The 121,896-nt window shown below is 44.5% G+C and overlaps 5 protein-coding genes and 1 non-coding gene across 11 annotated transcripts in view; all 6 read right to left on the reverse strand.

Moving 5' to 3' along the window:
* Window positions 1–3,796, reverse strand: part of cadm3 (cell adhesion molecule 3) — an 84,139-nt gene extending 80,343 nt beyond the window's left edge. For all 3 annotated transcript variants that reach the window (XM_047342008.1, XM_047342007.1, XM_035171248.2), the window contains exons 1-2: window positions 3,518–3,796; window positions 1,875–2,032 (exon numbers count right to left, since the gene is read on the reverse strand). In XM_047342008.1, the coding sequence (XP_047197964.1) occupies window positions 1,875–1,965 (91 nt within the window). In that variant the 5' untranslated portion in view covers window positions 1,966–2,032; window positions 3,518–3,796. The remainder of the gene's footprint in view (window positions 1–1,874; window positions 2,033–3,517) is intronic.
* Window positions 3,797–5,653: 1,857 nt separating this feature from the next.
* Window positions 5,654–5,727, reverse strand: trnar-ucu. The gene has a single exon. It is a non-coding gene; the product is annotated as a tRNA-Arg (tRNA).
* Window positions 5,728–7,544: 1,817 nt separating this feature from the next.
* On the reverse strand, window positions 7,545–12,146 carry sdhc (succinate dehydrogenase complex, subunit C, integral membrane protein). Its single transcript, XM_035171533.2, has 6 exons — window positions 12,051–12,146; window positions 10,378–10,437; window positions 10,176–10,277; window positions 9,151–9,212; window positions 8,104–8,267; window positions 7,545–7,808 (listed from the first exon to the last, which is right to left on the reverse strand). Exons 1-6 carry the CDS (start codon window positions 12,065–12,067, stop codon window positions 7,704–7,706), a joined length of 510 nt encoding a protein of 169 aa, XP_035027424.1. The 5' UTR covers window positions 12,068–12,146; the 3' UTR covers window positions 7,545–7,703.
* A 1,357-nt stretch (window positions 12,147–13,503) lies between these two features.
* atp1a2a (ATPase Na+/K+ transporting subunit alpha 2a) lies at window positions 13,504–46,204 on the reverse strand. Its single transcript, XM_035169825.2, has 24 exons — window positions 46,116–46,204; window positions 45,145–45,219; window positions 43,478–43,537; window positions 42,594–42,797; window positions 40,118–40,231; window positions 39,488–39,622; window positions 37,435–37,552; window positions 35,699–35,967; window positions 33,730–33,928; window positions 32,639–32,748; window positions 29,336–29,470; window positions 27,745–27,824; window positions 26,827–26,936; window positions 25,631–25,806; window positions 23,028–23,164; window positions 22,403–22,553; window positions 21,431–21,599; window positions 20,616–20,770; window positions 18,323–18,446; window positions 16,077–16,222; window positions 15,843–15,973; window positions 15,585–15,686; window positions 15,267–15,358; window positions 13,504–13,855 (listed from the first exon to the last, which is right to left on the reverse strand). Exons 1-24 carry the CDS (start codon window positions 46,125–46,127, stop codon window positions 13,827–13,829), a joined length of 3,033 nt encoding a protein of 1,010 aa, XP_035025716.2. The 5' UTR covers window positions 46,128–46,204; the 3' UTR covers window positions 13,504–13,826.
* A 2,841-nt stretch (window positions 46,205–49,045) lies between these two features.
* On the reverse strand, window positions 49,046–62,716 carry mpz (myelin protein zero). 4 transcript variants are annotated; one of them, XM_035169830.2, is made up of 7 exons: window positions 62,517–62,716; window positions 61,041–61,207; window positions 59,090–59,303; window positions 58,049–58,178; window positions 57,511–57,553; window positions 52,624–52,653; window positions 49,046–51,597 (listed from the first exon to the last, which is right to left on the reverse strand). In XM_035169830.2, the coding sequence occupies exons 1-7, from the start codon at window positions 62,560–62,562 to the stop codon at window positions 51,586–51,588; spliced, it is 642 nt and encodes a 213-aa protein (XP_035025721.1). In that variant the 5' UTR covers window positions 62,563–62,716; the 3' UTR covers window positions 49,046–51,585. The 4 variants fall into 4 exon arrangements, with proteins under 4 accessions (XP_035025721.1, XP_035025719.1, XP_035025722.1 ...); XM_035169828.2 differs by having other exon boundaries at window positions 49,046–52,653; XM_035169831.2 differs by lacking the exon at window positions 52,624–52,653 and having other exon boundaries at window positions 62,517–62,714.
* A 7,864-nt stretch (window positions 62,717–70,580) lies between these two features.
* On the reverse strand, window positions 70,581–114,785 carry lig1 (ligase I, DNA, ATP-dependent). The gene is given in 28 exon segments (XM_035169826.2): window positions 70,581–70,771; window positions 74,698–74,790; window positions 76,155–76,298; window positions 79,422–79,475; window positions 83,523–83,675; window positions 84,475–84,557; window positions 85,139–85,283; window positions 86,872–86,943; window positions 88,613–88,723; window positions 93,378–93,473; window positions 95,768–95,883; window positions 96,833–96,918; window positions 97,128–97,227; window positions 98,613–98,704; window positions 98,911–98,987; window positions 99,375–99,541; window positions 99,711–99,824; window positions 100,492–100,550; window positions 101,561–101,617; window positions 104,678–104,764; window positions 106,805–106,913; window positions 107,070–107,432; window positions 108,903–109,040; window positions 110,802–110,879; window positions 110,882–110,975; window positions 113,180–113,360; window positions 114,065–114,133; window positions 114,605–114,785. Coding segments are annotated over 28 exon segments (3,030 nt in total). The 5' UTR covers window positions 114,622–114,785; the 3' UTR covers window positions 70,581–70,696.
* Between the last annotated feature and the right edge of the window lie 7,111 nt (window positions 114,786–121,896).

The following is a 121,896-nucleotide window of genomic DNA, read 5'->3' on the forward strand; positions in this document are numbered from 1 at the left end:
GTTCCTGTACTTTTCCTGATGGAACTGGGCATTTAGAGTCGGATTTACGTCTTCCTGTGCAGCAAAAAACAGGCCGAGGATTCCGGTTCAAACTGGCTTTATTTCGTTGCAGAATCTCTATTAGTTTTATTTCAGCGTAGTTAATATTTGAAGCTTCGAGATAAAATTTAAAGACAAAGACGTTAACAACATGCAGAGTGAAAGTCAGCCCTCCTCCTTTCAACTTCCCTCTCTGACGTGTTTTCTCATCTCTTACACACTGTCAGACGTCCCAGGCTTAATTACTCTCCTTGACTGACATGATAATGTTAAACAGCGCTTAGGTGAAACCAAAGCAAGAATTGGTCATGCATGGTCAGGCCTCCTGCTAGGCACACCTTAATCAAATGTGACGTGTGTCTGAATGCGAGCCAAAATCGTTTGCGGACCCAAATAACAAACCACCGCCTGCGTTTCAATGACAAGCTACACGGCTGGGGTCAGCACTCTGACGAGAGATTGATATTTCATCATCAGCACCTCAATCTGGAGATTGTTTGTGCATTTCTCATCCTCAACAGCTTTCAGGGCCTCGACAGGCTTCTATTTGCATTTGTTTAGCACTGACCTCATCCCAGATTCTTGGCACAGCCGGATTGTTTTACACTTTTTACTGCACTGACCACTGTGAGCTCACACTGACAAGTCCTCCACTCCCCCACACCGTATACACCAACACGCAGCAGCACAAGGATGCATTATTCATCTGGAAGTGGAAAACAGCTGATGTGGATAAACATCAAGTGGTAGTACAGTAAATGTGGTGTGTGTGTGTGTGTGGGTTTGCTTGCATGTGTGTCCATGCACGTGCGGGTGCTCACGGATTTATTCAGATTCGTGAAAACATGTGGGTTTGGAAAGGGACCTAAGGAATCTCTGAGAATACATTACAAATGCAAATCGGGGGAATGTCTATTAGAAGACTTCCCACCTGCTGTATCATCTTGTGGTTCTTTGCCAAGCGCAATTAAATCACAACCGTAATGGGGAAGTGCCAACAGGATGCTACCTGTGTCAATCAATTTTCTACGGATTAAGGGCCAATCGCGATGCTCCGTTTCGCTTTCGGCACAATTCGCCCTCTAAAGGTTCCATTACTGTCCGCCATTCACTTGTTATGTAATAGGAAGAGCACATTGGACAGTGCTGCCCTGTGTACTTGGCGCTCAACAGCGGAGATGATATCATTACATATTGCCTCCCTCATCAAATCCTCTTTTCCATCCACTCATCACAGGCTCAACCGCGACACATGTCAGGTGTCTGCTCAGTAAGTGCACACTCCTGTGTGGCTATTTGAGAAAGTACAAGACGCTTACAGCTTATCTCCATGCTGCATGGAGCTCGAACACAGATATAGTCTGTGCACATGTAAAGACCGAGATGCTGAGCAGGTGATCATGAAAGGAAAAGTGCCAGTGTGTGAGAGTGTGTGTGTGTGTGTGGGGGCTTTTGTAGGTCTTAGTTGGAGGTATCCAAGGGACTGAAAGTATCAGAGAGAAAGAGAAGAGGGCAAGTGAGGTACACCAGCAAGGCCCTGCAGTGTGTGTGTGTGGCCCTGTGCCCACGTGCAAGTCACACACATTCCTCAAAAACAACGGCAGAAATTCCACTGGGGTCCGGGCAAGGTGGGAGTGTCCCATGTGCTTATTAACGGCTCCGTGATTCCCTTGTCATAAAACAGGAAACAACGCAAAAGCCTCAAGTCAACAGATAAGGGGCACCGCCGGAGAGAGAAAGAGAGGGTCGGGGAGGTCAGGGGCCCGGGGACCGACAGCGAGATAGAGAGAGAATAGGAGGCGGATGGACGGAGAGAGGGAGCGAGAGGTGCTTACCGTAGACAATGTTGCTGTGGACCGCAGCTGCGAATAGTACTGTCAATAAGCTGACACTCCATACTGCGGAGGGGGCTGATGGGAAGGCCATGGCGGGGCGCACAGATCCGCCTGTCTCACTGAATCCTCAGGAGGGCAGAGGGGCTCTGGAGTGTCACCTGCAGGGGGAGAGCAGAGGAGGGATTTAGGACGAGGAGCAGGACATGCACACTGGTCACTAATTGCGTCCCCTGCCATTGGTTGGCTGCTGCTGAATAAACGCTTGGCCCACCCGTGGCTCACGCGTTGCTCCATGGGTAGGCCTGTTTATCGATCTGCTTGTGTCACACCATACAGACGAACTGAGTGTGGGGGGGGGTGATGGAGGCAAACAGCAGAGAAGATGGTGGTGATGGTGTTAAGGTGGTAATGAGGAGGAGGAGGGGGGGAGGTGCATGTGACTCTTGTTCTAAGCTTGTGGAGTGAAGGAGTGTAGAGATTACGCACATAGGAAGAATGAAGGATCAGAGGAGGAGAAGGGAAAGAAGACAAAAGCAGCAGTGATGCACCTGTCCACTGAGGATACACAGACATAATAGCCTCTATCCTCTCTCTCTCACACACACACACCTCCCTCTCTCACGCACATTCCTTAAAATAGCCGTATCCTGCGCCGAGGTGAGCCCCTCGCTCCATCTGCCTTATTGTCGGCCCGGAGAGGGAGCGGTGGATGGAAGTGTTGCCTGCGGGACGGGCGCGCGGTTAGGGCGGGGACAGAGCGGGGAGTGGGGCGGGTGGGAGCACGGGATGGGAGAGGGAGGCAGGGAGGTGGGGACTGGGAGGGGATGTGGGGTGGGGGCTGTGTTTATTGTTGCTCCAGCCCTTTTTCCTGTTGGAGCAGCGATGGCGAAGGAGAAAAAAAAAAAATGAAAACAAAACTAGAACAAGTGCACGCATCCGTGGGAAATAGAGATAATCACGGGCTGAGGGGGGGGACACAAGTTCCTGCGCGTCCATGCTCTAACGTGCACGGGAATAATAACCGTAATGACAACAATGATAATAATAATAATAATAATAACAGCTCGTGGTTGGAGCCTGCGTCGCTGCGTCGGAGCGCGGCGGCACCGGATGCGTGTTCCCCGGCTCAGCTCGGAGCGCGTCTCCCTCGCACCTTCTCCGGCACTTGCAGAAATATGTGATAGTGACGGGATGAGATTTAGAGACTCTTGTGGAGGCTGGAGGGGGAGAAGAGGAGGAGGAGGAGGAGGAGGCTGCTCCTGCTGCTGCTCCTTCTGCTGCACACCGCAGCCCAGCCACCGGAGCTGGGAGAGGAGAGGGGGCAGAACGCGCAGCCCCACAACCAAACGCATATCCAGAGTAAATTATAAAACACACACAGGGATTACGCAGCTCTCTCTCTCTCTATGGGTTCGGGCTGGCATCACGGATTACGCACACAAACACACACACACACACACATACACAGTCATAAACCAAGAGTGCGCGCACAGACACATTCCTGGAGACTGAAAAGCGTCAGCACTGACAGGTGTCTCCACACACACACACACACACACACACTCACTAACCCCGGACAATAACACAAACTGCAAAGCAATGCACGGCAACAGCCACACGCACACTCGCGCACACACACACACCGTTATATTCCGCCTCCGGTGTCCGGTTTTGTTCGCTGGGCTCCGGTAAGGTCCTCGGTGAGGTGCCTCCTCTGATGCGCAGCTTGTCCGGAGCCTCCTCGCAATCTGCTGTTATCGACTTTTCTTTTATTTGATCTCCTTGTTCCTTCACTCGACTCCTTGTTGTTCTTTCCTTTTTGTCCTCCTCTCTCTCTCTCTCACTCTGTTTGTATCTCTATCTCTCTCTCGCTCCCTCTCCACGGCTACCGTTCACTGCAGCAAAAACAGTCTGTCTGAAAGGAGAGAGGGAGGGAGGGAGGGAGAGAGGGAGGGGACAAGGCTGAGAGAGAGAGGGAGGGAGGGAGGGAGGGAGGGAGAGGGGAGAAGAGGGGAGGGGAGGGAGGGGATTTTAATACGATTTGGCCCGTACCACCGGGATAACAGGGCCAGAGCAGGGGGCCTACAGCCTGAGCACAACATGGAGATGGAGCAGATAAAAGTGTGATCTCACTATCCACAAAGAAATCATCCCAACGTCCCTGTAACACTCCACAGCGAGTAAACCCCCAGACCTCATCCAGCTTGATGGGATCTGATTGGCTCCTGTGGTCCTTCCTCACTGCAGCAGGACATCCACCTTTTTTCCAAAATCACAGGCCCAACATGTGGAAAATGTGTCTGCTCTATCTCCAGACGCAGCAGCAGCAGCAGCAGCAGAGGTCACCCCAAGTTGATAGTCACGCTTCTCGTCGGCCTCTAATGTTTCTTATCATCGATATTACTGAGCTATTATTCCTATCTTACAGTGAGGCCCAGCGCTGCTTCCCGTAGGCCTGATCATTTGCAGTGTGGTAATGATAATGCCGAGTCCTTGGCCTTGTGGAGATCTGTCTCAGTGCATCCTGCTGCCTGTGCCTTTTATTGCGTCTTTCTTTAGCTTTTTTATCGCCTCAAAAATTGTATAATAACCCTCGTAATGTCTGAGCGTGATGATGTTTATACCCCTCTGAATGGCCAGTTTTGCAAATACTCGTAAACTCCATCTCGGGAATTGTCCCTACAGTTGATGTTTTCATGCGTCGGGCCCGTTTGGGAAGGAGGATCTGCGGGAGGGAGAAGGGGGGGAGGGAGGTTCAACTTGCCAGAGAGGATTAGGGATTAGTTTTACTGGCGGATTAGGTCTGTGTGTGGGGAGGCATGATGGGGTTAAACATGGATGGCGGCAGCCGCACGACAGCCCAATCACTGGTGGCGGCAGTGACAAACTGAAAACTGGGGGTGGTGGAAGCCATGGGGAGCCAGGAGGAGGTCGGACCGGAGAGATCTTCAAGCAAGCAGCTGATTCCCACACTTGGAGAACGTAAACAGGCCCAGTGCTGCTGCTGCTGTGGGCCTCTATGGATGTGTTGAAGGGGCAATGTGGATTTCTTCCAAGGCAGAAACTGAAGTGCACCTTCAGGGGTCCTTGAAATGATTCCAGCAAGGTCCCCGCATGCAACCAAATTAAAAAACACACTCCTGCAAGTCTCCCCCTTCGCACCGCCACACTGTAGTTAGAGTCCATAATTCAAAGCAAAATCTGCATGCACAGAAAAAATGTTGAGACGACACCATTTTCTGGCACTGAGTCATTTATGTCCCAAGTAATCCGAGGTCTTTATCTCCCCCTCTGTCCCTACACCAAATGGGAGAATGGGAACGCGGCATCTGGCGCCGTTAAACACATGTTACGAGGACAGAAAAGGGGCTTTAAAGGTTTTGTTATTGGAGCTGCGTTATTTAGAAGCTTTAGCTGCGCTTTTTAAATGAGTGGAGGTGTCTGCGCCACGCTCCAGCGGAGGTCTGCTCCTGCTCTGCTCCTGCTCTGCTCTCAGGCTTTGTGCTCGTTGGAAATCTGCATATTAAAGCGCTGACCTTTGCGCGCTGAAAAGGCTCGTGCATGTGAAATCTCCGTGACAATTCAGTCACGTGCACTGTGGCCGTGTGGACCTCACAGCCTTTTATCCTTCTTTCCTTCCATCCATCCATCCATCCTTCTACTCCTCCTCTCATGAGCAGCCTTGTGACACAGGCTGCTTGGCCAGGCTGCAAAATCATCTCCTCTTCACTCCATCACTCCTTTTCCTCTCATCCAAAAGGCGACACACTTTGTAATCACATCTCTGCCGGGACTCGAACCCGGAGCCTCTGGATTAGAAGTCCAGCGCGCTATTCCATTGCGCCACAGAGACCCAGCAACGCGTCCTGTGATCAAAAGCATCTTTACGCTCCTCCTCCCAGCCCTGCTCAGCATCCTCAGCATCCCTCAGCATCAGGACCACAGGCCTGGGGAAAGAATTACCCTGCCGCCCGGTAGGGGGTGCTGTCTCCACCTTAATCATCAGCCCCCATGTGCGTCACGGGAGACACAGCCCACCCCCCATCTCTCCAGCCCATTGCTTTCACTTAGGTTATCTCATCAAAACATCACGATGGTGATATTATCAGGGCAAAAGCAAAGGATGGAACATCTAACATGGTAAATGCATCGATAGCTTTGAAGCACAGCGCTCCCCCCAGTGAACAGCCCACGTTTTTATCACATCTCCTTTTCACTAGATACTGTATTTAGAATAGAATTTGAATGTACCTGCTGACCAGTACAACTTCAAATCAGACAAATACATGGGAAGACAATACATTCAAATTAAAATAGCTGTTCAATTTCTGTGGGTTAAAATTCAACAGTCACTATAAAAAAACTGTTGAGAAGCAGTTAGGGTGCCACAATTAAACACAATTAAACCAGCAGTCATTAGTTAAGAATGCTGATCGCACGCGAGATAAAATACTTACAAAATATATATATATTCTGTTGCCAGAGTTTCCACAGACTTGGTTTCGTAAATACAGTTTTCCACCGAGCGGAGGTCTGGCTCTTGCTTGTCAATCACAGCAGCACACTGCAGGGTGATTGATCAGCTCAGCAGGAAATGTGTCTTTAAGATGGATTAGACCCGATGCAGGGAAACAAATTCACTCCCAACAAGAAGTCGGATAAAAAGAGCAATTTTGCAAGTGTAGATGTTACAGATGACGATTGTTCTGAGGTGACAACTGTTAAATATAGAAATGCTAGAGGGGAATACAACGATCAAACAGCTGTAGATTAACTTGCCTTTCATACAATCTGAGTCATGGACAGTTTGCTGCGTCTTTCATAAACAGCCTGTTTGATCCTGTGTGTAACACACAAATAAAAGTCAGCGCAAATGCTGCCCGACAGGCGTTTCCCCTTCGAGCCACCAGGAGCAAAATGATAAACCAATTTTGTCGGCGTGAGCGAGACTAAGTGGTCGTGTTGTTTCTCTCAGTGAAAGTTTGCCTGATCTGAACAGACACATTCTAGAAACCACTGCTACAGAACAGTGTGAGCGCAGCCCCCACAGAACGTTTACCGTTGTTTCTTCCCCCCCCATGCTCACTTGTACTGTACCTTACATTAACGGGAGTTGGATCTGACGTTACATCACTCACTTGCTTTTATTCTCACTGCAGGACAAACGCTGTTCAGGTGCAGCGTGTAGCTCCGGCACGCGTCAGCGGGGAGCGAGGCCCGAGGAAGGCTGCCGGTGAGGAGCCTGTGCTCATACACAGCTTCCACCACTGGGCTGCCGCTCTGTATTTCAGCCCCTGGATCTTTCCCGGTGTTAAAAATGCATCTGAGCAGCTGCAGCCCGGAGAAGGTAAAATATGAATGACAGCCTACAGTAAACAGCCTCTGTACATACACACACACACATTCCTGTACACAGTGGCTGGGCCTGCAGCACCAGAGCACTTAGAGCATAAAGTGATTAATGAGTGTGACGTCACAGCACTATCAGACAAATTACATAAGGATAGAACATGTAGGACAGCGCCAGTGGTTGTTCACATCGTGAGCAAGTGCAAAATAAACTGGGTCACATTTGCATGCACTTTGCACCCGTGCTGCATTTGATGACCCCAAAGCTTTCCACAGGATAATTAATTCCAGGGGACAAAACACCACAACACCTTCTCTGCATACAGTATAATATAATCCTTTATTTGGTACTTGTAGTAAATGTTGCCTGCAGCCGGCCAGAACAGAGCATATACACAAAACATCTTCAAGGTGCATCCAGTCCACAATCCCTCCACCACCCTTCTCTGGTTTCCTTCCTGCTCGTCTCGTCTCCTGCGCTCAGAGCAGAGCCAAGGCGATGGAGGTGATGATGGACAGACCAATCACGGTGTAGCCGGTGCGGTAGACCTCTGGGATTTTGAAGCCTTTCCCGACGTCCCAGAACTGATTTAAATAATAATATTAATAAACAAATTTTTAAAAAAGGAGAGAGGAGAAGGAAGACAATTTAGTACACGAGACACTGTCAGTTTTATGAGTGCTGACAAATATAATCCATTTTCTATCAAAACTGTAAAATAAGCAAACATGACAAAAATGAAAAATGTGACAAATTACAAAGTTCACATCAAACAAGAAACACGGTGATGGAAACAAACGACAGAAGAACATTAATTACACTCTAGTATGAGGGAAACAAACATTTGATGGGTCTATGAATAAAATTATGAAGTCTTACCAAGTGGCGGACGCCATTATAGGTGTGGAACGACACAGGGAAGGCGATGCCAAACTTGGCCAACCCAATGAGAAAGGGGCCGACAGACAGCGAGTGGATCAAGTCCAGGTAGTATGGGTATTGTCCCGGCAAAACCAACGCTAACAGCGCAAAGGCTGAGATAGCTGCATGTAGACAAAAGCAATAAAAATGAGATGAGAGAAGTTTCTGTGTGTCTTTATACTGGAGTTTATTATGCAAGAAACACATCAAGCACCAAAAATACAAATACAATCTGTTTCCCTGCTGACCACCACACTTTTAACAGGCTCCTCATTGGCTGCCTGTTACTGCTCTCAACAGCAGTGTCAAAGTTTCTGCTTCTGTGCTGCCGCGATGTTTAAAAAGCAGAATGGCAGGAGAAGCGTTTAATAATTTCCCAAGAGCGAACAAACAAAGAAAACGCTGCATGTGTTTATAAACAACCTTTAAAATGAAACTTCATAACGTTTCTTATTTTAGATGTATTTTTGCATTAAGTACGTTTTCCAGCCCAGAAAGCTGATTTTCAGACACTGTGATTAATCACGTGTGACATTTTGTTAAAGTTGTGAGTGAGTCAGAGTGGCCGTTGAGGGCCCTGACCCTTATTGAACTCATTGACACGAAAGCAAAATTGAATCCAGCTTTTGCAGCCTGACACATCGAGGTCAACGCTGCTGATGTACGATGTCACAGTAACACGGGCTCAAGCTTTGCACCAGACCAGCGGCTAAAAGCTCGTCAGCGCATCAGCAGTCCAGTGCTGGACTTTATTCTCTCATGCAAAGGGTTGAATTGTATTGAACAACTTGTGTTTTATAATGCCAGTAAACGCTCTTAGCAGAAATCAATAAGAGATGGACTAAAATGCCCTGAAGAGATTTGCTGGGTCAATCAAAAGCTGAGAGAGAAGCTTCACAGAATAATAACAACAACAAGAAAGGGCTTGCACATGTTAATAAAGTATAATAAACTGTTTTAAGACAAAACCGACACAAGGAGTCTATCAAGTCAGGGATGTGTTACCTCCACTGAGCCCCACACCAGTTCCTCTGTGCGTGACCGACATCATCATGGGGACGGACCATCTGCAACACAAAGGAAACACAACACGTTTATTAGGTTTACATGCTCTAATATTCAGAAAATACATCACTGTCCTCAAACTGTCCATTGCTGCAACTCTTTTCAGCCTCCATCTGAAACACTTGGTTTTAGCTCCTGTCTCTTTAAGGCCCCCTCTCAAAACCCTAGTCTGCTCTGATTGGCCAATTGAATCGCTCTGTTATGATTGGTCAACTAATTCCAGCGTGTGTAGGAAACGTCGACCTCAGCTAATCTATTTGTCCTGGCTTTAAGGGGGTTTTCAAGTTTTCCATGGGGGAGAGAAACTCCCTTTACCACAGACTTTGGGTTTTTTTAACTTCTGCAGAACGTTTACACCCAAAGAAAAATCCTATAGGACACAATAAAGGAAAGAGAAACTTAAAAGAACGTCCAGTCTCCTTTAAAACAGATGGCAGCGATGGATTCAATCACTAAATCTCAAATGTTACAAACAACCACTGGGTGAGGAGAGAAAAGGCCAGAGACAAAGTGCTCGGGCACAATTCAGCCATAAAAATGATCCCAGATGACTGATAAATGATAAAATTAGCCAGAAGGGAAACCTGGTGAGAAACTGCAAGGTAGACATACCTTCTTTACTCAAGGTTTTATTATTCTAATAACTGCCTGACAGTACATCACAGTACTTATTGCACTACATGTATCCACAGGCATACAAATCTCCGGTAATGGGGTCTTGTCCTGCTGTTTTATAAGCATTAAAAGATTGAAAAGACTGCAGGATGTGAACCGCAACATCATGGATAATGTGCTGCAGGAGACTTTTATTGTCTTTGAAAATATGAAGCTGAAATTGTAAAACATAAATGGAGCATATTGTTTCACTTGAACAACTGAGTCATCTCCATCCTTCACTCGAGAATGTTTTCTGAACAACAACAACAGGGCAACACTCAGTGCTGAATGTGGGATGAGGAACGTACTGGTAGATGGTGAGATGTGGGGACATGGGTCGATTTAATTTGGCATTTTTGGCCCAGAACTTGTTCATCTCCTCCTTCGCTGTGGTTCCCATTGGAGCCACACTGTAATGGAAAGAGAGTTGGTGTTTGTATATTTGCATCATCCTATGTACATGATGATGGACATAGTTCTTGCTCTCTCTCACACACACACACAACTCACTGTCTGTAGATGACACTGTACTGTGGTCTGGCGAGACACACACCCGGACGGGCAAATGCCCTGAAAACAAAAGAGAAGAAAGAAGTTTTAAAATGAATATTTAACAGCAGGGTTTGTGTGTCTGTGGTCAAACGCTGGTGAGGAAAAAATCATACAAACACACAGTATCTTGTACCTTTAAAGATTTTGTGACTGTTTGAAAAAGAGTTTCATAACAAAAATAATAATTAATAACAAGGAAAGGATTTAAAGTAAGAAAGAATCCATCAGAAACGACAAATATCGTACAAAAACCAACATAGGATTATTTAAATTATAAGATCTATTTCATGAATTTACACAGAGAATATTTGCTCAGACATGATCTTCCAACGACATAATTTGTTAAACAAGGTACAATGTTCAATCTATTTCTCTTTTGTTAACCCTAAAACATATATCCTGTACTGATCACAAGTTTTAAGCACTTCAGATGTTTAGATTCTCACTGATCCCAAATTCTTTCAGCGACATAAAAATGACTGTTAAATATACAGCCAGAGTCATTAAGGACCATCCTTAAACAGAAAATGTGTCTGGAGCCCACACAGTTTGGATTTTAACATCATGGAGTTTACTTTACTACTTTTTTTCTGTGTACTGCACTTAGATAAATATAAAAATCTATTAATGGAATTAGTTATTAAGGCATTCCCACTGTTAGTTTAATTACCGCACCCAAAGCTTTTGTACACTGATAAAATATTTCACTGGAATATAATCAAAAGGCGTGACCTTCAGACTGTACAGTCGCCAATGTGTAGATCCTATATGAGATATGTCTATAGATCTAAAGCCCTTGTTTATAGATATGGATAGACTGTAATCACCATGATTTACAGATGGATTCTATATAAAGAGTATATAAAGTTATTTGTTATGTCCTCATGTCCTAGGTTATAACCCATCCAGGCAATTTTACCTTTTTAAATATCTTCATTAAACTCATTAAAGTCAGATTTTCACTGAAAGAAATGTAGTTTCCTGTGGACGATATCTTTTTGTCTCGACTCTGGCAAATCAATGTTATTATAGGGAACATATGAGAAGAGGAAGGGAATCTGTTCTGAGTTAAAGGAGAAACACACAAACCAGGAGCAGAGATAACTTTGGTTTTCAGAAGACGAGGTAAAGGACCCGGTGCTTCTCTCTAACTCACACCTACGGTCCTTTAAGTGGACAAAGTTCAACTAGTATCTGACTTTCCACTCTGTTCATAGTCTGTCCGTGAAGGCACCACCGAGGAGCAACGCCCGACTGTGGGCTAACTCCGAGCTAACTCAAGCTAACGCCTCTTAGTAGGAGATACAGAACAACAACAGCAGCAAACAACGCACATGTGACGAGTGAATGACGCAGACAGAGGAGTTCGAGTCCGGCTTTAATAACAACTAGAGCCACTTTCAAAGTTAGTGTCCACAGCCGACAGCCGTTAGCCTGCTAGCTAATGTCAGCTAGCGTCGCGTAGCTGCATATTTACCACACACACGGATAAAACCCGGTATGTGACCCCGCTGTCAGCCGCGTGAGGCTAAACGCTAACCTGTGGGTGTCGTTCACGTGTTTACCTGCTAAGCTAACGCATGCATATGACTCTAAACAACACAGACACTGTGAAGCACAGACGGACTGACCTTAGCAGCAGCGCCATGTTTGACAGGCTTTCGGGCGGAAGTGACGTGGGCGGATGTTGTTGTTCCGCCCGTTCATGTCGATATCCACGAGGGCGCGACTCCAGAAGGTCAGAGCAGGTCACAGTGAGGGGGGGGGGATACAGGGGAAGTCTGTGATTCTACTGTTCTGTCTGTTCTGTCTGTTCTTATCTCTATCTCTCTTTCTTTCTTTCATTTGATCTTTCTTTCATTTGATCTTTCTTTCATTCACATAAATTAGTTTTGTTTTCAAACTACCAGCAACATGGTTTCTAATTTACCTGTTGCTGCACCTATGGTATTTTTGTTGGTTGTTTTTGTTAGATTTTATGTGACAGTTACTATTCCTGCCACCCCCCCACCACCCTCTCTCTCTTCTCTCCCCTCTTTTCCACCCACCTGTCCTCTCCCCCCACATTTTCTCCCCTCACCCCACCAGTCGAGGCAGGTGGCCGTCCACATTGAGTCTTTTCCTCTCCACAGTTGTCTTCTTCTTCTTCTTCTTCTTCTTCTTCTTCTTCTTTCTTGTTGTTGGAACTGTTGGGTTCCTCTATAATTCTGTGAGGTCTCCACTTTACTGTGTAAAGGGCCTGGAGGTAATGTACGTTGTTATTTGGTGCTATACAAATACAATTTAATTGAATTTGTTCTTAACTTTCTTCTCACTTTGTAACTGACTGGAATACTGATATATTCATGTTATGAGTTTGTGGAGCATTATGTCCAGCATCAACTGGTCGACTTATCTACAAAGTCAAAGTAAGGGAAGATGAGTAATGTGACTGAAAATACATTAAAAAGTCAAATTCAGCGATAGTAATCAGTGGAAAACATACACTTTGTCCTTTGTATTCAAATCTGTCTTCCACCAGTTTCTGTGTTATCCTCGTCAAAAGCAACCAGAATGACTCAGTAGAGCAGAAACCTCGGCCAAGAGCCAACAATCCACTCAACTCCAATCAAGCCTCAAAGCTAAACCAGCAACACAATGCAGATCATGGAATCATAATCTCCTTTGCAGAAGAATGATCGGTTGAATAAAAGACAAAAACTAATCAAAAACCTACCTTCTCATGAAGCCACATTTAAATCCACTAGATCTGGATTTTTTTTGTATTTGTATTGCACACGCTCATAAATGTCAGTCCCCTCAATTTGTTTTTGTTTTTCCATCGAGATCCGTAAATTATACCCTCGTAAATAAGTGAAAAAACTGCCCTATCTCGCATTGTAAAAGACAGTGATACAAATCTGTTATGTTGCTCCATAATTTAATATAATGAAAAATTCTATGTAATCTCACTTGGCCCATTTCCCAACCAACCAACCAACCAACAAGCAAATGGACAGTGGTGAACACAAAACCTCCTTGATGGATGTAATAATGAGCAATAACAGCAATGTGATGAATAATAAATGAATCAGAGGTCAGGGATATTTTGGAATATATTTTATTTGGTACATTTCATATGATAAATGACATTAGTTACTCATACATCACGTTGGTAAAAGTGTATAAGGCACGAAGTTGTTCTGCTGGAAATGTTTTCGGAGAAATCAAAACAAAAACTCAAAGCACAATCGAAAAGCTTATTTTCAGCAGTTTCTTTTTTTTATGATAATCAGATTTGTGAACTGATCCATGTGATACCACAACTGACACACACACACACACAGCTCTACCCTCCCAAACATACATATGCATACACACCCGCACACTCTCACAGACACGCAACTCACATGGACATTGTATGAATGTTAATAATACGTCTCCTGCTCCACCCAACCTGGAAGAGAGAGAAAGAGACAAAAACACAATATGAGAAAGAGAGAACGTGCGAGACACCGAAATGACAGACGAGCAGTTTTCATAATATCCTTTTGTGTCGCTCTATTTGTATTCATCTCGTTGCCTTTGTCTCTGTACATTTCCAAATGAATCCCCTTATAACTCTAAGAGTCTGATCAGCAGCCCGTGACGCACAGATTAACAGAAATGATTAACTGTCACTATAAATTGTATTTGTCTCCCCGTGTCTTGCCCCTCATCAGACGAAACGCCGTGGCAGTGAACAGATTCTGAGTCATTGTAGTGTGTACGTATCTTGTGTATGATCTTCGGGGCATATCTCAAGTGTCTTCATCAGCCTGCTTTCATTTCCTTTCTCATCATTTGCTGCCGTTTCTGCTGGTGTTGGACAGATATAATCTGTTTCCTGGTGCAAGGTTACGAGTTGACGGAGTTAAAAAAGATTTCTGCCGGAATATTTGTCATTTCGCTCGCAGCACTCTGCTAAAGGTTTTTTACCTCCGGGGCCAAAAGAAGAATCACTTAATGTTTTTTGTGTATTGTTCTTTTTCTGCCTTCATCCAAAAAGGCTGGAAATATCTTATGTTTTCACTTGTCTGTTAATGAGCGAGATATTTTAAGAAAGCTTTGGTCGCGGCTCAATAATTACATCAAATTAAATCACAGGGGTGAAGCGTGTGTGTGGTTTTTACTATTTATTGAACAGAACTCTAAAGCTAACTGTCGGGCGGCAATGCATGGACAAGCGTTTCTGTCAGAAATCAAACCTGGAAGACAAACAGTCGTCAGTCATGTGTTGCGGCGGCTGCAGTTTTGAAAGCTACAGGGAATTGTTCTGCCTGATGCCTGATGAATTCCAGCTGCATTGATAAGGGTTAGAACTAAACCCGCCTATGTGGCTAAATGTAGGATTAACTTGTAATTTATGTAGAAATGCCAAAGAGTAGAATCTGCTACAATCATGGACTTTATCCCAAACAGAGAAACGAGAGAGATTTCACGACAGCTTGCTCCACTTTAAGAAACCCATAATTAAAGCTTACATCCTTTGTCGTCAATAATCATCTATAATTGCTCCAGATATTTTTTTAGCAGCAGTTTCCTTATTTTTATTTTTTTTTATCTCAGTTGGAAATAGTTCAAAGCTCTTTTCATGCATTTCTTTTGTGCTCCTTTACTTCTGTAAAGTATTTTTTAAGGATCCTTCAGGTCAGATCAGCAGAGCAGAGGGGAGATGACAGGCTACTCTTTCCAGATCTTTATTCTTCCTGACAGACAGTAGCAGTGCTATCCCATCACTTGGCTTTTTTTTTCTTTCTTCAAGCTTATTAACAAGATAAATAAGGTTGAAACCTTTTAATCTTGCTTTCTCTTTAATAACTGCTTACCTCCGGGGGATATCCTCAGAATTAATTTACGGACCTCATCATAAATGAAGATGAGGAGACTGTATGGGAAGGCACAGAACCACCACATCGCCCTGAGAGGGAGGAGAAGAAAAAGAGTAGAGATGGATAGAGTAGCAGTGAGTAACAGGCAGAGTGCTAATCATTAAATTCATGGCAGTAATTTTTGGATATTAAGGATAACTAGCTGGTGTTTAAGGGGAGCACAGACTTCTTTTTAAAGTCAAGAGTGGCTAACAGGAAGCCCCCTTTAAGAGGTTATTTCTCAGGTGGATGGAGGTGTGAATATGCAGCACGTACTTCAGGGGGTACATGCGCAACGCGACGTCCATTCCCGGGCAGTAGGAGAGGAAGGCAGCAAGAGCCGTCTCAACAAACAGGCCGAAGATCAGGATCCGGTTCCTGTTGAGCAAAAAAAAACGAGAACAAATTAGAGACAGAACAAGGAAGGACTAATCTAGGTTGAGGCTAATTAAAGGAATTCTCACTTATTTCCTGCCCTCCTTACATCCCTCAATCCTTCTGCTGCCCCCTGACCTCCCACCCTGGATCACTTACTTCATGCCCTGCTGAAAGAGGGAGTTCCTCCTGGTCTTGCAGATGATCAGATCGGCCCACTGGACGACCACGATGCTGACGAAGAAGCTGGTGTGGCAGGTGAATTCAATGATCTTCCTCTGCTCATAAGTCTGCCGGGTCGACACACACACACACACACACATTGTATTTATTCCTGCAGGTGTGTTGGAAATATTCAAAGGTTGCATTGGTTTGTTTGTCCTCGCTCCTTACCCACTGCTGGCCGTAAGTATCCTCCACGTCGTTGACCCCGCGGTCGTCCCACCTAATGCGAATGCCCAATAAGGTTCTTGGGAGGAAGCCGTTCTCAGCCAAAATCACAAAGTAGGTGAAAAAACCTGCCAGAGCCTGGATCATGCCTGTTTCAAGAAATGTGAAGGTACATTAATCCGGGATCAATGACAAACCAAGTCTATTCCATGACCTGAAGATAATGTTGCATTTTATAGGAAAGATTATATAACATAGTAATTGTGTAGGAAGTTACCCCGAAATGGTAAATTCACTGTATTTATTTAGTGCTTTTCCAGCCTAATCAACCACTCAAGGCCCTTCAGAGTCCAATTCATGTTCACCCATTCATACAGTGCTTCTATTTTGGATTTATTTTGTATTAATTTCCAGACAAATTTCCTTGAATTAACTGCTCCATTTATACCCGAGACAACATTCCAGTCGGTTATAATTCCCTCCGCCAAAGAGGTAATTAAAAACCCTCTGTTGGTTTGTGTGTTGGTTTCTTTGGTTGTCTGTCAGCAGGATTATGCAAAAAAACCACTGAACAGATTTCCACGAAACTTGGTAGAAGGATGGGACACGAGCCAAGAAGGCGCCGGTTAAATATTTGGCAGGGATCTGGACAAAGGGACTGATCCAGGAACATTTTTATCACATTCTTAAACATTGGGAAATTGTTTTTTTGGGACATTTTCACAGATATATCCATGAATAATGTATGATGCAAATTATTCGGGCTATGAGTGTTTGCAATTTGTTGTGGCTTGGTAGAATTCAAGTGGCTGTTGGGCCAGGGCAGCGTTAATTCTCTATCTCAGGTTTGTGTGTTGAAAACCAGTTGACCTGAGATGTACTGAACAGGAAGTAAGTTAAACAATCAGTCAAACACTGTCTCTCTAATAACTTGAAGATTAGAAACAAGGAATGTATTAGGAAACTATACAGAACCATAAATTAGTGAGTCTTCATCATTGTATTTGTGTTTATTTGTGGCTAACGGATCAGTTTTTATAAGATTGCAGTGTAAGTCATGTCCAATTGGATAGAACAACAGCATTGGCTTAATACTTCTGTTGTAGCCCAGTTATTGTACTAAAATAAGACAAATAACTCAACTTATGTCCCTGAAAGTAAACAGTATGAGTCGATGGTAGCTTCAGATATTCAGCCTCAGTGCACCTGGTTTTTGTCATTTCATATATTAAAAGAAGAAACAGAGGAATATATCTTCCTCCCTCTGCCCTCGACAATGTTCCTAGTAAATGACTCCAGACAGCTGAAGACAGCAATAATAGCCGATGGTGAGTTTTAATTTCATGTTTCCAAATGAGTTTTGTCTGAGTGGGTGTAACACTTTCCACATGATGGACGTCTTACTTCAGGGCTTAAGTCTTCACATTAACAAAACCTCCACAAGTAGGATTTAAAAGATGCTTATTACTCGGCTCATTCATTATGTTGTTAAATTAAAACCCTGCATTATTCTGAAACCAATACCATAACAAATTTGACTGTGTTTGTTTTCTGCTGATGCCTCCACTTGTCCTCGCCGGTGGTTACGTGTGATGTTGTTGATTTTTAATTCCACCGTCACGTTTATCGCGTGTCACTCTCGATGGGATCGGATCGGAGTTCACTGCAGAGGCGTTAAGACTTCGAGCTGTAATGTCAGAGCGCTGGTTTGTAAAAAAACGTGATTTGATGTGACCTGCAAAAGTTTGGCCCCAGCAGCCTCGGTGTTCTCAACGTGTTCGGCTTTAAATTGCACGTCATCCAATGGAGCCCTGTCGTATATAGTGACCTATTTTAACAGCCTATGAAATTGGGCCAGCCTTTGATTCTTCACTATTCCCAAAACATATAAAACCAGAGATAAAAAGCAAGCATTCAAAGTGAAGCTCCAACCAGTGAAACATGGCCAAGATTAAGAGGAAAATAGTAGCAGGCTCAACTCTCAATTTGTTGTAAATGTCACGACAATTATTTAGAAAATTGTGGGCCTCTCTCCTGACTGGTGCTCACCTCTATATCTGTTCTCCTGAACTGTAGGTACCTAAACATTTACACAGGCGGCGAGAGATGACGGATAAATGTCAATATTTAATGTTTTCATGCCGGTGTGGTTTATTACGGCCGTAACTTCACTACAAGAGGCCGGTCGCAGGGATTCAGGTTTAAGAGCCGTGTGGTGCAGAGAGGTGACGAGACATAAGAGGACAAACCTATCTGTCCGTAGGCCATGCTGATGAGACGCTCATTGACCAGCTTGTCCGTCGCGGGATTCCTCGGCTGGCGTTTCATGATGTCGCTCTCCGCTGTCTCGTAGGCCAATGAGATGGCTGGAACCTGGGAGGGAGGAAACAGGAACGGCTCAGATGCATATGCACAGTCATTACGCAGCCTGTTGGATGAATGTGCAGGAATTTGTCTTTGTGGCATCGGCACAAAGGCACAGTGACAGTGCCAAACACAGGGGTAGACAAGACACGGCTCTATTAATATAATACAGCATTCAATCACCGTTTGGAAGGAGAAAAGACAAGGAGAAAAAGGGCAAGGAGAGAGGAAACAGGGAGGCAGTGACAGTGATGGAGAGAGAGCTAGGGAGAGGAGACACGGGGAGAGAGAGAGAGACTGAGAGTGAATTTTCAAGACGCTCATAAAAAGGCAGGGGAGAAAGGTTCCTGTAATAAAGATCCTATATTGGCTAGTTTTTACCAGGTAAGCAACTGGGCAATATGTGTGACTTCGGGCGGGAAATCTCTGCGACTTAGGAGGGATTTGAGGTGAAGAATCTGGCCCAGCGTGAAACTGAACACATGCTCCGCGGTGGACAAATCCAGTTTGTTTTGGTTTTACACTTCCCTGACCCACAGCAGCTGACAGAGAGAAGAGGATATGATTATGCCCGGCGATGATTCTTCACACCTCCGAAAGCGTGCGTGTGTAATATCCACATTTTAGTCTCGAAGCGTTCTCGAGTGCGGCCACATCTTGCTTTGATAAACATCTTTTTCGCAGCCGTCTTTCTCCACATGGCAGCACTTGCTAAAAATAATCATCGCAGACTCCAAGTGCTGCTTGTTACAGCTAAATCTCTGCAGAGCCCTCGAGCCTGTAGCCTGGAGTTGAACTAAGCTGTTAACAAGCTGTTAACAACCTCACCAGCAGATGTGGGAAATTTGTGTTTTTTTTTTACTTGTGTACTGTACTATCAACACTTTTTAGATACTTCACTGCATATTTCAATATTTTTCATTTTGGGGTCCTCCTCTTCAAAGCAGACATCCAGCTGTTCTCTCCACCAGCAGTTATTAAATACATGCAGACATGTTACTTTGAAGGGAACGGGGGGTTTTATATGCAAAATAGGTGCACAAATTAGGTGCTTTTCAACTTCAATCATCGCATCTTTAAAGACGCCACTTTCCCTGTGATCCCAGACAGTTTAGAAAATATTTGTCAACACGAACAAATTTGTCCTGCTGATCGAGAAACCACAGAAGGTTTTTTTTGTTTTTTTTATCTCACCTGAGAAATATAAGTGGAGCTGCTTTATTAACAATGTGAGCAAGCTGTTCCCATTTATCTTCGACTCGTGGGGACTTTAAATGCTTCTCGGCAGTTGGACGTGAGGCCATAATAAAACACGCGGCCAAAAGCCTTTGCCTTCGGGCTCCTTGGGATGAATGAGAACGGGTTTGGCTAATGTCTGGTGGCTGAAAGCAGGAAGAACTCACGTTAAAGTGATGAACACAAGTGAACAAGTTCTTTTTGAATATGCCACATTCATCGTGTGCTTCCTTTCTTTTGTAATGATGGATTACGCCCCTCAGGCAACCGGCGTGCCAGCAACTCTTTTTTTTTGTTGATGCTGGAAATACAATGGAGGGAGAGAGACTGGCATCTGGAAATGGCAGCGCAGTGAAATGAAAATCTGTGTGTGAGCGTCACACGGTCTTTGTTCCACATAAACAAACGGACGTCGGCGGTTTTCCAAAAGACACATTTCTCCCGCTGACAGAGGAGAACCTTTGGAAATCCAACATTTGGTTCTTTTTACCTTCGTGCTCTCAAATCTGACACCGGTATTAACGCCATTTTCCTTAATGGCAACTGTACTTTGTCTTTAGCTTTGAAACATGCTTGTGATTATCATTCTTCAAGGTTCAGTGTGTAAGGTTCAGGTGAAAGGGATCTATTGGCAGATTGAATACACACTAGAAGTATATATATAAAACTAAAACCTCATCTTTTGTTTTTGTGACTTCCTGTAAAATTCCACGAGAGATTGAAAGTAGCACACAAAACCATTATCCAAAAGGCCAGAGGAATAGTGAGCGATTAGTGTTCAGCAATCAGTGCATTATTCGTTCAAACAATTGGTTTTCCAGTACATTAACTGGTAATTATTCAGAAACGTAGTCAAAAGTATTGATTATAATAATGGTAGAAAACTGCAGACACTGAGGGACTAATTAACGGAGTGAGGCGTCACTCTCCCCCACTGCTCACCATGTCAGTGCCGAGGTCGATGCAGAGGATGGTGACTGTTCCCAGAGGGAGAGGGACACTGAGGATGATGAAGAGGAGGAAGGGTGAGATCTCCGGGATGTTGCTGGTCAGCGTGTAGGCAATGGACTTCTTCAGGTTGTCAAAGATGAGACGACCTACAGCGATAAAAAAAAAAGAGAAGAAGACAAGGAGGAATACTTCAAAGCAGAGCTGGGAGATACATCTATATTGATATATTATTAATAGTCAGACACTACGTGAGTAGATATTGGATGATGTATCGGTTTGATAATTCTGTGGTATAGTTTGAATATTGCCTTTTTCCTCATGTTACAGACTCAATCAAGGTAAAGTGAACTTTCCAGACTTATTAAGATAAAGTAGAAACACTTCACTGTGACTGAACGCCTCCACCAACCAGTGCAGTTTCAGTCTACATACATGTTACTCATATGAATCATATGAGGTCACTGTGACCTTTGACCTTTGACCTTCAACAACCAAAATCCAATCAGTTCATCTTGGAGTCCAACCCAATGTCTGCACCAAATATTAAGACATTTCCCGAAGGTGTTCTGGAGATATCGTGTTCACAAGAGTGGAGGTCTTTTCTCTCATACATACAGAAAAGATTGAGTAAGATCTACTTCCTGTTCTCTTATCTCTTCATTATTGTCTTGACATTAGTTGAAGTCTCAGTTGATAAATGTGTAGTCAAATCCTTTTCATATCATATTTTCAATTTTAAGATTTTTTTTTTATTCTCCTGTGTCTCTGATTCTCTCTCTCTCTTCCACTCATGGCCCCGCACTCACCCTCCTCCACTCCGGTCACAATGGAAGCGAAGTTGTCGTCCAGCAGGATCATGTCGGCCGCCTGCTTGGATACATCAGAGCCGGCGATTCCCATGGCAACGCCGATGTCGGCTTTCTTCAAGGCTGGGGAGTCGTTCACGCCGTCACCCGTCACAGCCACGATCGCCCCCTGCACCCGCCAGGACCAGAGAATAAAAAAAGTGTCAAGAAAAGAACGAGAACTACCATGATTTAAGCTTCTCTCTCTCTCACTTCTCTCTCCGTCCCCCCTGCCCCGCCCCCTTCTGTCTTAATAATGTCTTTAAAGCAGCTCTGGGGAGATTAAATGAAAAATGGAATTGAGTTGTAATCATTCAGTCACATGGAGAGAGAGTCAGGGTGAATTGATGCATGACCTCAATATATTGGGAAGTGTGCGAGTGCGTACACACGTCTGCTTTCGACGGTTCACGCACGAGAGCTCACTTTAAGGCGTATAAGGTTTAATTTGAGGCTGGACTGTATAGTTTGTATCGTATACGTCACTGATACACACTCGTGTTTACCCATATTCTCATATATAGGAATCCACCGAGTGTACACACATAGAAACGTGCACACGTATGCACAAATGCTTGTATTCATCTATTTTTGCCACTTGCACAAACAAAGATGCTCAAATACACTCACTCTCACACACACACACACACACACACACACACACACACACAGAAAACTGCATTCAGCTTTATATGGCAGTGGCACACACACACCTGCACTCACACAAACAGACACACACACAACTTTATTCAGCCACATCTCCACACAAACAGAAACATTCAAGCATTCATCCAGACTTTATCACAAACAAGCACAGCCATTTAAACACACACACGCACTCACCATTCAGTTGTGCACTTTCAAAAAAGGCCCAAACACACACACACATGAACACACACACACACACACACACACACACTCCTGTCCATTGACCTGTCTCTGGCAGCCCTCCACGATGATGAGCTTCTGCTGAGGGGAGGTGCGAGCGAACACTATCTCCGTGTGGTTCCTCAGCAGGTCATCCAGGTACTCGGAGCTCATGTCCTTTAGGTCGGAGCCGTGCACCACACAGGCCTTGGCATCCCTGCGAGGCACACAAATAACCACACAGGAGAAGAATTCAGTGACACCGGGGACAATTATGCAAACGGGGGGCATTGACATTTTCTTGTTTTCTCCTCAAGTCTGTCTTTCTGTTTCTTCCCCTCTCTCTCTCTCTCTCTCTCTCTCTCCCTCCCACTCACACACACACCTTCATGCAAACGAGGCCTTTTTCATGCACTTTGTCTAAAGGAAGAAGTTTGACATTTTAGAAAATATGCTTATTTTTCTCAGTAGGAAGAGAAGTTGAATATCACCGTGGCCAGATTGCTCAGTGTTAATGGTTTTACACGGCGCCGTGTGTCAGATTCGCTCTTTGTAGAAACTGAGACTGGTCTTCATCGTCTTATCTAGCTTTCCCACAATCTCACATTTACAGAGAAGTTATTGTTAGACACTTGCACCCATAGCTTAGTCTGACACGCACACACACACACACACAGACACACACACACACCTGGGGTTAACTTGACTCAGAGGGATGTTCAGTCTCGCCGCGATGTCTTCAACCGTCTCAGTGCCCTCAGAGATGATGCCCACACCTTTGGCGATGGCCTTGGCTGTGATTGGGTGGTCCCCGGTTACCATGATCACCTGAGCGCAGGCAGAAGGTCCCATAAATCACGTGCCATTATCACGTTAACCCTGCTGTATCTCATCTGCGCGTCATGTGTCACAGCGGTCTTGAGGTACAGCGCAGCAGCTATAAATCATCTTCCGAAACGTGTTGTGTGGTTACAGTGAGAGAGAATGGCGCTATTAGGGGTTAGAGGTTCAGCTCCAGAAAAGAAACAGATGGTCTTACAGGGAGAATAATGTTTTTAAAACCGAAAACAAGGACTGCATTTGCCTTTGGTCACTGTAGTCGACAGGCTGAGGGAACTTTTTGATATTTCTGCTCAGTCCAGCTGCAACAACAGCTTAACAATGAGTCACATCCTTGGTTTGAGGCAGAATATTTTCATCTCCACTGCAAGAAAATATACTAGTTTCGATGTTTAGTGATTAGTTTTAGTGACTTGCAAGCTGCTTCGTGTCCTGAAGCAGCTCTCTACAAATAAATTGTCCAATTTATCGCTATAATGCAAACATAAGAAAAGTGACAGAAGCAGACGAAAATAACCTCACTGCTCATTTCACCATCTAAATCTCCCAGCAGTAAAAAATCTGCACATGCTGGTTTGTCCTCTCTTCCCGTGGATAAAGGAATAAACCTTCATTAAACGTTAAAGCAATATATTTGGGTTTTGGGTGGATTTGAGAAACATGTATGTATAACAGTCTAATATACAGACAGGCATAGGAGGCGGCGTCTCAGCCGAATAATTTAAAGCCTTTTATGAAAAAGTAAAGCAATAAAAAAATCATATACCTTTCTGAAAATCCCCACCACCGCCATAATATACAGCAGGACATAAACAGACTGACTGAAGGAGCAATAAAGCTGGAGCACTTTATATTGCACTAAAGCTTTTTGGACTGACGCCAGAGGAAGCAGCTGAAATGTGCGTACTCACGTTAACCCATTAAACTTTCACCCTGCGCTCAGCCACATGGAAAAAGAACTGATAGTGTGTAACAGTATGTTAAACAATATGTTCCTCTGGGTCAGTTAGACGATAAACCAACAGTACAACATCATAAGACTCTCATTTCTTATACTGTTCAGCTGTGATGTGAAGGTTTTACAGCTGGAAAACATTACATCGTCTGCATAGAGTTGAGTTCTCAGTGATTTGGGATCCATCTTTAAATCAACTTGCAGAGAGTTAACAGACAAGTTAACAAACTTATAATATGATGATTTAGACTTTTTGAGAAACAGCATGAAGTCAGATCTGCTGTAAACCTTCACAGTACAAATCCAGCCATATAAATGGAGGAACATCTCTTTCAGTCTGTCCGTCTGTGTTTCAATTGTCTCAACGACCGCTCAGCCGATCGGCTTCAAACTTGACGGGTGTGTTGCTGAGAGCACGAGGAAAGGGCGGCGTCGGATGTGAAGTCTTTTGGATGAGCGGTTATCAAGAGACGCGACAGACAGTGATTCCTCCATTTATTTTAAACTGTAAACGCCGCTCACTGTTACTATGGTCTCTATGTTTTTGAAGTCAGACACAACCGGCGAGCTCCAGTTTGACGGACAGTACACTAGTTTATTCAAATAAACAACATTTCCTTCCCTTCATATCCTCGTCATGTCAGAAAAAAGACAAGGCAGAGTTTATAGTTTTTACAACAACACCTCAGACAAAACAATAAAACTAAATCTCTGAGAAAACTTTGTGTTTGTAACATTTTCTAAGACAGGTCACGTTTTCTGTTAAACATTGCTTCACTACTTTCAGTCCTGTTTTCTGCCTCTGCTTCGTTTCTGTAGTGAAAACAATGTGTCATTCAAAAAAAATAATTAACAAAGGAAGCACAACACCTGCAAGACAACTACAACTTTACCTGGAATTTAATATGCAAAATCCCTTCCCCCATATTTGTATTCATTTTAATTTGATAACCTCATTCAGCTCATTACCCAATTTTGTCTCTGCTGAAAGTTGTTTAACCTGCAGCCCGGCTTATTACTTCTCCGACTAAACAGCTGCTCTGTGTGTATTTGCAGTTCATTAACTTGTGATGGGAATTTCCAAAGAAATTGACTGAATCTACATTTTACTCCCATAAAACTGATTTTGGAATAGATCGAGTTCCTCCTTAAATGCCTGCTTTTTTAATTTCCTATATTTTCCTGTTGAAATGTTGTCGTGAAACAGATAAGTGTGTACACAACCTCAGAGTAGAAATCTAAAGAATCCACACTTGTCTTCTTTTCAAAGCACATTCACTGACTATGTTGTCAGCAGCTTCCTCTGAGCAACTTCGTTTATCCATCGATTAGCATCTATCGGGGCCCCGTGCCGTGGCTGCTTGTCATTTGTGCTCCATTTTGTGATATGAAAGGGGATTTGACATGCAAATCCCTTCACTAAAAACCCTGTTAAATTAAGCCCCAGGAAAAGGCTTTTCAGGAACTACAATGAAGGTTGAATCTGTGGAACCAATTACCTTGATACCAGCGGAGCGGCATTTACCCACAGCGTCAGGCACAGCGGCACGCGGCGGATCAATCATGGAGATGAGACCCAGGAAGCAGAGCTGCTCGGTGGGAAAGTTCGTCTCATCGGAGTCGAAGGTGAAGCCTCGAGGGAACTGAGCCGAAGACAGATTCAAGTGGCAGAAGCCTGCGAGACGAGAGGGATCAGAGAGGGTGATCGTTCACAACTGGCTGAAATGACACCTCACAGCACAGAGCAGCTGCAGTTCAGAAAACTTGTTTAGGATCTTTGATGTCAACTGACAATTTATCTGAACTGTAAAAATTTCTGGCTCAAAACGTCCAATAAACATGGAGGATGCTCTAACTTTAGCTATTTAAAATAAAACACTAACCGAAAAAAGAGGTAAATAAAAAAGGCTCTGAAAGACAACCTTCAGAAAATGCATTGTCCTCCTTATGAATACAAATCATTTTTAATTTTAAATGTAGATCCGGAGGGTTGCATCTCTGAAATACAAATTGAATAAGTCACTTTTATTAATTCATAATCCACCGCCCTTTGAAGTATGTATCTGCTAAGCCAAATAAAATGCTGCAGATGAGAAACCAGGGCTCGGTCTGAAGGTGTCGGAGCTTTTCTTCCTCACAAAACACCCGACCACCATCATCATCATCAACATCATCACCCTCGGCATAAGTGAGATTTAATAATTAACATGATTTCAGAAGTTCCGCTCAGAATATGTCTCCTTTCCACTTGCTACTGTCGACAAAGTGACACCCACTCTAACAAAAATGATGATAGCACATAATTAGTACCTTTGGCATGTGAGAGAGATGCCAGGTAGCTGGTGACATTTACAGAGTCGGTGTACACAACACTTTGGAGGAACTGAAAGTTGAACCTCAGCTCTTCACAACCCCACGTTCCAATGTCTCGAACATTTTGTGAGACATGTGTAATTTCAGCTTTGACTCCATGTGGGTCTTTTGTTGTTCTGGCTAAAAACTGCGCCACTAAAACCTTCTTCCCTGGATTCGCTGTCATAATAAAAACATTCCACACTTTTATGGGAACATTCGGGGGAAACTGCCCTGTTTACCAAGGAGATTATAAAAAGTAAGTGCTGTGTCCAACTGCATCTCCCCCCCCAAACTACATGCTCCCAAACAAGCCCGTAATAGATGGTGCCACCAAACGTACCGAGCACTCTCTCTCCGAGGCCGCCCAGCTCCATGTAGGCGTTCTGGAAAGCTTCACTCCAGTTGTCATCAAGCGCTTGCTCCTGCCCCTGGATCATAATGCTACTGCACCTGTAAATCATTCACAAACAATGCTTCTAATACACAAGATATCTGTGATATTAATACAACACACAAAGGTGGGTTAGCAAAGACCCGCGGCGAAAAATAAAAAAATCATATGCGCTTTAAGAAAATCCTTGTTTGTGCTTTTACATTTTTAATACAATCAACATAATTTGAAATAAAAGCACTGTAAGTTTGAATCTATTCTGCTTTAATTGTCAACGGAATATTTATACGAGCCGAAAGGTTGATTCTACTCTGCAACACTGGCAAACACAGAGTGCATAAAGAACAGGGTGAAGAAAAGGGACGACTCTTCCACAACAAAAGTTAGATCTGATTATTTCACAAAGTCACATTAAAGAAGAGCTTGTGGACGAACCAGCGGAATTTTAGTCTCACCAGAAAACCAACTGGGTCAGACTATATGTCAGAGTGATGCCAAAATCATGAGATTGTCCCATTTTGGTAAAGAAATGATTGAGCTTCCATTCCTGATATTTACAGGAGGAGATATTTCCCCCAAACTCATTTGTTTCTACAGGTCACAAATGTATTTTTTAAGATTTGTCCTTGAGTTTCAGACGGACGATGCTTGTTGGTTGGATCAATCCATTTAAGGCTCCTGTCTTTTCACGAGTTTTACCGACAATACGAAGAAATAAAACTTTCAGAATATCTCCAGCCTTTAAGAAAAGTCGTTTCCTTCTCTACGTCACGGAGCAGACGGAAAAAAGCTAAATGAAAAACGAGTGAAAGTTCTGTCCTGCGTTTCCAGCGAGACGTATAATCGATCCATTATTGATTAACCAACCTGTCCAAGATTCTCTCCGGCGCTCCCTTCATGACCAGAATATGACCGGAGGGATTGTCCTCCACTTCATGGACTGAGAGCTGGGGGGGCGGAGGAGGACAGAAAAGAGCGGTGAGGACATAAAATAGCAGGATGCTTTTTCAAAACATGTTCAGCTTCATTTATGATGCAACGTGTAGTTTATTACCGGTGGTTTTGTCATGCGAGGCTAACATGATTCAGTTTTATTTTGAAAGAGACTCAGGACGTCGCTGTCCCACGTTTGTGAAATAAAAGTCTAATTGAAACTGACTGATGCACACTAAGTATTCATATGTTGTGTGTATCGCCTGTGTTGAAGGGACATTCATTCATACTCTCACATGTATTCCTGTGGTGCTACAACTTGCATTGCACACACACACACACACACACACACACACACACACACACACACACACACACACTCCCCCAGGTAATTTGTATCTGAGTCACAGCATATCTAATCTCAGAGAACCGCAGCAAAATTGCTTTTTTCTTTCCTCCCTCCCCTCAACGCAGACGTTCCTATTTTAAGTCACGGAACAGGTGCACAAAATACACACAGGAAGTCCTTTGTTTTCTCCAACATCTCTGCTCCGTTATTCACACGCCGGTTCAAATCTCCTGAGGGACTGGGAAGTGAAGCGAGAAACACACTCCCCCCCCCTGCCTTAATTGCTGCGGCGCCCTTGAGCAAAGTGTTGCAGCTCCATGTGACGACTTCAATACTAAGTTTTTAATCTTGCTCAGAGTCGTTGTTGACCTCCACAGGATGTTCAGCATGCATGTGAACTGAAGTCCTGCCAGAAGCGCCGGTTCGGATCCATCAATCCAAATCCAACTACTCACCATGTTTCCCTTATATCCTTACGTCTTTTTTAACTAAACCGTGTTTGTACAACACAGCATTTTCTACGTAGCCAAACAGAAACCACTTCCTAATTCCTACAAACAGTAGATTTCCAACGTAATGACGACATGTGAACACTGCATCGTCTCTGTGAGGCCTCAGGTTGTGGTTTGTTGGGCGGCTTCCAAACATGGATGTGTGAAACCGTGTGAAACCGTGTGAATGTAAAGTAGGCGGTTTGTATAAAGGAGCGTGGATGTTCAGGCTGCACTCCCCCGGATGCAAGAAGGTTAAAATAAATATGCATGACTCTCTCAAACCGTGTAAACCGCGCTTCTTTGAAAAATGTCATAATATCGTGTATTTGAAGAGCAAAAAAAATGAATAGATTCTACAAATACAAATTAAAATTACATTTACCAAGAATTTAGTAAGATTCAATTCAATACGATTTAAAGGAGACTGTTATTCTCATATTCAGGTTGATAATTATAATTTCCGTTATAGTTTGAAAAGGATTATATGCTCTAATGTTCAGAAGACACTTTCCCTCCAACTGTCCATTGCTGCAGCTCCAGCCTCCAAAACAAAAGAACTTAAAAACCTTTCTTTGTAAGATCGTATAAAAAAAGACAAGTGAGCATGAATCGAGTTATGAGTCGTCTCTGGATTTGCAGCTCAGGCACAAAGCTGAGATGTGACACTAGTCCCATGCACTACCTGGTACTTGTTGGTGGAGTTGAAGGGGATCTCTGCCACTTTGTGGTTTCTGGCTCTCATGTCACGAACACTCCCGCAGCAAACCTCGATGCACTTCAGCAGAGCCGACTCCGACGCGTCCCCCGCGGTTTCCCTCTGGGGAAACACAGACAGCGCACATTAGCACAGTTATTCACACATGCATATTAAGAAAGGAGTAGCTGTCTCGCTGCCTGGTGTTTATCACACCGCAGTGCAGAGGAGAGGCTTTTCAGATTGTGTGTTGTTTAATTGATGAACGCAGCACCTGAGAGAACTTCCTTTACTTCCACTGTGTGGTTCATCGCTCTGATGCAGGTCGCTCAGAATCACCTGCATCACCAGCACTTATAATAACACCAGAACAATTTCATGTAAAAATGATGGAAGAGCAAAAACTAGTTTTTTTCTGCAGTTTAGAGGATGAAGAAGATTTTGATTCTGGAAAAGTATAACTGATTATTTGGCAATTTATGCAAAGGCACTTTTGGGAAATAGGTGTAAACGGCACTTTAAACGATTACCTGTGGCAATAAACAGCAATGACAGGTTGCTAAGGTTGTAGCTAACGAGTAAAGTGATGCTTCAGGAAATTAAAACTTCATAATTTATTCTGAGTGGTGTTCAGTGATGATGCTTCTTGGGTACGGAGGACCAAAACTGCCAAAATGTCAAATTAATTAATTTAAAAGAAACAATTATATATAAATAAATAAGTAAAATCCTAAATAAATACTTAAATATACAAACAAAAAGTAATAATAGTCTTTTACATTTTACAATATTTTCTGTTGAAACAACTCATGAAGATCTGATTCCTCTCAAGGTGTGTAAATGTCACCGCTCACTGTTTGACACTGAGAAAAGGTCAATGAGTTTGAGCATGTTTACATTACAACCACACGCAGACACCGAGACATTGTACGGTCGGTGTGGAGACAGTGTGCCGATCCAATTTTATTTTATTTATTCTGGGGTTATTTTTTTCACATCTACCGGCTTCAACTTGTGTGACAAAGTTGTTTGTGAGATGCTCGGTGACAGACGGTCCATCAGGACTCGCTCACATCGTCTGTGCATGACAGCTACCTCAGTGAACCGCTGCTGCTCGTGGGCATGTGTGTGTGTGTGTGTGTGTGTGTGTGTGTGTGTGTGTGTGTGTGTGTGTGTGTGTGTGTGTGTGTGTGTGTGTGTGTGTGTCCACGCTGCTGCTGCTGCTGTCTCCTCTCACTGTTTGCCTTGGATAATGGCCGTCGATATTAATAATAATCATTTATTGTTGATGAGCCGTCGAACGAGCAAAACGTTAGAACAAGAAAGAAGTCACGTGGTTTTTATTTACCCTCTGTTTTATTAATATACTGATAATGTAATTATAGTCCACACTGGGTTTTGTTTTTGTTTCCTTTCATATGAACATATTGGTTGAATCTGTAATCGCTCTGGTCCCGGTTGCATCGACGAACAGAGATAATTTAGAAAGTTAGTGATCGGGTGGATTGTGTGAGGACGGTCTGAGATGGAGACAGGTTTCCGAATTAGGGTTTCAGTTCACCCCCGGTGCTGCTCGAAGCACTTAGAGGAGAATTCTCTTCAGATAACCTCCAACTTCACCCTCAATAACAGTTCCATAATTATCATTGCACTTCCTCCTGCTCTTAGAGACAATTTATTAAAATCTACGCTGAACTGGTGCTCGATTTACCAACGGGGGCCAAACTAAGACAAGAGATTTCTCTTTGTTCCTGTTTACTCATTCATGAACAGGCGCGAAAAACAAGGACACACACTCTGCGAGATTTGTCCTTGTTTGTGCCTTTTCATGAATGAATAACTAGATCAAGGAAATTCCATTTCTCTGTGTTTCTGTGGGTGCAGATGGGGACTCGTTCTCGTAATGGCAGTGGAGCCTGGGCCTTGACGGCTGTGTTCGAGTGCCGTCAGAAGACACAACCGTTACTTAATGCAAGGGAGGAAGTCCGGGCACCTCGAGGGTCTGCTCCCCTGGGAGTAAAGAAGCTCTAATCCCTGTTGCTGGGGGCCACACAGAGAATTCCTTCAGGTCAGTGCAGCACCGGTTGGAGGAGAGAGCGGTCGGTGGAACACTGGGATATTATCGACTTACCATCCGGCAGTGTGTGTGTTTGTGTATCAGTGCGAGGGGAGTTATTTCCAGGGGTGCGTTGGATTATCCACAGTGTGTCTGTCTGTGTGAGAGGCAGGTTCGGAGTGTGAGCCAGTGTGTGTGCAATGCACCTGTGTCAAGTGGTATTGGCAAATTATTTATACGGGGTGTTTTTTCCCTGTTGGTGCCATATGGGTTAGAATATTAACAATTACACTGCACATATGTCCAATTTGAAGCATGTGAACTAAGCTCCTGCTTCTTTTAGGTGCATTTCAACTTAAACAATAAGATAACGTTTTTTTTGGTCATTCCAATATCAACAAATCCTAAAAGACATAAATAAATCCTTATGTTTTGACCCATGTCTGTCTTGAATTCTGCAACAACTGCAGAACGGATTTCCATGAAACTTGGTGGAAGGATGGAACAAGGTCCAGGTAGGAACCTTTTGAATTTCGGTGCGGCACAGGGACAGATCTAGTTTTATACATTTTCACTGATAAATCCAGGGAATAACTCCTGGTTCTTGATGAAAAACAATCAGGCACATTTAGGGGAACTGATATCTACGAGTATGTGCAGTTTGGTCCTTACAGCTGAGGTGTGTGCTCTATTGATGCCACTCTAGTGTTTTAATTGTCATTTGTTTGTCTGTTTATCAGCAGGATTCCTCAAAATGTATTAATGAACAGATTCTGTGGAGGGAAGTAGAAGAACCAGGATTTCTGTAACATTCAGTCTTGTCGTGGATGTTCTGAAACAAAAAGATTCAGCCTCGTTCTTTCAGTAGAAGTGTTGGTTATTATCTCACCTGTGATTTATGTTATCATACTGCTGCCTTCCCTCATAGTAAGTAAAGGATTTGAATATTTCTTCTGCCTCTGCTTCTTTTTCTCTCTGAGTGACAGCTCACCTAGCCATGTTGTTAGCTTCACCCTACTGGCAAACCACTGAGGCAAAATCATGTCTTATGAATAATGTGCATGTATTATTTGGTACAAATCCGATAAGGCCTGTTCATGATGTCCTTGGATTAAACTAAACCCATTATACCCCCAATGCATTATCGAGCAGAGATAATTCATGAGACTGGAACGCCGATGCCAAGGTTTAGGAAAGTTACAGTTGTAGTGTCAGCGTGGGGTGGAAGTCAATACCATCTGGAGGGGAAGGTGCTCCTGTGCGGCTTTGAAATCCGCTCTGTTGCACAGGCCGGCCACACGAGACAGAGCCGTCCAAGTAGCAGAGCTCTTGTCAAAGCCCAAACCTGAGAGAATAGCAGAGAGAAGGCTCGGTTAGACAGTTTTTTCATTTTAAAAGTAGGGCTCATACAGTATTTATGCGACTGACTTCCCTCTCGGCTCACAGAGGAGCACTGGATATTGTAGCTAAATAACAGAATAGGGGTCAATTAAGTTGAGCAATCACTTTATTTTTTCAATTTCCCCAAGTCTGGAAAAACATTCATATTTAACCACAATGTCTCAAAAACATAAAACCTGCAGTAAAGACTTCATCCCTCGTCACCTGCAATCAAACTGAAAATGACCTTCTGTCTGCGGCCGGTGCAGATATTCATATCAGCTCAAATTCTCCAGAGCGGTCACTGTCGCTCTTAATGTGCAAACAGGACACGATGAAGTGTCGTGCAACATAAAACACACGGAGGCAAACTGTGGCTTTTTAAAATCCAACGAATCTAAGCAGAACCTGCAACAGCTGCTGAAAAATCCAGTTGTCTGTTCTTCCTGAACAATGAAACCACTGTTTCTCTCCAGCTCCTGCACTGTTCCAACTGTGTGGCCTTTGTCAGCACTGCTGGCTACTCATTGTGTTTCTGAACGCTCGTTACTATGCACACAGGGTTGGGGTTTTTTTTGCTTTCTCCCAAACCCTTTCGGTTATTGCTAAAAAGCTTCTGTGAAATCTGGCTTCATTTGTTGCCGTTTTGTATGAGACTTGAATCCAATTGCTCCGGCAGCAGCGGCCTTGCTCGGGACCTCTGGGGAAAAGACTCGTCGCCGAGGGCTGTGCCACCCACCGCATACCACCGCTCACTTAATCCGGGCTGCAGCTCGAGCAGCAGAGTCAGCTGGCAGCGGGAACACTGTGCAGATGAATTTCGGCAGGTGGTCACACTCCCCCCTCTGTGCTCCCACACACACTCCCCTTTATATCTCTGTCCCTCCATCTTCCCACCATGCTCTCTTCTCCTGCCTCTCTCTTCACCTCTCCCTCCCCTTTTTACCTGTCTGGTCCTCGGTGGTGTCGGCCTCGTGGATCTGGTTGTCGAACCACATGTGGGACACGGTCATGCGGTTCTGGGTCAGCGTGCCCGTCTTGTCGGAGCAGATGGTGGAGGTGGAGCCGAGCGTCTCCACGGCCTCCAGGTTCTTCACCAGACAATTCTTCTTGGCCATTCGCTTGGCAGTGAGAGTCAGACACACCTGGGAGGACGGTGGGAGGTGAGAGGGGGGGGGGAGAGAGACAGAATGGGGAGGCAGAGGAGGGGAGAGGATGGATGATTGTTGGTCAACAACGGGAGAGAGCATGTGTACGCACCGGTGCGTTCAAGTGTTTGTGCATGTGAAATCATGCGTGGGCCAGGTGCCTTACAGCAAATGTGATGGTGTGTGTGTGTGTGTGTGTGTGTGTGTGTGTGTGTGTGTGTGTGTGTGTGTGTGTGTGTGTGTGTGTGTGTGTGTGTGTGTGTGTGTGTGTGTGTGTGCGTGTGTGTGTGTGTGTGTGTGTGTGTGTGTGTGTGTGTGTGTGTGTGCCTGGTTGGCTGGTTAACAGCAGGTGCAGGTGCAGAGGCAAACATGATGCATAGACTCATTCTATATGTTCAGGAGACATAGCAACATACATTAAACCAAGATGACCACATCGCTCACGTGGCAGCAGAGGCAGCGCACACGAACATTTCCTCTCCCGGTGTTTAAAAGAGAAAGCAACTAAAGAAACCAGCCACTGGAAGTTAATTTATTTTCTGTGACCAGTGAAATGTCGACTGACGGCGTTTGAAATGCCAGCTGGCATCCAGCTCGGCGCGTGCTTTGTTTATTGTTGCAGAAAAAAGTTAGACGCACCTCAGCATTGGAGCCGCTTCAACATCCAGCAGTAAATCACCTGTGCTCTGTAGAATCATTTAATGTTCACTGAGGCTGAATTAGAGTTAGGAAATGCACGGGCGTAACTCTTAACATTGATGTTCCGTGCAGGTGAGCCATGACAGTGAGCCAGCAGGCAAAACATCAGGCGTCTCGGGCTGGCACGCTCAAAGCTGCACGGATCAATACTCCTAACAATAGATCAAATGGCTGTGAGAAATGTGAAAGCAGCTGCTCGATATGAAAACTCAATGAAGGATCAACATCCGACTCCTCAGATCTGCTCAGTTTTGACAGTTTTTACATGTGAATAGTTTGGTTTTGAAGCCTGTGGAGAAATAAAAACGGTCTAATCAAGTGTGTTCCCAGCTACTTCAGTGACATTATAAAGGAGACATTATACTTCTATTCAGGCTCATGATTGTTATTTGTGATATTATTTGAGAAGGTTTTCATTTTCCACTGTTGAGAAGACACGTCACTTTCCTGATACGGCCACTGCTGAAGCTCCTCTTTTCAGCCTCTGTCTGAAACACGTGGTTTTTAGCTCCTGACTCTTTCAGCCCGTGTATGGAATTTACTTTAGGCTTTTTAAAATATACTCACACAAAAAACTGAAACAACACGCCAGAGGAGAGAGACACTGAAAAATCCTCAACCATTTAAAGGAGAGCGTTAATAACTGTATTAGTCACACCTCTGTTTACTAGCCCTGCAGGAAGGTCTTTACTTGATGCTAATTATACTAAATAAACACAACAGCTACTAATTCTACACAAAAACCTCCTCATCCTACAGAACTCATTAGTATCACTCGTAATTAGTAAGTAATTCAAAAATACTTTCAAATAAAAATATCTAAAATTACCATTTGCAACACAAACACTATTTAACCTTTTGTATGTTTGAGTGCAGCTGCTAAATTATGACCTTTCCCCCCACGGCCTAGTTCTCATTCTATTCCAGGAAGAATGTTGTGACCCTGCTGCAAGGAGAACTTGTTTATCGCACACTGAAGTGCACGTTGTTCTATAGAGGCAAGTACGACACACACACACACACATACACACACACACACACTCACGCACACACACACGCACTACTTACAGTGACGGTAGCCAGCAGGCCTTCAGGCACGTTGGCCACGATGATGCCGATGAGGAAGATGACGGCCTCCAGCCAACTGTAGCCCAGGATGAGGGACAGGATGAAGAAGCTCACGCCCAGGAAGACGGCCACGCCCGTGATGAGGTGGATGAAGTGTTCGATCTCGATGTTGATGGGCGTCTGGCGGACCTCCAGCTCCGACGCCAGAGTGGCGATGCGCCCCATCACCGTTCGGTCCCCGGTGCCGATCACGATGCCTTGGGCTGTACCTGAGAGGGAGGAGAGGATTCAGTTTGGCTCGCTCCACAAAAACATCAGCGTTTGACACATTGTTCCAAAAAACTTAACATTTAAAAAATGATATCTCCTGAGCCAAACAGATGATTAATCACCCATTTTGTCAGTTTTTCAAAACAAATTCAAAGCAAGCTCTTCAAATGTGACATCACGGGAGTACTAAGCAGAAGATCAAGGGTTTAACTGATCCACTGTCTTCCCGCGCTCTGTGATGTGCGTGCGTTTCTCCGAGTGGTGCGTCGAGAGACAAATGAGTGATAAGACGGCGTGGAGGACTCTGCAGGGGTTGACTGCTGTATGTGGTAAGTAGGAAGGAGGGTTGATGGGGAGGTGACGGCTGGATGAGGAGCAGTGATGGATGGAGATGAATTACAGGTGTTGGCCGGTGATTGATGCTCAGGTGCAGCCGAACAGATGCTGGACTGAACGAGTGCGTGTGTGAAGAATCCTGAATCTCTAAAGAGCACAAACTTTGTAATGGACAGAGTTTGTGATCAGCTGTTTTTCGCAGGGACTACTTTCTCAGCAGTTTTAATGAAAACAAGAGCAAAAGTGTTTCCCGGGAAAAAAGATATTGTCACTAGTTGTTTTTATATCATTTTGAATCCTGTGAACACTGCAAACATGATTTAATTTCCCTGCACTGTGGTGGAATCAGAGATCACAGGGACAAACATTGAAAAACACAAAACTATCTGCATGGCTCGGCACCGGAGGTACGAAAGAAAGGAAGAGGTTTTCTTTTTAGAAATCGGATTATTCAACGCAGCCTAAACTCGAAGGAAACAAAATTGAGGAACAGACAATAAGATAGAAAACTGTTGTTCTCTATCTTGTCCTTTTTTATTACTGATTCTGATCTTCTTCTTCTTCAGGGAAAAAAACTACATACATTTCTGAAATGATTAATTTTTTTTATATGTTTTTAAAAGATGCACCTAGATCTAGGGAAAACAAGTATTTTAATTACTCAGAGAAATGGTAATTTGATGCAGATATACAATATGTGATATGATCAAAAGATACTAATGGACTTTGTGCTCAGATTGTTATCGAGTAATAAACTTCCAACTCCGGCTAAGTCCTTCATTGACAAATGATTGGATTTACCCAAAACTCACTCTATGAGAAGTCCAACTGTTGTTATATATTAGAGTTAGTTATATATATATATTCTATCGTTAAAATTCAGAGGAAGACATTGACGAAGCTGCAGATATTAATATGATGATGCCATTGAAATGCTCACTGCGTCGCTGTTTAATGATTGATAGCAACTGAAATACCAACTCCAATCCCCACTGGTTGCATCTCAAAGGGAAACACTCAATAATAATCTTTACGGAACGTGTGATGAATTGTGCAGTGAAATTCGTGGTTGGTTTGCTGAGTCAAATCTCCAGGTAACAAAAGGTATCATGAGAGAAGATCCCACTGACCCTCGACACAGTTGGTGGAGTAGAAGCAGATGTTGCGCGTCTCCAGAGGATTGTCGTTGGTTAACTCTGGGGAGCGAGTCTGGGGCTCCGACTCCCCCGTCAGAGAGGAGTTGTCCACCTTCACGGGGAGAGGGAGCAGGGAGGGAGCAGGGAGGGAGCAGGGAGGAGAGACACGTGTTATCCAGTGAGAGGGAGGGACAGAAACAGGAGAGAGCGAGGAGGTGGCACTGACAGGGGGAGTGAGAGGAGACTCATGTCAAGCTAATGAGAGCCAGCAGGAGGAAACTTCATTTGGTGTTGTCACTGTCGTAAATATTAAAATCATATTAATAATGTAATATAATAGGTAATGGTTATCGAGTTCTGCTCCAGAGACGAAATGATTACATTTTGTTTCCAAGGGAGATAAAAAAGCAGATATATTCTTCACACTAAGTTGATAGCATGTGGCCATAGATGTCATTATATTCAGGTGGGACACGTCCCGACCACAGACTGTGTAGAAAGACAGACAACACGTCCCCACTCCCCCCCCCCCCTGATATTAGGGATTTATTATATTTTAAAATCTTGAAACACCCGGTTGACCTCCAACGACCCCTAATGCTCCTCAGGGAGGATTAATAGAGCAAAACCACACACCATTACTTCCTGGAATATTTGATTAGAACAATTGTCTGGAAAATTAAAGATCCCTGTATTTTAATGTATATTTTATGCAGTATTATTATTGAATTGGCTGGGATGAGTTTACTTTCCCTCTTGTTTTATCGTGGTTCACTTTAATACTTTTTCTGTCGACCAACGCAAATAGTGACTCACAGAATCGAAGGTTTGGATGGTGAAGGATTGGTTTGAGGGGGATTCTCCACGATCACATGACAAACTCTCCCCTCAGGCTGAGTAATGCCGGGTTGACCTGCTGCGGGAGCAGCGGGTGACTTGCTGATAAATGGCGGTGAACATCGTGAACATCTTCAGCTAATCTGTGATCATTGCTCAGACGGGTACTTTATTAAACAGCTTCATCACTGCAGCAGAATGTGCCTCCCTAAGCCACAGAGACATTTATCTCCTTTAAAATTAGTGGGAGAAATATTCACTATTTAATACCATCCGTCCCCCTTTTGCATAAGTGGGTAAAGAGCGGCGTTAAAACTGCATATGGGTCATTAAGACATGATCATTATTTATAAAGCAAATTAGACACAGCCGGTCTGTTTGTTGGATAATGTCAGGATTGGTTTTCATGTGAAGAACCTGCAGCAGCACAAAGAGGAAACAGACAGGTGAGCTGTGATGTCACAGAAATACATAAACTATAAAAGTTCATATTAATGAGGGAGTCGTCAAAGTGCTGCTCGTTGTGGGAGGTGTTGGTTTCTCTATAGATTTTAAGTTGTTGACCTTCTATGTAAAGTGCATTGAGATAATGAAGATTATGATCTGGTGCTTTTCAAATCAAACTGAATTGAACTGGAATTGAAAATCTAACAAAATAATTGTACAAAGTCGATTTAATTGTAAAATGCAGTATTTGTTCTATGTAATGTTGTTTTTAGCACCAGTATAGTATTATGAACTGGTCGGTCTACTCGTCGGGCCAAATATCGGGACCAGATTTTTCATTTAACATTATTAACTTGTTCTAATTTTGATAAACAGCTCAACGTTTTCAGATAAATCAATAATATCAATGAGATGAATTGGTACAAACTTTGGTGAAAATACACTCATCAATATGTATTCTTTGTATTTTTATAATGAATTTAAATGAGCAACTACTATTTAACAACTAATATAATTTATGTGGTTTTTAATGGAATTTACACCAAATTAAAAAGTTAAGTAAAATCATTTCTGTGAACTAACTTTTTCCCCGTGTGTAGCACCACTGGAAAGCATAAGGAAATTAGGAAGAAAGAAAGACGGACAGAAAGACAGAAAGACAGAAAGACAGACAGGCAGAAAGAAAATGAAGACCAAAGTAGTACTACTGTAATCCCAGTGAGACCTCCTGCCCCCGGCGCTGAGCCCTGGACCCCTCCCCTACCTTGCATCCGCTGGAGGAGATCACTCGAAGGTCAGCTGGGATGCGGTCTCCCCCTTTGATCTCCACCAGATCTCCCTGCACCACAAGCTCAGCATTGATCTGCATCTTCTCCCCCTCCCGGATCACCAGCGCTTGCTGGCATGGAGCGAAAGGAAGCGGGAGACAAGAGAGGGAGAGGGAGTGCGAGGAAGGGAGAGAGACAGAGAGAGAGAGAGAGAGAGAGAGAGAGAGAGTTTGGGAACAGAGAGAGGATTTAGTCAGAGCAGGAGATAGGAGGGAGATTAAAAAAGAGGTACCAGAGGGTGTAGAGGTATGTGAAAGGCAGATAGAGAGAGAGAGCGAGAGGAGAAGGAAGAAGGGAGAAAGAAGACAGGTAGGGAGAAGGAGGAGGCACAAGAAGGGAGTGAAAAGAGCCTAAATAGATTAAAGAATTAGGCAATCAAAGTGCTGGAGGTGGATAACGTGAGGGGAGTTTTTATGCAAACACTCACAATCCGAAGTTGGCTCAAACATTTATTCTTCTTTTGTGCAAGCTTATTAGGTTTCCACTCAAGTGCGAGTGTAAGCCCCACTTGAGGGACGGCTTATTGATTCAGAAGCACCGCGACGACACCGAACGCATCAACTCACCTGAGGCACCATTTTCTTGAAGGAGTCCATGATGCGGGAGCTCTTGGCCTCTTGGAAGTAGGAGAAGCAGCCAGTGATGATCACCACGCCTGCCAGCACCACGCCCAGATACAGCTGGTAAAAGCCGAGCCACAGGGGGAGACAGTGTCAGTATCGTCTGAGTTTGGATGACGTGAGGCACGTTCAAGCTTCAGACAACAACCAAAAATGCAGAGAGTGAAGAGCCAAAACAAAACTGCAGAAGCTCTCTGTCTCAACGGGATTTAAAAGGAGAATTCATCCTCCAGCTGAATTCTTGTGTCTCTTCCTGTCATTGTGGACGTTTGATTCAAGGGAACATCTGTCTCGCAAAAAAAACAGAAAACCAAGAAAAACCAAGAGCGGAGAGTTTGATCTGCGACGCCACCGAGAGACGCTGCAGCCTGACTCACAGTTATGTGACAGCAACAAGCATCTATTCTGGTTTCTTGATATTTTATTTTTTGGTGAATATTGTCTCGTCTAGCAGTGAAAAAGCTGTTACGGGTTCGGCTCTCGATCTCGAGGTTTACGTCCTGGACTCCTGGAAAATAAAAATCCTACAAAAACAACAGCTTGCTTTGCTATTTCACACATGAATTTTTTTTTTACTATAGCAGCGAGAAATCCTCTGAACAAGGGAAAACATATCTATCCTGAGAATATCATTTGTCAGTGTTTACAATATTTGCCTCCACTTTACTATTCTGTTTCCAGCTTTGTTTACACGTGTTGTTTTTTTTAAACAGATGTTAAGTCTCAGCTCTTTTGACTCTTCTCGCTTCAGGAGCTTCTCGTTGTGCAGAATTATCAGAGTAACATCTGTCCAGATGGGTGACACACTCCGATCTGCTTAAAGAGTTGCAAGAATAAAATTTAAAGATTATAAACATGGATTTTAAAGCAACGCCATGTAAGTGTTTTACAGGCAGCAGCGCCCCCTGCAGGCACACGCGGTGATACATTCTGCTGGGCTCCATTTTCTCGTGATCTCGTGTAGAGAAAATCGCAAAATCTTTCAATGTGTTGAAGCTCTGACAGCGTAACCCAACTCACCCATGATATTACAAATACACCAAACTGTCAAGAAGACTTCATATTTTAAAAGTTTCTGCTGAATATTGGAGATAAACGCTGGTTTTTAATGACTTCTAAGTGTTTTTAACTGATCTACAGTTCAGCTTCGCTCTTCAACTTGCTGGAGCTGATTCTAACACTTGAAGCTTCTCGCACATCTCGCAGGAGATTGCACCAAAGTTGCAGTGCAAAGAGCAAGAAGAGAATTTCAGGGTGAAGAGTGGGCACAAGAGAAGCTCCATTCTTTCTTTTCCAAAGTCAGTGAACCATCAAACTAATCTTGAAGCTTTTAAGATTAAAGAAATTACAGTGAATTGTGTCATTTCAGCAGGTGGTGATGCTCCGATCGGCGAAAATCTCTCAGCTCAATAAATACATGAAAAATAACGAGAACAAAGCTAAATGAAGACAACAACAACGTGTAAAGTCCTGTTAGGCTGGATTTTCATCTCCACTAAACGTTTTGCACGTTATGCAGAGGCTCAAAGTGCCAGAGCTGCAGGCAGCCGGGGCTTTGAAGCCGCTCAGCAGAGCATCCAGCTGCACACGCTCAGCCCTGAATACAGAGATTAAATCACGGGGAGATTAAAGTACATGCGTGCGTGTGTCTCTCTGTATGTTACTGTATATTACGTAAGGCTGTAATACTGTCGGGGGTTTGGAGAGTGTGGAATGATGATTACATAATGAGTCCTAATGCTGCCCATAAACTGCAGGATGGATAACTGCCTGCTGAGGCCGGTGTCAGCTGCCGTTTCATAATGTCACACGCTCGTAAATTCTACACTTAAGAGGACGAACTGCTGGTGTTTCCTTTTGGCTCCGTGTTGTTCATGTGACTTCAATACAGGTCATATCAAGAAATGTGCATTGTGACTCATGGTTTTTAAAGGTTAAGACAAAAATAAGGTTGACGGACGGTAGAATGTTGATATTTAATATTAAATATATCTCAAAATGAGCTGTTTAACACCAGTTACCTATTATACAGGCTGCTAATGAACCACAATGGAGAGGTTGGCTCCTCAGTGCAAATGATTTGATGAAATGTTTTTAACCTTCCTTTGCCTTTGAGCAGTTGAGGTTTACAGTCATTGTTGTATTTTTGATTTCTCCAGATATTAAGGGTAGTTGGAGAAATTGACCGACACTCTACAAGACTACAACTGGTGCTACGTACGACTGATTACAGTAACTTACAGTAAACTCAATAAAAGATGCACCTAATGTACCTGTTAATAAAAACCCTGGAGTTTACTGTATATATGCCTGTACCCTTATATCCACACTGTATATATATAACCAGGGGAACCATCCTTGCATAGCTGCATCTGCATGAATAATTTGTACGTTTGCATATTTTCCACAATCAGTTTCTCACGTTGTCATTGACCGGCTCGTCCTCTGTGGCCACCTGGATGCTGTAAGCCAGGAAGCAGAGGATAGCGCCGATCCAGAGCAGGACGGAGAAGCCGCCGAACAGCTGACGGCAGAACTTGACCCATTCCGGGGTGGTGGGCGGCGGAGTCAGGGAGTTGGGACCGTCCCTGGCCAGAATCTCCACAGCCCTGGCGTTGGTCAGGCCCTGGGAGGGGAGCAAATTGGAGAGAGCTCATTTTTTAGGAGTGAGAGTGTTTCTGTCTGTGCTGCGAATCTTATTACAACACAACAGTCCCATTTTCACTGCGGCTTAAAAGGCAATTTGACGGCAGTTGCAGAACATCAAGTATTCCTGCCTGGCCTATTTAAAACCACATGTATAATAAACTGGGCGACTCCTCTCATCTAAAGTGCTCGGCCGTACAAGGGCTGGATTTGACTCCGCTGAACTTTTTTTTTTTTCAATTTAATGCCTGAAAAGGTGAAATTCAGTGAAAATCTACGTTTTTTTACAGTTTTCTTGAGCTCTCCAGCTTCCATGTTTTCCTCAGCGCTACTATTACAAAGATAGAAATCAGTTTCACTACACCTGCAATGTGAAAGTCAAGGCACACAGCGAGCGCGGTCACAGCATTAAGACTTTTGTGATGTATCGGCGTCTGCCTGACTCGGGGATTTTAGGAGTTTGTGCATGAAAATGTATATGTTTGTGTGTGAGTGAGGGATTAAAGATGAAGAAGGCTCAAGGTGAGCTGGATGTTGCTTTCAGGTACAGAGCGCCCAGAGATAACATCTCTATAAGGGACGGTCTGCTCTTTGTTGTGTGTGTTTGTGTGAGAGTGTGCATGTGGGAATGTGTGTGTCTCTGTGCGTGCACGTCCTTACCCGTGTGAGCTCCACTCCATAGCGTTTCCCCAAATCGTCCAGAGAGATTTTGTGGTCATCCTGCAGGGAGAAAATGTGCCTTTTTGATTTCTCAGTGGAACGGGATCAATAAACAGTATCAGAGTATTTTAACTGGCCAGTAGAATTATTAAGCGACTTCGTCTGTGATATATCGTGAAATTCTACAGCACGACATTCACTGTCCTATTCTGAAGATCAGAAGCGTTTGGAAGCAGCTATAAAGGGAAGTGAAATGAGTGACCACAGTAATGGTTGAACGGATCACAAGGGCAGCGGTGGGATATTAAAAAGTACATTTACTTTTGGGTACTTCTCACTTTTACCGCAGTACATTTATACTCTTACATTTACACTTATGTGTATAATGTTTGAGTACCGCCGCTGCAGGAGGGTGGACTCATGAATTCAGTACCATCTTCCAGCAGGAAAAAAACATTATTCTCTCCACCTCACGTGGATTCAGGGGCTTTAAGTGTATAATCGTGACATATCAAAGAGGTCAAAGAGGGAAGCCCACTCCCTCTGCATTTCCAAGTAGAACTGAAACCGAGGGGAGGAAACCGTCTTTTCTCTAGCAGTGAAAATGTGACCTAATAAAGGAAAATCCGCCCAAAAGCAGCAGTTTTATCTCTCTTCAAAAGTTCATGCTGTTGTTTAATGTGTGTATTGTGTTGTCTGGTTGTGTATTTTTAATTCTAATCCTCTATAACCGGCCTGAGAGCTTCCTGAAGATACTGTTTTCAGTTTTCAAAATGGAGTTGGGTGCAGGAGAAACCCAAATTTCCGCCGTCAGCTGTCAAGTCGGCGTCAGTCCCACAGAATGAACGGCTGCTTCTCTCATTCCACAGTAGCACAGGGACCCGTCCACCAGTTGTCTCACCTACAGTTGTCTCCAGTGGACGACAGTGGGCTGCAGCTGCACCTAATTTGGCCGCGATCAAAGCCATGCCCCAGTGTTCACAGAACAGTTTGCTTGTTAAGCTTTGTTTATAAGCCCCCTACACCCAATATTGATCATCCATTGTCTGGCAGTTGTTAAAAGAATTTCTGGGTTACAAAAAAAAAAAAAAAAAAGAAAGAAAGAAAGTTGGAAATCACAGACTGAGGAAGTAGTTCACGAGGCAGAGTGATCACTTAATCACGAAACCACTCCAAAATGTTGACAGTATCCAGGGAATTGTTCTCTTTAATCAGTCACGGGCCAACTTGATAATTGACACGAGCTGCTTTATCAGAGATAGAGCGAGCAGCGAAACAGAGCCCAGCCTTCACGGGCATCGCTTGGCTGCGTTTTGACAGCAGCTCAAAGAGCTACAGCTCTGCACAAGACAAAAACTCTGCACTACACTGCTGGTGGCCCACAAATTATTCAGTATCTTTTGGAGTACAAAGAAGAGCAGCCAGAGGGTGGTAGAACAGATAGGAGAGGACAGGCTGGCTGGGAACTCGTCTCGAGCTGACTGCGCTAAGCAGGCTGCTTTGCCATTTTTGTTTACGGGCCACTGTTCTCATTTATGGCCCTGTTCAATAACCTGGTGACTTTTGGCGTAACACTATTTGGGGATCGTTTGGGAGCAGCGGCGATGGAATCAATCACGGCTGCGGAGTGAGTGTGAACAGGAGCGGTGACAGATTGTGTTTCTTACAAAGGACACTTCCTTCTTCAGCTCGTCCAAATCCCTGTCCTTCTTCTTCCTCTTCCCTCCGTTCTCGGCACCACACTGCAGGGAGAGAGAGAAATTACCATACATCAGGCCCCAAGGATCCCAAACCCCCCACGGACAATAAGTGGGGAAAAGTCACATGCTTGTTAGCGTTGCTGAGCCCAGCCATTTACATTCATACCCGCATATTACATGTGTCAATAGGAGCACAATGGACTTGGTGTAGGCTGCTTAATTTCACTCTCCTGGCACTATCGGCAAACTATTCACTAAACACCGAGGGGGGAAATGTTTATTCTCACGATACGAGTTCCTCATTTGTGCGAGCGAGAGAGCATGTGCGTCACGAACAGATGGAAGAATGGTGCATCATGGAAATCATCTGCTGCTGTCAGTCTCCTCTTAGCGGCACGTGTGCATGTCAGTGACGGGAGGATATACAAAGAGATTGAGAGGAGAGCGCCGAGCGAGTGGCACAGTGAAAAAAGTAATCAAAAAGAGTCAAAGAGGGAGCGCGGAGTCGGTGGAGTGCCTGAAATGTGTCTGGCATAGCAATTTCCCCTCGCTGTGCGTGAGGACAATTATCAGCCTGTCCTCCCATAAAGGTAAATGGAATCGGCCCGATGGAAGGAATAAAAAAAAAAATTACGTAATTACACAAATAAACGACAAGCCGGAAATAAAACGTATCGAGGGAGAAAAAGCCATCAGAGCCCGAGATGTTGCTCTTGACTGAAAAATCCAAACAAAGTAGAACTCGGAGAGACGTGGAGCCACGCGGCCACATTTAGAACGGCTCAGTAGCTTTCCATGATGCACGACCGCCCCATATGTGCAACTGTGCAGAAGTTAGAGAAGGAAACTCCACACAGGAAGTAACAGGGTTTAGTACATTTTCATAACAATAAGTTTATCAGAGGTGATTTATTTAAAAAAAAATGAAGCACACTTACTCCTTTCCCCATGCTGGACGTCCAGACGCCGGCAGGTCGTAGAGTGAAGGACGGCGCTCAGGGGCCCCACGCCACAGCTGAGACCTAACGCCCCCTGTGAAAGACACTGGTGGCTTTTTTGGGCCTGGCACCCCCACGCCAAACACCCCATTCCTCCTCCTTCTTGCTCCTCCTGTCAGGGTAACCTGAGCCGAACCCCCCCCCACCCTGCACTCTCGTCTTCTATCCCGTGGCTTGTTTGCACCCAGGCACCACGGCTCATTCACACACACACAGGGGCTTTGTGTGTGTGTGTGTGTGTGTGTGTGTGTGTGTGTGTGTGTGTGTGTGTGTGTGTACCTGCACCTGCTCAATATGTTTCCCCAACACACTATCCCTAGGAGAACAACAGCCCATCAATCACTGCCGTCAACGCAACAAATGAATCTTCTGCGCTCTACATAACATACAGTGCGGTATTTATTAACAAACGTGATAACGAGGGCCCTCCAGATTTGTAATGAAGAGGAAGCGGAGCGTCCAGCTGTTTGGGTTCTGAGTGTGATCCTCAGGTAAGTTCTGCAAATAAAATCCTGTGATAAACCGTTTTTTAATCACGTCTTGATTGATTCTCAAAGATGAACTGTTAACACGATGCTTTCCTGTTTTTCTCGCACTCGGATTCAGAGCAGCAATTAGTTTAAAGTCCACCGTATTTATAACATAAGGCGGGTCGTCACCGCGGCGCCCACACAGCAGATGCTGAGTGACACCAAATTTCTTCTCACCAGCTTCCAGTTATTTTGTGTGTACACTTTATGCTTTGGCTCTAATTACTTTACAATGTCTCTATGCTGTTTGAGCTGTATACGTCAATGTGTAGGTTCACGAGCCTCCTCTTCTAGATTTCATGCTACTAGATTTGTTTTAGAGTTTTGTTCTCTCGGAATGATGTCACACCTAAAGAAACCCGAGTTGGTAGCGTTCCAGTTGCAGAAGAACAATGTTTACGTTAGCCATTGTTAGCAGAGTCATTTCACGCATACTAACACCATAGTAAAACGTCCACACACAGTAACTGGACAGAAGCGTATTATGTGTACGACAAATTTAATGACAGAAGAAACTACAGCTTCCACTACTGTTGACATTACAGAGCAGCCATCTTGGATTTCTAGGTCAGGGGTTGTGAGGTTCCTGCGACCTTCTGAGTCGAACTTCTGCCTTTGGGGGGGCATTCCAGCTGCAACTTCCGACTCGGGGGTTGGAAACTCAGAGCTGCGGAGTCCAGTGATGTCTGAAAGCAGCTTCACTTGAAACACTAACAAAGCAAAACACGCAAAATGACACACATGCTATTTAATATCGTTTAAAGAACGTCACACTACTTGGCATGCAACCAGTTTGCTTCAAAGAGCTGTTGATTGCAAGTTTACAAGTTTAAAATGCAAACAAATAATGTTGAATGACAGTTGTTTTCATAAGTTAAACGTACGAGGGTTATTTTCAACTCGGAAAATAGTAATTACAGGAACAGCTTAGCAATAAAGTCTGAAAACGGAGGAAACAACTCCCCTCGCTCATCTGTCCAGAGTTTTTAAAATAAACACCCTCCAGCATCTCTAACGCTCATAAATCACAAAACACTAGGAAATGTACATGCTTACGAAGAAGTTACTGTTACCAGCTGAAGCAGCTACTTAATGCAGGATCTCACATATATAAAAACCCCACATTAGCATTTTTGTATTTCTCGTGAAGAGGGAACATTAGAGGTGTCGCCGTGAAGAGCAAGACAACGAATAACTAACTCCTACTACAACAAACTGCTTTAGAAGATGTTAGAGCACATACTATTGTAAGCTGTATAACGATAAGGACAAAAGCTTAAGTGTCTCTATCACCACCTGGTGGCTGGTTGGTTAGTTTCAATTAGTTATTTGATGCAATAAAAAGAGGGAGAAACGTAATGAGTGACTCACGATTGGTCGTACATCCCCACAGAGGCTCCATGGAGGAAGTCGTCCGTCTTTATTTCATGTCTATGTGTAAGTAGCTAGGAGTCTACAGAGTGGCTGCGTCCTTCGGAGGATGCGATCTACCCGGACCACTAAAGGAGGCGGTCTTCGCTGGACCCTTCGTTGCTCGGGGATTGAAGGACACGTTTGTCCGCTGCGTTTGAAGGAGCCTTAGAAACGTCGCACCTCTGTGACACAATGTCTTCAAATGAATCCTAAAATTTTGTATTTGAACATTTGTTGACACCTGGGAGCATCGTGTCACACGCTGGCAGAAAGCAACGCACGGCATCGTACCCTCGGCCATTCAGGTGCTGCAGCTGAGGCTCATGGGCAACACCTTCATGACTGTGCTTGTACCTCGTGTGTGAATGTGGAGTATTTCTTAAAAAGGTTACGTGTGCTCACTGAACCCCACCTACATTTATGTCAGGGGAAATTAAGCCTTTCTGAAAATTATACCTCACTCTGTCACGCGTTAAAGGGTTAAAAGGTTGTAAATGGGGCCTGAGCATTATTTCCAGCTGATCATTATTAGTAGTTGAGCAGCAAAGTGCACGATGAGGTGAAGTATTATGAACCCTCGGCTGCCGTCGGGGTGCTGAACCGTTCCAAATTAAAATTTTTCAAAACTGGACACCTTTTGTGTTTGAAAGAAAAAAACACGTGGTGGTGAGCGCTCAGCGTTTTAAAGTCTCCCGATTACATCCGCTAAAGCATTCCGATTGTGTATGCAAATGTATTCCCATAATAATAAGGCGGGTGCGATTCCATAATGAGTTCCACTTTCATGCCAGCCATCAGGGTATTCAGATATTTCAAATAGTGGATATCTCATTTTACAAAAGAATTTCTCCTTCTGAAAGGCTCATGAAAGTGCGTCAGATTTACACAATGGTCGGGACTTGGAACAGAAAGAAATGAGGCTGCAGACATTTTTCAGCTGGGTTTTTATTTTGTCTCCTGTTGATAACAGCCGCGCTCGGGGCTTTAATTTTTTATTTACGTTCTCTTTACAACATATTATACACAGTCATCAAGTGTTGTTAGTGCTCTGGAATTACCACAAGCATTAAAATAAATGTAAAAAAAAAAAGTACTAAATAAAAAAAAAAAGGTAAGAAGCGCCACCATTTTTTTAAATAAAGGAATGTTATTGTGCGACTGTGACTATACAAACAAAACATTTTAAAAAGGCAGTTTAACGCCGTCTTATGTCAGGTGTCTGTGTGGCTTTCGCTGCAAAAAGAAGAAAACATTCAAACTAATCCATTTGACTGGAGAGTTAAACAGCGACTAGTGAAAACAGATCTCCAGTTATAAAGATGTGGGTTTTAGCACCTCCATTCCTGCTATGAATCTTAAAGAAACATTCAAGTCTTACACTATCCACCCTGCATATCAAGCACGCAGATCGCAATCCATCTTTGGCTGAGGAGAAGGAGCACCTCTAAAAGAAAGCTCTGGGGGGGGAAGAGCAGACTCTATCTGTAGTGATACATATGGATTTTTGGCTTGGCTTAACACACCAGATAAGTCTCTTCCTCCACAGCTCTCTCAAGCATCGTCCTCCCCTCTCTCCTTCTCCTCCCCAGCCACGTTGCACTGAATCTGAGGCCAACCGAAGGATTTCAATTCCCCCCCGGAATGAACCGTGCACCAAAGACACAGCCACACAGCACCGTCCATAACACACAAGGTCAGAAACGTAATTGCACATTCCGTCGAAAACACAATTACATTTCTTCCCTCCCTTGATTAAGATGTTCTCCATGTGCTTTCTTGCACACATGTAAAAAAAAACAAAAAGTCTCAGAAAACACGACTTTGCTTTACTTAGGGTGACATACTGTTGTCTTTTTTTTTTGCTTTATATCAAATCTCTTTTTAACACGCTTTAAATAAACACACATATACATAGAACACACGTCGTATTTTGCGACCGGAGAAGAGCTAGCTAGATTATAAGTTTCTGCCTTCAGTGAGGAACTAAAGGTGGATTTCTGCCCGAGTGTTTCCTTCCTCTGCCAGTTGGCGGCAGAGGAGAGCGTTTTGGCGTTCGAACCAGCAGAAATAAGACAGTAAAGGGTCAGTGGAGGGAGGGCTGGCAGGGGGCATGCCTTTGGGGGAGGGGGGCGTTTTGAAGGGCGAGCCAAAGGGCGTTCGTCGATCAACCGTCAAGACGGAGAGGGGCGACAGATGTTCATCACCGAGTTTGAAAGAGGGAAGAAGAGGGGGGCGTGAGGAAGGACAGAAGAGAGGAGCATTGAGCTGTAGGCCTGCAAGTCAGATAAGAAGAGACTTAAAAGAGTGGAGTGGATTTTGAATAGGCCTCTTTTCTGTTGGGGGAATAATGCAGTGCGGAGTCACTAGACGAGAGGAAGAGGAGGAGATAACAGATGCCGAAAGACGCGAGGACAGACGAGAACCAAACACGGGTTTCGGTGGGAGGAGATGAATCCCAAGATGGGGGCCCGAGATGAAGAGTGAATAACAGAGGAGCGGAGGCAGGCGGAGGAGGAGGAGGAGGAGGCAGGGAGCGAGATGGTGGGGAGAGATATCTGGTTACCAGCACGCGCAAAAATAATTAGCTCTGGGCTGGCGAGGAGAAACGTGTGAGCGGATTAACTGGACCTTAAAATAACTGAGGGAGCACAGAAGCTGCACCTCTTCCTGGTAAGCCCCTCGGTCAGACGCCTGAGAGCATCCGCCCGCCCTCGGGGGCCGTGACGTCATTTCAGGTTGTCAGTCGCCGGCAGTCGAGTCAACCGCAGACAGCCTCATGCACTAGGGCATACACAGCACAGCAGGTACCCCGCCCACCCCCCCTACAAACACCGCCTGCCCACCTCGCCTCGTTCTCTTCCCGCCCCGCCTCCCCTGTCTGCTGAAAAATGTGCAGCTGTTACAGTAAGCTTGTACGCTCTCATAGGGCCAGAAATAGCCGCCTTTAGCCGGGGCAGGGACACGGCGACAACCTCCATTAGCTCAAATGTGAGAGGATTGAATCACCCCGAGCTCGAGGGCCTGAACCTCTATCTACGCCGGCTGAGAGCAGGAATCATATTTCTCCCCTCGCTATCACTCTCCTCTGCCTCTCTGTTTTTCTCCATCTGAAGTCCGGAGTGCACTCACGCCTCCGCTCAGGAGTGTGTGACGGAGTCGTAAACACGAAGGGGGGAAGATTCAGGGGACTCTAAACACAGAGGCATGTCTTTCGGGTTCCTCTTAAGAAAGTTATGTGCATAGTTAGGCCTTAAAAAGTTTTACAATTTGCCCAATGAGCGCGTACGGGGGTCTCTGATGAGGCGTTGTAAAAATTATTTGACACCGTTGCCACTGATATAGAAGGACCGCTCTCACAGCCAGCGCTGTGTTGAAAGAGAAGAGATAATGGGAAATAATGGGGGCTGCGTCGGGCTGGGCAGAAAAGGAGGGAGCAGACTAGAGGAGCGGAGGCAGTCATGGAGAAGTCAGACCTTTATCTATAGGAGAGAGAAAAGGAGGGAGAAGAGGGAAAGGGAAGTGAGAGGAGAAGAGAAACAGGATAGAGCAGTTAGCATATAAATCACCTCTGTAATTTAAATGAACAAGAAAGTCAGGAAATTCACAGTGGAAGAGGGGGAAAGAGAAATAAGACCGAGGAGAGGAAAGAGGAAGGAGATCAGTGGAAGGGGAGTTTGACATGTCACGTCGAAAGAAAAAAGGCAAATTGGCTTGTCCCCGCAGCTGGGGGCCCGCGATGCGTATCGGACGCACTTGGAGAAAGCTTGTTTTGGCGGATAGGATCACAATGAAAGGAACCAGAAAGGCAAAACCCGGCGAGAAGCTTTTATTTTAGGTTTTGTTATCAAACCCAGCCATCTTAAGGTCTCGCCCCAAACGGCATATCTCACGACCTGACAAAAGCACTTGTGGTGACGGCCGGTGTCAGAGATTATCACCACATCGTAGATCCTGGCCCGTGTAGCGGCGGCGTCTACAGTCATCGGCCTGTGACGGGAGCAGATATGATTTGACTCATTTATTCGGGGACTCAGGTTGGCATTGTGGTGGGCGTAAAGTAGGTTTGTGGTTTGACTCTCTCCTGCCGTCTCCTCAGTAGACTTCCCACTCTCCTAACCCCGAGAGCTTCCTCCCCCCTCGGCCTCCCCTGCCTCCCTTTTGGTGTATTATTTGAAGGTGAGCTGGTTGGCGAGGCGGGATAGAAAGCCGGGACTTTTGGACCTCCCCTTCCCTCCCTCGCCGCTGGGCCCCTCTTCCCCGTTTTTGCGGGTCAGTTCCAGCTCGATGGTCATCAGGACCCGGCCCGGGCCCTCCTCCCCCCCTCCCACGACCCTCTCTGTCTTTCTGGCTATGGTTCGCTGCTGCTGATTGGGCCGGGCCTTCGCCACCGCCTGGCGCACGGGCTGGAGTAGCCGGCTGACGAGGCCGCCCCAGCCCCTCCCCGTATCCTATTTCTTATCCTTGCGCGACTCCTGCTTCTTCTTTTCCGAGGCAGCCGCCTTCACCTTGGAGGGGTCAGCGGGAGGCGCAGGGCCCTGTGGGGGAGGAGGGAGAGGGGGTCGGGTGGAGAACAGGGGAGGAGAGTCACTTCAGGAGGAAAGGAGCGCGAGGGAGACAGAAAGAGAGGTGTAGGGATGGAGGGGTGAGATGGGAGGCGTTACAGGTGAGAGGATGAGAGATGGGCTTATAGCAGGATGGGCGGAGCTGTGTGAAGAGGAGAGAAGAAACACATTTAGGAGGAGGAGAAGAGAGACGTACGAAGAGACAGAGACGGGTGAGGAGGTAGAGAGACAGTCCTTTTAGGGGAGGGGGTAGCAAGTGAGAGGGGGCGGTGTCCAGAGCTGTAAGGGGGGGAACAAAACAGGTAACCATGCGTTAGGATGGGACACAGTGGCAGGCAGGCTGCACCTGTGACAACTGAGAGACAATAATCAATAACACACACACACACACACACACACACACACACACACACACACACACACACACACACACACACACACACAACTCAGTTTTAAATGTAAATTGATCAATTCTGGTTTCACTGATGAATATTTTGAGATAAAATCCAAAATCTTAAATTTTTACTTTAATTTTGTCTTATGCACATCACTAGTGGATGTACTACAATATTTTAATTTGTGTGACTCGTGTTTTGTTGTCTTCTATTTTATTCTATTTCTATTCTATTCTTTTATTTACCTGTATTTATTCCGTAACTGGGCTGTTGTCATATCGTTATTTCCACGAGTATCTATAATTGCACAAAGACTATCGGCTAAATCAATAATTTAAATACTGGTGAAACACTGACCAGTGTGATGCAACACCACAAATTAAATCCATAACCTAATTCAAATAGTATAAATCTATATTTCTTTTCATTTTCAATCGTGCGGGAGGATAACTGATTTGCTGTAGACCTTCGTTGTCGCTGTGGTCAGGACACAGACTTAAAAAAAGACCTACAGCACCTGCAAACATTCATCCTCACACCAACACTGGCACTTACATAATTCACCCATTCACTCCCACTCATTCTGAATATTGTCTGTGCAATGTCTAAAAACATCTTGAAGAAGAAATCTATAAAAAGGAAGAGGAGGAAGAGGAGGAGGAGGAGGAGGAAGTGAAGTGAGGCTTCAGTTGAGCACAGCGAATCCATCAGGAGGGACCGGACACAGAGGAGATCAGGTCAAGGCAACAACAACCTTCACTTTACAGCAGCTCCAGTGCATTAAGCTGTGAGTTAACCTATTGAAGTGCACAAGTGTAGGATGCTGCTCTGATGAAGCTTAATGACACCTCACTCAACCTGTGTATTTGTAAATACACAGGCTGAAGTACAGGTCTGTGCACTGTAGTAAAATGTAATAAAAACACATGGGAGCTGAGACACTAGACTGAATTTAAAGATAGACGACATGACGGCTGCACACAAAAGTGAAGCCAAACAACTCCATCACCCCCTGGTGGCTGGCTGCGGTAGAGGTCATAAACCCTGCTTCCTCTAATTAATGGGACATGGGTCAAACTAAAAAGTCAAAGCACACGTTAAATACAATTTTCTCAAAGATGATTTCATGTCATCTTTCATGCGCTGCTTGGTCACGCCGCTGCCTCCGCCTCTGGCCTGCTTCCTCCGCACAGCCCTGTCACTTAGGCCCAGGGTTCGATGGGCCCGGTTAAAAACTAAGGGTGATCGTTCTCTCCAAGTTTAAAGTAAACTTTCCCTACAGATTCATGGTCAGCGGTATCTACTGAAGCTTACTGATTAAAACTGATTTATTCACTCTGGCTTTTATCTCACACTGTGCATTAAAATGTCTGACTCACGATTGGTCGATGCCGCGGCCCTACGCTCCCTGTTGGCAGCATCCAGAACATTCTGGCTTCGTTTCTGGATAGCAAGCACATGTCGTCCATCTTTACCCACAGTCTGCGGCTGAAGCCCACTTGAGGCTTCCTGCTGAAGCTGCGGCTAATAATACCCCACTGATTGCATTAGAAAACGCATCATCTTTAATGATGCTCTGTGCGAGAGCAGCGCAGGCTCCGATCAGACAGCGATGGAGGCAGATGTTACAGCCACCATCCGGCTCCACAGCGCTGCCGCCGCACAGCCCATCCTAGGTCATTACCTTCCATCACACTTACATACGGTCTCTGTCGTATATCATTGCATTGTTTACCATTACGCATCCCACGGCAGGGCTCAGTTTGCACTGCGGTGTATTGCAGAGCTCCCACGCTAACGAAGGGAAAGCCTCGTAAACACACTCCAGCCCCGCTTAGGCAGCATGCAGAACCACCCTCGTTACAGGAGCTGCATCCACTTCAAAGGGAATGTGGGTACAGTGGCAGAACAGGAGGGACCGGCGGGGAGGTAGATAGGCTGGTAAGTGGCCGGGTCCCCTGCTGCATACTAAAACTGAGACGCTGACAGGACGAGGAGGGAGATTGAGAAGCAGATGAAGAGTGAGAGGAAGCGATTTTCTGTCTGGAACCAAAGCTGATCAGAACCCAGAAGATGCGAGGAGGGAGAGATAGAGTTTGGGGGGGGGGGGAAAGGGAGTGAGGAAATGTTGTGGTGGTGGTGGTGGTAATTGGGAGGAGGAGGAGGGTGAGGGATGATAACCAGAGCGAGAGGGAGAGTGAGAGAGGAAGAGGGGAGAGAGAGGGGGAATTACAGATAGATAGATAGATGCTTCGTGGTCAGCGAGGAAGTCAAAGGCATGAAGAGGCGAGAGGTGGTGGAGGAGGAGGAGGAGGAGGAGGAGGAGGAGGAGGAGGAGGAGGAGGAGGAGGAGGAAGATGCGACTGACGGGAGGGAGACAGGGGACCGGATAAAAAGAATGTGAATGAGAGAGTGAGGGAGGTGAAGGGGATGGAAAGAAGAACGCCTGGATTGTGTGTGTGTGTGTTTTGAGTGTGTGTGTGTGTGAGTTCGGTGTGTGTGTGTGTGTGTGTGTGTGTGTGTGTGTGTGTGTGTGTGTGTGTGTGTGTGTGTGTGAGAGCTTCCTTATGCGTGTGGCTGTCGGGTAAACTCCTCTCTCCCACAACTCCACTTAATGGGGAGTAGCACACACCACGGGGTTCCTTTGTCTCTGTGTCTCACCCACTCACTCCCTCACTCCCTCACCCGCAGCCTGGCGGAGATTTGTAGTGCAAGCCAAGCGAACAGGGAGTAACGAAGATGGTGAGGCTGATACAAAATTGCGTCGTGTCAGCAGAGCCTCCTAATAAGGGCTATTTGATCAAACAACCACTTATGAGCGCGCTCTAAAATCCCGTGGGTGCTGTGTGTGTGGCGCAGCTACAAGAGAGGAATCTGCTCAGAGGAAAAATACAAAAAAATGAAGTAAAAAGGCAAGTGTGCTGGAGCTCGGGAGGAATCGCTGTGTGTTTTTCCTTTCCGAGCTGCATGAGACTGTGCAGGAGAGTAACTGTAAATGACAATGTTGTCAAATATCTCAGTGTCCTTTTTGGCGGCGAAGTTATTTATTCATATATGCACTGTCACCCACCGCAGGCACTTGAGAGCAACTGACTGCAACTCAAGAGTAACCTGACAATCAAATGACAGCGGAGAGGCAAGAAGAAGACAGGGGGAGGAAGTGAGGCTCCGGGGAAATGAGAGGGAGTGCACTTGTCTGAGGTGAGAGGAAAGGTCGCCCCCTAGGTTCAGGGCACCGGGGGCACAAGCTCACTGCTGCTGCTGCTGCTGCTTCGTCTTTTACGCTCACCTGCGGCTAAATGACTCACTGTCTCAGTAACACCTTTTATTTCCAACCCCTTGATATTTTTGGGCGCTTCTCGTTGTAAAGCTGTTTTTTTGATCCAGGAAAAAAACGCCCTGAACTGGAATCCCTTGATTCCCCCATCCCTTTTTCTATTTGTTATCAGCATGCAAGGCGTACAGTGGATTACAATACAACCCTGCAACCATCCACCCCCCCACATCACAACAGAGTAATCAAACACTACTTGCCCTGGTGCCTTGTATTCACAAAAGAATACAAGCCACCAAAATGTCTGATTAATCCACCACTTGAGGCTATCACGCTCCCACGAGGACTGGAAGCAGAAAGAAACCCTCGGCGTGCAGCAGCGTAAAACCACTGATAACAGCCCAGACCATAATAGGCCCAGTGATTTTCATTTGACTCCCAGTGAGCGAAATCAGCAGCTTCCATCCATTTTCCCTCTGCGAGCAAAACACAGCCCCATTCAATACTGAAATAGCATTAGCGCTGTGACCCGGCCGCGACCATTTCACAGTCACTGGTTTGATTTTTGCCCCCTGGCTGTTTACCAGTGCTGTGCTGCTCAGCCCCCCCGAGGTGGCTGAAGGAGGGGAGAGGGCCACACGAGAGAGAACAGCCTTTAAAGCACCTCCAACGCTGAGACGACGCTGGAATTCTAACAGCCTCAACGCCGTTATTAGCGTTCGCTGGGCAGAGTGTGAATGACATGTTTTATTGTTGTTGATACGTTGCCGCGAGGAGGAGACGGAGGACATATTGGAGCCGCTTGGAATGGCATTGGGGGGGGGGGGAATGCGATTATGAAACTGTGCCGTTATGCACTGTCATATTGGATGTGTGCTATTGTGCGGCGCCGCTGCAACAGAATGGATGGAAATTCCTTCTGACACCACGTTTCCTGTGCCGAACAAATATTCAAACATTGAATGCCACTGTAATCTCTCGTCATTTTTCTGCGCGGCACCTGAATGTGACAGCAAACAAAGCTGTTGCATTGGGTGTTTTCAAGCGGATGTGAACATGTCATGGCGTGTGTGAGGAAAAGGAAGTAGCAGGAGGGAGGAAGAGGAGGAGGAAGGAGGAGGAGGAAGAGGGGACATGGAGGAAGGAGTGGAGGGAACTTGCCTGTCTCTGCTGTGATCCCTCCTTCTTTTTCTTGCCATGTTTGCTGAAGGAGACAAAAGAAAGACAATGTCAGAATGTCGAATCCATCTCTCCCTCCAGTGGTCATAGGGCAGCACTGCCTGGCAGCCATCATAAAGAGAAGGTAATCTACTGGTCCGGCTGCCTCAAACACAGCCCCCCAGTTACCATCTTCTACCAGTGGCTGGGAATAAGCAAGGCGATGGGTCCATCATCTTCCTGATGGAGTGGATTATCCACTCAGACACCTTTGCTCCATCACTTTGAATCATCTTGCTTTGGACCCACGCAGAAAGGTTTTTTAGATTAAAGCGAGATTAAATCTAAATGAGAGATCATTATCCGTCTCTTTCCAGCTGACCAATTCCAAATCTAAGCCCAAATCAAAAAACCGTGGCACTGCAGCTATGTCTTCTTGGCCACGCAGGTGTCGGTGCCAGGGATGGGCTCCGGCCTCAGCTCCAGTCCCTGGCACAGACCGGACTGGCAGAGCAGCGCTGGCCACAGGCCGGGCACTGACCTGACGCTGAGGCTGAAGACACGGCGTGCCACCAGGAACCTCATCAGGTAGTAGATGACCACGATGAGCACCAGCAGGCCCAGCACCGACCCGATGATCGCCCCTGTGATCACGCCAGCCTGGATGGGCACTGTGGAGGAGCAGAGGAGGAGGAGGAGGAGAGGAGGAGGAGAAGAGGAGGAGGAGTGTTAGAAGGTGGAGCAGAGAACAACGGAGACACTGTGAGGATAACGAGGAGGAAGAGGTGGAGAACAGAGAATCTGTGTAACACAAATATATGTCAGAATTTCTACTATAAATGTTTTAAATAAAGTTTGGCTCAGGTTTTAATGACCATTTTGAAAACTCTTCCTTGAATGCAAGAATGGTGCAAACAAGATGAATCCACAGTCTGGTTTCGAGTCTGGATATCTTTGTGATTACTTTTTAATTTATAGTTATAGTTATAGTTATAGTTATAGTATTAAGCCTCAATTACACTTCTTTGCCATGAGGGTTTGATATCAACATCTTAGGAATCATTGCCAATTTGATAAAGTGGATTTAAGGTGAGAGTGGGGACAGTGTAATGATGAGAGAGGGTGGGGGATGGGATGAGCTGGAAGACGATGAGGGAGGAAGAGGAAGAGGAAGAGGAGAGGAATGGGAGGTGAAGGGGGAGAAAAGAAGTGAGGCAACGATAGCGATCTCAAATGGGAGAAAGAGATAAGATTGTAATTGATTTAATTTCCATTCAACGGGGGAACTGGGAGGAATTCTGAACGCAGCCGTGCAGCGACTGGCCTGAGCACAGAACTCGCTGGAGTCAGATGCTCGGTGCAAATTGAGATTTGTTTAAGAGTTTGGAAATGATTGTTTCTGCAATCGAGAACAGTTGGCTCCCGACAAAAAAACAAAAACATTCACCACAACGCGCCATATGGGCTCAGTGGAAAGCGAATGAGCAGACGCAGATGTAAGTTAATTCAGACATCACAGTTACTGAGGAGCCTCCGACCCACAGGACTCTCACTCCCCTCCCCCCCACCCCGGTCACGTCACCTTTCTCAAAGACCAGCAGGCGGACGTTGGAGGGCCGGCCCACTATGTCAGGGGGGTTCTTGGCGTCGCAGGTGAAGGTGCCGTTGTCGCTGTAATCCAGGTTCTTGAGCAGGATGGAGCCGTCGCGGCGCCCGGGGTTCCCCACGAACTCCAGCCGGTCCCTGAACGGGCCCTTGTTGTCCACATAGGCGGCACCACCAGTATAGTGGAAGATCTTTGAGAGACAGAGCGGACGTGTTACTGTAGATTACAACTTCCTGTGGCAGCTCATATTTAATACATATCTTATAATATGGTATAATAAGAATAAACTTTATTCATATGGCACTTTTCTTAATGTTACAAAGTGCTTTAAAGGACGTAATACAACAATTGAACATGAGCAGATAAAATGTATATCATAGATTGAATTATGTGGATAGATAAATAAGATTAGTTTTGATATCATATTGAAACCCAGGTATTATACGCACAGTAAAAAAGTTTTTAAAATGGGAAAACATCACAGATTGAATCCAGAGTTCGAAGAATTGATTGTTTTAATAAGTGAAGTGTAAATGGGCCGAGGGGTTCAACTGGGATAAGAGCGGCTTCAGACCTCCACAAGGTCAAGGTCAAATTAGGTTGAAACCTTTGCTTGTGAAACTCGTGAGCAGGTTTCATGAATTAAACAAAAACCTTTGATATGATACGAACATATCAGGAATAAAATGTGAAATCTAAAAAGACAAATACACCATGAAAACAGAAACAACCTCGTGAGACTGTATCCGTCCGGGCGGTCGAAGGAATGAGTGACAGAAGATTTAAAAAACATTAAAGAGGAGTGAAATCTAGTTTCAGAGTGAGGCCACTGCGGGAGATGGATGAAGGCAGAGGAGGTGAGGGGAGGAGATAATGAGAGAGGAGGGGAGGGACAAAGAAGGAAGGGACGGGGAGGAGGAGATGAAGGGAGGTGGACAGAGGGAGGCGCAGTCGGGACGGGGAGATATGGAGAGATTAGAGAGATGGAAGAACGATAAGGGCAGGAGGAGTGAAATTAAAGAGCAGGAGGTGGGCGAGGCGGCGAGAGGAGGGAGAAGACGAGCAGAGAAAGTTTGTTGTTTCTGCACATGCAAACTTTTAGAATAAATTCAGTGCGGTTACAGAGGTGGTGACATTTTAGATGAGACGCCGTCGTATGCAAATCATTTCTGTTTTGTAAGATTGCGTTTTTTGGCGAATCTGTGAATTATCGTCTCATATTCCTGATATTAAAGCTGCAGGAACCAAATCAGCAAACAATCAGCACGCCATGTGACATCATCAGGCCACTCCCCCTTTTCTGACTGAATGCTTTCTGGTCTGCGTGCCCGGCGGAGGGGGAGATCTCCAAAACAAAAAAAGGCCTTTGCTAAGAAACAAAGCCGTTGTTGTTGCCAGGCCAACAATCCTGTTCTGTTTTTTTGCTTTTCGCCTTCTCAAATATTTATTTTGCGACTTCTTGAAAGTGGGAATGAAAAAAGATTAACTTGGAGTCGGAGTGCATGTTAGGATTTCATCTGAGGAGGAGAGGGACCGAGGATGCTCCTGATGCATCTGCACTTAATGACTGAGGCTAAATATCTCACTCATCAGCTGCTGAACGCTTCAGCGCCTTCACCAGCGAGTCGTTAACCGTGTGTGTGCCGAGCGTGGGGGTCGACCACAGCCTCTTCAGCTGCCTGATGAGAACCAGGCTGATGAGGCTGATGAGGCTGATGCGAGTGAGAAGTGGTGGATTTATTAATCAAAACAAAGAGCTGACGTCAAGTTTGTTCCACAACGATTTCATTAAGCGCAAATTTACCTTTATTCTTTACAGGTTGCATGATTATGACACCAAATATGTGGACGTTTAACACCTGTATGTAAGATGTTAGTGTATTGGTTGTAATATAATAGTGTGTGTGTGTGTGTGTGTGTATATTACAGAAATGCTGTCCCGGGAGCCATCGGGCCTGTACGTCCAGGAGAAGGTGACGTCGTCGGAGGTCCAGCGCCAGGAGAAGAAGGAACACGACAGCCGGATGTCTGAGCCCAACAGGGCGTGGCGCTCCCAGCCCGTGTAAATCACTATGGCCTCGGACTGCTCGGGAACTGGGAGACACAAATCAGGTGGATGTTAATTAACAGTTCCCAACAAACCATTCCACGGTGAGAGAGGAGGAAAAAATACACAGAGTACCCAAAGAAAATCTCCTTTTTCCGGTTTCTACCATGAACAAATTGCAGAAAGTTTCCCTACAATCCTGAATAATGAATTTTTCATTCCCTACTGTGATCACAAGACCTTTTCATTAGTTTTCACCTTGATCTATAAGATTAATCACAAACACTCAGCTGTGCACTTGACTATGTCAGAGCCGACATCCACTCAGACGTGCACTCTGTAAATATTTACATTATTACTGGAATATCGGTGATCGTCTCTAAAAGCCAGAGGGGAACTTCGTTTTCTCCATTAATATGGATTACGTTGGCTTAATGTGCACCGCTTATGCTTAAATAATATTTAATGATTGATGTTAATTTGGTTTTAGCTGCAAAATCAATATTTTACTTCCCTGGAAAAATTGCAGTCGGCATCTCAGGCAACCCACCAAGGCCCCCGGGAGCCGTGCACACACCTGCCACTCTGACGCCAGCAACAACATCCCTTCTGTGGCCCAGCGTCACGTGAAGCCCGTGAATGGGTCACAGTGTTCCGAGCTACATTGAAATTAATGCCCCGTGTGTTCTTGAGTTTCTTTTAACACCCAGTTTCAGAGCTTTCACTGTAACCGTCCTTGAGCAGTTCGGCGTTAGTGCAGCCAGCCCCTGCAGAACCTGTCAATGGAATCATGCTCGACATTTTTAATTAAAATCCTGACAAAAAAACCCGCAAATATCTGACAGAAGGGGAAATGGAAAAACACGACCGCATCTGTCTGAGAGCAGAAACTCAGCCAACCCTCGGTTTAGAAGTCATAACATTAGGGCTTTTCAACTTCGCAAGCTCGGAGTCACCTGCTTTACAAAAACAGTGCAGGGCCACAGATAATACACCTGGAAAGAAAGTGTATTCTCTGCCGGTGCCCTATCGGCCTTTTGGAACTAATGAATAGAGCAAATACCAAGATATTCATTTAAATGCTTCAGTGTGATATTAATTCAGCGTGGAGGAATGTCACACTTCAGTTAAAGATCACTTAATTCACTGCTGACCCTTTTTTTTTTATCATCGTCAACTCCATTAATCTGCAGGAAAACAGGAAAAACCCTCTTCGTCACATTCTAATTTAACCTTTAACCTCACGTCAGTGCAAAGAAAATTTCCGACTTTCAACGGATGAAATTCAGAGTCAGCTTCTTTACGACAGCGTCGAAATATAATGACATTTTAGAATTTAGAACTTTTTTTTTTTACCTATTCCCAGGAGGACGACCGACGCCAGCGCCAAAAACGTCAGCATGGTTTCAGGCGTCCACGGAGCTCCAGGAGAGACTGGTGCCGGTGCAGATGTGACAGGAGCCCGTCAAGGAAGAGTCCCAGATGTGGAGGGAGAGAGAGGAGCTGAGCGAGGATCCCAGGACAGACGGCTTCGAAACAGGACAACAACAGAAAACCCACTGTCCCCTGGTTTATACCCAACCACACCCCTCGCCCAGGACCGGGCCCGGCCCATTCCTCCTCTCCACCCCTCCGCCCCTACCCTCCCCATCACCCTCCCCCCCCCATCCACCACCTCCTCCACCCGTCTTCTCTCCATTTCAACCCTCATTGAAACAAATTGCACACATTATCGTTTGGAGTGGAGTAAAATATGCTGGCGAGAGGCACCTGCTTTGTACAGTAGCCACTGAATTAATTGGGTAAACAATAGGCAACTTGGGGGGAATTTGCAAACTCGGCAGCATCACGCCACGGTGGATGTAATGTGTTCCATTACACCCTCAGCCGTGGTGTGATGGAGCTGAGGGGGGAGCGCTAATCAGCATGTGCATGTGAGACAGGGAATCATGACCATCTGCAGTCACTCTGCATGTGATCACTGCTCCATGTGTGAGGATTACATGGGGAGCGGTGGGAAGCTGTTTGGGTCTGTTTACAGGGAGGAAGGGGGATCCTGCAGTGAGGTCAGCCCAGTGCGCTCTCCTCCATCCCCATCACTCACTCTCCCTGCACTTTCACCGGGGTCTCAGGCCAGCGGCCCAAACAAAGCCCCGACTCTTCAGGCTCGCTCTCTTTCTGTCCTCCCTCTCTCCAGATTCCTGTCATTTGCTGATGTCTAGCACTTGGAGACAATGGGGAGAGAGGGGGACAGGGGCCGACTGGTGTTTGCCCGCCTGTCAATGGCGCTTTCTTCCTCTGCGGCCTCTCCCTCTTCGCCTCGTTTTCTCCTCCGGGCCCAGACAAAGCTGCGTATTGAAAGTGAAGCGCCCACTCCTCTCTTTTTCCAGTAGCACAGACAGCGAGAGTGTAGGGGGAGACCTGCTATATATAGATGGGTTGATATCAGGACAGGACAAGTCGCGCCGACTGAGAGCGAGGCAGCAGCAGATACCGACGCAGGGCGAGAGAGCGAGGTGCACAAGGAGGCAGCGTGTGCACGAGCCGACACGCAGGAGTGGAATTTCGGCAAAAGCCTCATTTCTGGAGGCCTCATTCCATCATTTTGTCACTAGTCATAAATATGCATTCATTTGGCCACTGGCACAGTAAAAGTGAATACATGCACAAATTAATGGTGTGCGGTGCTCCTCCAGCTTCAGCCAGTACACAGGCTGGATTCACTTACACTCAACATGAAGTGTAAACCATATCAATCATAATTTGACTCCTCCTACCCCCTCAGGAGCGTGTATTTGATGAGTGAGAAGAGGAGGAGGTACTCGACGAGGAGGCCCACTCCATCCACTTCACTCTGTGGTTTTATTGAGCAATCCTTATCCAGGTTTTTCCGGTGCTAGAAATAAAAGCATCTCCTGTGCGATGGAGCTCTGGGCCAAGACAGCGGCAGAGCATTTAGCTGCTGATCAACTTTTGCTTACATTCGAGACCAGGACATAAATTCCCGGCACTTATGACGGATTGCAACCGCTCATTCGTCTTAACACCGCACTGATGGATCAGCTGAACAAAATGGACCATCTGCCAACTTGTTGGCGCCATCAACTGTCTAAGCTTTGGCTTGAAGGTCTAAATTGCGACATCCTTAACAATTATGGCAGATCCTGCCTTCGGGCTCCAGAGAGACAGGGGGATTCTTTATGAGCCTGGCAGGTGCAGAATGTGGCAAGCGACCAAACTCGTCAGCGGCGTGTGATGGTGGCAGCAGCAGTGGCTGAGCTTGGCAGCAAGAAACTGTATCACATATAGAGCGAGGGCCCCCGTTCCTTGGGCTGGCAGTGATATTGCACACTAATGTAGGAGAGGAAGAGTTTATCTGCTGCTAAATTATACAGAGAGGAGGAGGAGAGGGGAACAGACAGAGCAACCGGGATCTGTAGAGCCATTTAGAGATTTTTGTTAAGTTATACATGAGCCTGCAGCCGCAGTTTAGTGTTATTCAGGTGGACAGGGCTTCATCAGTCGGTGTTATTAGAGATGACTGAATACACAAAGCACCTCAGGCTTCACCCACTGTGTGAATGTCTGCCTGTGTAACTCATCAAGCTCGTTTCCAGGGGCTGAGACAGTGGCCCTCCGCTGCATTCGGCGAGGGCACGTCGTTAGACACCCGTGGAAATTTACAGAGCATATTTTCTCGTGATATTGTAATTTCCTTTGACGCAGAATAATTTCCAATGGGGATGAAAAAAAAAAAAGGAAAAGAGCCAGGCACACAGTCGAGAGACCGTGGGATAATCATAGTCTGGGAAAGCATCCCGACTTGTAGATGTTAGGGGCTCTTGTCAACTCTATCCATGTCTAATTTTTCTGCTATGTTGAGTGTGTTTGTCACAGTCGAGTGCAGCCGTGATCACAAGGCAGGCTGGCAGATGTGCAGGGGGGGGGATGTCTTCTTCCAAATGTTGACGGCTTCTGTGAATGGAGAGCGCCTCTCAGACGGGACTGCTGGAGGGTTCCTCGGCGGTCAAGAGGGGACAAAGAGATGCACGCCACAGAGGGCTGGTTCACGCAAAGGTCATAAGACTAATGACCGTCGACGATGATCCAGTGGAGTGCACGGCAATCATACCCCCTTCAGCACCAGCCTCCCGTTGTGGGCCACAGTGAAGCGTCGACAAGTGGGTAACAAACAACCGCCGCCATCATAAACCAATCATAAAGTGGTCTCGTAAATGACTGGATGGGCTCGCAGTTTGGCTGCAGGGGCTGGATAATCAAGCGAAACATATCCACGACCAAATGCAGCAAATGAGCCGTGGCGAGCAATTGGCCAGAAAACTATCAGAAGTTAAACGCTGGAGTGCAGAATTAAATATAAATACAGCAGTGTTTTTTTGCCATCTAGGTTCCTAATAGGACACAGGTCAGCAACCTGCCGCCAAGAGAAGCTCAGTCGGAGCCACTCAACAGCATCTGAATACAGTTATTAGCATCTGGAGCGGTGATTCCCAACGAGGGGTCACTGGTCATTTAGTCATTTCCATTCATCCGTCATATATATAACGCGTTTCCTTTGAGGGGGGGGACTGGTGCCAATACACCCTGGACAGGTCGCCAACGTATCGCAGGGCAAACACGTGAACTAAGTTAGATGTTTGAGCAGAGAAGTTGAAAGCACGGACCTTTTCCACTGGTCAAAAACACTACTCACATCGGGCCCTTGTCTGCGATGGGATGGATACAATCAACATTCACTTCCTGGTCAAATGACTCTGAAGTAAAGACGGGTTTTTATTGGCTCTGATCGGCCATGATTGGAAAAAAAACACCCGCTAATTTGGCAAGATGAGGTGAGAGAGCACCCAGTTTTCCTTTCATGACGCCGAACATGACGTGACACGAACTTCTTTACTGGCAACGGGCTCGAAGTCCATTGACTTTTATTCCCCACATCTATAAAACCCACATATACTCGTTTGGTGTAAAACAAGTATTGGTTTTGGCATCTACGTATAAACAACAGGTCTCTAGGCAAACGCTTCAAAATTCCACCTTTAACTTCTAGTGACAAAAACCACGGGCAGCAAATGAAATCACGACTCTCGTGTTGAGGAAGCAAAGGACAAAGGTTGATGACGTGGTTATAGAGCCAGTCCCCAGAAGAAAGAGGGGTCAGGAAAACAAAGTCTTTTCTTGTGTAATCAGGAGGATTCGTTGGCACGGTCACATAAACTGGTTTAACTGAGCTGATGAAGTTCTCTGATGAGTCACACAGCACATCCAGTTCTGACCCTCGTGTTGAGGACCTGAGTGGAGACCGGGGGACGAGGGAAATCATATAAAAAAGGGCCAAAAAAACAGGGGGCCTGACATCATCAAATCCGAAAGGTTACTGGCCAACGCTCGGCGCTCCTGCTCAAGAAAAACATTATTGATATTCCGTGGGCTGGGCCGGGCACAATAGCCGGGCCTGTCCCTCCCTCTCTCCCTCATGGCCTGGCATGGCCGAGATGTCACAGAGAGCACCAAACAAATGGATGGAGGGATAGAAAAGGATGGAGGGATGGGGAGGAGGCGGAGGAGAACAAACGCATTGTTCTCCGGGTGGAGAAAGGGGTATTGTGAACAAGACAGATAGCTCATGTGGGAGAAAGGGGTGGGGGGCTGGGGGGGGGGCAACAAAGGACAGAGAAAGGTGAAACCTGGCAGTTTTTTATAGATGCCCCTTCTTCTTCACGAGCGTCAGAGGTAATCCATAACCCTGCTTTAGGGGAGTCTTCCTAAAACTTTAAAGAGAAACACAGCGGGGACGAGTCTTCAGCTCAGAGAAGACGTCCTCAGCTTCCCTCTCATCTGTCGTAACATCAGCTCGGGGGGGTTTTGTAGAAAACCTTTCCCAACACGACCCTTAATCACATTTTCACATGTAGCGGAGCACGTTTCGACGGAGCCCACGAGCAGGTAGCTGCAGCCTCCTCCTCCCGGCGGGACCTGGTCTGAACGGGTGACTTGATGTGAACTAACAGCCCAGCTGTTCGAACACAGGCTGGGACCTCGAGGGGCGATGGAGGGCTGCTGTGCTGCAATGCCCTGCAGGCGCGTGATGTGCGCCAGCTGCCCCCCTCAGTAAACATCAATGACACACACACACACACACACACACACACACATATATATATATACACACACACACAACCACGGGCCGTTAACCAGGCTCCCACACTGAGATGATAAAAAAAAGAACCCCATTCATACATGTACAAAAGGAAACAAATAAAAAAATGTCTCAGCGTGCAGGGACTTGAACCAAACACAAAAGATACACAAAGATTCAAAGACCTTCACACTTCCCTTCACTTACACAATCCAACGTACACAAATTAGGCAAAGAGGTTTGCCGCATTCAACCCTCAGAGTAAATCAAAGCCCGGATCATACAACGCACACAATATGGAACCGAATTCATTACATATTTGCATTTTCAATATTTCATGCTCTGGTGCCTGTTTGATTTCCATTAGGGACTTTTCCATCCCTCACACTGGCTGTTTCAAGACAACTTCTAAGGCAACAGCTGACAAGTGATATTAGAAATTCAGATTCAGTAACATCAGCAAGTCCCTTGTTTGTGTTAATGATGTCCAAGACGAGAGTGAGACGTAGAGGAGGTAAGATGCACATGTAAAGAACAGAGGCCGACTGATTTTTTTTATACATACATACATACATACATATATACATAAATATACATATAACACATACATATATACTGTGTATTGAAAAGGAGAAATGACAAAGATTTGTGTCTTTCTTAATCCCTTATGACAGAGAAATGTGATTGTAAACAGGGATAACAATATGTCTGTGAAGGTTCATATCCCCGATGAGACCAGAGACCATGTTGTCATGGGATCACACCTTTGAATTACCCATGAGCACTTGGGGCTGTTGGATCTCGCCCACGTTAGAGTCTTAAACTTCCTTTTAACTTCACCTTCGCAAAGTTTCACGATTGTATCTTGAGCAGTTGTGCGGCTTTTATGTCGATAGAAGCTTTTCCAGAGACACACACACACCTGCCAACGTCTTCAAACCCGCCTCAGTGGCTCCAGCTGCAGTCGGTGTCTCCTGCAGCACGTTTATACACAACACACACACACAGACACACACAGGGTAAACAACACCAGCCTTGCTGTGGCAGCCAGTAAGAAAATAAGAGTACATAAAAAAACAGCAGCAGATGAAAAGGGCAGGCGAAGCTGGATTCTGAATTTCCATGATTATTCCACCACAATGGTATCCTTCTCCAACTCCCCTTCAGCAGACACAGGACACAGCCCACACACACAAATAATAGGCAAGCCACCAACTGTGCAGTATGCATACTTGCATACAGAGATGGCATAACAAGCAGCGGTCTCGCAGCCTCCCGAGTATCGGAAACACAAACCACTCTGAATGTGAAAACAGTGACAACGCGGTGCCACACGCTGCGTGAGTCACCGCACAAGTGGGAACATTTTACATGCAAATATCCTGCAGACGTTTCCAAGCGCTTGATGTCTGGCTCCTTGCAACCGCACAACCGCCAGCGCCCTGCGATTTACTTCCTGCGCCGCGTCGTGTTAGGTACAACTTCCCCGCTGCGGCTCTGGAGCAAGGCATTAACTGATCACCTGGTAAACACCCCCCTCCCAGGATTAGAGCGAGATTAGGGGTTCACAGCCACGGCTAAGAGCTGTGAGGCTAAATCCTAATGGCAGCTCGCACAATCACAACCCACTGATGTCGTACTGCCGGTGTGTTTACCATGAGTTTATTGCAGCATGGACGCAGCCGTTTGTTAATTAGCTTCTACACAAAGTACAGATGAGGCTGATGGGAAACGTCATTAGCGCTGCAGGTATATCTGATCGTGAACTTTACGAGAGGAATTAACATATCGACTCCTCCGTGGTCCTGCAGGAGAAAGTCGGGGGATCAGCACAACGATAACATTCATCCTGAGGGGGGCATGAATGTGAGAGTGCCCAATATCAAAGTGATGAGTGCAGCGGCTGCCGAGAGATTCCATGTGCGAGCCTCACGGTGGCATTAGAGGAAAGGTCAGGAAATCACCTAAGCCTATGGTGGCTCACCCTCTTGGGACCATGAATCCCCCACTAAATGTCAAGGTAGTGCAATTAACCGAAATACTGGACAGTGAGAGAGAGAGAAGGTCCCAAAAAAGTGAAGCCAAAGAGTCTGTATTGCCCCCTGGTGGCTGGTTGCGGTGTGGATCATGAACCCTGCGTCCTCCATGTTAGTGGATGGGTCGAAATAAAAAGTTAATTTTCTCAGATGGTTTACGGGAGCTCTTGTCGCAGTGATTTATTTCTATGCGTTTGTTTTTCAATGAGTTATTCTTTGCTATAAAATCAGACGCAGACTCTGGCTCCAAATGACGTCTTCGGCCCAAGATCGCTTTGTTTTTCTCCTGGATATTTGACTTGTATTTCTGGGCGGTGGGAGGAAGTGGAGATGTGTCGTCCACCGGTATATTCAGTCCCTGTGGAATAAGCAAACAGCTCCACTTTAATGCTGAGAGTTAGTTTCTCTGCAGCGTAATAAAAAACAGTTCTTTGGGTCTCTCGTGCAGATCTGTCGCCCTCGTATGAGTTGTACCTGCGCGCCGAGCACAACTCAATCATTCAGCGTGTGTCAACAAAAGGAATTCACAGATACTCGGTTGTTGTTCGTGCACTTAATGAGTTTCTTCAAGCTCAGAGAGAGAGAGAGAGACAGAAGCACAGACACTGGTTAAATCTCGACTCAGCGAACACTCGCGTCCTCTCGCTCGGCATCACAGGAGCAGAGGAAACGCACAATCCTCCTCGCTCCTCCATTAATAACCGTCCGTCCTTGGCTCTCAAACTGACCCCCCCTCCCCTCGCTCCCTCTCGCCTGCCTCCACACACACCCAGCCGCCTCTGATTGATTCAGGCTGGACAGTTAGTGGATTTCCATCATCTAATGCAAGCTGTGAGTGCTTCTCTTTTGTCCTGCTGTTTGAGCAACTGTCAGCTCCGGCGTCTTTTTCTGCTCCTAATAACGTTTCTGGCAGCCGGCAATCTCCTTGGCTTGTCCTCTTATTGAGCCACACGCGCCTAATGCACTTTTGCCGCCACCTTTTGAGTTCTTCAGCAGAAACCTGGCCAGGTGAAGGGATTGGTATGCGTTCCATACATTTCATGTTTTGCCGGGCGGTACTGCACAGTGAATTTTTGATAGAGATCTATTACGGTGGGGAGATGAGAGTTCAAAAATTGATGTGCTCCATATGCAGCAAGATATTTACACAACTTTGGCTCGGAAAGGAAAAATCATAGCCGGTAAAGGAGCAGCTTCGATTCGTCAATAACACAAACAGCCGGGAGCTTAAAACTGGAAGGGGCCTTTATTTTCATTTCATTACAACAAGAAAGAAGATATTTACAATTACAATGAGATTTGCCGATATTTATCTATTTTCTCCGGCTGATGACTGCAGATGATCAGTAGTAGTCCTCTGGGTCGGCTTTGTCCCCCTGATTCTGAATCTGCTGCTGCTTCTTGTACAAATCAGCGATCTGCAGCACATGAGATGGACAGAGATCGAGCAGGGGGGGGGAGGGTGGACGGAGGGAGGGAAGAGAGGGGAGGAGAGAAGAAGATCATGAAGTAAGGTCAGTAACATGAAGAGGAAAAGCTAAAAATAACAGCTTGATTATTCATATCCTGGGCTTTGAAGTCAGTGACTCCCAGCTGCCGACTGGGAGACGGAGGTTGCGATCACTGGAGCTCACCGGGGTTCGGTGGAGGGTGGTGGGGGGGTGAGGAGGGGTGAGGAGGGGTGAGGAGGCCCGACAATGAATAATGTGTGAGCAGCGAGTCCAACCACTCTCCTCAGCACCAGTACAGCGGAGCGGCAGCACAATGAAACATCCCATTGTTTCTCCTGCACAGGATCAAGGCGACGCTCTGATCCTCAGCTGACTGAACCCAAGACGCTCTCACAGTTTTCCTTAATTGAAACTTGTGTTGTTCTGACCAGAGTGTGTCGGTGCATCTAACACCTGAGAGAAAGTGTAACTCAATGCAGTCGATATTACGGCTTCGGCTCTAACAAGCACAAGCCAAGACTCTTCCGGCAGCAGATGGCTGCTCAAGTCGGTGAAAACTCACATTATGCTCCAGCTCACATCTAATGAAGGCGGGAAATAAAGTTTGGGCTCAGGTAGAAAAAGAGAAAATCCAGACATGAGCTGAATTCTTTCAGTCTCATTAAAACTCAGAGTTTCCTGTTTGCTGTTAAACAACAACAACGCGCTCGTCTGATATCGGGCTTCCATTTTTAAACAGGAAGGTGTTTGTGTGTCGATCGCAGTTTGTTCAACCAGGCTCGAGGTTTGATGCTGGCGAGTGAGACTTCAAATTTTTAGTGGCGCCTGGAGACGGTTCCTCTAACAAAGTGGTGGAAGGTGAAACAAACCAGAGAGGAACATGTTGTTTGTCTGGCTGGAGGCGGGCGGCTCGCTGGTAGATTGATTTTTATGTACGATTGATAAAAGCACCCTCCGATGTTTTAGTGCGTCTCGAAGAAAGCGTGATGTTATACAAACTGCCACTTTCAGACTGAAAATGGAAGAATTATCTCTCGGTATTGAGGTTTGTCAGATTTGAGCCCAAACAATTTGATGATTTATTTCTTGTTGTTTATCAAACAAAAATGCAGAACATTTGCTTTTTACGGCTTCAGAGTTGGAAGGATTTACTGCAGTGACATGTTCGGGGGGGGGCTTATTGTGATCAGCTTTTCTTTTACATCTATTTCTCTGATCTATAACAAACCAGACAATTAATCCATTAGCAGAGAAGATGATTGTCAGATTGATCAGTTCTGAGAATAATCCTCCACATCAGATAAATATTAGGCCACAATCACACACCGTTTATTCCTATAAATCAAAACCTCAACAGAGAAAGTTTGACTTCATTTAATATGTTAAAAATAACAGCAAGTTTTAATTACCCACTAGCAAGAAGATTAACGTGTAATAAATTTGGCTGCAGTTAATGACTTTGATCTTGATTAATCATCACTGTAACTGTAAAATATCAGGACAAATTCAAAAAGAAAAATCTAAAAACTAAATTATTTGACTTTATTCTTAATAAAAGAGCTGGAACCAGAATTTTTTTTCTTTCAATTTGAGTTATTTTTCATTCGATAAAATCACTTTTAGAGACGATTGTGAGAATGTTGATTAATTCACCGACAGAAAAAAATTTCTATCGTTTATCAAGTAAAATTTCCAAAATACTTCTGGTTCCGACTAAATAAATTAGGACAGAGAAGCTGAGAGTAAAGAGATAAATACTTAATTTATCTTTAAGGAATCGATGCTTTTCTTCTATTTTAAGTGAACGTGAATCAGCCTCTGCAGAAGCAGTTGAACAGGTAGTTCTTTATCTTCAGTGTGATTTGTGCACTGACTGGTGATTCAGTTCAGTTCGGTTGAGTTATGATAAAATGATGATGAGCTGCTGGGGCCACAGGCAGGTCAGCGACAAGCGAGGAAACATTTAGAATAAATAACATCTGAACAAAAGGGGTGATATTTAATTTCTCTCTTTGATAAACGGTCTCAAAGACAAGTGAAGTGTCCATTAGACCACAGGAGGTTCCATGTCCAGTAGAAACACAGGCTCTGGTTGTTGTGTGTGTGTGTGTTCAGGTGGAAGCTCAGTTGACCTGCACATCTCTACTGTACAACCACTCCCACAGTTTGCTGCATGACCATATATCTCCCTCACTGGGCTCCGGAGGCGCTGCTGCTGCTGCCCACTCTCCCACAGCTTCGTGCTGGGACGTGCAGCGAGAGGACGCAGCATTAAACAATGCTGGTGTAAAAAAAAAAAAAAAAACCTCCGTCCTTGTGGTGCTGGTCACCCTTGAAATTTTCCAGGACGCCTCTTGTGAGGTGACCGTGATGATGCATCATCTCCACACGACACTTAAAGTAACATGGTCCGACTCACATGTGACAGAGTTTTCACAGAGTCGAGCTGTTTGACCTCGTGCGCCTCACAACACGCTCATTTCATATGTGATGCTTTAAATGTGCATCTGACTTCATTCTGTACTTCACTGCACTGATGGATTCACATCACTGAGGTTGGTTCTGCCCCCTTCCTTCTGTTTGTGGATTTATTTGTCTGCAGGATTTCGCAAAAACTATTGAATGGATTTCCATAAACTTGGTGGGAGGATGGGACATGAGCCAAGAAGAGCAGGGGCTGAACTTGTCACATTCTTTTACGATACAAGATATTTCTTTTGACTTGTTTGGCTGGGGTGGATGTATGAGAAGGGCAATTGTACTTTTTCCACACAGGCTTCTTCCTGCAACGGGGACTCGTCTCTACATAAGAAGTCCGTCCTTGTACCTGCCGACCGGTTTGTAAACGTCAGGGTCCACATCGCTTACCTCACATGTGCGTAGCTCCTGCCTCCCTGACCTGCTGTGGCCTTCACGCCTGTGTGTGTCTGCACCGCCAATCACGCTGCTGCTGCCAAGAAGCCAATGTAGGCTGTAATTATATTATGTCAATAAGTTCACAGATCATTAGTTGAAGGGCAGGAGTTTTTCTGCTGCTCGCTCTGGATGTGGGTGAATATGACGGCTTTCAAACACAATGTCCAAACACTGCGCTGTCGTGTGGACACACACGTGTGCGTGACGTGTGCGTCCACACTGGTTGTGTTGCAGCTGCGTCCCTGCTCCTGGCAGCTCAGCCGTGTGTTTAAACATTACAGAAAGCAGTCGTGAGATTTCTGTTTACCCACATTCAGAGCGAGCAGCAGAAAACTACTGCCCTTCACCTAATGATCTGTTAACTTATTGACATAATATAATTACAGACTACATCGGGTTTTTGGCAGTGGCAGCAACGTTGGCGGTGCGGGGACACGCACACAGACACACACACGTTTCAGCAGCTCAGTGAGGAAGCCGTCACACACATGTGGGGGGAGCAGTTTGGTCAAAGAAACAACTGCTGTGCGTCCGTTCAGGCTGAATTCACCTTTGGTTTCTATGAATACAGTTTGATATTTACTCTCGGGCTTTTCTTGATGGTGTATATTTACTTTTGTGTGATTCCTGTGCAGCAGTTTTTCCTCCAGAGCTTTTAACATTTACTTGTTTTGTCTGTTGCCTCTGGATGTTTATTTGTTGACAGTGAGACAGTGAGAAACGTCCTTGACGAGTAAAGATGCATGTGATGTCAGCAGAACACAAAAAAACAACGAGCAGGAAGTTTCATTATCTGCTGTCGACTGATACTTGTTATTTAAGTTGTTTTAATGGACATGTGAATGTTCATTTGATGCTAAAAAGATAAAATATTTTGTCATTAGTTGAATCAAAACAGGGGGAAATTAAAATTAATGAGTAAAATTGGAAGTCAGACGTCCCCCGACCCGTGTCCCAGTGCAGGTGATGTGATTTACCTGAGCTCCAGACGTGGCGTCCTCTGGTTTTTTGTCGTCTCTGATCCGGAGGAAGCGAGGGAACCGCAGTGAAATGCCCTTCACTGGATCCACCTGAGGACAGACAGCAGGAGAATGAGTAAACACAACAGTGCCACTGATACATGTCATTGATTTGTCCTTTGGGACTTGTACCGAAAATGATAACTAACAGAGGTGTGTTGAAGTTTTTGAGTGTCAGGCCTTTAAAGCTGCTGAATCCCTTTAGTTCGAGTCTTTCAGTGTTTCTGTTTCACGGCTTTCTCCTGAAATCTGTTGCAACTATTTGCTGAACATCTAACAGCCTCATGAGCATTAAAAAAATCAAAGATCAAATACTTACTAAAATAACTTTTACACAGGTAAAACTACAGCTGCTTTTAAACATTCTGCACATTTTTCTGAAACTTTCCAAAAGGGCTGTAAGTGAGAACACAAATGTCAGAGTCAGTTGCTTCGCACATTTTCTAAAACGTTTCCAGCCAGTTCTCTGGTAAAATGTCGAGAGAATGTCATTGTGAGCGGAAGTGAGCGCACAGCACGGACATTTCTGGGAAATTCAGGACAAGCGAGTTGTTGTTGACGACGTGAAAACAAGAAAAAGAAATAGAAATATCTCTGGATGAAAAACACAGACTCCAACTTGGAAAGACCAGAGCTACTGATACAGTATGAAGACTGTGAGAGAAACTACTCAGCAGGAACTGATATTAACAAAATGTGATTAATTGTGAATTTCTGGTAGAAGTTACTTCATCACACTGAGGAAATACGACTGGTGGCTGATGTCTCACACCACTAATAATGTGTTAGTGCTGAAATCTTTAATAGACCATATCATGTCCTTTAAAGTCATTCACATCATAAGTTAAAGGAAAAAGTTGTGGCAACATTAATTTTTAAGACCTAAAATAATTTGACGAATGACCCGTCAAACCGAAACCTGGTGTTTCAGAATATTTAATGACTATACTTCTCATTTTTCTGAAGAACGGTCTCAGCTGTTATAGAATCTCATCATATTATCTCAAATCCAGGCGTTTGAAATCTAAGATTAAGATTTAAGGTTTAACGGACAACTTAAACTCTGAATTTTACAAGCTAGCAAATAAAAAAAACGTGCAGAAATAGTTTGTCTTTCTTCATATAAAATTTTAGGTAAAGTATATATTTGTCTGTCTTGGTGCCATTTTCTCGCTACGAGGATTTAAATGATGTAATAAACACGTTGCGCGGTGGAAGTTTGTGTCCAACGTGCAGCCGAAACCTCGAGGTAATAAATACGTATCTGTTCCATTAAACCCAGCATCTTTTACAACATTTTTAATAACTCAATTAAGAAGCACTAATTGTGACTTTTCATTACGGGCACCCGACCATGACAGGCAGAATTTATCAGTGGAAACACATGGAGGGGGGGGATTAGTAGCTGAACTGACCAGTCCCATGGCGGCCTTGTAGATGGGCGACAGCGACAGGTCGGCGCACTTCACCTCCCAGACCTGCATGGCGTCGAGCCACACGTCGGGCTCCGCTGATTGGTCGAAGCGGTAGTAGGCACGAGGTTTGGGCAGAATGTGATCCTGGAGAAAATGTAAAAAAAATAATGACATTCGTTAACCATCAATATCAAATATGAGAAAATATATACACATACACAAGGTAAGAAATAGGGCAGAGCATTCACGGACAACCTGTGTAAACAGACAGTGACAGAGAGGCTTCGGCTGCCGGATCCTGCTGCGGCCGTACAATCATCTCCACAGAGACGCCACAGTTTGAACTCCCTCGTATTCAAAGGCCTGATTGTCAAGAAAGTGTGATTTCCAAACCATGAAAGGTTTCAAATCAGAAACACCTTCACATACCTGCTATCCACCTCTTCAGGTGAAAACACAAATATAACCTCAGGCGTTGGCTCAGCTGTTCCTGTTCGGTAAAGCAGACCGTCTACTTCTAGAATATTTAATAGCACCTTTTTTTAAGAAATGGCACGAGCAATCATTCCGTCAGCGAAGGTGTCACACTTTCACAAAATGATCTCCCATCTCCTCCTGGTGTAAAACAACCATCTCAGAAAACGTGACCCTCAAACCGTGCAGCGTTAACGAGACCGCGGCCGCAGAGCTGGATCATAGTTAAGTAAATCTGGGAAAAGGCGCCAGCGCCAGTGGCTCATGGTTTCCTCTCACACTGTTTATACTGTAGGCATTCAAGTGATACTCTTATACAGAGTGAATTACAATGAGCGAGCAGGTGGGCGTGCAGAGTCTTATAGAACAATTCTGTTCCGCTTAAGCTCAAACTTGTGGAACACCTATAGTTTTTATTACACACGTCTGGTACGTGATCCACGCTGAATACTGTTTGAAATGTTAATTTAAATACAGTCATAATTATACCACCTTTTGCATGAATAGGGGGAGTGGGAGCTATTTCAGTTATATGCCACTATTTGTCAACTAGAATAAATTTACGGCTCTTAGCTGTCGGTGATGAATTCATCTGGAGGGCAAATGTAAAGCGACTTATTTAAGGAGAGTAATTATAATCAAGTGCTGCTGCTGTCACCCGAGGGGAAGCACAAAGAGTTTGACTTCTCGTTTAACAAAAGGAAAAAACGGCAGGGTCTTGGGTTTTTACTGTAAATTCTAATTTTTCTCTATCAAAGAGGCTGATCAAGAACAAATAACGGAGCGCTGGCTTTTAATGTGGAGGAGAAAAGTCAAAAGCAAACAACAGGTGGGTGCAAAGGCCGTCATGGAATCAGGCGGAGGAGAAACAGCTCCGCCTGCACACAGTGACTCACTATTGTGATCGGACAAAGACGGACACACACAGAAAGGAAAGAATACAACACTGAATTTATCAAGGAAAGGACTTGTGAATTTATGCTGCTTCATTAGCGTCCTTTTTATTTATTATGATAATGTAATCATCAAGCTAATATTCGAGATGTAAGAAAACTGCGACCGCTCTGCTCTTCTTCTGTGTTCGGCCCAAACAAGTCACTCGTCAATCGTCTGTTTAATAACAATCTTGTGAAGATTTTGAGTTGAAAAAGAAAAAGCGGAGAACGGGCCTGAGAGCTGTACCGGCCCAAACGCCCGTGTACCAGTACTTTATCAGAATAAACACCAGGACGGGAGGAGATGGGATCAATGTGTCCCTTGTTAAATCACAGCACCACCCAGAGGAGCGTGAGCCGGGCCAATCGCGTCCCTGCCTCCAGTCCCATCAGCCCGCAGCGCTGCAACCAACGCAACACGGCCACACCGGCAGCTCGCCTGGATTCACCATCCATCACTTTCAGGGGGGGGTGGGCTTCGTTACAAAGCACCACCGCCCACAGTGGATTGGTGTGAAGAGGAGGGAGAAAACACACAGGTTCCTCTGGCTTCTCAATCACTGCTTCACTGGGATTCTGCACCGAGCAGCAGTTTGCCCCACCGAGTCCAAACCTTAATCTTGTTTCTTTTTTTTTTAAATTAACTTCAAGGATTTGTTTTATCCCCAAACCCCGAGATTGGAACAGTCAGTCACAATTAGTCCGTTTTAAAACAGCCTCTGTACTTTGCTTCTGTAAAAATCAGCTTTTCAAAAATAATACAGGCAACAATTTAAGAATAAATCAACAACAGATATCATTCTCAGAGAGCAGTTGTCAATTTCTTCCGACGCCGCCGCCGCCGCTCTGGAACAAACCTCTTCAGCAGTAAATTGAAAAAGCAATTCATTTCCCAGCGTCAGCGTGAAGCTGCACAGTTGCTCCAAGTGCACTTTTTATTGGTGAAACTGAGGTGGTTTATGATCTCGGCTCCGTATTTCACAAGCACAGACTGAATTCATACATTTCTATGCCAATATAGATATTTTAAAAGCAACGTTATTTATATTTCTGTACTTTCCTTTAAGTGGCGTATATAGCGTGTTCATAACAGTAGATACTGTATGTGGACAAGCCTCGGGGTAGAAGGAAAAATCATTTTCTGTAAAAACCCGAGCTTAACTCTATGACTTCTTATTTTGTCAAGTTAAAAGGTACCCGGAGGCAAGGTTACAAAAAAGTGACGGCTTTATTATCTCTGCCGAGGAGTTTCTGTTTTCACCTCTGTCTGCTTGTTTGCTTGTGAGTAAGATTACGCAACAAACAATGAACAGATTCTGCACAAAACTTGGGAGGAAGGATGGGTCAGAACAACTCATTCCAGGTTTGGGAATTTTTAAATCACTTCTTTTATCATCGTAAAGCGTTTATTGAAATTTTCACAATTTTCCCAGGGAATAATTAACTGATCTTGATTGAAATCAGGCAGATTAAAGGGACTGATATCGTTGAGTGTGTGTAATTTGGTGCATTTGGTGAATTCCAGCGACCTGTCGGGCCTCGGCGGAGACAGAGCCACTCTACAGCAGGTTGACTTGTATCTTTGGAGGATCTCTGCACACATTTTATCTCAGTTTGAAACTCTGCTTTGTACCTGAAGACAGAGAATGAGTATTTGTAGAAATTTCAGCTCCGTTTGACACGAAACTGAATCTGATTCCGTTTAAAAAAAAAATGAAGCCATAGCAGCAGAATGATCAATTTGGGGTTTTTGACTCTGACAAATGATGGTGTCAATTCCTAGCAAAAACAAGTGCAGAGTTGTGATTTCCACTGAGCTGTGGCGCTGAAGCGTGACAGTCGCACTGCGCCACTTTACCTTTAAGAACTTGTAATGTTGCTCCAGATCTTCATCCTTGAAACCGGTGCCGATCTGAAAGAGACAAAAGGAGATAAGAGAGGCGCACAAACACATATTCCCTCATGGTGAGATGGCAGACATTTGGCAGCGAGGAGAAGAACACAGAACAGCAAGCAACTACCCCCTCCCTCCCTCGTACACTATGAGAGCCTCGTCTAGCTGCTCCGCCTGAAGCTTTGTGTCACCTCTCAAAAGACCCGAACCCGCTGAGACACCGGCATCATCTAATGGGCTGACATGCACAGACAGAGGAAAAGAGAAAAAGCAGGCACATCATGCAAATATAGGATTTTCCAGCTCACAGATGAATTGTGAGGGTGATTTTTTTTTATTGCAGGTGTCCACGAGAACCTTTATGTTTTAATAATTAGTTCAATATGAGCAGGTTCAGAGGTGTTTCATTCAACTGTGGCACCTTCATGTATTCAGCTCGGTCTCCACGGGTCAATTCTCCACCCAGACCAGCTGCTGCACAATGTGAACGTCCTCTGGACAAACTGATCACACCACATATAGAGGAGCCTTCAGGACACCTCCTTTATGTAGAGTAGTAAATCACACTATTACATGCTCTGGTTAATCAACTGTGCAATGGGATGTGATTTTTATCCAATGCACATTCAACCGTTTTAAATATTTAAGGCTGTTAACAAACAAAAAAAAGACCTTGTTGAGAATTATGCGTCGTGAAATCAAGAAACTGCCTAATTAAACGTTTTAAAAGTCTCAGTGTTTGTTTTACACACCACGTAGATGGTTGGTGGTACGTTTGTGTTAATTGTCATCTCAACACAAGCAGCTACTCATGAACTTTTCCATAATTAAAAATCAAAAAGAGTATTTGAATTCAGGATATATCGCATCAGATGGAACCGGGTGAACCTATCGCTGAATGACGACATCACACACAGGCCTTGATCAGCAGGTCTCAAGTGTGACAGGACTATTTACAGTCAGTTTTCATTCCCCTTCTCTCGCTCAGCCCGTTTCCTGTCTATTCTTCATAATCTCTTTTGAATTAAAGTAGAGATAGTGGTATACTTTAAAGCAGAAGGAACCAACACACAGCAGCTGTTCCTGGATCAGCTGAGGACTGGCTGTCTCGCTCAAGGACATTTCTGTGGGACGTACAGTTTAAAAATTACATTTGGGAAATGAAGACAGTGACTAAAAAACTCTGCGTTCAGGGTTTGTGAAGTTTACCGTGTCAAGGACAACCAGATTATTTCTTTATGGATTTCTGCCTTTTGTTTTACGGCTGGCATTGACGAGTGACAGAAATAAAGAAAGATGACATGCAGCACGCAGGAAAGGTGAACGCCGCAGTCACATGACACCACAGAACTGCTGCATTGCCATGACGCACAACAGAGGTGAGGTGTTTCAGTCACATCCGTCCATCAGTTTGTTGATAACCTGCACTCTACGCCCTTAAATACTATCACAGCGTATTTTCTGCTTTACTCCATTACTCTATACTTTACATTCATAACTACAGGGATTGTGAGTTGGGCTCTGAGTGCTGCTAGATCACAGGTGACCTCCACTCACTGCCCCTGAAAGCATCCCGTGTCAACAGAGACAAGAGCAGCTACTGCGCTAACGTGCTGCTAACGTCACGTCTGCTGTGAAGATTGTTGCTTCACATCCTGGCTCAGTGAGAGCAGGTCATTCACTAACCAGAAGGTCGGTGGTTCGATATCAGTCCTTGGGCGAGATACTGAACCCTGTACTGACGTGTGTTGTGTGACAGAAAAGGTGATATGAATGGAGGCAATGTATGAATACTCAGAAGAGCTTGGAGTGGTCGATAAGACCACTCGAAGGTGATGTAAATACACTCATCTCTTAATATTGCCTGCATTTGAAATATTTAGTGATAAGGGTAAGAAACAAACACGCAGTAAGTCTCTTACAGCTACACTCTCCTTCCCAGTGTCTTTCCCCCTGTTCCGTTTTGATTGTCATTAAGGGCGCAGGAAACAAATGACATTGTCTGTAATATCCATAAAGTTTTATGCCCAGGAATATGACACTAGATTTACCACCTCGCAGTTATATGCCTCCACCAACCAATGAAGTTTGCAGGAAATATGGTCCCAACTCTCCCCCCTTCTGCTCTTCGGTTATGGCGTCGAATAATGGGCTGGAAAGTGTTTTTTTTAGAATCTCGCGGTGATCTTAACCTTTGACCTCCAAAAACTAATCAGATCTTCGTTGAGCCCGAGTGGACGTTTGTGTCAAATTTGAAGGATTTCGTCAGATCCGTCCCAAAGATGCTTCATTCACGAGAATCATCTGAGAACTGATGGAGTCTCTCACTCTGGAGCTCGCAGCTATACAGGCAGAGAAAGATTAATATGAAAATCAATAGCAGACAAAAGACGTGGGGTTACTCTGCCGATATCCTTCACACAAGGTGCAGTCTTCTGTTGTGTAGCTCAAACTCCCATCGAGCCTCCCCTCACCGATCCAGGACCGTTACTCCACGTGTGAAAACATTTTACAACGAGATTTTATTTATGGAGGAAGCGAGTGTGAACACGAGAAAACCACTAGAGCTGCCAGAAATGCAAACGCGGTAATCTCATGGGTGCTTTAACCTCCATCCGCTGCGGTGGAGCTGCTCAGCGTCCGACAGCCGAGCGCCGAGGTTGTGCCAGTGAGCTCCCAGGTGTGAATGTGTGGAAGCGTGTAAGGGTGAAGAAGGTGGTGCTGGGAGAAGGAGGAGGAGGAGGAGGAGGAGAAAAAAAGAAAAGCACTCGCTGCTCGCTAAAACCCTTTTTTCATGGATAAAGACATAAAAGCTACGGAGGGGAAAACTGGGGGTGGAGGGTTTTAACAGGACTGAGAGGAGACTGGATTTATGCTCGGTGGTGAAGTTCACGCTGTCATTATCGCAGACACACATTCGAGTGGTCACGCATGCTCCAATATATGTTTAGCACTTATCCTGAAATGCACCCTGTCATGCTTTCACTCACACACACACACAACACACACACCCCACACACACACACACACACACACACACACACACACACACCTCCAACTTTAGGGGGAAATGACACACACACACACACACAAACAAAAAAAACAACAATCGCATCCAAAATACTCTGAGCTGCATCAACATAAAAACACCCCGAAGTGCGCACACACGCAACAAACAGCCGTAAACAGGAAACTCTCACACTCCCCGTACGCTCTTTAGCACCTTAATGCTAAAGATCTGAAATACAAAATCGCACAGAAGAGACACAAACAAGTTGACAAACAAATGGCTCGAGGTGCAGCCGCACATAAAAATACACACGGTTGCCAGTTTGTTTGATACAGCGACTAAAGCTAATCCAGTTTATTGCAGTTAATCCTACTTTTATCCTGGTTTTAATGTGACCTGGCCAACGAGACGCTGGACGTTTAAAATGTTTTTTTGTTTTTTTTATAGGCATTGTAGATCTGCTAGCAAGCTAAGAACAGTAAACTGTGAGTGTGAACATTTATATTTTCTTCTTTGTTTATTACAAGAAAGCAGCTGGGTCAAAAGAACATCTTTATCCGAAGATAAATTAAAACTTTGCACGTTTCAAATGAAAATAGAAAAGTAAATATTGTACTGGGTTCTTCCAGGTGGCGTCTGTGGTTCTCGGAGAATGATTTCAGACACAACTTCAAAAACTCGCTCGGAGAAGCAGTCTGAAAAATGTCTATGGCAACACTTGGAAGTATAAATAATAACTTTACTTTGATGATCGGCACAAACAGAAACGTGTGGGTCTCACAGTGAAGGTGTGTTTTTTGCAAAAGTTGAAGATGGCATTTGATAATGTTTCTATATTGCAGTAGCGGATGTGCTCTTTAAAAAAAGTTGATTGGTTTTTATTATTTCACAGATTGTATAATGGGAATTTTGCAATGCAACTCATAAGATAAACCTCGAAAATCAAAACATTCAACTTGAAACCCTCAGGAGGAATAAACAAACCTGAAGACCCGTAGAGAACTTTAATTTAGTTTTAGAGAGTCAGTAGAAGTGTAGCGTGCAGAGACACACACCTTGCAGACGGACTGGAACTCCTCGTTCTCCTCGTCGTAGCACGCCAGCAGGAAGCCCCCGTAGGTGCCCGTCCTCTTGCCTTTCCCCATGTAGCCGCCGATCACACACAGGTCCATCGTGTCACCCACCCCCTCAAGGTAGTCCTTCTTCAGCTGGGGTGGGAACAGCGTTAAGAGTGAGAGCCATGATTAAGGGTTTGACAATATATCATACGAGACATTTAGTTGAAAAATGCATCTCAGTATTAACAAAACTACATCAGTTACGAGTCCTAACCAGGGAATGAGTTTTCTTTGCACGAATCAAAAGCCCGAGGGCACAATTATACGTAATTTATTAATAAGGTGAGGGACATGTCAGAGTTCTAAACAGCTAATAGATTTTAAAATGTTCTTGTCCTCCAGAAATCTGAAGACAGGTTGGAAGAAAATGTCCCAAGCTGAGATTTTAATCAATGTGAAAAATGTCCCTCTTAAAAAAAAGTTCTTTGTCTTTAACGAGGACTCGTCGTTCTTTCAGTTTTCTTTTATTCTGTTTGGTCGGAAGATGAAATTCTTCTGCTAAAATGTGCCACTTTATTTTGGCCTTTAAAAAAAAAAAAAAAAGATTCTGTTGTTTGTATTTTCCCAATAAACATGAACAGGAAAGCTTAAATAAATGAAGAACTTTATAGTCACTTTATACTTTAATGGGTTTGTGTCCTAAACAAAGTGTTTTGAATTGTGCAATACATAAAACTGTGTTGCCACGTTTGTGCATTAAGTGTACGAGGGTTACTACTGTTTTTACAGTGCTGACTCCCACAAGTAACACACACACACACACACACACACACACACACACACACACACACACACACACACACACACACACACACACACACACACACACACACACACACACACACACACACACACACACACACACACACACACACACACACACACACACCTTGAGCCAGTTATGAGACCGCTTGGCAATTTCATAGGTGGCATCCTTCTTCAGAGTCTTCACCATGAGGCCCTCACAGGAATCTACACACACACACACACACAGACACATTAATAAACACAAACACGATGTGACTCGTGCAGAAAGGAAATGAACAGATTATCTCTCAGATACACGAAAAGGTCTTTGTCTGCTTCTGTTACACACAAAGAGGGGCAGGACACAGCCGTATGACTCATATACACACAATACACACTGGGATACGCATTTCTGTGTTCTCTCTCATATACAGAGTTGGAAACACAAAGCAAGAAAACTCAATTACACAACTCACAGGCTCCATCTCTGTTGCAGACACACACTCGCGCAAACACAAATTCCAACCAACATCCTGGCTTGAAAAAGAGACAGCAGCACGAGTACACAACCAACACACACACACACACACACACACACAACCCTTGCACAATTTACACGTGAAGGCACAAATGAAATGAAACTTCAGCAACACACCCACACAACAAAACCTTCAAGTTGCACAGGGACAGCAGGCGAGGAAACAAGAGCACAGTTAGTACAGATACACAAAGTTCAAGACACAAAAAGACAGCGAGAAGGAAAACAAGTGAGAGTCTGTCACCGACTCGCACACTGGAACACACACCTCGAACAGACTGCTCCAGGAACTCTGCGATGGCGTCGGTGTTGTCGGAGTCGATGGATCGGGCGAACACAAACTCTCCCTCCACCTCTGAGAAGCTTTCTTTCAGCAGAGCCCGACGCCGACACAACGGCTGTCGCACCAGGGACTGCACACACACACACATAAAGTACACATGCATTATTACAAATGGAAAAAAAAAAACTGTATTATTACAACCATTTCCTCTTCGTGGCTTGAAGCATTTCAATGACAAGGATGAAATGCCATCTCAACTCGCTACCCACACAAACTCAGATGCAGTCATGACGGCTTTGGACACACATACAAACACCCACACAAATGTATACAGTCTCAAACCTGCCACACACACACACACACACGCACGCACGCACGCACGCACGCACGCACGCACGCACGCACGCACGCACGCACGCGCACGCACGCTCACTATGAGCCTGTTCCCCGCCACCTACTATTGTTCTTGAGGCATTAATCCAAAAAGATATATGAATTAAACTGCCACAAAACCACTTAACTTTAAATCTTTCAACACTTAGTTGTGGTAGAAAAGCACCTGAACAGAGAAATGATGAATCTGGGAAGCACTAAAGGGGAAAGATGCAGATTCTCACAGTAAAGAAAGAGATTTTAAGGCTTTTTTTGGTCTTGATTAAGTTCAGAGTCTTACCCAAGGACTGGAGGAGCCGGGGATCGAACCACCAACCTTTTAATAACCTCTGATAAGTAGACAACCCGCTTTACCTCCCGAGCCATATCACCATGTCATACAGCTGCCTTAATAGCCATGTTGCTAAAAAACACCGTTATTTTAATGCAATTTTAGCAGTAAAATTTCTTCTCGTGTCATAAAAGCTGCCAAAAACAACAAAAAAAAAAGGGGCCAAGGACATGACCTTGGGGTCCTACGTGGTGGCCACTGCTGCTCCTGTTGCTCGGTTGGAGCTTCAGCAGGAGGAACTTAGAGGGGACAGCATGAAGTAACTCTCAGGACATGGAGAGCTCACAGTGACAGGTGCTGCAGTGACCGGGGAATTGAACATTCCCCAATTTGTGGGCAAAGAGAAGTAAACAAACGAAGGACACGAGCTAATAAATAAAAGGAATGAGACACAAAGCATGTTCTTACGGAGACAAATGAATTCATAAAATTTACATAAATGCCATATTAGGGTGGGACGCAGCAATAAACGGCGGAGCTTAACAGTCACTGCTGCTCTTTTAATTACGTAATTTTGTTGTCATCCACTTGGGAAAATGGAACAAACTGATGGAGACGTTCGCGTATTCAGATTTTCTTGGCTGTTCAGCATTTGCTTAAAAATGCTGCATTATTTGGATGTAAACATAAAGACTCAATCTCGCACAATTACCACCCAAGACCGACACACACAGACACACACTTAAAGAAATGCAGCGCTTTCTCTCTCAAACACAGACTCGGAGACCGTCTCAGACAGACGCGCACACACACACACACACTCAGACACACTCCACTGGAATTACAATGAACGTTACAATCATTATCTCATTAGGGCCTCCAGTAGCACCATCATTGGCATTCAGGGAAGTTGTTGGCATCTCGGCGGGGCGATGAGTATGCAAGCACACTCACAAACAATAAACACACGCACACACACAGCAGTTTTAAATGACAACAGAAGTGCGGGGAGAGATCTCTGGGTAATATTTTCCTCATCGTCACTGGGTCTTACCTCGCCGTTGAGATAGAGGAGGTCGAAGGCGTACACGCACACTTGCACTTTGATCTCCGAGGCATCCACGTCCTGCAGGGAAGCATCAACACACATATGCATTTTAATGTTTTTCCTCCCTTGACAAAAATATGCAAATTGACGCATCTTATTCACAAATCGCTACATCTAACCTTGGTACTTGTTACAAAGAGCTCTTTGATTTCCCTCCCGTTCGTTTTTGAAAGTCTGCCACCCCGCCTTGCCTCTGCCTTTTGAACACATTGCATCGCCACGTTGTCTTACACATACACAATATAACTTCCTGCTCCTCTTCTACTTTCTCCATCTCCTACTCTCACCACTCCAACACCTTATCCTGTTTATTCTGCTCTTCTTCGTTCCTCTCAGTCTCTACAATTCTTTACTTTGACTGAATACAAGCTTTCCACCCGAGCCCTGGTGTAAGATTTCATGATTTCTGCACTATAGTAATATTGAATTCCTAGGACCAAGTTGTGTCGACTCTTTGTTGGCCAATTACTGTTTGTAATGTCAACCTCTTCCTCCTAAATGGCATCATTACAACTTGAAGTTATCCTGATCTAAACATGGCGGTAACGCAACTTAAGGGCAGGGTAGAAGACGGCTACTCACACACTGACAAACTGATAGTGAAACAGAGATAAGAGAAGAGAACTCTGTAACGTGAACGAGGCGATAAAAGTCGAACAGTGTCAACAAAAAGTGTGAATGCGGTGTTTTCACGACGGGTCGACAATGATAAATTATTAGTGCTGCTGCTTCAGGATCAGAGCAGAAGCAGCGGTTGGTTTGTATCGTGTCAGAGTCTCTGTCTGAGTTTCCTCATCCACTCTCCTGCTGACCTGCGCTCTCTTTACACTTTAACAATAAACAACAACACACCAGGAAACGCTGGAACACTAACTTTCCTATACAAGCACTATTTGTATGTGGTGAAACACATTTTGATGCATAAATCTCCTCTCGAGTTATAGTTAGACTTGGTTTGACGTCACAAAGAGAATCGCGTGGTGTCGTCCTCGTACAATCTAACAACATTACAAAACGTCTGTGACCAGTGGTGAAGGAAACTGATCAGGCAGCAATTACAATAAAAACCACAGCAGTCTCCAAATTTGAAAGATTTGTCCCTTGATTTATCGCTGCCCTCCTCATTACTTCCCCTCCGCTCATTAACAGTGTTTAATTAGTCCATATCGGGTTCCATCTCCTCAACTGAAAATGTTTCATTTCAACGAGAACGCTCGTGGTGGAGGAAACAGTGGAGATGCTGCCACATAAATTGCCGGCAGGGCAGCACAATCAGTTTGTGCATCAAACTGTCATTATAACTAATCATGATTTCATAGTGGCTGTAACAGTATCCAGCAAAAAGAAATCATCAGGATAATCAGTTTCACCCACTCTGCTCATCATGGGCTCCATATTTGCACTCTCATTTCTTCCTTCCTAATTTGCTCGGGTGTCATGGTGCATGCAGAAGACGGGGTAAACGCAGCAGTTTCACCCCGATGTGATTGGTGTGGAGGGAAGAGGTCATTATTTTGATCAAAACTATAAAAAAAAAAACAACACCTGACACCACTGACATTTGCAATCACACACTCCCCTCCGCTCTTAGACTGTTCCGTCTCATCCTAACCAATCTCCTCTCTGCCTGCTGTACCTTCATGACCATTTGATTCCTTTCTCCATTTCATCCCTCTCCACATCATACCTTTCTTTTACGGGTGGTGAGGACCTGGAAGGGCTGGATCTGCTTCTTCTCACGGTCCCAGGCGACGGCCTCGGCGTCCAGGACGCAGGATACCACAGAGTCCTTCTTCACCTGCAGAGGAAATCGTTAAGAGACAGTGAAGAGGAATTACAAAGACGGATTATACTCGGCGATAGATGAGAGAGACCGAGAGCTTTTCATGATTGAAAAAGCCAGATGATGTTATTTACCCATCTGCGTATAAGCAACACCTGCTGTAGCAAACAAAAGATGGTTGGATTTACTTAAATGAAACTGTCAGACAAACTCAGTACGAGAATAAACTTGGATGTTTTTAAAAAAAGGAGTATAGACGCGTTCAGGCGGTTTCGGGACCTGCAGCTGAGCCTCAATTAAATGCTTTGAAAGTCAACACACTATCATCTCCCTTAAATTCATCACTACCCCTGAGTAGCCATGTCTGTTGCAGGCGTCTCTCACGCTCAACCAGTTGCCAAACTGTGAAACACAGCCCCTCGTTTGGTCGGATGCCCACACTGTGCCAAAAGCCAAATCCTCTCCTAGATGTGTTCTGAAGTTTGTGTTTCTTTCTTAATTCTGCTTAAAGGAAAATGCTTTGGCACCGGATGTTTCCCTGAGCAGGAAAAACACACCCAGCTCATGGGCAGATTACACTGACCAAGAGTGGCTGCTAATTATTTAAGCCACCAAATCCTGAGTGTGGGTCTTAATCTCTTATTTCCTGGTCATTTGGGGGCCACCAGGATTCTTTAAATGTGTGAGTTTACCAGCTGATCCAGACTGAGACACGATCAGAGAGTGAAATCTGAAATCTGATCAGACAAATCCAACCAGAGCTCAGAGTAGGAGACACATTAGAGGGAAGAGGCTGTTTGGAAATGGTCTGATATATAAAACATTACCAGTTATCCTCATCAGGTCATTAGGCTAAGTAATGCATTATTTACAAATTAACGCATCGGAATTAATATTAATGTGTTAATATATTACTATTAATTCATAATTTAAAGCAATACGGGACTATGGTAGCTTCGGGAAAATTAGTTTTCCTTCATTAATATGCAAAGTAATGCAGCAAGGTGCTGTAAAATCTAATCAGACCGTCTCCTCTGTGGAGCCAGTGTGTGTTAGTGTGAAGTGAAACTCACACTGCCATTGGTGTTTCACTGCCATTGTTCGTTTATTGTGTTTGTAAGAATGTGTGTGGACATTGAGACACTGCCATGAGAACATGATGTCAGACACTGGATGCATATTTTAATTTAAGCAATATCTCTTATCGACGCTCTGCCACATTAATGTCAGAAATCGATATCTGAGATTTAAACAACGCCGGCTACTTTCACAACACAAGTAAATTAAATCTACTAAATTGAGAATCGTAAATTACATAAAGACAGGAAAAAGCACAAATAAAATCAAATGCTTCATCTTTATAACAACAAGCAATTCAGGCACAAACTTCTCGCTCTGTTTGTTTTTTTCCATCCAAAAGCTTAGAGTTAAGGCCGAGTTAATGGGAAGACAGAAAGGTAAGAGACAGCAAAGGAGCGAGACGAAAAATGACAGAAAAGAAAAACAGGTTAAGGGCGTCGAGAGAATGACGAGAAGGGAGAGGAGCAAGAGACCGAAGACAGCGGGGAAAGAGTGAAAGAATATGTTTTTAAAAAGAGGGAGGGAGACGTGTGGATGAAAGCGAAAGACGAATGGTGAGAAGGGAGACGGGGATGAAGAGGAAATGAAAGCAAAAACAAACGAATATGTAAGGAGTGTGGGAGAGTTGGGAGTGAGAGGGGAAGGGTACAAGAGGCACAGAGACAGACCGAGAAGGGGAAACTGCAGACAGGCTGTATCACAGCGCTGCAAAAAAGATGAGAGGGAGAGAGAGCCAAGAATGAATAAGACAAGAGTGAGAAGAGAAGTCCAGGTGAGACACGGGCAGCGAGCAGTGAAGGAACGAACAGGTATCATCAAGATGTAATGAAGAAGAAAGGAGGGATGATTAGACGCGGCGACATGAGAGAAAGAGACAAGTGGACAGATGAAGCAATGAGGTGAGGGCGAGAGACAAAGAACCATGCAGCTTTTATAGATATGAAAAGAAAAGGGAGCCAGATGAAAGTCAGTGCGAGGGAGAAACGTGAGGGTTATGTGAAATGATGAGAAATGAAAGGCGGAGCCGGTAGAGAAACTCGTGCCGAGCTGAGCCCCCCCGAGAAAAAACCACCATCCATTCAAGTCAAGCTGGCACGGAGCTGTTGGTTTTCCACTGGACAGCAAGGGGCGATGGAAAAGAAGTTTTCTCAAGCTTGATTGTGTGTTGGAGGTGGAGCTAGTTCACACAAGCTGCAGCGTCAACATCTGAGAAATCCCTTTGATAGACGTGAACTCTGGAAAAACATCCAGAAAGTTTGGCCTGTGCATTTTCCAGAGCTCGTCTTTCACATGTGAAGAACGCAGGAGCAGATTGTCTGAGTCAGATGCTTTCACGAGAGGAAAATGCTCAGGTGAGGGGGGACGTCTGGGTTGAACGTGAAGGACACAGGACGAAACATGACATTTAAAATTCTACTCTCAAATCTTCGTCAGCATCTTCTACATCTATTCCAGATATACTCTTGCTGTTTTCTCACAGAAGCTCACTTGAATATTTTACCCGGGGGGCTGGCAAGAATAGTTCCGAAAAATTTGTTTCAGAAGACGTCAGCTTATGTCCTCTGCTCCTTTTACTTTTCCTCCCATCTGAACAAATGGTGCCACATAATTCCACATGTTTTCCACACAATTGTGCCCACTGCCTTTCGATATGATCCTGCTGGTTTGCTGTTGTTGCTTTTAAGATGATATTTGAGTCATTCCAGGGCTTTTACTGCTGAGCTAACAGCGGAGAGATGACAGGAAATGAAGGCACAGCCAAAGGTATATTGCAGTTCATGCTCAGTGCCAAGGCCACCGGAGCGCTTCTTCAGTGGAAAGTTTTTAATGTGTAGCAGCAGCAGCAGCAGCAGCAGTAAAACCAACAGAGCTGTGCAAGTGATGAGTAAACACTAAAATAAGCCTGATCTCTGAGAGAAAGAACGGGAACAAAAGAAGTTCAGCTGAACCCACAAGTCACAAAAGTTCTTCCGATACTTTTACAAACAGAAACGTCTCTTTAGTCACAACTACTCAAATGTTTCGCCAGTTTAACACAAGACACGACTTTGGTTTGAGAGGAGATTGGATCCCTGCTGCCCACAGCCGTGTAAGACCAGACTTCACAACAACAGGGAAATGTCCGGAACATTCAGGCACATGGTGGCATCGGGGTAGATCACTCAGGAGGAAGGACAGGAAATATAAATTCCACTCTGGAAATCCCGTGTTTTGGTGTCGGCACTTATCTCCTAAATCTCCACCATCTCTATGTATGTATGTATGTATGTATGTATGTAGCATGGCTCCTCTTTTTCATGCTGAGATATTTGCATTCATTTCATGGGTTTTTTCTTCCAGTTTTGCATCCGTCGCATGTTTGAAACTTCATCACTCACTTGCTGTGAATTAATTTTTTCTTGCTGTATTCTCACATGGGCTCCAAACCTCTGTAGAATGTCTGGAGCATATCAGGATCAACATTTCAGGAGAATATCCAGACTTCAGTGGATGTCTGGAAGCAGCTCTACTCATAAGAATATGATATATATATATATATTATATTCTTATTTCAATATTTGATTGTTGATATTTGCAATGCCTCTTAAATCAGTAAATACCCACATGCAATAATGGGATGTATCATATATTTATATGCGAAAGGTTTGATCCCCAAAATATAAATGCATTCTACAAAATGGAACTTTTAAAATCATTATGAGAAGCAGGTTTCTTAAAAACTCTGCTGTAGCCATTTTGTCAAACCTTTACTTCAAAAATAAAATGCAAGACGTCAGGTGTTGTTTTGAGAAACAAATTCATTTTCTTGTGTTTGAAACAGGCTAAAAAACACCAGTGCAGGAAGAGCCCACTCTGTTTTCCTTTTGTAAACAATAAATCATGTGTTTTACGAATTCCAGCTAAGGGACCCATGACTAACGTTGCTTGACTGATCCGAGTGTTTATTTAATTCACTAACTTGTCCTGATTAGTACAAACCAGGCGGGAATTTCCCTTTAATATTATTGATCGTTGACAGTTGTGTATTGGACAAAGTCGTGGTAAACAGGCACCGTAGAATGAGAAAGGCGAGAGCAAACTGATATAGCTTTATTAGTGACTGCTGCTCTGCACTAAAGCAGAACAACACTCAGCGGGCGGAGAGGCAGCGAGCGTGCTTGGATAACTCCAGGCCAAGTGCCAGGGCTTCAGGTACCGGTGATCAGCTTCTATCCTCTCAGCGCAAGCAGCTCCTCGCTCACCCGCAGCTTTAAATTAAACAACTTGTTGCTTCAAAATGTCCATCCTGAGTGAACATAAGAAAAGAAACTACTGAATGGCTCGCGGTGGGTCCTGACGGCTGAAGAGGGGACGAGAGCAAAAGCAAATGGCTTTCAAATGGGAGGCTCAGAGCAGGAGCGGGCACACGGAGAGCAGACAGATGAGAGGTGGGTTAAGGGAAAATGAGAAGACTGAGTGAGCGAGATAAACGTGTGCAGTTGTTACTCGCACACTGTAAAAGCCATCGGTTGACAATCACGGCTCACATCCACTCGCCTCCCCCCCCCGGGGCTGAGCCGCAGCGCGCTGTGTGTTCAGCTGTTTTTACCTTGGGAATGCGAGAGATGATATCAGGGTATTTGCTGGTGTTGTCTTCCTGGTTGCGGCTGAACACTCGCACCTCGCCGCTCTCCAGAATGTGAATCTGTGGGGGGGGGGAATAAATAATGCAAGATGATGAATAAAATAAGAACAAAGATTTAAAACTGGTCAGTGTTTATCTGATCGGTGGATGTTTGAGGAATGATTATATTTCTGTGGAATTCACTGCAATATGCGGACATCAGACTGGGAAACTAAAGTGGTCTTGAGTGCCAGTTTCCATCATCATCAGCCACCATTTAAAACCACCTGATTATTATGATCTAGCTCATCCTTGTGCCGCCAAAGGCGCAGACTCCACAAGACCTCCACCGGCATCATGTCCTGTACGCTGTGATGCCGAGGATTGGAAACGAACCCACAGATGCTTCCAGGAGATATAGTTTGAATCTGTATCTATTGCATGTCTGTCTGTGCTGCAGGGATTCCTCCTTTGTGGATGTTCCCTCAGGCTTATCTACTATTTTTCCATATCCAAATCGAAGGTCTAAAGTGATATACTGTAGGGTCTGGTAAAACCTATTAAGGGTACATTTAAAAAAAAAAAAAAGAAAGTCCGGTTGACTTGAAATATATGAATCTCAATATTAATCCTGTGCAGAGATGTTTAATAAAAGATGACTGAACTTCTAATTGATCTGTGGTGAATGAAATAATCAACTCGATGAGCTTCAGTTGTTCTTACTTGTACAACAGGATCCATTCAGAACTGTATCTACAGTGAACCGTTGCGTTTCCAGTCTTATCGACCACTGAGTCATTCAACCATTCACACATCATCCACACACTGTCAGCACAGCAGGGGCAGAGGTTCAGTATCTTGCCAAAGGACCCTTCAGAATGAAGACTGGAGTCAGGGATCGCTCCGCCGACCTTCTGTTTAGTGGACGACCCTCTCTGCCTCCTAACCTACAGCCTCCTCAGATAACAAGTCTAGGTTACTAGAAGAAGTCGTGTCAGGATTATTATTATCTCCTTGAGAATGGAGGCTGAGTCAAGGCATCTTATCCCACAGCCAGGGACAAGGGCGGCAACTCCCAGCACGAAGCAGAAAACACACTGATCCAGCAGACCTGCAGACCTGAAGAACTGCAGACCTCTCAGATCATGTCTTCTCTGCCGCTTCACGTCTCCATCAGAGGACTTGACACAAGGGTAGTAACAATATGTATTTTACATCTGTATTCATAGGCTTTTCTGTAATATAGTGTACCGTCTTAAACACACATTTTGTAATTAGGTCCCTAAATAGCCTCATTGTATTTTAAGTTGCCTCTTAGCTCCGAACAACTAACGACTCTGGCTCATTTCCAGTTCTTTTTTTCAGACTGATCAATAGATGTCATCACTGGTAAATAATAATAGTAAACTTAAATACACACAATAAGATCCTTGACTGATTAGACGGGACACACCGCATGAATACACACAGATATTTTGATTCATCAACTGCCACAGACGCAGATACACACAGTGACAAACACTGCGTACACACACACGCACAGTGAGTCTATTGGTGAGTGGTGTACCATGAGTCCCTCTGCTGGCTGTCTGAGGTAAAGTCCACTGCAGTGAGACCAGAGAGAGACAGAGCGAGAGAGCGAGAAGGAAAGAGAGAGAGAGAGAAGAGAAAATTGAGAGAGAGAAGAGGAGGACGTCATAACGTTCTCTCCTTCCCTCTCTCTCTCTCTCTCCCTCTCCCTCCCTCTCTCCTCTCCCTCCCTCTCCCTCCCTCTCTCCCCTCTCTCTGCTCATCTCTCTTTTTCTCTATTCAGCTCAGTTCAAAGACACTTTATTGGCATGACTGTCCAAAATTAACAATACAGCTGGAAGGGGTTTACATTACAGTCTCTTCATATGTTTCTCTCTCAAAATTTCCTCATCCCCCCCTCTACTGTTTCACCGTTGTGTCTTCATCTGCCTCTGTCTCTTAATGTGTCTCGCCTCCACCGTCTCCAGTCTCTTACCTCACTGCTCTAAATCTCCAACCCCTCCCCTCCTCCTCCTCCACCTCCTCCTCTCACAATGGTGGAGGTAGCCTGCTCTGCCTACAGGCCCAGGGCAAAGCAGCACTACTGTTTATCTTAAAAGAATAGGTGCACGCACACACACATTCACACACTGCAGAAACACCATGCATGCATGCACACAGTCAAGTGAACACACAGCGAAAGTCACAGAACAGCAATATCTCATACTCAAAGAACACAGCCGTAAGGTATACGCATACAAAATTCAGCCGGCATATGTTCGCTGCCAAACGCAGGGAAAACAGTTGCACTCTGTCACATTGCCACCTACATGCACATAGACAGACACACACACACACATACACACCTGTGCACGCTCGCCGTCGTACTTGTACTCGCAGGTGAACGCCGCCTCGTCAAACCTCTTCAGCACCTCGCCAACGCCCTTCGTGGGGTGAGCCAACATGGGCCTCAGCGGCACACCTGAGAGAAGAAAGGTGGCGAGACAACGTGAAGTAAACAGCTAAAAACAGCGGGACTCCAACCAATCAGTATAAAAAGATGCGGTTATGCATTTTTTATGAATTATAAACAGTTGAGAAAACAAATTGAGAGCGACCAAGGAGAAGTTTTTCTTCATTTTATCGGTGAGTGTGAAGAGGAGGAAGAGGAGGGGCAGGGCTGGCGCTTAACAGGCCTGCAGGTTACGAGAGTGAGGCAGATCTCGGAAGAAACCCAGGAGCTGTGAAATTAGCTTCAGTGACACATTCCCACATGACACATCAACATCACACCCACAACTTTTTTCCAGCGACTAAATCACAGATGAAATTAAGTTTGTTTGCATTCTCATTTGGACCCGAAATGGAAGTAATCTGACTCACATCCCCTTGGGCTGCGCCGCCAAGTTAAGCTACGAAGGCAGCAGGGGAGCGAAATAATGAAAAATACTTACCCCCCACCCCCCCAAAAAAAATGGTTAAATAGTAGCTCACAGAGCACCAAGCCAGAATTGACAGGACAGTCATGTTTTGTCCAAACCGACTGGTGCGATCCAAAAATAATTCAACAGCTCCTTTAACTACAAATGCACTATAGAACCAACAAAGCTCCCTGAACGACAACTGTTTACCTGCCAAAAGAGCAGCTAGATTTGTCTAACTGACCAACAGCGTCCAATTTAGTTTCCCAATTTAGTGCCGCTCAGATGGCGGCTGGTAATAATTTCCCACCTCGGTGCCAGGGCTCCTTATCACAAATAGCTTGACAACAGTGTAATTGGGAGCTAATCCTCAGCGTAGTATCTTTTATCTTTCAGTGATAAATGACTCAAATAAAATAACTGACTCACCTCCACTGAGCGGATCAATAAACACACTGCAGTGACCATTTTGGATTAAATAACCTTTCTGCCTCTCGATTGGGTGCTTACCTGGAGTGAGCTTGCAGTGATTGGGTAGCTGGTCTATGCCCTCTTTCAGGAGAACGGGGAGGAGGATGTCGTAATTGGGCATCTCGCTGAACAGCGGTGAGTCAGAGACAAAAGACGGGTGTTTGAGAAGAAAAACAAAAGAGAGAAGGAGAAAAAATCAATATCATCCAAAATGAAAGTGAGCAGAATGAGTGCGGGAGAATGAGGGACGGGGCTTAAAGGGGATAAGGCATCGTCGTGGCACCGAGGAGACACTGCAAAGTCAAACGAGAGGGTTTGTTTAGGCTTCAGTTACCAATAAGTCTGTTTGAGGATGAGACTCTTCTCTTCGATCCAGGCCTTCTTGCTCTCAGCGCTCATCCCCTTCCCTGCATCGATCACAGCGGGAGGGAAATCTGCGAGGGGAGGAGGGAAAAATGCATTTCAAACAGATCCGTGTTACTTTCACAACATCTGTACGAGCGAATATTTGTTGCATAAAAACTTCAGAGGCACTTCAAAAGGCCGGGGAAATACGAGACTTGGAGCGGCGCAATTACTCTTGTTTACCTGCAGCTCAGTGTTTTCTAGAAATAAACATTTTAACTCCAGATCCAGTGTGGTTGAAATGTTTCAGATAAGACCTTGAAGGCAGTTTCACATGAATAATCATGATGTATTTAAAATACGCCAGACCACTAAATAATTAATTGCAATGATCCACTTGAGCTCCACAAAGAATCTACTCCAAATTGACCTGCCTGATATAAATAATGGCAAATTAAATAAATTTAAAAAAAAACCTAAGAAAAACATTTCCAGACCAGACCACAGATCAATGCAAATTTCCTCACCGAGCCTGTGGTCTAATTGACTCTTATTAAAGCATACCTCTAGTCGGGAATAAGGAGCGAATACTAATAAGTCGGGGATGAATTTATTTCATCTGGTGTCTGTGGTGTTGGTGAGCGGAGGCCAGCGCCGTGCTGAGAGCAGGTGCTGAGAGATAAGCTCTGAACTCTCCATCCTGGAAGTGATGAATTCAGCAACACGGAGGTGAGAAGAGGTGTCAATCACAAACAGAGGAAACCGGTTTGTGTTTGTCTTTTAGAGTCAACAATCTTCTGGGAGGGATACTACATTTGAGATAACTGTGTTTGATTGACCCACTATATGACATTTCCTCGTTAGCTGTTCTGATGAATGCCAAAGAATATTTAACACCGCGTTAACAGCTTTCTATAAATAAAACGTACCATCGCTTGACTTAACGCCCCACCTTGCTCTCCTTTAATGAGACATACCACATGTACAGAATAACCTTAAACACATAAAAGTCTGCACACTCTTTAACAAGGAAACTGATTAAATGTCAGCTTTTCCTACTGGGAGAAAGATATTCACAAAGCCAATTGGAGGCTTCAGCAGGCGAAGGTAGAAAAGTCATGTGGACGCCTTCCAAAGCAATTTTTTAAAAGAGTATTTTGTCTTTGTGTTTTCCTGCCTGAGCTGTGCCTAAAGTAATAAACACCACTGTAACTTCCACAACTGTTCGACTCAGACAGCGGAAGCCTCAAATTAAATTCAGATAAGCTCCTGAAAACAGTGTTTCATGGAACAAGAACTGGGGACTTTGTCACTTGCATTTTAACGGCTTCACGAAGGAGTCTTTTCATGGGCAGTGTGAACAGGAGGGGCGATAACAGCAAGCAGACACTGGCTCAGGGTACACGCCGGGCGACTGACTGACTGTTTTAAGATGAAAAGCTTTTCAACACATCCTTTAAAAATTCCAGGCTACCTTGTCCAGGTGGGGTCAAGCACACAGCCAGAGTGAGTGCTGATAGGACGCTCTGCTCAGCCAGGCCTATCCTCAGCTTCCCAGCCAGGGACCTGTCGATCAAAACCACAACACCAACAGCGGTCAGTGTTGAAACCCGCCGCCCATGACAGGGGCCACATGCCTGACCATTCAACACATGCAAACATGTACATGTATGTGCATCTTTACTTGCAGATGTGTATACGTGCCTGTGATCACACACACAGTCGAGCCTGTCTGTATATATGTGTGTGTGTGTGTGTGAGTGTTATTTTACCTGACTATGTAGCGGGCCTCGGCGAAGCGGCATGCCACAAAGAGGCCTTTGATGATGTCGATTTTCTTATTCATGGCCTGAGGCAGGCAGTCGGAAATTGAGATTCACAGAAGAAGAGCGAAAAGAGACAGAATGCAAAAAGACTGAGGTCACCAGCGAGTACAAACCCCATGTTCCACCCACAGTGTTAAAATACAAAAACAACACAGACCCAGTAGCAGCGGGGAGGAAAAACTAATTGCTTCAAAGTTTCAAGTCAGGCGACGACTTATTCGAAAGGCTGAGAAATTACCTCCTTCCTCTGAAGTCGACAAATAAACTAATAATTCCTCGATCAATACACAATCACATTAACACTTTCTTTCTTCTCCCTCCCTCACCTCGATACCGAGAGGCAAATAGAGTGAAAACAATATTTTCTCAAGCCTGCTTTCCTCTAATGAAAATGTTGTTCCGTGGCTCACCGAGTTCCCGCTCATGCTGGCAATTTCCTTCAATTTCCTGAACACGCCCCCTGCTGTCAGGCTGGCCGGTTGGAACATCATGCGCTGGTTGCTACGGGAACTCTCGGCCACTAGGCCCAAATCTCCCTTCTCCTGCGCCTCGGCCTTAATTTTGTCCAATTGTCGCCCTGGAAACAAGAGGGAGACGGTAAATAGCAGCCGCTGCCTGATGAGCAGAGGAGGGTGGCGTCAGTATTTAGGCTGGGAATGCACAAGCAAGTGTTTGGGTGCAACAGCATGCTTATGCTTGTGTGCCTGTTTTGTGGTTGTGGTTGTGTGTGTGTGTGTGTCCTTTACCAGTTGCTTGAGCAACAGCTTTCATCAGCACAGTCTCCCCAACACCAAGCTCCATCCCCAGGTAGGCAGGACCCAGCTGGTTCAAACACAGGTACACACAGCACAGCAGGTCGTCTGGGGACACAACATAAATAAGAAGGTAAACACACAAACACTTTATTAGACAACACACATATATAAAATCAGACAGAACCCAGGACACAACACACACTAGCCACACACAAACATACTAAAGGATTCATGGAGAAACTCAGGCTCAGTTGTGACACACAAACATGGACGTACAGACACACACTCTTAAGACTCCACCTGCTCACACACCCACAGAAACTCAGACAAACTCATAAACACAAACATGGACGCACAGACACAGAAACGCACTCACACACACATTCAGGGAAAGAAATACACTCTAAGGACACCCGACACAGAAAGAAACACACCATCAAACATAAATACACACACCATGAAACACACACAGCGAAATAAACACACCAGTAAAGCACACACAAAGTGAGACACAGACATGGCCCCATGCATTCACAAATAGCACCAGACTGAAGCTCAGACACACACAATCAAAAACACACTATCGGAATCTCACAGGTGTACACACACACACACACACACACACACACACACACACATAATGAACTGACTCATCCTCCCACTTTTATGTGCGACCTGGCTTCATCACCGTCTCCTTGATAGAGTGGCTGGCAGCCAGCTGCCCGTGTAGCTACATCAGCATGCATTATGGGAGAGATAAAACACCATTTACCTGGAGAGAGCAGCAGCACAGAGCGGAGCAGGTTTGACAGTGTCTCGATGTTTCTCAGCCTGGGAGGAGACACAGGGATTCGGTGAGAAAAGGAAGACGGGTTAAATGAATTTTAAAGCCTTTCTGTAAATACTGGGAGGCGGGAAATGAGATTTGTCTGGAGGTTTTAATCAGAAATGGAGGTTTCGGGAGGCGGATGAACACTATACATCACCTGCAGAAGGTGGGAAGAAATACAGTCAGTCATTAAAGGGAGGTTTGTCATTTAATATCCGGAAAAAGATTAAATAAAAGAGTCAGTAAAATGTGTTTTCAATTTGTTCGTAAGAGGCTTTGGTTTCAAATCATCCTTTATCGGAAATGATCTGGGTTCCTGAGGCGAAGGCTCTGTTCAGACGTGTTAATAACATCAACCTGAGAGCACTAAATTCACATTTTTATACAAGGTATTAAAACGCGTCCTGAATGTTTCTCCTGTGACCACTTGTGATTGGATCTCACTTCCGCGCTCTGGGAAGAGTCTGAGTCAAAGACGTCAGTTAAGAAGACGATCCGTGAAGCTCAGGCATCTCAGGACGCGTCTCCCTGAACTTCGCTCTGTCCACTCGTGATTAGATCACTTAAGATGGATTTTTATAGCAGGTCTATAAAAAAGGGTCTGACAATATTTCATTCATCAAAAAATTATTTTAAATATTGGTTCCCCTTCATTTTGTTTTAGCCCAAGTTGTAAAATAAGTGAATTTTTAAAAAAACAATCTAAATTAAATGAGAAAACGTGTTATGAAAGATTTTTTAAACATTCCTAGAAACTGATCAATTTGTACGTTTTCTTCATATCCCCTGGCCGTCCTCGGAAATGAATCCAATTCCCTCACTTTTCCTGGCTGAAAGACATTTCTCTAATCACACTCCAGAAAATCCCAGCAGAAAGCCTGAGTGGTAATTTTGTAAAACTGCTTTTGGTTTATGTAGACGCTTTGAATATTTAGCGATCACTTTCTCCCAAATGGCGTTCACCTCAATGTGGGGATAGAACCCCCTCTCTTCCTCCATATGGAGCGCTTACCTGCCAGAGTCCTCTTCAATCTTCTCAAAGGTGCGAGCCACAGCCAAGTACGGGACCCTGGAGAGCGATGAGCATGTAGTTAGCAGGCGAAGCATCCGCACAGACACATTTTTACATTCACAACGTTTCGCTGACTCCGCTGTTCAGAGCCACTGACAATTAGTGCAGCGGCGGATTGAGCTTTGATTCTGGGTTTTAAAAAACTCAACGAGAGCAACCGCAGGGAGGACAAAGGTCAGAGCGGCTGAGGTGACAAACCTGTGTCCTTACACTGACTTTTGATGTGTTTAAAAATATGTGTGATATGATGGAGTTTCTTTTTTTTTTTAGAACAAAAGCCAGAAAAGTGACATTTTCAGTTGAGCCACGTTCAGGTAAAGATTTAAATATTCTGAATACTTAACCTCTTGACGCCTGGGCCCTATTCCCAGGCCCCTGCTCGATAATAAAAGTATATCTCTATAACATAAGGTCTACATAAGTTATCTTGTATCTGTATAAAAATTGCACTTGTGGGATTTCTCCGGGTTTCCGCGTTAGACTGCGTTACAGTATTCAAGGACATATTGACTTTTCTGATTTTTCTGTCCGAGCATGGCCCGACTTGTAAGCTTGGTTGGATAGTCACGCTCTGCAGCAGTCACATCACAGAGCAACAGAGTCATATCACATGATGAGGAGATCTTTAATGAGATTATGATAAATTAAACGCCACAGTCTGGGTTATTTAACACACAACTCCCAGTGCAACAGGAGCGTGAGGCCGTCTGCAGTGAAATCTGATGTTAAAAGGTCTCACTCAGTGAAAGCTGCACAGACACTGAGCCTGCACACGTCTTTTCTCGTTAAATGTCCGCTGTAATCTGTAAGACTGTAATCTGTGGCAATGTGACATCCCTTTTCTGCAGAAGCCTCAGTATAGACGTTACTGGGTGGAGCGTCTACACTGGAATATACATCTAATGGCTTTTGACATTTGTTTTTGTAGATGTGGTCGGTTTGCAAAGTCTAGAAGCCAGAACTGATTTAATTACAAAAAACTAAAACATTTGAAAGTCAATTCAGTGACTTCTCTGTGAGTGACGCGATACCTCACGGTGTTTAGAAGCGGAAAACTCCATCTGGTATTCAAAGCAGGTCAAAACAAACCAAGCCCATGACACAGTACAGTAGTTGACTCCGGTCTCAACTTGGTATAAGCAGCATGATTTGCACTGTGGCCTTGATGTAAAATTCCACTTAATTTTTTCTCCACTTGGCAGCCATGAAATTTTTATTTCTTCAGAGCTGGTCAGAGTTTCTTCAGAGTTTCTTTTCGGCTGGTTTTACACACAAGTGGGAGAGACAAAAAAAAACCCCGCCACTAATTTAATGAGGCCTGTCACTGTTACGTCTCAAATCTTGACTCTTGTGGTGGGTGGATTAGCTTTGGGCCTTTTAATATCTTGATTTGACAGTCAGAAGTGGGACATTAAAATGAATATTGACAAAGAAAAAGACTGGATTTAGTCCATCCCCACTGATACCCCCTCAAGCTTTGTAATTACCAGAAATGTCAAAATCCATGATAATCAATCAGGCGACATCTTGTTGAAATAACGGTCTGTGGCAAATAGACGGACGGGCTGTGATTGATGTATTTACCTAAGGATCATATTCTCCTCTACAGGGAGAACAAAAACACTTAAATTCATGCCAATAAATAAGGTGATTTAATACCCGCAATCCACTTAGAGTAATTTATTTGTGCTTCCTGAGACGGTAGCATCTCTGTCACATAACAAATAGTCTTGGCGTTCACTGCTTTTCTGGCTGGGCGTGTTTTTTATTAGTCTGGGTTGAAAAGATGTTTTAACCTCCTAAATGTGAAGGCTCGATCAAGTGGGCACTGACCTGTAGTGTGAGAATATTACACACAGTACCGAGGGCCCTAGAAAAACATTTACACAATCTGGCCTCTTCTGGAGCACAGCAAATATTGTTTTCCAGCCTCTCTTTTGTGTTTTCTCTGTTCAAGAGATTGGATTTGGTGGGAGGGCAGATGAGTTTGTGTGCATGTTTTTTTTTGTCAATTTGACGGTTTGTAAAATAGAAGACGTTTTGACAGCTGTAGCCATGTGTTTAATAGCCTTGCTGACATTGGGCGAGAGGCGGCAGTACAACCCCGGAGTGGTCGCCTGTAGGTCACAGAACAAACATACAGAGAGAAACAACAGATCCACGCCAACATTTACACCTGTGGGCAATTTAGAGTCTCCAATTAACTTAAACTGCAGGAAGCTGCAGCACAAGACCCTGGTCGGCTGACAGGTTCGAATAGTAGACTGTAAATAAAGATGGATGACGCGTCTGTACAAAAATTAAGCTAAAATATCATGTATACAGGCGCAGCCATCTTGCACTGTTGGCATCATTTGGAATCAGACTAGAGCCACGGATCGATATTGTGCCAAGACATGCAATCGACCAATCAGGAGTCAGTGTCAGTTGTTAATCAAGACGTTTCCCTGTGTTTTAATAGCATCAGATAAATAATTAAACCAAACTTATCAGAAACGTAAACAAACGACAAACCATCATTGAGAAAAATGTATTTCATGTGTGCTTTTGTTTTTACTTTGTTCGAGTCACATCCACCAACATGGAGGAGGCAGAGTTTATGACCCATCAGTCACAAGGAGGTGATCAGAAGCAGTCAGGTCATCTATCTTTATATACAGTCTATGGGAGTCTAAGTCGGATGTTGGTCATATTTTGATAATGTAGCCTCTAAGATAAAGATTTGTTTCTTTTGCATCGACTTCTCAACCTTTTTTATGAACGTCGATTATCAACGCAAAGAGAGCAACTGTTGTGTGTCACACACTTGTCAGATCCAAGAATCACTCCCTCATCTATTTTTCATTTTAAGTTAAAAAATAGATTTGAAAGATTTCTCTAAAGTGAGTAGCTTCTAACATCCTCACATATTCTGACAGAATAAAAGAACAGATTAAATTCCATGATATTCCATAAATTCCACAACCACTGGGAATCCGCAAACGAGGAAATTCAATCTGCGCATTTAACCATCAGGCGAGCGGCGAGCAGAGAGAGTCCAAATTAAATCTGACTAACCTCTGGCCCTGCTTCCAGCAGGCGTGGTCCACGGGATGATATCCGGGCCTGGACGGATCGTAGTCTGTTTGTCCCGAAGTTGACTCACTGAGGAAAAACGTCGAACGGGAGACAGAGCAAATTAGTGTCAAACTGAACGGCGGTGACAGCTGTTCCAGTCACTGAAGCCGACTCGGAACGTCTTTGTTGACAGGAAGTCCTGCACACCATTATCATAACAATGAGACAACTTGGAAATGCACCGAGACTTTTGGAGGCTAAAAGTTTCACTGGTGGCTTCACAACTGGAAAAGGCTGAACTGCAGCGAAGTTCATCACAGAAGAGAAAAAAGCACCACTACTTAGGGAAAAGTTCAACATGTTAAATAGAAGTGAAATTCGAGAGTTAGAAATGTTATGATAATTTATTCCTGCATGAAACTCACAAGATAGCAGCATTGTGCTGAAGCAACATGCACACTGAGGTGCTTTTCCTCACACAAGGTGCAAAAACACACCTCAATATTATCGTCTGAATTGAGGAGCAGTGAACTTCCCTTTCTCGTTCCATGTCTATCACTCCTACACTGTCACACAAGAGGCAGTGATGAAATAATAAACAGTTAGAGGGATGAAAAATGCATTCCCTCTCTTCTGGAGCTATAAATAGTTTGTGTATGGAATGGTTAACATGACCTCAAAATGACAAAGCAGCAATACACTGCGGCTGCTACTGGTTTATTCACATGTAATAAAAGAACAATGCGCATCAAAAGCATGATGGTAATACGAATAATAAATAAATGGACTTTAAGTAGATATAACGTCAGCAGACACTGATTTAAATGTGTTAAAAGAAAAATATCTACATGTGGATCTGACTCCAACAACAAAATTAAGGACTGTATACCGTTGATGTTGACTGGAACCATAAAGTCCCAGCTCCTGCCACTAGAAGGATCATTAAGAGAACAAGCATTAAGTGGTAACAGCTAGAATCTCTGACTCACTTCAAATCATCTCAAAGTACAAAAAACCCTCTCTCTAACTAAGAAATACTGACTGAAATCTCTCTGGTGGAGATAAATAATCAAAAGTGATTAAATAAAAATATGAAGATTGGTTTGGAGGAGCCCTACTCCATCATTTAACTCCATGACAAGCGGTGCATGTATTCAGGAGGGGTCGAAGGTCAGGGTCAGCTCACGTGCACCATGAGGACGAATCAATTATTCAGTGGATCTGAGCCGAAGCTGTGGAGCATAAACCTCCAACCTGCTAAAGACCCGTTAACCACCGAGTGCACAGACATGAAGACAACGTCTGGATCCAAGCGTTCGCCCTGTGAACTCAAACAATCCTGTCACATTATTCACTGACGTCGAGTCTCCGAGGGGGCGCTGGACCGCGAGGGGCTGAAATCTGCTCCGAGACACGACCTCATGTGTTTCCATGGAGATAAACTGAAATCCTTGACCCTGTAACAGCTCTTAATGACATTGATGCTGGCAACTAACGCTTTACACAGACCCTCACACCACAGAGAGCAAATAACTTTATTCCATCTAGTTGGGAAGAATAAATCAGAAATGTGTTCATATTCTGCAGATGCAAAATGAAGCACTGCTGCGTCATTTAACTTAGGCAACAAGTGACTTTGGAAATCCACAGAAAGGCCTCATCCACACTACGACATTTTCATTTTCAAACACATCACTATTGCTAAATTTAGGCCAGTAATCCATACTTGGCGAAACTAAAACGGAGAAGTTTGGCAACACAGCAGGTTATCAGTGACGACTCGACTGCCAGCGGTGAATGTTGGTCCCTAGAATAAAGAAATCTTACTTCTCACCATTGCTGTTCCTCCTTTGCAGTATTTGCTGTACGGCTGCACATTAGACAATCAGCTTCCTGTTTACACTGTACACGGATGGTCTCTCTCGTGTGGATCGTTTTAGTTTTAAAATAAAAACATATTAGTATGGATGAAGCTGAAGAGAACTGTTGATTGGAAACAGCTCTCAGCTCTTTCCAGGGAACACACACAATAAATCAGTGCGTCTCAAAGTGTGGTGAAGGTCGGACTTTAGGATCAGACTAAAGAACAAACTGTTTGCAACTTCCCTTGTTGTGTCCTCTCTTTACCTTTTTGTGTCTTTAGTCTCCTCTGCTGAACTCTTCCTCTCCGCACTTGTCTTTTTCTCTCCGTCATTCTTCTCCACCTTCTCCGTCTTCACTGCAACTTTCCTGGGAGCTATTTTTTTTTTAAAAAGTCAATAGATAAATAAAAGAAGAAAGAAAGAAAGGTGAGGGTGGAGCAATAATTTGCCATCTCTCCCAACTGATAAAAGCAAAGACATGTTTTCTTTTTTTTTCTGCAAGCACCGAGCTATGCAAATTCTTTCCTCACCAAAGAAACTGCTGATGGGGGCTTTCTTGGCCGGCTCCTTATCTTTCTGCTCTTTCGCTGTTTGACTTTTTGGGCTCTCTTCTCCCTCTCGCGTGTCCTTTTCAACCACCTCCTTCTTCTTGGCAGTGGCAGGACCTTTCTCATCATCGCTCTTCTCCTTTGCTTCCTTTTTCTTTTCCGCCCCCTCAGCTTTCTTTTCTATCTCATCGCAGCTCTCTCCGTCCGCCCGCCTCTCCTCTTTGGCCTTCTCTCCGTCCTCTTTCTTCTTGTTCTCCACCTCTTCATCCTGGCTGTTAGCTGCGGTCACTGCCTTTTCAGCGTCCTCTTCCTTTGCGCCCTCCTCCATGGGTTCACCGGCGTCCCCTGCACAGGGCGATTCAGAAAGGGAGTGGGGGTTATTGAAGTGATAAATGCCAGCAAGTTTTTCTGAGGGTGACCCAGTTTTTTTTTTTTGTTAGCCAATGTTTGAAGATGGTTTTCAGCGAGAGTCTTCTTCAATAAATGCCGCAGGTTATATTTGAGAGGTTTCCCTTTCACCCGAGTGAGTCAGGAAAGAGAAATTACTATTGACAAGCTTGTAGCACAGAGTCCCAGGAGACAAAGCTTGGGTCATAAGGGCCAGACATGAAACTTTAATTTTCCTAACCACACATTACAATGACTTGTAGCCTGGATAGGTGAGTACAGCAGTCACTTCTGGTATTTTGCCAAACAACTTTAGAAAAGAGAAAAGGGCCAATTGCCGGTCTGCTGTGTTTATGTACGTGCCTGTGTTGTTTAAAAATAAACTTTTAAAATGCGGACTGTGAGAAAACTCTGGGGGAAATGTTGCTACCAATTTTTGCACAGTCATTCTGTAATTTCACCACAAAGTCACAGCCAAACACACACAAACAAGGATTTCACATCAGGGCTGCAACTAATCATTTAGTAGAGAAGAAGCCCAAAAACAAAGAAACGGTTTAAACCAACAATTTAACGAAGAGAAAAGCTGCAAATCCTCATGTTCAAGAAGCTGGAACAAAAGGATATTTGGCATTTGAGCTAATAAGCAGCGTAAAGGTTTAACAAATCCTCAAAAGTGTCGCAGACCAATTTTCTCCCGATCAAAACAACGACTCATCATTATATCTCAGCAGCTGCTTTTCTGTCAAGTCAATAAAAGAAACACCACTAGTTTGTGTTGCCCTTCAATGCAACTAATTGGGAAGCAAGTGACACTTCATATGTTCCTTCATACTTTCTGAAAAATAAGTTTTATGTATTTTAAAATTGTTGTTTTTAGCCTGCTGAATTATGAATCTTGATTAATTAAATTGTGACCGGAGGGTTATAACTTCCAATTAAGTCTAATGAGAATTTAGAAGAGTACATTTCTGTGAGAGTAAATGTCAAATGTCTGACCAACAGTTGTACAACTGCTTTATTTCATGGTGCTGGTTACATCTGCTAGTTTTACTCTTCTGGACTTTTCCCTGTGGAGGCACCGAGAGCGTCTTCACAAGATGCTGTAAACATTGTTAGCTACAACTAAAGGAACGTGACTTATCCACTATACCACACAACATCATTTAAAACCCACTAAATATGTCCATTTGTAAACATATTAGTTATATTGTTCTTATTTCAATTTGGATACAAAAGGACAAGATAGAAATTAAAATTCACAGTATAATCATCATGATTTGAACAAATACTTGATGAGCTGTTCCCTTTTGACCATGTATCCAATGTGTTTGTGCAAAATCAAAATATTTTTGACAGGCTCTGGTAAATTTTGCATCCTCCCTGAGAGCTGTTCTCTGCAATCAGACTCCTGAAGTGAAGCCGTACCTGCACCGTCGGCGACGGGCTCCATGCGGGGTCGTTTCTTTTGCTGACCCCGCTCCTCCTTTTCCTCGGCCTCCTCTTTCTGACTCTCGCTGCTGCTCCTGCTCTCATCCAGCTTCCTCTTGGGGAACATCTTTCTCGCTGCACACGTCAGAACAGGCATTAAATTAAAAGAAAGGATGGGAGAGAAGTGAGAGGCATCCCAACTGAAATCATGATCAAACAGAGAGAGTGTGCAGATGAAAACAGGACGAGCTCGCTCCCTTTCTGCAGATGTAGGGCAACGCAAAAAAGAGAATCACAGATACACACTTTACTAATGAAAAGACTAATTCCATCCTCAAAGATATGACGCAGCACAGCAGCTTATAGCTCCAGTGAAATTTCCTGTGCAATTTGGTTTAGGTTCCACATCCACCCGTGTGTTTGTCCTCGTTAAGGTTCCAGCACAGGTACTGGGGATGTTTTCCTTCAGATATCATAATGAAAGGATTAACCCAGGACATTAAGAATGCAATTTCTGGTCAAATTAGGGTGTTACTTTAATGTGATGGGTTTCTCTTCAGCTGTGATGGTGCCAGGGATCCTATTGTGATAACGCACCACTGCTGAAAGCAAACGCTGCCGTCATCAAACACAAAGAGAACAGGATGATGAAAAGAGAATGAGCCACTTGCCTCACTGCAAAAAGTAGGATGAAGGAAACAAAGTGAGAAAGGAGGTGCATCCCAAATGAAAACAAATCTGCAATACAAGAAAACTGAGCCGCTTGAAAGAGCTTCGATTCTCTAAACCCTGCATTTGTGGTGAAAGTGAAAAGCTCAACTTCTTATCAGGTGGCCATTCTACTTCATATGGATTATATGCAGACACATATACATCTCATATTCAATGTGTGGTACGTCCGATTTGGAAACCTCAGAATTGCATCGCTGCTTTTTTGTGGACGATCTGTTGGCTTCATCCGACCGTGACCTCCAGGGCGCACGAGGGCACTTTGCAGCCGAGTGTGAGACAATTGGACTGAGAATGTGAATAAACTGCTGATTCTCTGGCAGAAATCAGTGGATTGTTCTCTACGAAGTGGGAGTGAAGGAGTTTAAGTGTCTCTGGGGTTGTTCATGAGTAAGAAGACAATAGAGCGAGAGATGGACGGGCAGATCGGTGCGGCATCAGCAGTAATGTGGGCGTTTTACCAGACTGTTGCAGGAAAGGAGGAGCTGCTTTCGATTGACCAGGCGTTCACGGCGCCTGCAGCCTCCCTGACCTGATCTTAGATCAGCGGGAGACAATAGATGGATGAACATGTACGACACTTAAAAAAGCAGCAGCAGCTCTCGTTCACTCTCCTCTCACATAAGTGAGATGTTCAGGCCGCCATGTACGGACGAGATATAAAATAATAAACATCACATATGTTCAGTCCTGCTTTTTTAATAGACAGTTACCGAAGCCTGCAAACTAAGAACTGATCCAAATAAACAGACAATCGGGAAGAACTATAAGATGAGTTTCTCTGCTGGTTCCATTACGGACCAGTCAGCAGAAACGATGCATCGCAGGATAATGTAGCAGTAACATAACAGGACAATAATGATATGAGCTGGAGTGATGAGATAAATGACACCGAGTGAAGCATCATCTAGTCGAGTGGTTGTCAATCTAAAAGGTTGAGACCCGACCCAGAGTGGAAAGTGTATATTTTGCATCTCTCGCTCTCAGCTTGTGATAAATGTCTTGTATTTCCTCTCTGAGGAATAATGAGTATTTGCAGCCATTAGGCTCCTGCTAAGATGTAATCAAGTAAAATTGCTGGAGGATAGAAAAACATCAATCCTCGGCTGGTGTCAAAGTTCAAAACGCTGCAGCTCCGGAGAAAAATGAATATTATCAGATACTGACCTGTCTTGCGTTTAACGATCTCAGACGGGGAGGTTGAGTTTGGCGTGCTGGGGGTCCCCGGTGACGCTGATGAGGCGGGGTGGCTGGTGTGGCTGGGGTGGCTGGTGTTGCCGGGGTGGTGGGGGCTGGAGGTGGAGACAGAGGGGTGGGCACTGCCTTGAACACATCGTCCTTCTGAAAAAAAGGAAAAGCAGATGTATTAATGATCCTTGTAAAAAAGAGGCAGCGTGAAGAAACACTTTAGTGGCTGGAATTATCACCAATCAGGTTTTATTCGAGGTGATTTCTTACAAGAAACGGTACGATTTGGACCAACGTGCGCTGTTAGTGTTACACATCCTTAACGTGGCGTCTTCACACAAAGCAAATGACAGCGTTCAGTTTGTCGGGAATAACAAACAAAAGGAGAATTCTTTGGTTTATGGAGAAACAACGACCTTTGTTACGGGATGTCAGGCAAGCAAATGAAGGAAAAACAGAAACCTCAACAAAGCCAGTGAGGAAAAATGTCTCAGCAGTTTACAAAGTGTGGGGGAAACGACGCTGCACCACACAATGACACAAACCTCCATCAGCGGGGAAACAAGCTGTTCAATGAAGCGCGTCGTTTAGTGAGGCCGGGTGCAGGGAACATTACGGGAGGCGAGCTGCCAACGACGTCTACAAACTATGGCCTCGACATTACATTTCTGAAAAACACCCAATTAAACAACGTTGTAAACTTCGACAATCTCATTAACGAACTATTAATAACTTTGTTTTTCGTCCAACGTCACTGTTGATCAATATCCTGGTCTCAAGGCTTTGATCAGGTTCATTCAAAGCTCCATTAATTTGAACATTACTGGAATTTGGATTCGTTAAAGTTGGGATAATGTCCTAATATTTGAGTTTGGGAGGAAAATAAAACAGAAATATGATAAGAAATTGTTTAATTGATGCTATTATTTAGTTTATTCATCATTTTAATACCCAATAAATTATAATCTAGAATCAGCCAACTGCACCGGGCATGTATCCCACCAAACATCTTAACACCACCTGCACATATAACTTCAGCCGCAATGATTTGTCAATTGAAGAAGGTATTAGTCATTCTTGATGCAAAAAAAATGAAAATATATGATGTTTAGATGAGGATTTGATGTCTTTCTCTACTAAACTTTCGCTGCTTTCAAACATGCACTGGAGATCCGATATTTCCCTGATATTTCCTGGAGGGGCCGTGTGTGTGAGAGTGTCCATCTCAGTTGCTCCGGGCATTTTGCTAACTTTTCCTGGCAGGCCCCTTATAAAATATCCAAGTGAGCCCATGGGAAGATACAGCAGCAAAGAAAAAGAGGCCGTCCAACAAAGATATAAACTTGCAGAGACAAGATTTAAGAACTTTTAATGATGAGATGTGATGCCTGTGTAAATATGCTCGCATCAATATTCCAGAAATTTGTTGTAAACGTGTCTGACTGCGATCGTCTGTCATTTTATGGACAAAATGATTGATCCAAAGATAAATAATCAGCAGAAAATGAACCTACAACTGTGATAGTTGCTAATTGATAATCAAGCTACTTATCAAGCTAATGCTGAACGTCCTCTTTGACTGTGATCAGCTCTGCCTCAGTTTAAAAATAACTGCGTCACAGTAAAGTCACGATTTTTTTTTTTTTTTTAAATAACAAAAGGACTAATTACCCATTTAACCATTAGCTGCTGCCCTGCACTTATCTCCAGTGGAGCGGCTCTTCGGGGCAGCAGCACAAGTGAAGTGATATTAGGCTGCTCATGAAAAATAATTAGATCATCGCAACCATGTGAAAATGCTGCAGGATGGTTCCTGCTGACAAACATAATGAATCCGTCACCATCTCTTCCCTCAATTATCAAGTAATGAATCACGGCTGACATACTGCAAACAAAATTAACGGCGCAGTTAAGAGAAGTGTTTATCAAACAGCAGGTGAGTGAGCGACAGCCGAACGCTGATAATCAGGACTTTTCATTATGCAGCTTATTGATAAATGAATTCAGCGTCGTGATTCACCGACAATTACCGTTTCCTTTGTGTCACGGTGTTTTTCCCTCCAGTGAGTCGACTACAGGAGCTCGAACAGTCTCATTAGCTTCTGCTTGTGCAGGTTACAAAAGTGGCTGTGGAACATTTGTCGAACATCACACTGTTTCAATAACTTTCACATAGTGCGAGGAAACAGGACGCCCACTGGAAATTCATCTTACACAATTGTAACATCAGGCGTTTGTTATATAAAAGTACGGCTGCTGTGTTTCTTTCACACAATTTGGCACCAGCAAAATCTGAGCAATTCCCGCTGATGCGTTTGAAATATTAAGTGTCAGGTGCTTTGTTTTGTTTTTTTTACCTTTTCTGATTTATTGGAGTCTTCTTTGTCTCCTTGTCCCTTGTCGGCGACTCGCTCTTTAACAACGGGTGCCTCGTCTTCGTCGCTGTCCAGGATTTGACGGCTGCGCTTGGCAACCTTCTTGATGGGGGAATCAGCCTCTGGCGCTCCGTTCTGCACCTTGAGAGGAGTCTTCACAGGCCTGGAGAGGAGCACACTGGGATGTCAGACATCGTGCAATTCAAAAATAAAACCAGACTTAAGCCTCATTTATATAAAAGGTTTTATAAAAGGAACGAGAAATCAGAAAAATGACAAGGAAATGATGAAAAGATCATTACGTAACGACAAATCTATTGAAAAGCCAGTTCTGGGACACACTTTCAAAATAAAACCTTGGAGAGACAATGAGGAGGATTTCATCAGATGAGAAAGTGGAGTCGTGTCCTTTCATCTTTTCATACGACTGGATGCAGAAGTCAATGTTTTTTTACAAAGCAACAGAGATCAAAGAGAAAATCAAAGCATCAGTAGGATTCCAGGACAAAGGGTCATCGGACGTCAGCTAAAGCACTGATATGGTTCTCTAGATGTTGGGGATATGAATAAATATGATCTCAACCATATCGGCAAAGCTCAATTGTTGTTATGTTAAAATGCAAATGGTTTATTAAGAGTTTATTCATTTATAGTCTGTGATAATCTCATTCTGACTGTAGCAGGTGGAATTTTGTTTTTCAATCTTGTAATGACAACAGCCACAATCAGTGTGAATGAACTAATCCTAAAGTTTATCAGATTAATGAACTGATGACTCTGCAGATCATGTTTGTAATAAAACTCTCTTACAGAACAATAACCTTAAACTGATGTGTGACGAGAACAACGAGAGTAAATGAGTCTCACTTTTTCACCGGTTTATCTGCGGGTTTCTTCTGAGCACCCTTGTCTTTGCTCTTGGGCTGGAAGAAGGATCTGGAGGAGGAGGAGGAGGAGGAAGAGGAGGAGGAAGAAGAGGAGGAGGAGGAGGAGGAGAACCGGAAGTTAAATGACAGTTCAGGCTCTGACGGACATTAACAGGCTCCACAGTCACAAAAACAAAGTTTCACTCTTATAAACCTGAACCAGAGAGTGAAGCACAACTCGGTGGAACCACTTCCATGACGCGTTAGCTTTAAACGAGGCTTTGCTAACGAACCCAGCACATTACACAGGATTCAGCTAAATCTCCCAGAGTTCAGTCTGAGTTCACAAAACATCAACACACTCATCCATGCTAAAGCTAACTTGCTGTCAGGCTACACGTCGCATGCTAACACCCCCTGTAGGAGGTTTAAAAGGCCTCGAACACAACTTGTGTCTCACTTCATGCTAACAACACACACACAGAGCTAACGCTAGCTGCTAGCCAAACAGCAGCTGTTAGCTAGCAGCTCGCTCACTCACGCGATGCTCCGCTGCATGTTGTCTTCGGAACTTCAGCTGCAAACCAGGAGTTAACGTGAAATAACAAAACAGCTGCAACACGGACACACACACACGGACACACAAAGTCCCGCGCTGCACAGGCAATACACTGTTGGAATATTCGGCGCCAAAATGACACCTCGGCCAAAGATCGTCAAGAAAGAGGATGAGACACTTGTGAGGTAAAATCTGAGCCGTTGTCTTCCTGTAGATTCAACTATTAAAATATGCGCACGTGCTCAGACTTAGAACATATGGATAACAAAATATAAAAGTAGAAATAGCAGATATGATACAATAATAATCATAATAATCATAATCATAATAATAACAGTGCTGGTTGTGTAACAGCAATATAAGTACAAACATTTACATGGAAAACTCTATGAATCTAGAAATGACAAGTAGATGGTGTATAGTAGTAGTATCTTATTATTTTATTTACATTATTCACAATACACACATCTATGTATGAAGTGACTGAAAAGACAGAGACAGGAGCAAGATGCTTGTATATGTTTGTCCTACATTTCTGTCCATTTAATTAATCCTCCAGATTTAAACAAAACACAAACATACAAATTATTCAGGTTCCTAAACTCACAGTCGACTCAAAACAAAAATGGAGGGACACAGATTTGCTTTTTGTAAAATGTCTTAGAAACCAAAAAATTTGTGATATTTAAAAACCCATATTTAAGTTTTCCAACTGGCCCAGGATGACGGAGCCAAAAATCGATCAGAGTGGCATATCTTTATTGTTTTGCATATCTCTGCGCAAACTCTTTCCCGGGAAAGTGAGCTGTGAAAAAAAACCTAGTGTGACGTCACAGCTGCTGCCCCCTGCAGCCTCGGAGTGGCACTGACTGGTCCTGATGCTGCAGAGAAGACTGGAGGTTCCTTCACTGTTTGATGCATCATTTATTCAGCTCTGCGTGTGCGTGTGTGCGCGTGTGTGTGTTGTGTGTGTGTGTGTGTGTGTGTGTGTGTGTGTGTGTGTGTGTGTGTGTGTGTGTGTGTATGTGTGTGTGTGTGTGTAGTGTGTGTGTTGGGTGGGTGGCAGTTGCGAGACAAACAGCTGAATAATGTACGTTGAGTGCTCTGCTTTATTTACTCAAACACGAGTGCCACGTTGTTAATTGTTTACAAGTGAGACTCCCCAGCCGCCGTGGCACGAGACTCAGAGCAGCAGGGTTCCTCCACATGTCCATTAAAAAAACACAACATTGTCCAACTCAATAAATACAAAGTCTGTGTACATTCAACCACAGGAAGTGATGAATTAACTACTCAAAGCAACACAAAGAAGAGAGAGTGTGTGTGTGTGTGTGTGTGTGTGTGTGTGTGTGTGTGTGTGTGTGTGTGTGTGTGTGTGTGTGTGTGTGTGTGTGTGTGTGTGTGTGTGTGTGTGTGTGTGTGAGGAGGGAACACGGTCCATCTGTCACTTATTCCCTCTCCTTCACTCCCTCTCCCCCGAGTGGGGGTCACTCCTCGTCCTCCTCTCCTCTCCTCGAGCGTCGCCCTCCCTCGCTGCAGCGAGCAGACTCCGACTGATGTGGCTCAGATCCCACCCGGCGGGGGCCTTGTGCTGCCAGGCCGTGTGGCGGGCCGAGGCGAGACACGGGACGGCCCTGAGCTCCCTCAGGTGGCCCCCCGGACGTGCGGGGGCAGAGATGAAGGGGAAGGGGCCGTGAAGGGCCCGGGGGGGCGGGATGGGCTTGGGGAGGCAACACGGGAGCAGGAAGGGGTGAGGCACAGGAGGGGCCGCTGCCATGGAAACAGAGAGGGAGTCACATCAGCCACATAGTGTAAAGTTTCTTCATGATGTTAGACGATGATTTAGAGTCACTTACATATATACAGTTATCAATATTCATAAATTATATCTATAATATAAAGTATCTGAAGCAATGAGTTAAAAAAAATTCTAAGAGATTCAAAGTGAAAACTGACATTAAGATCTTTTTAGAACAAGGCAGGATGAAATAAATTACATATATGTGTTATTTTAATGTAAAATATGTATATACATTATTGATGATATAGCAATAACAACAATAAAAGATAACAGAGACAATAGTGACTGTCTCAACTCAACGTCCACTTACTGTCTTTTTGCACAGGAAGACCATGTGATCCTTGAAAGATCCTAAAAAGCTACTAGATGGACACTGACTTCACTTATTGTTGCTTCTGTTGGATTGTATTTGTAACACAGTACAATTGTACTGAATTATTAGGATCACAATAAATAAATAAATCGAAATAGTTAATCTCTATTTTTACAGTTTTTATACTAGAGATGATTCACTTTATTCCTTCTGAGAACCAGAGATATTCTACAAGGTCAAGGGTGAATATTTTACACTTGAATCATTTCCAGTCCTTGACGTCCTCTTTCACTTGGAGATAAACTCAGTTGTTGAAGATACGAGTGTTTAAATGTGATTAATGTTGGGGGAACATGAAGATTATGGAGAAAAGTCATTGTCTCTGATTCCAAAAGAGCAAATGTGGATGAAAAACTAAATAAAGTTGAGATAGTAAATTCAGTAGTTGTCATTTCCACCAAGACCCAACAGTCTCCTTATAAAACCAACATTTAAATTCACTAGATCCAGATGTTTAATTGGATCTGCACAAAGATTGCAACACTTAATCATCCATGCATCTGTCCACCAACTTTCATAGAAATTGGTTCAATAGTGTTTGCAAAAAACACAAAACTTTACCAAAATGAATCCCTGCACTAGACACGTAGTGAGACAGTGAGAGTGTGAGACATGTGGACGCTCAGGGGAAGAGCTCCGGCTGGTGTTGTCTTACCTCTGTCCATCACTGCTCCTCCACACAGAGGGAGACCGCCCTCAGCGGGGGGGAGCAGGGGGAAGGGGAGGGGGCCGCTCTGTACCAGCTGCAGGACGGACGGACGGAGGGACGGACGGAGGGACGGAGGTGGAGATGGAAGGAAATGAGTTGAAATGGGAACACGGATCTCACAGTGCAACACAGACTCATGACACAAAATATCAGGAACAGCAGGTGGAGATTTGGGTTTTTATTGTTTGACTTATTGAAATTAATGTGGATGAGGAGGCTGAAGAAATGAAACACCTCAACGAGACAGAGGATTACGACGTTAATCACGTTGTTACCAGGAAGCTGCTCCTGATATTTTTCATTGAAAATGTTAAGAAGATAATTACACAAGAGTTTTATTCCAAACTTTCTAAAAACAGTATATTTAAAAACGGACTTCACAGCACATGTCTCTGCAGGAGCCACTTGTCTTAAAACTCTAATCAGGAGAATAATGAAGCTTTGTAAAGAACCTTCAGTCACATAAAACGATCAAGCTTCAGTAATTTGTTCTATTCAACTCGGTCAAATTCATATTAAATGATAAAGCTGAAGAAATGTTTTAATTAAAGTTGGGTCAATTCTTTAAAACATCAAATAATAATGTTGTTTAATTAATAAAAAAAAATTCTGTTGTGGAATAAAACTCCTTTTAAATAAATATTTTATGAAAATGGACAAAAAACAGTAGACGAGTATTTCAAACAATAATAATAACATTCATGGGGAAATCCTTAAAGCAACAATGTGTAACTTTAACTGAGCAACAGCGCCCCCTGCAGCCACACGCGGGGATTCATTCAGTTTTGCTCTGTGTCCGAGCGATTGAGTCGTTTTCATGTCGAGAAAAAACAAAGTCTATCAATGTGTTGATGGACCGAACAGTGGATATTACCCATGATCCTCTGCTTCCTGAACCAGAAGAGCTGCGGCTGTAACAAATGTTCATATTTTAAAAGTTTCCTCCTGAATATTGGAGATAAACTCTGGTTTTTAATAACTTCTGAGTCTTTTTAACTCATCTACAGTTCTTCTCACAGGAGATCGAACCCACTCACCAGAGTTACACAGAGCAGACGCTCAGGGAGTGAAGGAGGAAACTTTCTCCATGTTCACACTCACTGACACATCACACTCATTTGGAAGCAGCTGTTTTCAGGTGAAAAGTTGCACGGTGTTGCTCTGAGGACGAGAGACGTGAGACGTGAGACATGAGACGTGTTAATGACCTGATGACTCGGTGCCGGTGGAAATCCTGGATAATTCACCAGGATGAGTTTGCTGAAGTTGAACTTGTAGGTGAATCGTTTCCCTTTGGTCTTGTGCAGGATGCGTTTGTTGTAGTAGTATCTGGAAGTAAAGTGTTTTCTGTGTCAGATCGCAGTGTGCGTGTGTGTGTGTGTGTGTGTGTGTGTGTGTGTGTGTGTGTGTGTGTGTGTGTGTGTGTGTGTGTGTGTGTGTGTGTGTGCTGTGTGTGAGTGTGCACTCCAGGGCTCCTCAGATATAAAAGTGCTTCCTGAATGGCGTGCGTTGCATCTGTGGCCATTTTAGATTTTTAAAATTTAATTTGACAACATATGTCGGCGAGGAGCACGATTTATTTACAGCATCAGCCTGAGGGAGAAGCTGCACAAACCACACACACACACACACACACACACACACACACACACACACACACACACACACACACACACACACACAGAGAGGATTTCACACACTCACAGTTGTTGTGACACGCTGTGGTTTGTGTGTGTGTGTGTATATTTAATACATGTGAGCATGTCTCTGTGAATGGAACAGCCTCACTGGTGCGTTGTGTTTTATACCTGAGCGCCCGGCTGAGCTTGTCGTAGTTCATGTGTGGTTTTCCCTTCCTCTCCCCCCACAGCCTGGCCAGCCTCTCCGGGTCCCGGATGACAAACTCGCCCCACTCCCCTCCCCAGCCGATGGCCCCCCCCTCGTCCCGGCCCAGCAGCTCCAGTAGGAAGTGCCAGAGCTGCACCTGCCGGGAGCCTGGAGACCAGGCCGGCTTGTAGGCCCAGTCCGGGAACAGCACCGCTGCAGGGACGTGAGTGGGACAATTACTGTTTCAAACCAATTACAGCACAAATATACAAATTTAACTAAAACGAGGAACTGTTAACGAGTCATTTCTTTAATGTCCTCGAGCACCAATTGAGCAAAGAGACGACAGAAACAGAAACAGCAACAAGACGACATAAAAAACACCGTGAGTGGATATGTGGCACTTCCTGTATTCATTTGAGAAGCACTTGAAACTGATCTGTTTGAATCTGCTGCTGCTGTTCGTCTCTGAGTTTAACAGAAGCTTCACTGGACGTGAACATACGCTTCACTCACGCTTCATGTAGACGTCGTGATTTATTTCATGAGTCTGTTTACACTGCACTTTGTCGTAGGTTGTCCACTTGACACACAAACGTGTTTATGAATATAAAGTGAAGATTTCAATCATTTTAGGAACCCACTGGTTTTGTTGAAGCATCTTTGTGTTTTGGTCTTTTATTTTGGTGTTGAATGCACGACACAATTAATATTTAGAAACTGCACCGAAATCCATTGTGAGACTAATAAAGGTTCATGTTATCGTATCTAACTCTGGGACATGATGCATCTCACATCCATGTTCTGGTGTTTTAACACATTTATTTTATCATGCTACAAACACACAACACACACACACACACACACACACACACACACACACACACACGCACACACACTGCCAAGGATGAATAAATTATAACTCTTACATAAAACCCAAAATTCTCCCACACAAATGCCAGCCCACACACACATGTAAATCATCACAATACACACACTCACACAGACACACAGAGACAGACACACACCGTCTTACTTCGACTCCAGTAAGGCGATGAAAGGTGTCCGACTGAGGAGCCGCAGCTGCACTGCATCTGAAAGAAGCAGAAGCCATGATGTGAGGTTTTTATCTTCGTCACTATGATCATCAGCGTAATAAAGTCACAGAGGTGAGAGGAGACAAATGAAATATTAATTAGTTGTCGTGTGGTGTTAAATTATAGGTCATCACAACAAAGCACGCGCACACAGCTTCTAATTCAAGCAGCTTGTGTTCTCGGCATCGTCCTCACACGTACTAATTTGATGACAAATCTAAAACCCAGAACAAAGACAGTGTCTCCACACTGTGCATCAGCATCAGTGGAGTAGTGAGTTTAAGGTTTTACAAACGTCTCTCAGCGCTTCGTGTGCTCGGATTTACATTTACCGACACAGCAGCTGATGTGATTAGAGCAGATCCCAGTTTTGTGTAGAAAAGCAAATGTGAGAAAAGCTTCGTTTTCCCGACAGAGGGTTTAGAATTTATGTATTTTCTTTTTTTGTAACTTCATCCTGCAAACACACAATGCAACACACTCACACACAAACACACTCACACATCGTCCGCCCACAGACGCGATGACCTTCCCAGGCAACTGGAAGCAGCAGAGACACCCACCATCTTCCCTGGGAGGCTGAAAACTCATCTCTTGAAAAAGGACTTCGTATACCCCCCACAACTGAATGATGCCCTCTTCCACAAGCTGTAATGTCCTCTTATCTGGGAGCTAAAAAAAAAAGTCTCCTATTTAATTTCCTTCTGCCCGTGCACCACACACACACACACACACACACACACACACACACACACACAGTGCAGGGTCACAGGGACATTATCCCAAACCAGCTGAGACTGAACATGTTTTTCTGTTTGTTTGTGTGACTCAGGACCCTGATCACATGGAATCGAACACAAACACGACCCGTAACGACTGAAAAGCCTCACGTCTCCGTCAAGGCCAAACTGTCCCCTTCAAATCCTGCATCAAATCCCAGGTCACGTTGCTTTTGGGCACATTCCTAAAACTACTGAAGAGACAAATATATATATATATCCATTGATTCTCTCAGCGACACATTAGCGGTAGTCACACATTTTTAGTTACTGTGCAGCAGCTGAAAAAAGCCCAAACACTGTGAAACCAACTTAGAAATCAACTAGATGCAGATTTTTAATTGGATTCTGCACCACAACACACACATAGAAATCAGTCCCTTTAATATGCCTGAGAGAGAACCATGAGTTATTTCTCGGGGAATCAGCAAAACAAATTCCAGATCCTTGGTCCAGATCCACGACACATTTCACACGTTCCATCCTTCAAACAAATCTCTGAGTAAAACCAACAGCAACAAACTGAGAAACTCAAAGTGGTGAAAGCTAAAACTCCTTGATGGGCGGAATAGAAAACAATGACTAGAGGACATTCTTCAAAAAGCCGCCTGGTTCTCGACTCATTATTCTGCTCTAACAATATCAATCTGAGCGCAGACGGCTGGTTTAAAAGATATTTCTCTCTGTG

This window comes from Hippoglossus stenolepis, chromosome 11 (assembly GCF_022539355.2).
Source record: "Hippoglossus stenolepis isolate QCI-W04-F060 chromosome 11, HSTE1.2, whole genome shotgun sequence".
NCBI lineage: Eukaryota > Metazoa > Chordata > Actinopteri > Pleuronectiformes > Pleuronectidae > Hippoglossus > Hippoglossus stenolepis.

What these genes read in the sequence shown, in the direction of transcription:
- sdhc (XM_035171533.2), bottom strand. An exon ending in TGGTGTGGGGCTCAGTGGAG is followed by an intron (nt 8,268 to 9,150) that starts GTAACACATCCC and finishes GTCTACATGCAG; the next exon opens with CTATCTCAGCCTTTGCGCTG. An exon ending in ATAATGGCGTCCGCCACTTG is followed by an intron (nt 7,809 to 8,103) that starts GTAAGACTTCAT and finishes TATTTAAATCAG; the next exon opens with TTCTGGGACGTCGGGAAAGG.
- atp1a2a (XM_035169825.2), bottom strand. An exon ending in CTCCACCAACTGTGTCGAGG is followed by an intron (nt 35,968 to 37,434) that starts GTCAGTGGGATC and finishes CCTCCCTCTCAG; the next exon opens with GTACAGCCCAAGGCATCGTG. An exon ending in TGGAGGGCTGCCAGAGACAG is followed by an intron (nt 21,600 to 22,402) that starts GTCAATGGACAG and finishes TGGCGGGTGCAG; the next exon opens with GGGGCGATCGTGGCTGTGAC.
- mpz (XM_035169828.2), bottom strand. Translation starts at nt 62,562, where the DNA reads ATGCTGACGTTTTTGGCGCTGGCGTCGGTCGTCCTCCTGGGAATAG. An exon ending in GCTCCCGGGACAGCATTTCT is followed by an intron (nt 59,304 to 61,040) that starts GTAATATACACA and finishes TGTCTCTCAAAG; the next exon opens with ATCTTCCACTATACTGGTGG. An exon ending in CCTGCTGGTCTTTGAGAAAG is followed by an intron (nt 58,179 to 59,089) that starts GTGACGTGACCG and finishes GCTCCTCCACAG; the next exon opens with TGCCCATCCAGGCTGGCGTG.